The sequence below is a fragment of the Lygodium microphyllum genome, chromosome 29 (genome assembly GCF_053477565.2).
Source record: "Lygodium microphyllum isolate KBCC chromosome 29, Lygodium_microphyllum_v1.1.10, whole genome shotgun sequence".
In the NCBI taxonomy this organism is placed as follows: domain Eukaryota; kingdom Viridiplantae; phylum Streptophyta; class Polypodiopsida; order Schizaeales; family Lygodiaceae; genus Lygodium; species Lygodium microphyllum.
In genome coordinates, this window is record NC_141163.1 from 63,916,039 (window position 1) to 64,060,217 (window position 144,179).

At 41.1% G+C, this 144,179-nt stretch overlaps 1 protein-coding gene across 5 annotated transcripts; it reads left to right on the forward strand.

Annotated features, from left to right (window-relative positions):
• The first annotated feature begins 34,806 nt into the window (after positions 1–34,806).
• Positions 34,807–105,227, forward strand: LOC148010716 (actin cross-linking protein (DUF569)). 5 transcript variants are annotated; one of them, XM_087671461.1, is made up of 6 exons: positions 34,807–35,023; positions 35,807–36,098; positions 36,233–36,290; positions 102,665–103,193; positions 103,910–104,189; positions 104,583–105,227. In XM_087671461.1, the coding sequence occupies exons 4-6, from the start codon at positions 102,666–102,668 to the stop codon at positions 104,663–104,665; spliced, it is 891 nt and encodes a 296-aa protein (XP_087527587.1). In that variant the 5' UTR covers positions 34,807–35,023; positions 35,807–36,098; positions 36,233–36,290; position 102,665; the 3' UTR covers positions 104,666–105,227. The 5 variants fall into 5 exon arrangements, with proteins under 5 accessions (XP_087527587.1, XP_087527589.1, XP_087527590.1 ...); XM_087671463.1 differs by lacking the exon at positions 36,233–36,290; XM_087671464.1 differs by lacking the exon at positions 36,233–36,290 and having other exon boundaries at positions 35,807–36,008.
• Positions 105,228–144,179: the final 38,952 nt, after the last annotated feature.

Genomic DNA, 144,179 nt, shown 5'->3' on the forward strand with positions numbered 1-144,179 from the left:
CACGACCTTGAAATAAGGAAGAATACTAAGTCCAAAAACTAGTCAACAGTTCTTTCTCAAACTTTAATCAAGCAGTATCCACGAACCAATCTCAACCCCATCACTCTCCAAAATAACCTAGATCTATCAAATAGATTAACGAAAGAAAAATACCTTGAAACATAAACCAATCCTTAGCTTTCAAAACATATAGGCACCCTAATCTCCCATATCAATCAAGAATATTTTTTAAAAATTACACACCGTAGCCCAAAATATATCAGCGTGACCATCAAAATAGAAGGAATACCACAAACTACACTCTTGACACAACTGAACCAAGACCACAAACTCAAACCTGTCAACATGGACTGAGTAATAGACTACATCACCTTCATTCCCACAAATCACCTTCATTGATTAGATGAGAGATGTGCAGTGAAGATGGATTTATATTTAATGGTACATGAATTTTACCAATTATTAGCAATGTGGTGAATTTTTTATTAAGTTATCAATCTTAAAAAGAAAATCGCGGCTCATTTTATTCTTTGAGAAAAATTGTTATGTGTTTACGATGCATTAAGCCAAACCCAAACTTCGAATCACGACTCCATAGGTCTCTAAATGCATATTTATTTTTTACCAATTATTGTGTGTGGAGCACTTTTTTCCAACACATGCAAGAGTAACGACTAATTCATTTTATTACAAATAAAAAATGTGTGTGTTTAGCGCATGAAACATGTGCAATGTGAATGACTGGTTGATTTTATTTTATTTAAAATTATGTGTGTTGAGCATGAATGCACGTGAAAAAGTAATCAGCAACAACGTCACAGCATGGCTGAGACCCAACGTGCATCCTAAACAATGACAATACCATGGAACGACTAAGACCTCACACGCATCCTAAACAACAACACAACATCACGACTGAGACCCCATGTGCATCCTCGCACATGAATGGTAGTTGAAACAACACACCCATTTTCTAAGAAAAATGCATTGCATGTGAATAATGATTAATGGAGGTGGAGGGGATACATGCAAGATGCTGCGTGGGACAAAAGATGTGCAACAAAGGTCCTCGCAAGGCTGAAGTCGAGTTTGGTAGTAGCAGGTGGTGGTGGTGGTGGTGGTGGTGGTGGTGCAACAACCGCGGGAAATAGGGGCATGAAAGGGGAGGCGAGTGTGTGCCAGGGGGTGGGGGAGGAAGGAGGGCTTATGCAAATGGGTGGGAAGGGGTGCAATGGGGCTCGGGGAAAGGGAGCTCGGGGGCTTGAGGCGAGCGAGATGAAGGGAGGGGAGAGGGTGGGCAGGGGCTAGGCAAGAGGGAGGAGAGGGGACGGGTGGTAGGGAGGGGAGAGAGGAGAGAGGGGCGAGTGGGAGGGAGGGGAGAGGGTGGAGAAGAGAGGGGAGAGAGGGGGCACGCAGGGGGGAGAGAGGGAGGGAGGGGTAGGGGAGAGAAGGGAGGTGAAAGGAGGGGGAACAGGGTGAGAGAAAGAAGAAAGAGGAGAGAGAGAGAGAGAGAGATGAATAGAGAGAGGAGAGGGGGGAAAGAACCGATTGAGTGGGAGAGGGGAGAGAGAGGTTTGGTTTTTTGTTTTTTGTAAATAAATAAAAGTTGAAAGAAATAAAAAGTTAAACATCATCATTCCCCTGTCCTGCGCACAAGCGCTGGGTGGGGTAAAAAATTTTGTAGTGCTGGGGGTGAATACAAAGGAAGAATTATGGGTAGGTTGGTCTCAAGAGATCGAACCCAATCGTACGCATTTCAAGGTGAAAATTAAATGTTCGCATGGACATACAGAGACGTCCGACATGAAAAATAGGCATTCACATGGAAAAATCATGAAAAAAGTACCCAAAAATTGGATTGAATTTTAATTATGGAAAATTTGATTGCCAAAAGGGAGTGCAAGAAAAAGGAAAATGATCGGTTTGACAAAACAAACAAGGATATCAAAGCAAAATAGAGATTCGATGAGCGTTCACATGAAAAAAATAACAAGAATGCACACAAAAAGCAAAGCAAAAATTAATTCGAGGAGGTCCGTAAGTCAAAACAAAGGGCAACAAAAGGGAAATTTGTTAGAGGAGAGGTGTATGATTGGTTGTCAAGTCAAAACACAACACTAGTGTAAGAAAGGCATGTTCGCACGGGAAAAGATAAAAAATGCATAAGAGAACACAATCAAAAATTAATAACACAAAATCTGTGTGTCAAAACAAAGGGAAGAAAAAATGAAAAAGGTCTGGTTTGACAACTGGTTCAAGGATATTCAAGCACCATTCTGATGAGAAGAGTACATGTTCACGTGGAAAAATAGCAAAAATCATGTGAGAAAATACCTGCAATCATGCAAAAATGAATAACAACCAATCCATGCATCGAATAGATAGGCTACAAAAAAGAAAAATTATACAAGAGAAGGGAAAGATCGAAGCTATCATGTCAGATTATAGTTTTGGGGTGAGAAAGATGTGCTCACATGGAAACACATTCAATTTATATAAAAATTTTCTAAGAGTAACAATGAAGGAACTGTTGCTCTTGAAACAAAGGGCAATAAAAAGAAAAATGTCAAATGCGAAGGGACAAGCAAGGCTATAAGGCATATTTAATTTCGATGAACATAGGATGTGTTCACATGGAAGAACGACAAAACGAGAAAAAGGATTAAAGGGGCAAGGAAAGACCCCATGGATGGGGTAGAACATGATGGTTAGGTGGGGAAGGAACCCAGCAGCTTATAGATAAAACATAATATCATTTAAAGATTAGATAGCAGTGTGTTTATAATATATGCAAACAAGACATGCAGGGACACACCCCCACACTTAAAACCTTAACGAACCGGTTTGTCTAATATTAACAATAGCCTAGCACTTGATCGTGACCCGAACCCTTGCATCCCCATACTTAAGACATCATACACACACACACACACACACACACACACACACACACACACACACGTAAGAGGTAGGGTTAGAAACACTTGACCCATTTATATGGTCGAGATGGACCGTCATGACATGCTAGGGATCAAAGTCATCCGCAGGAGATACCCCAACTTGCCATAGCAGGTGTCTAGGGTGGCAAGGACTATGCACCAGCACCCAGGAGGTAATGTCATTGATGAAGACCCATTGAGTTATTGGTGTAGAGAATACAACACTCAGCTCAACAAGTACTCATCTGAGAATGACAAATCAGTCTCTCCTGCCCCACAGCTCACATTACTCAAGGAGGGAGGAAGGAGAACCCTTATCTTACACTTGGTTGAGAAATGGATAAGAGGAATGGCACAAAGGACATATGCCAATGCGCACAATTGAAGGTGCATCAGTGCATCCTAACCCATTTGGTATAGGTGTGAGAAGGCAAGCCAAGGAGCCTTGCAGTGCAGTGCATAAAATAGAGTGACATGTCTGGTGGTAATAGTAGACGTCCATCCCATATGTGTATAGGAAAATAGAAAAGTACCTAACGCTAGTGTCATAACCTCCCTCAATCCTCACCTCTTAGAGTTGATTGAAGGGAAAATCAGTCACACTCAGTCCTCCCTCTGTCTCACACTCTTTTTATGAATACAGGAGGGCAGCCTATACTCACATCCCCATCCGGTTAGGATGAAATCTCACATCACTCAAGGGGTTGTTGATGAAGAGTGCTTTGGTCTTGTCGATGATGTCAAATAATCTATGCTGATGAAGAGGTATATTCAAGGAGGTAGCCAATAGATCAAGAACTTGAATTACATGTACGAGTGGTCATTGGCAATGGGGGTTAGATGCGCCTATCAAAACACGGGACACATTGCACCAAGGGAGGTGGCATACATCTTGTCTTACATCACTTTGGGTCTCACTATTTTAAGAATACCTGGATATTCTTAGAATTCTAATTATCATCATCAAAGAATTCCCTCCATAAGCCAGATTAAGAAATAGTGGAAGCACAAACCAAGTAGAAATAATATTGGTCCCTTTTTTGTATCATGAAACCATGCTTTCACCCCACAGAACAAGGCCCATTCTAGCAAATCCTTGATAGTTTGTGCCTAGCTAAGGAGTCAATTGTTTTGGTCTACGAGGTGTTGCCATCTCTTCCACAACCAGCTTCCTATCCAAGGGTGTTTGCCACATTTTCTTACAATGAGGCCTGTTATAACTAGAAATTTCTTCATCTTCTTCCATAACAATTTTTATTATGTTTTTTTCCTCTCTTTTTTTTTTTTTGCTTTTCTTTTCCTACTCCTAAGGGTTTTTTCACATTTTCTCAAAGAGTAAGTTAGCATGACAAGGACCAAAGTCATTTTCTCTCGTGACCTTTTTTCTTTTCTTTTCTTTTCTTTTTTTCAAATAAATAAAAGGCCACCATAGACTAGAACCAACCTCGCCACATCAATTGGATTGAATAGGAGGATAATTGAATGGAGGCAAGAGATGGAGGTGAGGAGCTAAAAGAATTATGCCACCCCATTAGGATGAGATTGATAGCATCAATAGTAGCATGAGAAGTAAGAAGGAGCGACACCCAAAATAGAGAGAGACTATCAGTTGTGATTGTCAGGATTCCTAGGGAGAGTAATACTTCTTTATGCGGTAACCATTAATCAGAAAGGGATCCTTAAAAGTATCAATGGCTTGCACTTGGACAGAGCCATTAGGGTTGACAAAACGAGTACCTTGTAGGGGCCCATCCAACGTTGTTGGAGCTTTTCTGGAAACTTGCCAAAGTGCAAATCATAAGCGAGGACTAAGTCACCTATCTTTAATTATTTGTGCTTAATGAAATTGTCATGATAATCCTTTCACCGAGCTTGTGTGGCTTCAATATAGTGTAAAGCCATTTTGCAAGTCTCATCCAAACATTCAAGTGTAGGAAGCGGCACTATAGGGACTTAGCATCTCGCACGTGCTCTGTGATGGCCACTCATAAAGAGGGTAGTTCTAACTTGACAAGAAAGGCAGCTTCTTTGTTGTACACACCAGTTGGAAAGGCATATGTCATATAGTAGTCTTACGGGAGGTTTTGTGCACCCAAAGGACCTCTATATGTCGATTGTCCCAATCATAGAGATGTGCAGCTATCATCCGTGTCAGGATCAAGTAGATGATGTGATTAGTAACTTTGACTTGGCTATTGGCTTTGGGATACTAGGGTGTGGACTTACAATGGTGGATCATATAAAGCTTTGTTAACTCTGCCATGATCTTGTTAAAGAAGTGAGTGCCTCTGATCACTGACTAGTTTTAAGAGACTACCAAAGTGGGTGATGATATTCTCATACAAGAACAGAGCCACACTATTATTGTCACCTTCTTTGAGAGCTTTAGCTTCACATCACTTCGTCACATAGTCCATACATACCAAGATATATTGGCTTTACTTCCTTCTAGGTAAAGGGTCAATAGGGCCCACGAAATTGATGCCCCATTTCTCGAATGGTTTCAGGGGAAGGATGGGCTATAGTGGCATGGCATTAGATTTGGTAACCTTTACCATCCATCGCCATTGTGATAGGCATCACAACATTTGTAGTAGTCATAGGCATCTTTATGTAGTATAAGCCCCCACCAATAATCTGTGCGAGCAAAGTCTTTCTAGCTATCACTTCTCCCGCAAAGTGTCCACCATAGGGCTTGTCATGGCATGCTTTTAGCATTATCTCAATCTCATCTCCCACAACACATCCCTGCAACGCTTCATCTTTGTCTCTTATGTATAAAATGTCGCCTAGTAGGGGGCTGATTCCAGCAGAAGCTTCTTCTTCTCTCCACTAAAGATGCCAAGGGGATACTATTGTGTGACTAAGAGGTTGGCAATGTTTGCATACCATGGGGTTATTGTTTCAACCAGAAACAAGGAAGTGTATGGGAGGTCAAAATCTTCATGCTCCTCTTCTTTAGTCTTTGAGGGATCTTTGATAGATGATTTGCCAAGATATGGGAGCGATCGGGCTTTGTAACCACTTCAAAGTCAAACTCTTGAAATAAAAGTAACCATCTCATTATTCGACCTTTAACATCTGTCTTATTCATCAGGACAAATAATGCCTCATGATCCATATAAAACTTGAAGTGTATTGATAGCACATAGTGTCGAAACTTCTCCAAGACAAATACCATTGCTAGGTACTCTAACTTCATCATTGTGTAATTTCTCTCTCTATCAAGGACCTTGCAACTTGCATAGTAGATAGGCTATCAAGCTTGGAGGAGCCTTTCTGGCACAAGACTGCACCTAACCCTTTTAAAAATGCATCAATATGCACATGGAACTCCTTTATCCAATCAAAATGTTGCAAGATGGATGCTTCAATCAAACATTGCTTCAAGAGTATTGAAAGCGTCTTCACAATCCAATTAAACTCGGCATCTTTCCTTAGGAGCTTATGCAAGGGCCTCCCCTTTGTTGCAAAATGTGCGATGAACCACCTATAATAGCCCGAGTTGTAATCTTCTCAATCTCAGCAGGGTCTATTGTTATCCCTTATGCAGAGACAATGTGGCCCAAAAGAACTCTTGAAGAGACTCCAAAGATGCATTTATCAGGATTGAGGGAGATCCCATACTCCCAATGTCGATCAAAGCAGTACTCCAGGTGCCCCCAATGCTCACGAATTAAGCTATAAACACAGAAGTCATCCAAGTATACCTCAATGAAATCATAAAAGTGATTTTGGAATGTGGTCATTATCACTCTTTGAAAGGTAGCAGGGGCGTTACAACAGAGTCCAAATGGCATCACTCTATAAGCATAGGTTCCCCATTTTGTTGTGAAGATTGTCATGGATTGATCTTCTTCTACTATTTGGACATGGTTATATCCATTGAATCCATCTAGCAGGGAATAGAGCTCATGTCCCGCCACTATATCTAACGATTGGTTTGTGAAAGGGATACAAAAATTATCATTCTTTGTCTTGGAGTTCAACTTGCAAAAGTCCACATATATTTGTAGCTTTCCATTCTTCTTGGGTACTACTACGATGGGTAAAACCCATTCACTATTGGCCACTGGATAGATAAACATAGCTTCTAAGAGCTTCAACAACTTTGCTTTCGCTAGAGCTAACTAATTTGGATCCATGACCCTCTGTCTTTGCCTCACAGGTTTGACATTAGACTCTAGGTCAATGTAATACTGACTTACAATAGAATCAATCCCCTTTAGACCTTTATATGACCATACAAACATGTCTAAGTTATCCTTTATAGGTCATGAGTAGGATTGAAAGCTTTAGTAGGTCATGTGCAGGATTGACAGCTTTAGTAGGTCATGTGCAGGATTGACAGCTTTAGTAGGTCATGCGCAAGATTGATAGCTTCTCTTCTAGAAGATTGGTACCCACCTTCAGGTGTGACATTCGATGCCATCTACATCCACAAAAGTTAAAAATTTTCAACCTTCCACTTCATGGATAAAGGTCCTACGCAAACTACTTCTAGGTATAGATCTGACTCCTTTAAGGGAGTGGCCTCCTCATCTGATGCTCCACTGGAAGCAATTGCTTTCTTTAATGGTGGCTCAACTGGCTCTTTGGGATACTAAAATGGTATCATGGCTGTTTCAAAATTTTTGGGAGAGTTAATTACTTCGTGATTTGAGGACTCATCTTCTAAGAATGTCTCCAAGAATGTCATATAATAGGAACCATCTGAGTTATTTTCAGCTACAGAACTGGTGCTTTTGTTGGCAAGGTGCATCATCATTCTCCTTTCTTAAGAAGGGTAGATTAGGGTGACAAGAGCCACAGTTGAAGGAAGGCTTATTTTGCTTAATCCATTTCTTATAAAGATTTTACATATGATGTGATTCGTTTACCAGTCCAAACAGTACTAGAGTCATTCTATCCCATGGCATGGGATGTTGGAGTCACTTAGACTTTCTCCTCATTTCTATCCTCTTCCGGTTGAATAGACACCTCCATCTCGTTTTCATTATAATCTTGACTTTTATCATCATCTTCTTCAAACTATCTCTACCTCTGTAGGGACTCTATAATAGAATAACATGCTCTTTGTTGCACCTTTTTCTTTTGCTTCTTGTAGAGGTGAGCTCATGCTCTATCACCAAGCTACATGGACTGCTTATTATTTCAAGTGTTTGAAGAAAACACCTATGGCTATCTCTCACCTAGCCAATGCACCTTCAATCCTACCGAGGTGTAGTGAGCTTATCTCCATGCTCGATCAAGTTGCCTTCTCTCCCGAGCACTCTAGTAGCTCCACAATCTAAGTGCAAGCTTCAAGCAAGCTCAATCCTCAAGCTCCACGCTCCAAGCTCCATTGCCCATGAGCAAGAGAAGAGAAGAAGAGAGAAGAGAAAAAGAGAGGAGAAGATGGAGAGCTTCTCCACCATGGTCCCTCACCGTCACACACTCACTCCCTCACACTCCCTCTCTCAAGCACAAGCTCAAGCAAGCAAGAATATGATGATGAAGAAGAAGAAGAAGAGAAGAGCTACTTTTGGCCACACACAAGAATGAGCTTCTTCATTCACTTTTTGCATTTTATATAAAACTCTAACCCTAATTTTATTTGACTGGCCAAATAGCAAGTCTCAAAGAGACCCGACCTATGTGGCTCCAACTTCATTTCGTACTGACTACCATTCGAGGTATGGACTTAGCTAGAACTAGCCAAGAGAACTCTCTGATTGATAAAATTCTCACTGAGGAGGAGCTACACATTGCCAGTAGACTCGGACAAGGCTCCATGCTACTCGATGTTGCAAAATATATGTCGTTACTGAGTAGATTGCCACAATTACTAGATATGTATGCCACATTCCAACACAATCCTAAGTTCTACAATTGGTTTTTATTCTCACGAGGTGACATGGATTCAAAAATGTGTACATATATAAACAATGTGTTTTGTGACTGTGTATAAATAATACCAAAAGAAGCAAAGCCACAATACACACAAGCAATGATGATCAAGCGCATGTGATATGCATAAAAGTCAACACTATGGGATTCGAATAAGTGATGTCTCTTTGAGTTGCACCTATTCATTATGGTTGAAGAATATGACTTGCATGTACTCTCACGAGTTGCCAAGTGAATGTTGGATGATGCAGGTCTTTGTACAAAAGTGTTCAATGTCCAAGTCACCACAAGACCACCAACCCCACAAAGACCATTATCAAGAAAGTGACATAAATACCAAGGAACAAAGAGCCATGATGAATGCCCCGCTAGAAGAGAAAAGCACCTCTGCAAAAAGCACACATTGCATTTGAGCATGGCCCAAAGCATAGTCTTTGGCTACTCTCTCTTTCTTGGCCAAACTTTACATCCGGATAGGAGCCACGCTCTCAACAATGACAAATGTTTCTTTATCAACTAGGATTCAATTTGCCAGATGCTCTATTCCTTGTCCATGCACAACTCACTCAAGTTGCTACCCCAATTGGTCCTCTTTCTCTCTCCCTAGTTCTCTCTCTGACAAGTGGTATCAGAGCTTGAGTCTTTGATGCATTATTTTCTTCCATTTTCAGTCCCATTTTCTTATTTTAAAATCAATTTCAGACAAAAATGGTACAAGACAGTGACTAGTGGAGTGCTGCAGGACATCTACAGTTAGTAAGAGACTACATCTAGAGATATCCAAGGTCAGATATGGCGGATAATGGCTTAAATGACTAGATGTCATCAAATTTCATGCAAAAATGGAGGTAACTAGGGTAAAGGATGGTTAACCAGGCTTAGTTAGAGACTAAACTACAGTTACTTTTCAAAAGAGGTCTTCCTTTCCTCTTTCTTGAAGCTTTGCCCAAGCTTCCATAGAGTTTGCTCGCTGAGATCTCTTCTTTACTCACACTGATCCTTGCTCTCCATCAACAATGGCCTGCATAATGGCACTCTAGACATCAAATGTAATAGATGGAGCACCATTTTATGGTCTATAGGAACTGCCACGTGGGCTGGACAGCAGCCCGAAATTTGCGCTGATTTTTCCAGGCCTGTTCTTCATCTCTCCTCAGTCAATCTTCAGCTATGGTGCTTCTAAATTATCCTTGGCAGTGATTTCTTCAACTTCCTGGTGTGTTTACTCCAAAATAGGGCTATATTCCTCATCCTTTCACTCTCTTGAAACCCTACGTGAACAGTCCATGGGCAGCCATGAAAGCTTCAGCCCAAGCTTTCATTTCTTAACAATTTCTTGAAGATTCTTCATCCTTTTAGCCCGTGGAATCATCTCAGCAAGGATTCTTCAACAAATTGCAAGGATTAAGCACGAAATGATTAAAGTTTGAAGATCAAGAGTTTCTATGGAGCAACAATTTGGGGGAAACGGGTTTAATGCTTCAATTTCAAGTATTTGAGACTCCAAGATTGTTCTTAAGCACCGGATAAACAAGCCTTGTGGATTATTTTACCAACATTGGACAACCGGGGGCTCTATCAAGCATATGAGATTGATCAAGTCATCTTCAGCCATGTCAAAGGTACTCTTCTTCAATTCTTAATCTCTCTCATTAATCCAATTGCTGAGCTTAATCCATTTGATTGAGAGATTAAAGAATTGAACATTATTCATCAAATTCTCAGCCAACCTTTGCTTGAATCCATCTATTCATGAATGCAATGCTTGCTTTATGCATATTAGTTCCAATCAATGAATTAGAGGCTTCAATCTAAAATTTCAACATAATACTTGAATCCTATTGACTAAATCCATTGATTGATGAATTTGTTTACTCTAATCCGATTGATTGGCTAAATTTCTTTTGCCCAAGTTGAAATATTGTAAAAGGGTAAGTACTAGCAATCAGTGAGTCACTGAATTGCATCGGTAAGACCCTTCTCCTATCCCAATTTTTCAAAATCTCATTCAATTGCATCTCATGAAAAGCTGAATGAATATTTCAGAAATGCATATCATGCTGATTTCTTAGAACGTTAGCCTCTACCGTGTTGATATTCCCACCGAGGAAAAAGGTGGATGCCAGGGGAGATAGTGGAACAAAAGAGAGGTGACCCTCCCTTACTATCAAAGATCCCAAAGGGGTGCAACCAATCGACCCAGGGGGAACTTTGCCCACCTCCCGGTGATTCGAAGCCCGTGTAGGGAGCCTGTCATGCCATTTTATCCCTCACACAAGTACAATGAGTGGAGAATTGAAAATTGAAAACTTTTCAAGGACTCAAGTACCTACAGGACCAAAACAGGGTAAAACAGGGAATTTACAGGTCACTTATAGGGTATTTATAGGTGGTTACAGGTACACCATTTATTATTGAAGCACAGGTGCAGGTACTATAGGGTACCCACAGGTCCTATATACCCTTTTGCAGGGTTTGGTAACCTTTTGGGGTTTCTATCTTACATTACAAGGTTAAAATAGGGCACTTATAGGTCTAGACAGGGTGCAGGACTGGACAGTTCAGACTCTGAAATCCAGCTACAGAATTTTCTGTCCTAAACTTGTTATAGTGCTATAGCTCATCTCAAAGAGGGCATTCTTAGCTTCGATTCGCACAAAAAAATTTTGAAATCGGAGCTTCCTAGCCAAAGTTATAGCCGTTTTTCTGACAGGGGGTACTGCAGGACTGCACTAATATGGCAGGACATAAAGGCAAAAATAAGGTCCAAGAAGATTATGCTCAACAGATCAGGGATTCCATGATGGATAGTACACTTCAAGAGAACCCTGAAGAGCTTCAACAACAAGGAGAAGTCAATATACTCAATAATACTTTGTGTGCCCATGAACAAAGACATAGGGAACGACATGAGGCCATCTTGTCAAGAATGGAGCAGATGGTTCTATCTACTAATCAGACCAAGGCTTCTATTGATAAGTTGGTGGAATCCAATGAACAACTCATGGCACAAATCTTTAAATTCATGCAGTTGCAAATGGCATCAAGAGAAGTTAATGAGAAGGCTTGTTCAAACAGCGGCCCTTCAGTCCCACTTCAGCCATCTAACCAAAATGGTCATGGAAATGGGATTATCGGAAGAAGAGGCATTCCAAATAGTCAGTATGAAGTAGGAGAAGCTTCGCAAAGGCATGATGACTATTTGGGCAGTTTGAATGGGGCCAATACTCAAGCTTTTGGACTGCATACTCAAAATTCCAGGGGTACTCTACCAACAGGAAGATTACATAATAATTCTCAGCCACATGTTGGAAGATTCCAGTCTCAATTTGGAGGCTCTGTACTTGGTAATCCTAATCAGCCAATTTTGGGACAGCAACCCTTTCATGAAAGGGAGTTTAAGGACAAAATTGTTTTAGCCAAATTTAATGGCCAGTCATCTTCACCATCAGACTTAGAGGAATGGACCTCTAAGATGGAGTCCTACTTTGATATATACCCTAAAACTGATGATATGAAGATTCACTTTGCTTCATTTCATCTAGAAGGATTTGCCCATACTTGGTGGAGGTATATCAAGAAAGAGAATATACTTGTAGAGAATTGGGAAGCTTTCAAGGCACTTATGGCTGAAGTCTTTGTTTCGCCTCTTGAGAAAGAGAAGTTAGCACGGAGATGGTATGGTTTGGAATAAAGGGGCCTAAGTGTAAGAGAGTATACAAACCAATTCCTCAACTTGACCATGTACGTGGAAAGCATCAGTGATGAGGCTAAGCTTTACAAGTTTATGTATGGTTTGGAGCCATCTTTGTCATCTGATGTTATGGCGCAAAATCCTACTTCACTTTTCAAGGCTATTGAGCTTGCGGAGCACTACGAAAGAAAGTATAGGAAAGAATCTTCATTTCAGCCTAGTTATGGACAGCCAAGGACTATTTTAAAGCTGGGACAAGTTGGTAATACTTATGGCAGCAATCATGTGCCTAATGGGAGCTCACGGGTACCAACTTATCCTCCATTTAATGCTTCTAGGCCTCAAAGTAATTTCAAGACAACAAACAGTCCAAAAGTTGAATTCAAACAGGGGGACAACAAGCCTAAGTCCATTTCAGCTAATACAAATCTCAAATCTATTCCCATGGATCTTTACAAGGAAAGGAAGGACAAGGGCTTATGTTTCAAGGGTGGAGAAAAGTATACACCTGATCATGCTTCAAAGTGTGTATACAAAAATGTCAAGCCTAAGCTTCAGAGTATGTTGGTTTTTTAGGACTTTGAAGATGACATAGATGAAGCTAATGCAGTGGCAATTAATGCTGAAAATGAAGATCTTGAGGAGGAAGTTGGACAGGAGTACTTTTATGATCCAGCTGACTCTTTTCCTTTTGATCTAGGTGGAAATGTTCCGTTTGACCCTGGTGGATCTTGTGATGAGTCGCTTGCTGCCACTAATTGTTCTATCTCTATGGATGCTTGGACGGGATCTAAGAGCCCTAATACACTTCCTATGAAGGAAAGCATATGTGGAAAGCTAGTGTTCATCCTGATAGACAGTGGTAGTACTCATAGTTTTGTCAATAAGTCCATCATGGACAAGTTAAATTGTGTTCCCACAGACTTACAGCAGCCCATTAGAGTACAAGTGGCTAATGGTGAAGAAGAAATCAGTACACAGATTTTCCCACAGGTTTCTTTGCAGTTGGCTGAAAATTTTGAGGCCAAAGTAAACCTGATCACTCTGGAAATGGGACCCATAGATATTGTACTTGGTTGTGATTGGTTGATGACACTAGGCAGGATCACTATGGATTTCTCACAGTTATATATGGAGTTTATCTCCAATGGACATCTTATCCATTTACAGGGAATTCCTAGTAGATCTGATTTTCAGCTTATCACCATTCAACAACTCAAAAGAGAGTACAAGAAGCGCTCACAAATATTTGTTTTGCATTTGAACAAAGAAATATAGGATCAACCCAATAATCCAGCAAACCATCCAACCTTGACAGCTCTTCTTGAGGAGTATAGAGATTTGTTTGAAGTACCTACTTCATTGCCTCCTAAGAGAGCAGTGGATCACCCCATTGATTTGGAGCCCAACTCAAAGACAATCAATAATCCACCTTACTGATTATCAAAGTGTGAATGAGAGGAAGTAGCCAAGCAAATCAAAGAACTTCTTGAAATGGGATTCATTGAACCAAGTTCTTCACCTTACACATCTCCAGTCCTATTAGTCAAAAAGAAAGATGGATCTTTCAGAATGTGCATTGACTATAGGGATCTCAATAAGATAACAGTGAAGAACAGGTATCCTATACCCAGGATTGATGATTTGCTTGATGAGCTTAAGGGGGCTCGATTCTTCACGAAGATTGATTTGAGATCAGGGTATCATCAGATTCGCATGCGAGAGGGTGATGAAGTCAAGACTGCTTTTAGGACTGATCGTGGGCTCTATCATTTCTTGGTGATGCCATTTGGGCTTACAAACGCTCCAACTACCTTTCAAAGCTTGATGAATAAGATCTTGCAACCTTTCCTCTTTCAGTTTGTCTTGGTATTCTTTGATGACATTTTGATCTATAGCAAGACTTTACAAGATCACTTGGCACATATGAGGAGGGTTTTTTATGTATTGAGACATCATAGGCTTTTTGCTAAGGAGAAGAAGTGCTCTTTCATGTAGACTGAAGTGGATTACTTGGGACATATAGTCAGTGAAAAAGAAATACATGCTAATCCCAAGAAGGTGCAATGCATAAGAGATTGGCCAACGCCTACTACTACTACCTCCCTTAGAGGATTCCTTGGTCTATCTTCATTCTATCGCCGATTTATAAAGCATTATGCGGCAATTGCAACTCCTTTGACTGACAGGTTGAAGAAGGAGGCTTTCTTTTGGGATGCTCTTGCAGATAGTAGCTTCAACCAGTTAAAGGAACTCCTTACTTATGCTCCTATCTTAGTATGCCCGGATTTCTCCAAAGAGTTTACTATACAGTGTGATGCCAGTGGTCGTGGCATTGGGGCTGTTTTGCTTCAGGAGCATGGAGTAATTGTATTTGAGAGCCGTAAGCTTACAGATAAGGAGATGGGGCAACCGATTCAGAGTACATAGTGATCACCGGGTACTCAAGTATTTCCTTACTCAGTCAAATCTCACTCCAAAGCAACGTCGCTAGGTAGCTACATTACAAAATTATGATTTTGATATCACTCATACAAGGGGTAAAGATAACATAGTAGCTGATTCTATTTCTCGTATGTGGGCTTGCAAAGTGTCAGCTATGATAGAATTACATAATGACTGGATTGAAGAACTACAGAAGGCCTATCTTTTAGATGAGGAATTCAGCCAAATCTTTCAGAAATTACAGCAAGGTCTTATGGAAGAAAACACGCATTACCAGCTTAAAAATGGTCTTATTTGGTGGAAAGGCAAGATTGTTATTCCCTCTACTTCTTCTTTTAAGCGGGAAATTATGAAGGAGTTACATTCTTCGCCTTTAGCTGGACACTTGGGAGTTTTCAAGACTTATGACAGGATCAGCAAAAGCTTTTATTGGAAAGGACTGTGGAAAGATGTCAAGGACTTCGTTATGAAGTGTATGCCTTGTCAGTAAAATAAGGATAGCACCCATAAGCCAGGAGGTTTGTTACAACCATTGCCTATTCCTATGGGTAATTGGACTCATATTACTATGGATTTCATTACTGGCTTACCTACTACTAAGAAGGGGTGGAATAGTATTTATGTGGTGGTTGACAAACTCACCAAAGCAGCTCATTTTATCCCAACAAAGATTCAGTTTACTGCCTCTCAAGTGGCCAACCAGTTTATGGAGCATATTTTTAGACTACATGGATTACCGTAGGTGATTGTCTATGATAGGGACTCAAAGTTTATGAGTAACTTTTGGCAGGCGGTATTTACATCTATGGGCACTAAATTGGCTCCATCTACGGTTTATCATCCTCAAACTGATGGACAGACAGAGAGAGTTAATAAATGGTTGGAGCCTTATCTTCGCCATTTTTGCTATGATGTCCAAACCTCATGGGATTCTTGGTTACACTTGGCTGAGTTTGCTTATAACAATTCCACTCGTGCGAGCATAGGAGTTTCACCCTTTGAGGCTTTATATGGTTACAAGGTGCCCTTACCCACAGTCATCTTTAATGAAAAGATCAATCCTCATGGGAAGGAGGAATTGGAAAGAATGCAGACCCTTCTTCAGCAATGTAAGGTGAATTTAAGGAAGGCTCAAGATCAAATGAAGATGTATGCTGATGAGAAGAGGAGGCCTTTAGAGTTCCAAGAAGGAGAGCTGGTTTTGTTGAAGGTGCCCAAATCCAAGTACTCTACGTTAAAAGATGGATCCAGTAATAAGCTTGCCCACAGGTTTTATGGCCCTTACAGGATCCTTAAGCGAATTGGAGAATTGGCATACAAACTAGAGCTTCCCTCTTCTACAAAGATTCATAACATCTTCCATGTTGGTCAGTTCAAGCCCTATTATGGTGATCCAGTGGATATAGTTGATGAGCTGCCACCCATTGATGAAGATGGTCTTGTTCAGTACATCCTAGAGACTGTTATAGGTCAGCGTGAAAAGAAGCTTCGATCACGTTCTATTGTGGAATATTTGATCAAATGGAGAGGTTTACCATCTGAAGAGGCTTCTTGGAGACCTGATTCTATATTGAATGAGTATCCATACTTGAGGGAGACATTGGTGGCCGAAGCCTATTACTTATGGAGCTAGTAATGATGCAGACTGGTTCAGGACAGCACGCTGTTTTAGAACAGTTTTTATCGTACCTAATTTTCAAAATTAAGCTATATATATGGGCTTAAAGTACTCTTCAAGAGCTTCGTTCTGATATATGGCACATCTCATTTGGACACTTCTATCAAAAGTTATGGCAGATTTGGTCCAGCAGGGACTATTTACTCAACAAGCTGTCTACTTTGTTCTGGGATTATTTATTGAAGACTTTATGGCTCCATTTTCTTCTGGTATTTCAAATCATGTAAATAGCTAGGGTTTACTTTCGTTCTTCAAATTCAGCTCATGTAGTGGTCATTTTTCATTCATTTCCCATTTGTAAAGCTGTAAACCAGAGTAGTACTCTGTTCTATCCATCTTCTTTCTAGTTGTTTCTAGGTTTGTTTTTTAGGACAAAAAACTTTTGGGAAGGGATGGATTGTAAGAAGCTGGGAATAACAAATTAGTGTTAATAATATTGATATTATGCCATGTCACATTGGCATTGGTATAAAAGGAGAGAAGATGTAATTTTTCACATCTTTTTGACATATTAATACAATTACAATCTTTCTCTCCCTTCTTGCTCACAGCTTCTATGGCTTCCCCTTCTTTCATGTCTTTCTCTCTCCTCGTCACTCTTCTTTTCTCTCTTCCTGCACTGGGAATAACAAATTAGTGTTAATAATATTGATATTATGCCATGTCACACTGACATTGGTATAATATCAATATTATTAACACTAATTTGTTATTCCCAACTTCTTATAGATAGCCTCAACATATTGCATTGATTGTATTCATTCTATCAAAAAAAAAAAAAAGAGAGAGAGAAAAAATAGAGAAAAAAAAAGAAAAAAGAGAAACTAGACTAATAGTCTTCTAACTACGTAATATCTAAGTATGCACATGCACCCACATAATATCTGCACCACAATCTATACACAGTTTGGGTCCTCAAGAGTGGAGGACAATACTCTCAGCTTGCTTAGAGTTCAATCTATCTCCCAAACTAATCAAACTATGTCTTGTGCTGCACGATAAGAAGACCAATCAACAAAGTGACACCAACGACCTTCATCCCCACCACCTGCTCTTCTCAAGATAGCAAATATGACAAATATTCCTCAAGTTGCTCCCTAGGGAATGTGACCATGTCCACAAGGACTTAGGCATGTGTGAATAATTTGAGGTTAGCATCCAACTCGGTCAAGCACTCTGTGACACTTCTATGTTCTATGAGGGCTTGCTCAGTTGCTATCTCATGCAAGGTTCTGGGAGTTTCCCTAGGCTTTAGCATAGCTAGGACTCATGTCTAGATGAGCAAGATTGGTCAATGCTATGGTTGCTTATGTCCTCGAGGTTTTCATGTTTCTCCTTAGACTTTGCTGCTATTGTGCCATGTTTCTCCTTGGATGTGACTGGTATAGTTTCGTCAACCTATTGTGAGTGTGTTGTATCCACTTTTAATTAGTCAATGTAAGTTCTACATCGGTGGATTGAGCGTTGCAAGCAACCATTGATGGTAATGGTTGCTTTGATTTATCAGAATACACGAATGTGTATGAGGTTTCATTGCCATTAGGAGAGATGGCAATGGGTTCATTAGTGGGTGGACTCGATGCTTTATTCCTCAACTCTTCAGCACTCTTTCTTGGCATCTACAACCACTTGCAACTGCCATAGTTTTTGTTGTTTTCTCCTCTTTTTCTTGGGCAATCGAGGTGTATCCTTTAAAGACACAGGACCATGAACTAGGTCAGTCATTGATGTGCTTGGTTGGGCCTCAACATTCTCTTTTTCTTGTGTGTCCTCATGGGACATAGCCGCAGCCTGCTGAACAACCTTGCTAGGTTGTGAGGATACAACGGTCTCTCTTTTTGGAGAGTCTAGCTCTTTAGTTAATTCTCCTCAGTTTAGCACCTCATCCAATTGCATTGGCAGTTGCTCCTGGTAGGGTGTTTTCTCTAGACTCTTGTCCTTACCCATTGGAACATGCCTCCATTGCTTCTTATTAGAGCGGGCATTGTGTTTAGAGTTGTTTTTCTCTTGCTCTAGAGGTTCGAGTGACTCATGTAGAAGCAAGAGAAGGTTTAGGGTTCCTATCATGTAGGCTTGGACAAAACCAGCTAAAGAAGTCATGGTTATATTGATGGGAAGCATAGAGATCTAGGATTGCAGGGTCTTGAGTGAGGCAAAAGACATATGCACTAACATCAAGTACCATGCTCCCTAGTCCTAGCCTACTAGCCACATGTAGATCTTGTTCTAGAAGCAATTTATCGTACAAGGGATGTTTTTGGACAGTGGTGGTAGAAAGCTCGACCTCAGGGACCATTGCTAATACTCTTAATGAGGTTGAGGCAACATACGTGGGATCATGTATTGACATCCAAAGGGCTTTCCTTTGCTTAACAAGTGTCATTAGTTGATGTCCAAATTTGGCTGCCAAATGGAGTACCATTTCTGCACAAACTTACCTTGTCCTTTCCCTTTTTGTTTGATTGGTTCTAGCTCTTTCTTGTTTGTCTCACATTGTGCAGTATAGAGTGAGGGTATCAAGTGCAATTCTGTAGATGTGGCTTTTTGTCCACATGGCATACGCACATGTAATGGTTGTCAGCTTGTGATTAAGCTTCATTAGGCACTTCATCTCTAGTTCATTGGTGTTAGATGCGCTATCTCTTTGGCCGAATCTTTGAGAGATTACTCCTCAAGCCTAGTCTTTAGGTGCTTCGAAAGTGTTGGAGATGTCAACGATGTTGGTTGTGACATCTCTTCTGTAGGTGGATTGCTAAGGACACGTTTCGCAAGGGGCATCGTCATGGCCAAAGGTTGTGACTACTATGATTTCTAATTGGAAGTAGTAGTGGCTAGTTCATTGGACTGGCTACTATTGTTGGTAGGCTGTGGTGTCAAGTCCTTAGGCAGATCAAAAGTGGTCGTGTCTTTTTTTTCCCTTTGCGCATTCACTTGTGCAAATTGAGCATCAGTTGAGCTAGTCATGGTGGATTGCACAGGGATATCCTTAGGTTGAGAATTAGGGGTGGTGTCATATCCCACATCTTGGACATTTTGGAAGCTCAGATTGAGATAGAGATTGGGATTGATCAGCCGCACTTGATGACTACTTGTTGTGCTTCTTATGACCATTTAGGGAAAGAGGGTGTAGGAGATTTGGGACTCCTAGGTGGACTTGCCACATGTTGGAAAATTTGCTCATGGCTATTAGACGGTTCTACCATTTGCTTTGTGGAGCAATCAACCTTATCATGAGCAATGTTGCACCTGTGGTGCTCATTATCCTCTAGGGAATTCAAAGGCTCCTTGGACACTGGTGATCTTTTTGCACACTCGACAGTTACATCTAATATCCACTTATTAGGCATGCTAGGCTGAGGATCTACCTTTTGAATAGTCATGTTTGGTTTCTTGATTTCAATCGCGGGAGGGGCTTTGTCACTCCAATGTTTGTGACTCAAGACTTGGATTTTCCTTTAGATTTCCTCCTGCGCTTCTTCGCTTTTGATACGATCTAGCCTTCAGCTTAACATAGGTGGTTTAGCCAAGGGTTTTGGTATCCAAATCCATTGGTTACTTGCGTAATACCCTTGAGCACGTAGCAACATTTTTAATATCCATCGCAGTGTTATGCTGGCTCTCCATCGATACCTTCATCTATAAGGTTTGAGATTCTTTTGTGGTCTTCTACGATATTTGTAAGTCCAAAACCCATCCTTGATATTGTCTCCTAACCTTCTTGTTTCAAGCATGGCCTCGCTCACTAGTTCTCTCTATTCAACATGCACTTGTATCAACTCTTTCAACAAGTCCTTGCTCTCGTTACTAGGCTTGAATGGTACATTAGAATATTCATTGTCTTTTCCTTGAGGTTTGATGAGGTCACCCTTGGTTGTGATTATCCTCACACCCGTTAGTGTCAAGTATATCCTCTGTGCTACATAATCGGCCTCACACTTCATCACCCTTTTGAAGAGTCTTCCTAGGAGGGTTTCCTTTCCACAATTTGCACTTATTTGGAGGAACATGGAATAGGATAGGCAAACTTACCGTTTCAATAGTTACAAGGATTCTGCACTTCCCTATAAGTCCTTGTGGGTGTCCCTTGTAAGGATTAAGAGTTGCATTAGTCGGTGTGAGCTCTGGTTGGCCTAGTAGAGTCCATGCTTCATAGGTCAAGATATTAAAATATGCTCCTTCATCGATGAGAGCATCGACACTGTGCTCTCTTTTTGTGGTGAGTTTGACCCTAAGATAAGCAACGGTACTATGTCTTTGTCTTCTCAGTCTTGGATTATAAGTTTAAGCCTTTTTGATACATGCCTTTGAGTCCCCAACTATACAATCAGATGTGGATTCTCTACTAATGTCTTGGGTCATCTGTGTAGTGCCATTCAAGGTGCATCTATCGTCAGGACTATCATGTCTAGTCATTCTCACAATTGTAGCTTGATGTTGTTGCATTCCTTTTTTACTAGATGCAATCCAAATGCAACATATACAAGTTTTTGTGGTGTGGCTTTTTTGCTCTTGTTGGCTAGATTGGCCCATTGAGGTGGATCTCTATTTGTCTTTGTTTGGGTATGGGCTTTTGGTTGATATTTTACAAGTGAGAATATATGCTTGTGTAGAGCCATTACTACATCAGGATCTAATTTGAAGGACCTGTCACAGTACACATTTTCTCTCCAACCTACTTGGGGGAGGTATGGAGGGGATAGAGTCCCCTTTGCAGGGGTCCGAGGGGGCAATCCCCCCTGGCCCACAGGGCCATTACGCTAAATACCATGCGCAATTTGAAGAAATGTTCGTAACCAAGTTTTAAACTACTTGCTCTAGATTTCAGCCTAGTGATAGATCTATGATATGCTTTCAGCTCTATACGGTCTATGGATCGCTTTCAGATGTTGGAAGTGTCAAATTTGTATTATGTTTACCTATCCAAATTTAACAATTTTCTATCTGATTCTCAGGATTAGACGTCCAATTTTGGGGTTGGTCCGACTGGTTGATCGGATGGCCCAAGTCCAAGTGGTCCAATTTTGGTTTGATCTGATTCAAGTGGTCCAATTTTTGTGTGTCCAATTTTCGTGCGTCCGATTCTAGAAGTCAAACATTTGATTTGACAAGTGTCCAATTTGGGGTGTTCATGGTCCAATTTTCGTGTCCAATTATGGGATGTCTGATTTCCAAAATCGGACACGGTATGTCCAATCGGATAGGATGGGTTGGTTTGAGTGTCCGATTCTGGGAATCGGACTCTCGCGGACCGTGTCCGATTCCACTAGCACGCAAGCAACGACAACAAACATCTCTTCATGTCAACGATTTTTTGCCATGGATGCTAGTAAGATTCACCACAATCCAAGGTTAGATGCACAAAAAGGTTTCTACACACATGATCCAAGCAAAAAACTCTTGTGGCCTTTGATCGATTAGCTGGAAGCACCGAGTCTTGCTCAGACTCTCTCTCTCTCTCTCTCTCTACTTTAGAACCTGAAAATGAGGTCTCCCCTTGACTCCCAAGGTCTTAAACCCTTGCTGGAATCAACCATAGTCTTCTCGATCACTCCACATGTAATTCTAACACCTCTAAGCACTCCTTTTTTTCCATTTTTCTCCATGTTTGTGCCCTGTTTGGGCATGGTTGACAATAGAAACCCTAAAGCCTTTTCCTTTAATTTCTTGGTGTCCTAACCTACTCTAAATGCAACAAAATTAAAAAGATAAATATTGAAGTGATTCCTCTGACTTGCCTAATCATCAAAAACCCAAAATACTTACTTATTGCCAAGATTGAAAACCCAAAACCTCCTACCTATCTCAAGCTCTAGTTCGGGGATGAAACCCTTACTTCATCGCTCTATTTGAGGCTCTCAAGTGCTCAAGCTTGAATCCGTTGGTCCTAGAAACAGAACCAAAATATAGAGGTGAGTCAACCACCAAGATTCACGAACCGCTTATTATTTCAAGTGTTTCAAGAAAACACCTATGGCTATCTCTCACCTAGCCAACACACCTTCAATCCTACCGGGGTGTAGTGAGCTTATCTCCATGCTCAATCAAGTTGCCTCCTCTCCCGAGCACTCTGGTAGCTCCACGATCCAAGTGCAAGCTTCAATCAAACTTGATCCTCAAGCTCCACACTCCTAGATCCATTGTCACAAGCAAGACAAGAGAAGAGAAGAGAAGCGAAGAATAAAGGAGAAGATTGAGAGCTTCTCCACCACAGTCCCTCACCCTCACACACTCACTTCCTTACACTCTCACACTCCCTCTCTTAAGCACAAGCTCAAGCAAGCAAGAACAAGAAGAATAAGAAGAAGAGGAGAGCTACTTTTGGCCACACACAAGAATAAGCTTCTTCATTCACTTTTTGCCTTTTATACAAAACCCTAACCCTAATTTCCTTTGGGCGGTCATCTCCTTTTTTGTTCCAGGCTTGGCCCATTCCTCCAACCCTTCTCCTCCTCTTTCCCTATTGGCATGGCCTCAACCCGTGCCTCTAACCATTTACAATTTGCACGGGTGAGAGCCCCCAATGTTCTTTTACAAAATAAAACATGGTGTGCCTTGTGCTCTTTTACAAAAGTATTGACTTGCACTTTTTCTTGTGCACCTCTCTCCTTGATTTAGGACTTTTTTGTAGTTATTGTGTTTCTAGATTTTTATTGGTGCACCTTCGTCTTCCATTTCACTTTTTCTTGGCCTTATCTTCTACTTTAGATTTTTTGGATTTTCCACCTTGTTATTCTGAGGGTTAATACTTCTATATTTGCTTTTGCTTCTGTCATTGGTTTTGTTGTGGCCATGTAACAAGGAGAACAATATATGCATACCTCTATTGCTTTTCCACCTTGTTATTCTGAGGGTTAATACTTCTATATCTGATTTTTTGGATTTTCCACCTTGTTATTCTGAGGGTTAATACTTCTATATCTGCTTTTGCTTCTGTCATTGGTTTTGTTGTGGCCATGTAACAAGGAGAACAATATATGCATACCTCTATCTCACTATCAAATGTAATTTTAGAAGTCATTCCTGGTTTGGGCAGCAGGTATTTACCCATAGATAAGGACTTTACTTCTTTTGGGAGTTGGCTTATAGTGCCCACTATCAAGGATCATGCTTCTATTTTCTTAGGAAAGATTTGTTTGACAACTTCTTCATCTACTGGATGTACCATTTGTAACTTTGTTCAAGAAGTCTGATAAGACTTCAATAGAGGTGGATCCATTACCTTTTTGTGAGCCATACAACTTCACTACCACCTTTTTGGGTCCTCTGCCTAGGGTCAGGGTCCCCTTGAACCAATTTGTTTATGCTCTTACTTCAAAAAGCCATGGTCTTCCCAACAACAGCAGCAGAGGATATGAGGTCCCATAAGAGTTTGGTTTCACCACTAGGTAGGTCAACCAATAGTCTCATCCTGTGAGAGTTGTATTCACATATGGGAGAATGTCCAAAGGCTTAATTCAGCTCTGGTCTGCTAGTCTAATAAGCCATTGTGTAGGCTGCATGCCCTTGCGGGCCTAAATTCTTCATTGTCACATTTGTCATTATGTTCATTACTGAGCTGTCATCAATCAATGCATCTGCAATAAAACATCCTTCAATCCAAATGCCAATCTCTGGGGTACTATGATCCAAGAAGGCATTAGCCATATCCACTTCTTTCTTAGGCTCTAAGGCTTTATTGGACGTAGTGGCAGTAGTAGGGGCAATCGGCCTTAGGTGCCACATCTTTTCGTTAGTATGCTTTTAAATTTGTTTCAACAATTGGGGGACAACATGAACAACTATCGAAATGTTAGGTTTGGTTTAAAGATATCTAGGTCTTTAACCAAGTCATACTCTTTGATAGGATCCATAGGCTTCTCCACTTGGCTAGAGAATGGGGCAACACCCACTTTTATCTTTCCTCTTTTCTAGTAGCAGCAATATTTAAACTTCTTCAATTACTAGGGATACTTTTGCATCCTCTATCTCTTGGACATCTGGCCCTATCTCTATAATTGTCTTTGTATCCTTCTGTGACACTAGGTCATTCTGTACAACATTGTTTTGTTTTGTACTATTTTGTTTCTCTTTTGGAAGATTGAACTTCATAGTTTTGGTAGAGGGAACATTCTCTTTTGGAACTTTGGGTTCTCTTTTCTTGGCATGTGTTATGGTGGCAACTTCTAATTCCACTGAATTGGAGGCAAGTTCTTGGGTCTTCTATTGATTATTAGTGGTGTTGGCTTTCACAAGAGCTAAATTGGGATAGTCTTTTGCAGTGTGGCCTTCTCCCTTACTACATCAACTACATAAGGTGTTGTGGTCAACGGGACTTCTAGGGTCAATTTGGTGAGATATGTCCCTTTTCTTGCATCTATAACACTCCACTTCTAATCTCTGGCCACTTCCAGACTCTCATTCTCCCTCTATAACTTTGAGAGGGGAACCTCTTTGGGCCGAACTCTCTAAGCTTTGGTCTGATATCCTAGGTTGTCATCTTGGATTCCAACAAGTTGAATCTTGCTTCCTCATCTTTTTTCCTTCGCTCATGGATCTCCTTTAGAGAGCATATATGCTCTGTGTGGTTCTTTCTTAAGCATTACAAATACAAGGCTCCAGGGACAGTTGGTTTTCGGATACATTCAATAACTAATTGTCTCACATGATGGCACTTTCCACATCATGTATTACATTGCATTATCTCTTCCACCTCCTACAGTACTGGATTTGTTAGCAATATTTACCTTTAGTGCTTGTAGTTGTTCTATAATCACATCCATCAGCTCTTTCCTTGATGCTTGCAACTAAATTAAACAAATAGTCCAAATTTTCTCCTCTTAGAGTACTCGCAGTAGGGTTTTTGAAAGTCTTTATAATCACTACATAGATTGGTTGTGTTGGTCCAAAGGGCTCTTTGTTCTAATTCTGATTCAAGCTCCTATTGTGACTAGTAGTTGTTGGTTCCTAATTGTTGATAGGATTCCACTGTTGTTTGCCGAGTTACCATTAGGGGAACTATTTGAGGCCATTGTTGTTGTGGTTGGATCATCATTTGAGGGATTGTTGTTTGCCCCCATCTTGGTGACATGGGAGGAGGTAAGACTCCTCTTCTTGAGGTCATTGACAACTTTCCTTTAACTTCATCATATAGTCTTGCACCTTCCACTGCAGCTTGCAAGTTAACTAGTCTTCTTAACTCCACAAACTTACAAACTTATGGTTATAGGCCTATAAGAAAAACTCCCTTTTGGATGTCTTCATCCAAGTGATGGTTGGTCCATCTCTTCAATACGGATTCTAATTCTAGAGATATATGCTTCCACCCATTCACCAGAGGATTGACTTAAGTTTATGAACTCCTCGTGCATTTACCCTTCAAAACCTTTACACCTAAATTTGGTAAGGAAAGCCACCTTCAAGTCATCCCATGTGCCAAAAGTTCATGTTGCTTGCCTCTCATACCATTGAAGTGTTGCACCTTTGAAAGTGGTAGGAAATATTGCCAACATATGCTTTGGGGTACTGGCATTGTTGGCTACATATGCTACCATGAACTCAACTACATGAAGATAGGGGTCTTCATTGTAATCTCTCTTAACGATTGGCAACATGACAACATTCATTGACTTGTCTCATTAATATTTCTAGGATGGATCTGGCTAGGAAGGGGACCTTGATTCGCCATTGGGACTATAAAGAGTGTTGCAAGGGCATCAAAGGAGGCTTCTACTACTAGCTTGTTCTTGGCTTTGATTTTTACATTCTCTCTTCTCACATACCTCTGGATTCGTTTTAGTGCTTGCCTCTTGATTGCATCATTCATCAAGGAGTTACCTCCACCCGGTTTGTTTGTACTCAACAGAAGGGAATTAGAAGGGCTTTAGTCTCTAGAGGAATCTCTTGCCAACATTTCTTCTACTTCCTTCTTTTCAACGTCTCTGAATTTGGCTTTTATTCCATTGCAAAGAGGAATTTTGAGGATCACCATAGTACCATTGTCTTAAGAATACCAACTTCGAAGGGTTTCAATGGCACAGGTTGTGAAGAACACTCTGTCTACTAGCTTCCAATGAGTTGCCAATTGGACAAACAAAAGGTTATGAATACACCAAGCATCCCACGTATCTTATTGTTGAGCATCCATGAACATATTCCAACTCTTTTCCTTCTTATTCTTGTGAACCTCAACTGACCATGACTCTTAAAGCTTTTTCACAATCTCCCACTTGATGATGTTTGGAAATTCCTTTAATAAAGGCCAAATCTCCCATGGATGGGCATTCTCTTTGTTTCTACTTTGCTCTTTAGTTTTATGGGAAATAATTGGCTATTGTGATACAACTTTTTGTAGCTTTAGAAGATAGTGGGATCAATTTGTCACATAGAGACTGCATCAAGATAGTGACATGTTTTCACCATCAAGGAATATACTTCTTATAGAAAGTGGCTTTGGCAAGGAAGATCTCCAATTCTTCAACAATAGCATGAATTTTACAATCTTTCATTGCTTGTCTTCCTCTCCAACAATGCCATTTCTTCCATTTTCAGCCTCGTTGATGCTTGTTGATGGCAGTGTTCCTCGACTATGCAAAAAAAGTATGGAGCCCCAAGAGGAACACCAAGCAAATGGGAAATCTACTGGAAAAAAATCTATCTTGTCACACCAACAAGCATGTTCTTCATACTTTAATCAACCATAAGAAGAAAAAGAATACTAATATTCACAAATATTTACATAGCATCACATAGTGAATCTCCCACGGATTTATCACAACATAGCTTCAACATATTCTTTATAAAAACCATCAACAATGTTACCAACCATGTGTATCCCTATAGTGTGCCATAACTCTCACTACAAATGCTATGTCAATTAGAGTGACTATCATGGCATAAATCAAACTAACCACTATGAATGTATAAGTAATCTTGTCTATCTTGGCCTTTTGCTCATTTGATTAGAAGAGCTCAAAGCAACTTTTGTATGTACTCCTTTTGTGATAAGTAAAGGAGCCCCTTAAAGTGATCATGTGTGATACAAATCCCAAGCATATGTGAGGCTTGCCCGATGTCCTTCATCTCAGAGCTCTTCTCGTGAGTTGAGTTTTCAAAGCATCCAGGTCATCATGATCTCTCCCAACAATTAACATATCATCCACATAAAATACCAAGATAATAAGGTTGTCATCACCAACCTTTTTCATGTAGAGACATGAATCCATATCGCTTTGGAAGTAAGGCTACAACACATAAATGCATGAAACTTATGATACCATTATCTAGGTGCTTACTTAAGACCATAAAGGCTCTTTCTCAACTTACACACTAGGTATTCCCTTATGCTACTGCATATAAATCTCATCATGCAAATCCCCATGTAACAAAGCCTTCTTAGAATGCATCTGATAGAGATCTAGGTCTAGCCAAGTAACCAAGGCCAACACCAAGTTTATGGTAGTCATCTTGACTACAGGAGAAAATACCTCATCAAAGTCAACACCATGTTCTTGCTTAAAACACTTAGCAACAAAGTTAGCATTATATGCTAGCTTGGGGCATCCAAGGGTGCTCTTTAACTTGTACACCCACTTGCACAACTATATATGTTTCCCATTGGGCAAAGGAATCAAATTCCATGTATGATTTTTCTATAATGAATCAAACTCAAACTGCATGGCCCTCTCTCAAGAGTGACTATGATCTTTGTGCATGGTCTCCTCATAAGTAAGGACTCACTAAAATCTATCACCATAACATAGTCCAAGGAGGGCTCAAACCAATTAGATTGATGCTTATCTCTAGTAGATAGTCTCCTCATAAGTAAGAGGCTCACTAAAATCTATCACCATAACATAATCCATGGAGGGCTCAAACCAATTAGATTGATGTTTACCTTTAATAGACCATCTTAAAATAGGCTATGGGGCTTGTACATCCTATCCAACATCATGATCATGGGCCACTGGAACATTAGCTATATAGGTTGTCTAGCTAGCTATATGGTAGTAGGAGGCCCCTCTTGAAAGATCACCCTACTTACCTTAACTATTTACTCAAGTTGCTTATGCATCTCCTCCTCCATAGAAAATAACATCATGGCTATGGATAACCTTCTGATCTTGTAGATCCCATTGGCAATATCCCATCTCACTTACATCCCCATAACTAAGAAAAATGCACTTCATTGATTTAGGATCTAGCTTATTTCATTTGTCATTGGAAAAATGGCAAAAAGCCTTACATCTAAAGACACGCAAACGAGTATATGACGAAGGTTTTTTAGACTATACCTCCTTTGAAAGCTAATAACCAATAGTAGTGCATGGGGATCTATTTATCAAGTGTACGACAATGATAACTACCTTACTCCAAAAATGCTATAGCAACCCTACCTAGCTAGTAATACCATTCTAGTGTGGGATGTAAGGGGTGGTTAACTGACGCTTAATACCTCGTTGATCGAAAAATGGCTCAAATGCGTTAGAGATACATTCACCTCCATTATCTAACCTTAGGTATTTGAGTCTATATCTAAACTTGTTCTCAATGAGAGCAAGCCAGCATTGAAACATGGATAAGACATCTGATTTATACTTAATAGGATATGCCTAGACCTTATGCAAATAATCACCAATGAATGTAACAATGTACTTCACACCACCCAGTGAACTGATAGGGCATGGGGCCACATACATCAAAATGCACAAGAGCTAGAGGCTCACCCATGAGTGTAATGTCAAACTTCTTATGAGACCTGTGTGTATGATTGCCATAAAGACAATGGTCAAAAGAATCAATACATTTGTAATCAAGAGGTGGAAGATACTGCAAATGAGTAAGTATTTTCATTCCCTTTAAGGACATTTTCCCTAGGCAACAATGCCATAAAGATACATGTGGTATGTCAACTACAACCAAAATATGGTCAAGGAATCTAGATAGAAATAAAGGATAAATGATACTAGCCTTGGCACCTCAAGCAAAAACAAGATTTCCATGGGCAATATTCCATGCAAAATTACCAAAATGTATATAATAGCCTACATCATCCAACTATCCAACAGATAGAAGACTTTTGGTCAAAGCCAGTACATGACATACATTATGTAGAGTAAAAAAGCTGCCTAAAGGAAACTACAACCATACATTCCCAATGCCAATAATATCCAATGCCAAGTCATTGAAACCAATTGCTATGTAGGATAACATGAAAAGAAGCTCCTAAATCAAGCAACCAACACTAAGAAAAAGTGAACGAGGTATCAACTAATTGACTAATATCAAGAGAAGAAGCTACTATGATGTGATCATCATGTGACTCAAGCTACATTACATTTATCTCTTCAATCTTTACACTAGACTTAGTAGGGACAATGTTGCGATTCTTAAACTTTTTTGCACTTTGCCCTTGCCTTTCTCTTTGAGCTTATAATCATTCATCTTGTGGTAATGCGACTAAATATGATCCTGCTTTCCATAGTAATGATATATAAGAGAGGCCTTACGACCACGGGACTTATGTCTGCAAGATTGAGACCTTTGTGAGGCCCTACCATGGTGATCATTACCACTCTCACCATCATGCCTGCCCCTAACAATCAATGCATGAGTTGCATCCATATTCTTTTTGTTTATCTCCTATGTGAGTAAGGCATCCTCAGCATCTGGAGTTTCAAACTACCCTTAGGTATATAAGCACACATGGTAGTACGAAAAGTATCCCATGACTTAGAAAGTGTCACAAGTAAGAACAAGCTTAAAATTAATGCCTTGCAAAGTCAACTAGCTAAAAATCAAATGAAACTCATTTAAATGCACGAACACACTGGTCCCTTCCTTTGTGTGAAGGTCCATGAGTTGTTTTAGCCAATACATCTATGAAGCAAGACTTTCTTGTCATAAAGATTACATATCTATCCTCAGGGTGTGACAACATTGAAATAAACATGTTTTAACAATGACAATATAAGAGTTGATTTACATAGGTCATCCAACTCATCCCAAGTATCTTGATCAATGCCTTCAAGCTTTACAATCTTGGTTTTCAAAGGCCTAACCTACTTCTTTTGAACTAGCACCTGCCATATATGCATCATCTAATAGGGTAAATTTGTGCCATCAAGCTTTTGAATATTAAAAAGAATGATGGTATACTAATGTAAAATCCAAGAAAATGGGATGTTGTAAATGATTGCAAATTAGTCCCCCAAAGCTTAGCTGAAACAATGGTAAAATAGGAGAGAATACCAAATTATAGAGCTATCCACCAATTCTAAGCAATAAACTGCCAAAGTACAATGTCTACTCTCCAAGACAATGTTGAAAACTATAATTATAATAATACTGAAATAAAGATAATTGTATATGTCAATCCAGATGTGGGAAGATACCCAAGAAAGTAAGCCTCCACTACTAGGGATATTCAAATAGCAATCGGGATACAAAGAATGCAACTGCTAGTGACTAAGCATAGACCACCAGTACCAAAAACTATCTTGAACTCAGAGTACTAGTAAACCATACACTGACAAACAAGTGACAAAGATAAGTACAAGTGTCCAAAACATACAAACTCAAATCAGCCCACAAGCGGACGTAACTGCATGCAATAGTATACAAGAGAATATATACATACACCAAGAGTTCCACTATCTTAAAGAACCAAGCTCAATTGTATAAGGAATCCAAAGCTCTATTGTCAATAGCAAGTAGCTCCCAGTGAAGCAAATCTAAATGCCAAATGAGTAATACAAGCTCAAGACATCAAGTACATAGCCATTCGGAACCCAAGATACATCTAGGAGCATGAAACCCAAGTAAGCAACTAAAGAATAAAACCAAAGCTTGAAAGCATCCAATGTAGCCTAAATTTGAGTGGCAAAGCTACCATAATCATATATGTGCCTAAGTATCAATGCTAGAAATCATCACAAACATGTAGCATACATGAAATACCATATAGGCACAATAGACATTCAAAGCATGAAGCTCATCATTGTATGCTTATTGTACAAATTGTTATGATCACAAGAAACCTTTGCAATTTTGATTTAATCAAGCTCTAAACAATGAAAGTAGCATTCTAAAGTATAATCATACTATCCAGGTACCAAAATAGCATCCCCATAGCATTAAATATGTATTATGGAATTGATTGTTTATTGCCCAAACCACAATAGCTCTATTCTGTGTAAAATAGAGAATTGGAAACTACATAGAATCAACTCAATCAATGATTAGATATATAGCTCTTGTCACACTCTTTGTTTCTAGCTATGGAACACTTGAATCTACTATCTCATGCAAAAGTTCTAGCTAAAATATGAAAGTACTATCAAGTTGTCATAGCTATCCATGACTTCTGTAGCATGCTGTGTATCCATTGAAAAATGGACAGAATGGTTGCTCCTTTGCTCAATACGCACTCAACAAGGCTCATCTAAGCCCTTGGAAGCTCCTTGATAAGCTGGAAGCAAGCTGGAACAAGTTAAGAGAAGGAAAGACTCAAAGCATACCTTGGGAGGAAGAAACAATTGTTGCCATGAAACCTTGAGCTAAAGCTTTGAATTCGAGTTGAAACAAAGAATGAAGAAGCTCCTCAAATGCTCACTCTAATACTAGTTGAAAGGTAGAGTCCGAGTGGAAACACACAAGTGAAAGGAAGAGCTATGGTGGATGGAGCAAGAGAGTAAGAGAGAGGGACACCGTATGTAGGAACTCCAACAATAGTCACAATGTGTGACCCCCTTCCCTTATTCAATAATCAACTAAAAGAATAAAGAATTAAGTGACAATGGTGAGCACTCGCCACCTATAATGTATAGGTGTGCGGTCGCAGTGTGTGAAGTAAATACAGGGCAGTGTTAGCACAAGTGCCTTTATTCTTGAGAGATAGCATATTATAAAAGATTTTGTCCATAATTTTGATCCATAGTACTCCTATATTAAATACTTATTGCTCTTTCTTTAGATAACACTATTCATTGCTATATTTGATTTATTATTTTTTATAAATATAGATCGTACCTTGAAGTTATTCACATTTCTTATCTTCTTAATTACAAAATTTTTATTTCGTTATCTAAACAAACATAAATTTCTTAAAATTTCAATGTTAAAACTTTAAACATTTTAAACTTACTTGAACTTATTCACATTTTTTATATTTTTAATTAAAAATATTTCTTTTTTATCTTTAAAATTATAAATTTATTAAATTTAAAACTTTAAATATTTTAAACTTAAGATTAAATTCAAAGTACACTAGTAATATTAAATTTTATTGTTTAACTTAAATATTTTTTAAATATAATGAGTTAAACTTTTAATTAAATTATTAATAATTTATTAATTAAATTATAAATAATTATGCTAAAATTAAGTATATTACAAATTCTTTTTGGATATATTTAATGGTAAATGAAACTTAAAATTCATTGACTTGCTTGCTTTTATTTCTTTAGCCCTTATATTTGCAATCCCTGAACTTAGAGACCATTAGACATGTTAGATAACTCTACATTTTTATATTTACGTAAAGAATATTATTTCATACCAATGCATCTTTTTATCATATGAAATAATTCTTTCATACACTAAAATTATTCTACTAAAATCAATTGCTTAATCCAATATAATAATACATATATTTGATGGCATATTTTGTAGAATAATCTCTATTTTTAGGGGTCATCATATGATAGTCCCACATTTTTGTATAAAATAAATCATGTATTGATATTAATGTAGCCTAGCTAAAGATAGCCTAGTTTTCCCTTTATTACGCTAGATTCATTCACACTAGTTTAGATAACGGAAAAGTTTGAGGATGTATGGCAAATGTGATAAGCACTGATGCATATAATTTATTCCCATATAAGCAAAAGTTTTGCCAACTTTACCTTGGCTCGAGCCACAAAGAACATGACACTATGTAGAGTGAGGTTTGAACTAAGGTCTAAACCAATGATCTAACATTTAGTAGGTAGTTGAATTTCCAACTTATCAACCAAAATATAACACATGTAAAGGAGCATAGAACTTGTCTTGCCATGTGTGAGAGCACCATGCCCATTTTCTCCCAAGGAGCGGCTCATGCTTTTATTGTCTAGAGACACTTGAATCTAGCCCTAGTCAACAAGCTGCTTATTTTTGTTTCTATAGCCATGACATGTTCTTTTCCAAGAGAATGAGTTCACTTCATCCTAAAGACTTGCCCAAGTTTCACAAAAGCCTTCTCAAAATTGTGTAACAAGGAAAATAACCTTCTCAAAAAGAAGAAAGGATTTACATATGGTTCAAAAAAAAGTATTTTTTAAACCTTGATTGAGAGCATTATAGTAACTCTTTTAGGACACAAAGGACATGGAACATGTATTAATACCCTCTTTGACACAGGGCCAATTACTAGAAGCCATTGTACCCTTCTCTCCTCTCTCTCTCTCTCTCTCTCTCTCTCTCTCTCCTCCTCCCCCCTCTCTCTCTCATGTGTAATCCTAGCTTGTTGAAGAAGTAACCTCACTTAGAAAAATAGAAATTTCTTTGTTTGTTTGTTTCTCTTGTAGGTTAGTGTTACAAGCATGCAACTCTTAAAAGAAGGATTCTTGTGTAGAAAGATAAAATAACCACAAAAGCAATCGCTTGAATGAATCAACAACTCAACATCATTTGAAGATCAAGGGTGCACTTGCTTTAAGCATCACTAGTGAGGTGAAGCCATGAGTGCAAAATTAGGGTTCTGACATGTGTAGCTAAAATTAGACTTTGTGAGCGTCTTATAACTAAAGTGAACATGGTGCGGCATGTTTTTCTGTCTTGCTACTTTTACTTTAAAAGTCTAATCTAGACTCAGGTCAAGTGGATTCTTTGTATGCCATTATGACCACTTACAATGTTTAAGGAAGGAAGAACAATATGAATTTTAATCTTTACTATTAGTTAAAGGGAGGTGAGGGCGGGTGCCACGTGGCAGTCCCCAACCTCCCCACAAAAAAATGAGGGCGTGGGTGCCACGCGTCCAACACCCGCCCTCGCCGCGAAAATCGCACCCCGCTGGGGCGAGTCTAAGTGCGGAGCGCCTAGTTTTATCTTATATTTGCGTTTTTGGGTATGAAAAAAGTGCCACTCCTATGACCTAGCCAAAGATATGCTTTCGATTGAGGTGGCCGCCGCCTCGTGTGAACACCAATTTCGGTATCGGGAATGATGCTTAAGGAGTCTGATACGCATCTATCCTCTCTCTCTCTCTCTCTCTCTCTCTACGTGCATTTTGACGGTCCTCGCCCGCCCGCAAGCTCTCTCTCTCTCTCTCTCACACACACACACACACACACACACACACACACACACAGGGCAGCTCCTACCTCGACATCCAAGTTGCGCGCCTGCTGTCGACCTTCGGTACGTCCCTCCCACGGATGATCATTTTTGCTCACAGAACTTGATCCAGATGTAACAATGCAAGCATCAGATAATGGATGCAGTAGTACTGAAATGGCCTCATCCTTTAATTGAGTGGGGATCATGATTTCCAATTGTAGTTTAGGAGTAAAATGTCTTGAATAGTGTCTCCATCGGAGTCTTCATTCACTGGAAATTCAGTTGGCAAGGATGGTTTCTATTCACAATTCAGTAGCTCGCCTGCAACCAGACAGGTTTTGGCAGATTTCTCTCTTTTAATACAGAGAATTGCCGGCCTGGAAGATGTCTTTCTGTGTTTGATTCATTGTTCGAGATCTTTATATCGTATTATACATTATCATGTTTCTCACCATCTTTTACCAGAATTCTCCGTAAAAGAGAGAGTTTTGATTATGAAGTGTAGGTGAACTAGCTACGGACTCAATAAATTCCTTTTAGAGATTTGATTATTGTATACTCTTTTAAAAGAATTGGCAAGAGGTTCTTGTAAGAATTGTATATATGCACTGAAATCACTATTGATCTTCAAGCCACAAAACTTAAGACCTAATTAGCTAGAGCTGCTGCATAAATGAACATGTCAGAGGACTTTAATGGGTTTAATGCTCGGCTAGAGTCTTAGTTCATAGATCAGGTGGTTGATGGAGCTGAGTATGGCTTTATCACCAGATAGATAGAGAACAATATGCTGATAGTGGGGAGAAATTGGGGAGAAAATGGACAGCAAACTACTGATGTGCATTTGCTCATTGTGTTGTATAGGTGATCTTGGCTATTGCAGAGCAGCCTTTGGTTCAGCTAGTGATGTTTATGATACGTGGACTAAATTCCAATGGAGATGCACTCTCAGACTGATGGACATGATATGGCATTTTGTTAGGAGGAATCTTGTCCTAGCAGTACAACAGTTGCAACTACTATGGTGACTGTCGATCAGAAATGACACGAGCAACCCTCTCAAACGGTTCCTTCCTACAGCAAAAAGAGCTTCATGGATTTTTCTTGATTGTCAGATGGTTGGACAGTCTATTGTGAAACAAAACCATTGTTGATGGTGTGTACATGTGACATTTTTTTGACAATAGATAATCGTGGAAGAGAGCAGAACAACTGCTGCTGCTCTATCCTGTGGCCTTCTATACACTAGGAATTGTTACTTTACATTTGATGACTTCTTGGTGCTTATAGGCAAGTGGTTATTGGCGCTTGAGAATTTCTCAACAAGAAAGCTTTTACTTTATGAGAGGTATTCATCAATGACATGTAGGACATGCATATATTGAACATTGTATTTTATGTTTTCGTGATCCATTGTACAAGAAGAGGTCAGGCTAGTGCTGCCATAGCCTCAATCAATTCATAATGAGCTTGAAAGTAGACTTTCAAATGTGGGATTCATAGTTAACTTGGGCTGAGCAGGGCCGATTAACTTGTCTGAAATGCATTGCTTCTTTATAGTGGGAAAGTAAGGTGGAAGCATGCATGGCAAGACCAAGCTCATCTCGAAAGTGTAATCAAGTTTTTGAAAGCTTCTTAGGTGGTTTTCTCTCTTGCTGCAAGTTGTTTCAAACAATATAACAAGATTTGCCGTGACTTGAGCAATGGTTACAAGCAGCCATCATCAACAAGCCCTATTGGCTCATCTTGTGGAATTAGATGTTAGGTTCATAGTCCTTCAAGAGAAGCCAAGATTGGCATGAAAAATGGGATGCTTCTTTCATGATTTGAAGGGTTCAAAGTATTAACTATGAACTGATTTTTCTAGTGCTCACTTGGAGACTACTTTCGAAGTGAGACTTTTCTTTTGGTGCCTATGACATTTCAAGTTCTCAACTTGAAGTTTTTCGCCTACATTTTTCTGTTTCGATGATATGTTTTTGTTGGACCTTACGTATCTCTTCATTTTCTTGTTGATGATGAGATCATGCCTTGGATCACCTAATCAATCATGATATGTGTAAGCATTATGAGTCTCTCTAGATCGAGTGAAGCTTTTGAAACAAGTAAATGCAATTGTTAATGTCGATATTGAGAATGCAAAGTGGAATGAGAAAGAGTCCCAATGGTGCATTGGGTCCCAAGAACACCCCACATACACCACCCCAAAAGTTACGGTAAAAAGGCAATAGTTCAACACTATCTTGGGTCCCACAAACACCAAAGTGCCCCTCTTTGCTTTTCTGCTCCCAGTCCAATATTGTTGGAGTTTTTGTACAATGAAATGCCCTCCAAGGATCCACGAGACACAACACAAGTCTTGTGTAGAATGAGACAAGGGATGGAGTCGAGATTCCAAACCCCGACCTTCCAACCATAAAGCCGAATGAGCTTACCCCTGAGCTTGGGACCAATAGTATATTGGGCCATGCTCATGTCGTAAGGGCTGGTGCCTCATACCGCCAATCCACACAATCATGGTGTATGAATGGATAGCAAATGGGCCTATAGTCCAAGTGTAGTGGTTGCATAAGGTTGGGCACAAATGAGCTCTTGAAAGTTGAGTCCTATCAATAAGTCTCCTTAACTACCCTAGCCCTAGGGTAGGCTCACAACTAGCCACTTAGCGATGTGGGCACCCATTTTGGATGTCCATGGATATAGCACTTTCCTTAGCAACAATGAGTAGATCAAGTCCCATGTTGTGTTGGACACTTGCTTGGATTCTTGACATTGAAATGTATCTAGAAAAACTTCAGCTCCGTGATCCGTGATCGTTTCATTTTTTGGTGTTCCATGATCGTTGTGTTTTTTTGCCAAAAATGCATCTTTTATGGATTCAAGACTACTTCTGTGCTTTAAATTCAGCTTTCATTGGTGACCACCATGGGATAGGGTGACTCAGCCCATCGAATTCATGAACTAATTTGCATAGATATAAACCATAAAGAGCATCAAGTTGCTACAAATAAAAATACACCATAGAGCATAAACACAACTCTTACCCTATCCCCTTGAAAAAATCAAGGCATGAAGTCTATGAAGGATAGGCAAAGCAGAGTAGTTTGATAGAGATTTGGAGCCAGTCGCTGACCAACTGTTGCAACACAGACTGACTAAAAAGAACTATCAAAGGAGTCATCCTAAGTGGTGGTCTAACCTGCCTACCTAACCTAGGATAGCTAGATTAGTAACTCCTTCTAGGTGAGAACTCCTATAGCCTAAGCTATTGAAAATCATATACTTTTCATTTTATCACATTGTTCCTTTTAGCATTTTATACTCGGGCATGTAAAAATGATAGAGTTGAGCATATTGTGACCCAAGGAAAATAGGGTATCGACGACCCTAGGCCCAGTCTTGGTATCCAAGAACCTACCAAGCTCTCGCAAGGTGACACTAAAGTGGTGCTTCCACTTCACAAAATAGTTGGAATGAATAGTTCATTAGAATTGTTTTGTCTTATAGTCAAGAATGAACTCAGGTTTCATCGGAACACATTAAGTGGTATCTTCTAAGTGTAGAACCTCCTTGATCAGGACAATTTGTTCTTGTCCCAAACGTTCTATCAAACAATGTACATTGAACATTGGATGAACTAGAATGTCCAAAGGTCGATCCAACTAGTAGGATTTACTACTTGTTTTCTTGGTATTTGGAATGGTCCGTGATATGTTGAAGATGATTTTATAACTTTTTTTGGTGCTCATCATATCGGAGTCTTTTGTCACATTTAGGTACACCCACATACATTCTTTGAGCTCTCAACGACTATGGTGGTGGTTAGCATAAAATGTGGCACAATCTAGGCTTTTTGTTCAATGAAATATTTCTTGCATATCATGTAAGAACTCAACTATGGATTGCATTGTGGCTGTGACTCCTTTTGTGTCTAGAGGCAATGAGTCGTTTTTGCTTATAACTGTACAACAGGATTCAGCATAAATGAGCCGTAACATGTAGCCAAATGCTTAGTGTTATTATAAGAAAATTCAACCTATGGAATGCAACATCCTCTCTTGGGTTGAGTCAGTTGACATAAAGAGACATTCATCAAACATATTTTCTAGAGTTTGGCTAGTTTTTCCTATTTGTTCATCAGTTTCAGGGCATTCCAAGGATGACATGGTTAAGTGGGTCTCTAGTTTGGAATACCATTTGCCATTTCCTAGTGAAGTTGTGAACTTACAACCATGGTCATTGATTATTTCACCACCATGTGAGGTTGTACAGTCAGTGGTCACCACCTCAGTCTATGTCATGGGAGGTTTCTAACCATGACCTCCTGATCTGCAGCCAGCACCATGATTGTGTTTAGCGAATTGGACTGCTTTGCACCCATGCAGATATGCCATGCTGCCTTTTTGGATAGCATGGAAAAATGGTCAGCCATGGCAAAAGCTCATGCTGTGAGCTCTATTCTTGTTTTCTGCTTGTATGTCCTAACCAAATAAGTTTCAAAAACACCTGAAAATTTGAGAGTTTAGCAGCGTGTTTGAGCTCTGTGGACATGTTCAGCTGCTGTGACGGTAAAGTGGCAGCTGTTTTGGGCCCCTTTCATTGACACAACTTGTCAATAAAATGCAGCAAGGGCTGAGCATTCTGAGCACAAGTACTGGGTAAGAATTTCTCTCACCATACTTACCATCTGCTTGCACCTGTCCCCTACATCCAGCTCTCTTACTAGTAGCATTCCACATGGCTCTGTTTGAGACATGGACCATCATGGTCTTCTGAGCCTCTAGTGGTTTTGTGCATGTCATTGTTCACTTGCAAGAGATCAGGTTGTTGCACTAATAGCGTAGGAAGATAAAAAACACTTAAAACTGAAAGGAAAGAAAGATAGATGCCAAGAGAAGGAGGATGCCCAAGATCCAATCTTGGGAGAGAGGATATTATTTCCATCTCCATGTTGATGGAGGCGATACTCACCAAGGTAAAAACTGAAAAACAAATCTCCAGTCCATGTAGGACCCGTAATATAGATGCAATGTTAGTCCTAACTGAAATACAAAATCCAGCATGAAAGCATAAAAAAGAAGACCTACATACTGAATGTTTCATATCAAGATGCATTGGATGTTGTGCTAAATGAAAAAGAAAGCTTAAATGAGTGTAGAATGCAGCGGAAGACTTGAAAAAATATGTAGTCTAACTAGCCTGAGGGGTCTAAGTTTAACCTAGAACTCCTTAGAGACTAGCCTAGGGGAAGGTAAGTTAGAAATGCTACGAGGCATTGATTGAGGGGGAGATCCAAGATCCATGGCACTCGTGGGCAGCCATGATGAACATTGATACTATGGGGTGGAGAAATTGTGCTACCTTCATGGGAAAGATCCCTTCTTAACCTCCTTGGAGTGGTACTATCACTGTCAAAATGGGTCGAGGTTGGTTTAGGAATGGGGATTGGATTTAGCTTTGGTGTGGGTAGAAGACCCTTAGTTGTGGATGAGGTGATTTCGGATGTCGGTCTAGGACCCTTGGCCTTTGAGTGACAATTGTCTCCTACATGGCCGGGTTTTTGGCAAAATATACAAGACCCCTTTTTAGGCAAGAAGTATTAGGAGGGAAGAAGTGCCAAGGGGGTCTTTGTGAGGGTGTGATTGTATCTCTCCCTTTTTCTTTCCAAGAAGGAGATTGACCATTGGCATTGGAATGTGGTCTGTGTTTAGGGTCAATTAGGAAAGGTGTGTAGGAAATGCATTACATGTTGATTAGCCTCTTAAATAGCCCAAAACATGCTTATTTAATGAAAAAGTAAAAACGGTGCGTGGTTTGAGATAGTTTTTGTGAAACCCTAATTTGGGAGGGTCCATCCACATCTATAAATAGATAGGTTGCCCCCATTAGTCTTCATCTTTTTGTATAGGTTTCTCACTCTACCATGCAGATTTCAGCCATCAACTACCTACCATTTGTTGTCCAACCATCATTGACTGCAACCCATCACTAACTAGGCCTAGGCAGCTTGTTTTGAGCCACCGCTTGCTATTTGGAGGCCTCCATCTGCTGTGTCATCATAGCACTTGATTAGCTTGCATTTTCAGCATTTGGTGCTAGGCGATAGGCTGCTGCCATCTCTCCTACCAGGTGATTGTGCAATACTTGTGTTTTTGTTATCCAACAGATCGCCTACATCAGCAAACACCTCTCTTGTTATCGCATGACAGCTCTCTGCCTCAAGACGATCAATTTTCAGCATTATCTGGTAGTACACCTGCCATCTCTCCTACCAGGTGATTGGTGCAATACTTGCGTTTTCGCTGTTCAATAGGTCGCCTACCTCAGTAAACACCTCTCTTGTTCTCTTACTCAGATGATCAATTTTCAGCCTTCTTTGGTAGTACACTACTGCGCTTACCAGATTTCAGCTTCCAATTGTTGTGTTTTGTTGACTAGCTTGTTGCCCTTCATTATTCAGCACTCTCTCATCTCCAATTGGTGGTTATAGTACTTGGGATCCGTCCTCTGTGGACATCACTCTTTGACACTACTGCTCTCCCCTTGGGAACTCTATACACTCTTCATTCATTTACAGTTTTCATTCACTTTAGAGATGTGTTCTTTCTCTCTCCTTTTGTTTGTGTTTGTTTTTGTGTTTGAGTTTTGAGTTTTACTTTTAGGGTTTGAGTTTTGTATGTTTGTGTATGTATTGTTGTGTTTTTGTTGTGGTCGTACACTCCGTGTTTCCTCAATGCAAGCTACTTCACAATTTTCTTCACATGGTATTAGAGTCGGTGCTCTTGTAAAGAGTATGTTGCGGATATTGTGCAGTGCTAGGTTTTGTGTGATGCACATGAATAACTCATAACTGAATCACAATCTCTCAGTCACCTTCTCTAGATTCTATGATGTCTTATTAGGCTTCTCCATCACTGGAGGCCCTAAGGAGGCATTATAGACCAAGTGAGGAAGACGAGACCCCCACCTTCACTTTCACATTCTTTGTTTTCTCCTATTTCAAATTTCAATCTCATGTTAGAGGAGCTTCAAGAGTACTTGCACATCACGTATGGTTAAACTTGCACCCCTCCTACAAACTTTGCTACTCAATCCAGACCGGTTGGTGAGGCTGGCTACCTCTCCAATCATGGAGGACATATGACATTTGGGACGATTGGTGGTGCATCTTTATCATCTTAGCTAGGCCCAGTGTTAGGTTCGTACAACCCCTTTGACTCTCGAAGTAGACATCCTTTATTAGGTATATCGACATCTTCTGTGTCATTTGAGCATGTAAGCCACTCTTCTCAAATTTCTCCCATCCCACCCTCTTCTAGCCCACACCTCGATTTCTTCTCTTCTTCACTCCAAAACCTTGGATTACATTCCACATTTGCATCCTCCGCGTTGGGAGCTGGAACCTTTGTTTTCGCTCCTAGTACATTGTCATTCTTCGTTCCATACTCCCACTTTTCTACCACTTCACATCACCGTGTATCGTTATACGGAATGCCACCCTTTAACAATATATTATCCACTTACCCTCAAGCCACTTTGCACCATGGGGCTTTGTTACAAGGCATGCCACCCTTTAACACAGTTCCCTCTACCTTTTTGCAAGTAAGCACATCATTTTCCAGTCAGATGGCTGCGATGGGCACCCCCTCACTATCCCAGTCACACACATGCTTTGACCTCTTAGACACAAGGGTTTCCATTCTCTGCTTATGATGTGCCATCGCTCTTTCCATGGGTCACTCCTCAGCAAGGATTTCCATCCTCTGCTCTGCGTGTCCCTATTCCTCCACCATGGGCTTCTCATATAGTTACCATGCCCATGCCTAGCTAGCCCATGCTCACCTTTGGATCCATTGTGTACACTTCTCACATGCATGGTGGGCACTATAGGACCTAGTCCCAAGTGTACTTCCCTCCCCTACCCTATCCACCCTACCCTCATTACATACCTTATCCTTCTAGCACTACCACTCCTATTGAAATGGCCAAGATTGCTGTCACAGATAAGACTTGTTTTAACAGGTCAAATTTCATTGCTTGGTCAAACTTCACGCAACAAGTGCTTGAATCTCAAGGACTTTGGGACTTTGTTGTTGGTTTAGAGCCAATGTTGGATCCTCGATTAGCTCAGCTTGATCACATTTGTCAATGGAGAGCCCGCAACGCCACAACCAATGTTGAGTTAATGCAGGGGTTGGTTCTTGAGTTCCACTCTCAGTTGCAATAATTTTCCCTTGTATCTGAGCATTGGAGCCATCTCATTAAGCGCTACGTAGTTCGAGATCGCTCTTGACATGTTAATCTTGATTTTGAGCTTCAAGAGTTTTTCATTAAGAAAGGGGATGATCTAAAAGTCAAGTTGGCCGAATATTGGCAATTACTCGTGGAGTTTGCCAATATTGGCTCCCTGAAGTTATATAGATTACGTTCTTCTTGAACAAGTTTCCCGACAAATACTTCCATTTTATCCAACACATTATCTCACTATCTAGATTGTTGACCTTCTACAAGTTTGAGTGCCAATTCTTGCGTTATGTAAGGTTGCATGACCAAGTCCACAAGAAAGCCTCCACACAGTCTTACTTCGAGTAGAGGGGGTTGGTTGTCTCTTCTTTGGGAGGGAAAACCAATAGTGGCAAAAACTTTTAAGATGCGAAGGCAAGCCAAACCAAGGGTGACTCCCCTTGTTCAGACAAAACCAAAGAAACAAAACCCATCTTGCAACAACTCCCTTAAAAAACAAGGTTTTGCACACATTGGCAGAGATCAAGCCATGTGAATGAGGAGTGTTGTACCAAGGCCTAGGGTCTTTCACCTAGAAAACCACAATAGACCGTTGCGATTGTCTCCACTTCGGCTATTCAGTCTAGTGGGGTTATGCTGCCCACTATTGCCCCATTTGCTTCTTTGGCCCCTGTAGTTGTTGGACATGGCGTGGACAACCTCGACAGATAGTCTCTTTCACTACCCTTGAGGGACTGGCTAATTGGTCAAAGAGTTTTGATCCCATTGCACTTTATGTATCCACTTCACATTTATCTCCACCTAGGATTACCTCTGTTGAGAATCAAGCTCGTGATCAGTATCACCGACATGACCAACCTTATCTAGACAGTTGTCGTCCTAGCTGTCACTCTCCATGTGTGTTGTAATAACTGAGTTGGTCAAACTCAACCATAGTTAGTGGTATGGTCAATTAGTGACCTACTGTATTTTTAGTTATGTGTGGTTAGAATTTAGTAAGCGTTATGGAATAATGAGAAGAAGAGAACAATGGGAGTTCACTACTCTTTGTTATAGCTCTACGTCTTTTGTGTGTGTCTCTCTCTCCCTTTGAATCTTAAACATGGTATCAGAGCCTAAAGCTTGAAGGCTTGGCAGTGGGATTGGCATCGGCATTACTAGAGTTGGAGCCTGAAGTCAGGAGCTACACTGTGACCTGCAAAAGTTCACGTGTTGGCAGTCATTGGATCAGCTGGAAGGTATGTTTCTTGTGGTTTATCAGTTCACAACCTATTGAGGCTTCCTGGAGGGGTTCTCTGCCGCTTGAATGAGCTCTGCTGCATGAGCATTGAGGGAAAAAACAGCAGCAAGGTAAAAAACGTGACCTACGCAGATTGCGTCAATTTGTTGGTCATCTTCTCTTGCTCCAACTCAGACATTGACAGCCATAAACGCACTCTACTATTGATAAACGACTTGTCAGGGATTGAAGAAAGCTTCATAGCATTGGTATCTTGGTTCTCAACTTATTTGTGGGATGTTCGAATCAAACATTGGCTGGAAAACAGAGCAGGTCTGCTGTTAATTATACAAGGACAGCATACATCTACTTGGTTGTAGCTCATTGGGAGCTATTTTGACCTCTATTGATGTCTACTAATGCTTGGTAACGTATATGCCTTTACTCTCATGCATTTTGGCATAATTTTGAAGAGTTCAACACTAAGATTTAAATGGTAATAGCAGGCTGAAATCTGTCCTGGAATTTGTCCAGAATGCAGACTGAAATCTGTCTTGGAATTTCCAGCACTAAAACAGGGCATTGCTTGATCAAGAAAGGCTTGAGAATGATGCAAACAATCATTTTGGATGCTTGGCAAGTGTTATAGCAACACTTATATAAACATGGGCATGATATTGGAGTGTTAAATGCTCAGGTTTGAAGCTTATTTGCAGGTTGAAAACAGTGAACTGGTTGTTGTCCTGAATTTGGAAACAGTATACCTACAGGGTTGAAGTATCTGTGACGCTTATTCTCTATTGACAAATGCTTGGATCATACCACTTGAGTGGTAGATGCTTTTTGGGATACTGTGACTCCTGAAAGCCCAAAGTTTGGATTGATTTGTTGCTGGTTATACCAAGGTATTCATTGGTTATTGTTTGCAAGAAGGATACCTATCAACTTCACTTGACATACATGCAATCTGTTCTCTTATCGGTTGGACATGTATCAACTCTTGCGTAGAGTGGCAACTATATGAGATGTTTTGGGGTTGTTTTGAGGTCTGAGTACTCTTGTTTTAGCAGAGAAAACAGTGCTGGTTATACACAGACTGCTGTTACAGACTGTTGTGTGTCATTGATTATCATGAACACCTACATGTCTACTATGCAGACACATATTGTCTATTTGAAATGCCATTGCATCTAGATGTTTTGCCACTACCATAGAATGTTTTGAATTGACTTGGTTTATGCTCAATTGATTGTGTTTTTTCATTGCTGGAATACAATTTACAGCAAGTAGGTTATCAGGAAACTGTACCTGAAGAATTACAGGAAACTAGTCATGAAATGCATGAAAGTATTCTTGAATTGCAGGAAGACTATTCCTCAACTGCAGAAAGTCTATTCTTGAACTGCAGGGAGTGAAGCACTTACAGATTGCATATAGCATTGAATATCTTAGTTGCAAATATGGCAAATGCTCAAGACACTTATAATATCACTCAAATTGTGGAAGAGAAGCTTGATAACAAAAACTTTACTCTATGGAAGTTTAGGATGCAAAATTTCTTGATTGATAGAGGCTATTGGGATTTATGTACGGGGGCTGAAGCTGAACTCGAATTGCTTGAACGGAATCTGACACAGAAACAACGGAGAGCTCATCGACAATGGTCGAAAAGAGCTAGTAAAGTACTGTATTGGTTTTCTCTGTGCATTTCTGATGCGATGGCTATGTACATTACTAGTTGCTATTCCCTGAAGGATGCTTGGGATGCACTCATGAAGAATTATGGTAGTGTCACGTATGCAAGGAAGATACAGCTGAAGCAGTAGTTCAACATGTCTAGGAATGGCAGGAGCATTTAAGCATATATGACGGAAATAAAGACCATAGTTGACCAGTTGGTTACTATTGAATCTCGTGTTTTAGAGGATGATATGATTGCAATGCCATTAAATGGGTTAGGCAAGGAGTATAAGGCATTTGATACGTCCATTTTTGTGAGAGTAAAACCCCCTGATTGGGATGAGTTATTTGCAGTGCTGCTACATGAAGAAGTAAAGCTTGGCTTGAATACAGGTTCAAGCACATCTCAGGGCAGAGACACTGTCTTTTACTCTAGTCAGCGAGGTAGAGGTGGTAGAGCTCGTGGAGCTTTTCAGGGTCGAGGAGACACTCGAAACACACATGAACAACAATAGCAAAATGCTTGGCACAGCTCCAATATGCAAGGACAGCGAGGATCTGGAGTCTTTAGAGGGAGAGGGAGATCACCTAGAGAAAGAGATGGCTCTTGGTAGTCACATAAGCAGTTAGATATGGGCATATTGCGAAGGATTGCCATAAAAAGCATGCTGATATGAAGGCAAAAGGTAGGCATCATGGACATTATGCATCTTCTAGTGGTACTCAGGATGACCAGGGAGATAGATTGTTTGCTATGCAGCATGTATCAAAGAATACACCCAAGCAAGGCAAAGATGAGAAATGGTATATAGACTCAGAAGCATCCAATCATGTGACTTCTCGTGGCGAATGGTTTGATGAGTTAGTAGCAGGGTCTCATGAATTTGTATGTACTGGTGATGATACACCATGATATTCAACATATAGGTGTGGTTTCATTGCTCATGCCTGATGGTAGAAAGAAGAGCCTACATGATGTACTACATGTACTTTCTACTACCAAGAATTTAGTGTCGGTTGGACAACAAATGGCAAAACAAAATCTGCAAGTTAGATTCAATAGGGATGGTTGTTTTATTAAAGAATATGGCAACGGCTGTAAATTGATTGCCAAAGGCAAGAGAGATGGCAGAACGTTTACCTTGGATGTATCTATCCCAGAATTGAAGGCAGCAATATTTGCCTATGATAATGGAGCAGTTCGGGATGTAGAAATCTGACACAAACGCATCGGTCATGTTAATGTACAGAAGTTGAAAAATATGTAGTAAAAAGAGGTTGTACTTGGCTTGCCGAAGTTCAGATACATTGATCTTGGACATGTATACTCTACTTGTCAGTTTGGGAAACAAGTGAGATTCCCGTTAATGATACATGTCATAAATAGTTCTTGGCCTTTTCAGTTGATACATTCGGATGTATGGGGTCCTGCCCATAATGTATCTTTTGGTGGTGCTAGGTATTATATATTCTTCATTGATGATTTCAGCTGATACACAAGGCTGTACATTCTGAAGCACAAGGATGAGGTGCTCAATGTCTTTAAGGACTTTGAGAAGCATGTTGAAAACGAACTTGGTTGTTATATTTTATGTCTGAGATTTGATGGAGGTGGAGAATATGTATCTAGAGAGTTTGACAGGTACCTTGCTAAATATGGCATAAAAATCTAGCTCACATGTAGTTACACACCTCTCAGTAGAATGGTGTGGCAAAGAAAAAATTGAGTGCTTGTGGAAATTGCTAGGGCAATGCTTAATGAAAAGAATTTGCCAAATGCTTAGTGGGCTAAAGCAGTGGTTATTGTAGTTTGTGTGCTGAACCGAACACTACAGTTGGGGTTCATGATTTGACTCCATATGAGAAATTGTATGGGCACAATCCTGACATTAGTCACCTAAAAGTATTTGGCTACATTGTCTACGTACATGTGCCTAATGAAAAGAGGAAGAAGTTAGACACAAAAGTTGTCAAAAGTGTTTTTCTTGGCTATGCACAAGAGAGAAAGGCTTACAAATGCTATGATCTGTCCATTCAAGAAACCTTGATCAATAGGGATGTAGTTTTTGATGAGTTGGCCTCACGGTATGGTAATCTGAATGTAGTGGTCTTTGATGGACCAACCAGCCCTACTTATGCTGAAAATGATCATTTAGCTAGTACGTCTATGAGTGGACTGACAGGTGATGGTTCATCTACTATTAGTCCTTGGACAGGATGACTCCGTAGTCATGCTGAAAATGATAATTTAGCTAGTACGTCTATGAGTGGACCGACAGGTGATGGTTCATCTACTATTAGTCCTTGGACAGGATGACCAACCAGCCCTACTTATGCTGAAAATGATCATTTAGCTAGTACGTCTATGAGTGGACTGACAGGTGATGGTTCATCTACTATTAGTCCTTGGACAGGATGACTCCGTAGTCATGCTATTGCATCCACTGACACGGATATGTTAATGAGGGGAGATTGGATAAAGGCAAAGAAAAGATGTTTGACGATGTGACTGGCCCGCTTACAACTGGATATGAGTCACTTGGCAGTGACCGTCTTGACAGTGAATTGGGCATACCATTAGTTATGACGCTTGGTGCAAGGCAAAGCAGGTATGTGCCGCCTCATGAGAGGCAAGCCTAGAATGCATTGCGGTTGAGGAGGTCTCAAAGGATCAGAAAACTAGTTGAGAGGCTGATATACAGTGGGTATTTAGCTAGACATTATGCATATATGACTAAAGTGTCAGGCTATAGAGAGTTTACGAAGTTTGGTGAGGTAGTTACAGATGAGAATTGGTGTATTGCTATGGATGAGGAATACACAGCATTGGTTGAAAATGAGACATGGGAATTGGTCCATTTGTCTGAAGGCAAAGTACCCAATGGTTGGAAGTGGGTTTATAAAGTGAAATGCAAGTAAGATGGTTCGTTGGAAAGGTATAAAGCCTGGCTGGTTGTAAAGGGATATGCACAGCAGCATGGTCTATATTATGAGGAGACTTTCAGCCCGGTTGCCAAGATGGCAAGGTGAGAACAGTCATAGCATTAGTGGCTTCTAAGGGCTGGAAATTATGGTAGATGAATGTAAAAAATGCATTCTTGAATGGTGACTTACTTGAAGAGGTGTATATGGAGCAGTCTGAGGGTTATGTATACCTTGACTATCCAACATATGTATGTAAGCTGAAAAAGGCCTTATATAGGCTGAAACAAGCACCGAGAGCATGGAATGCTCGCATAAGCACTTATTTGCAGTAGCTTGGTTTTCAAATAGGTCATGCATATCACTGCCTGTTTACAAAGAAGACAGAGCATGGTTATGTTTTTTTGGTGGTTTATGTCAATGATTTAATCATCACTGGAGATGATGATTACGGGATTGCTGAAATTAAAGCAATGTTACAGGCTGAATTCAAAGTCAAGGATCTTGGTGAGTTGAAGTACTTTCTCGGGATTGAGGTTGTGTTTACACCTCAAGGTTTATAGCTGTTGCAAAAATAGTATGCTCATGATATGTTGTTGAAATATGGCATGATGGAGCGTAAAGCCATGGAAACACCATTGGATTAGAATGTCAAACTTGCAGTCGATATTGGGACTGAGATCGAGAATGTCACTATGTACACAGACAGATGATGGGCAGCCTGATTTACCTTACTATTACCCGTCCTAAACTTGAGTTATGCATTGGGGCTGATTAGCCAGTTTATGCAGAAACCTCGTAAGTAAGGCACACTTAGATGCAGTCAGGAGGATTATGTAGTACGTGAAGGGTAGTGTCGATTATGGGCTGTTTTATGAGCATGAGAAATCATTCGACTTGACAGGTTATACGGATGTTGATTGGGCTAGTTGTGTCTATGACAAGAGGTCAACTAGTGGCTATGCTTTCAGTTTGGGCAGTAGTATGATCAGCTAGAGTAGTAAGAAGGAGCCCACCATTGCTTTATCTAGATAGAGGCAGAATCCAAGGATGCAGTCTTAACGGCATGCAAAGCAGTTTGGCTTGTGAAACTGCTACATGACTTGGGTATACAGTTAGACAGAAAGGTCACCTTGCATTGTGACAATCTCAGTATTATGATGTTGGCTAGCAACCCCGTCTATCATGCTAGATCCAAACACATAGAAGTTTATTACCATTTTATCAGGGAGATGATACTTGCTGGAAAGATTGATCTACTCCATGTGAAGACAGAAGACCAGGTAGCAGATATCTTTACCAAATCACTTGGTAAAGAGAAGTTTGTGCATTTCAGGGAGCTACTTAGAGTACAACAGTTAGCTTGAGCTTGAGGGGGAGTGTTGAGAATCAAGCTCGTGATCAGTATCACCGACATGATCGACCTTATCTAGACAGTTGCCGTCCTAGCTGTCACTCTCCATGTGTGTTGTAATTATTGAGTCGGTCAGACTCAACCACAGTTAGTGGTACAGTCAATTAGTGACCTAGTGTGTTTTCAGTTATGTGTGATTAGACTTCAGTAAGCATTATGGAATAATGAGAAGAAGAGAACAATGGGAGTTCACTACTCTCTATTACAGCTCCATGTCTTTGTCTCTTCCTCTCCCTTTGAAGCTTAAATAACCTCACCTCCTCGTCAGGTGTTTCATTGGTAGAGCCTTGCTAGTGGGCATATGCGATGGTGATCACATCCTTATCTCCATTTTCACACTCTTAGATCTTTAGGCTATTGAGTTGGGCCCATAGGATTTGTACTTGGATTTTCATATTTAAGTCTTCCACTGTGTTTAGTTACCCACACATATACATTTGCATCGCTGCATTGTTCATTCGATTAGCTTTTCATTTCAATTTTGTTTTGTTTTTTGAAGTATCTCACTAATGATCTTTGTACTTGTTGCTGATTTTTATTTCTTTTGGAGGGTTTTGTTTTTTGTGTAAGGCTAACATGCAACTTACAAGTTTGCACCAGTTCTACCTGGGCTAGAGACTTGGGATGCACGCCGTTTCATTCATGGTTTCATCATCCTAGGAGTTTTGCTCTTCTACTAACATGGAGGCCTCCCCTCCCAAGGCGGCTCGTGTAGCATCTCTCTTGATGTTGTCATTGCAGTGACTTCTATCTTGTTCTTCCAATTGGGATGCTTCCTCACATCATGGTTCTCGGCACCACCCGAAGAACGACATTCTGTTGCTCTTCCTTCCCTTGGCCTTGACATCCATGTTTGAGAGGGGCTTGCTACTCTTTGGTATTCTACATGCTTTGACACTCCTCGTCGATATCAGCCTTTCCTTCCTATTGTACCTTCTTCTTTTGCATTGCATGATTTTATCATCTTTGTAAAGAGCGCTTGGGTAAGTAAATAATTTTTCCACGAGGGACATTGTCTAAGTTGTACCTGTTGCATGAGCATTTCACAGCATGTAGCATCCTTATTGTTCAAAGCCCCACTCGATGGATCCTAAGCTGTTTCCACTGGTGGTTTGTACACTACACCAGTGTTACTTCATCGCCCTTTCCTCGTCATCCTTGAGTGGATGGGTAGCTTGTATGTTTTGTGATGGGTTGGATCTAACCGTCCCTTCTCATCCTCCCATATGGTATAGTTATTTAATTGACTACAAACCATCTCTCAAATCATCTTTCCAAAAAAAAAATAAAAAAAAAATAAAAAAATTGTGGTTTCATGTGTCTTTGCAAGTCTTGGTTGGTCACAAGGCAGTTAATGAGTATCCTTTGTTTAATGCCTTGTCTTCTTTGGGGTGACTACTTGGACTTTCTTGGTAAGATAACGATTGCCTTTGTGGTCTTGGTAGGTCACTAGGTAGCCATTGTGTACCTTTTGTTCGATACCTTGGTTGCTTTGGGGTGGGATGCCACCTGGGTGGCCTTCCTTTCTAGCTGTTATGGGAGCACTAGATTGTGCTTAAGAGACTAGACTAGATGTAAGATTTGTTACAAGAATTCTGATTACAAGATAATCCCATGTAGAGGCACAAGGTATAATGATGACTTAACAAGATACAAAAAATCCCACAACCTGAGACTGTAAGTATAGACAACAAGACTCCATAGGATATGAAGGATCCCACAACTCAAGACCGTAGGTATGGATACAAGATATTAGAATTACAAGATCTCCCTCGATGGGGATGGACAAGATACAAGACAGTAGTAGACAAGATCTCGTACTATGAGATTGCAAAATGACAAGACAACAGGAGTATAATGGAAGACAAGACAAGACTAGATACCATGACTAGACAAGAACTAGAACTGGACTCGAAGTTACTTACTTGGAGGTCTGGACTCCTTGAGCTCCTAAGATGGGCATTGGCAAGACTGAGATGCTCTATGGCGAGCCCTTCCTTTTATTGGTGTTGAAGGGCGGCTAAAGATCTTCTAGAATGTTTCATGATGACATCATCGATGATACAGGTGATGACATGGTATATCTTCTAGAAGATTCTATGATGATATCATCAATGATGTAGGCGATGACATGGCATATCGTCTAAAAGGTTCTATGATGACATGGGAAGGTGGGTTCGCATGGTTGGCTCAAGGATGTCCTATTAAGGGTGTGCTCGCATGGGGTGTGGATTGATATGGTATGAGCAAAAATTAATCCGTACGCTTGATCATGTCATGTCTATGACATCACCCCCTCTTCTAGCGATGAGTTCCATGAGGAGTGGCTTGGTGGTTTGGTCCAAGTTTCGTTGGATTCTTCTTGTGAAATTCTTTAACTTTGAGAGGTGCTCTTTGGAGATATTTTGCAAGTTCCCAAGTGCGATCATTGATGTCATATCCTTTCTAGTGAACAAGGTATTCCAATCGACCTCGGGAGATCCTCGAGTCTAAGACATGCTTGACCTCAAATTCTTCATGATCTTCAATTTGGATAGGTGGTGGGGGATTCGATCTCTCCCCCCTTAGTGGTGAGCTATGGAAGATTGGGTGGATCTGGCTTGAGCAAGGAAACATGGAAGATTGGGTGGATCTGGCTTGAGCAAGGAAACATGCAAGATTGGGTGGATCTTCATGGTCTTGGAGAGTTGGAGTTGATAAACAACTGGGTTGATCTGGGCTATGATAGTGAAGGGCCCAAATCTCTGGTGGTCTAGCTTGGTGGAGGGCCTTGTTGTCTAGATGTTGTGCCTGAGTAACCATAGTTTATCACCGACTTTGTATGTTGGATGTTGGAGATGATGCTGGTCTGCGTAGTTGTAACATCCTTGCCCTGCGTCGGAATCCCTCCCCAAAAAACGAATAAAGATAATTGAATTTTTTAAAATTCCTCCCTTCCCCCTGCCGTTGCTAAACAAGAGGCCGGGGGGGGGGGGGGGGAGGGGGAGAAAGAGGGCGACATAGCAAAGGCGATGATGACGAGAAGGAAGCTGACAACGAGAAAGAAGTTATTGAAGTGAAGGAAGAAGTTGAAGAAGAAGTGGAGGACAAAGTGGAGGAAGAAGACGGACTAGGGAGAAGGGGTAGACTGCATGGCGGCAGCCCCACTCTAATTGCCTAGATGGACGATTGGGGCCCCATCATGCTCACCCCCAATAACACCACCCTCCTCCCTATATAACCCCCTATCTTAAGAAAGGAAGAAGGGGAGAAAGGCCTGGACACTGAACAATTCTGTAGGGGGGAGAGAGAGAGAGAGAGAGAGAGAGAGGGGGGGGGGGGAGGAGAGGGTGAGAAAAATAGGGAAAAAGAGAGAGGGTGAGAGAGAGAGAGGGAAGAATATTCCAAGGCTCCTCCTTCCTTTCCCCTCCTAAGATGGTGGCCATACGCACCTATCTATTTCCCGTATCTCTTGCGAACTTGTCCTCCACCCCGCAAGCTCAACTTTTTCCCAATTGGCCCTTGCTAATCGAGTAGAAGGTGTTGAATTCTTGTGCGAGCTGCGCCTAGAAGCAAGGAAGGTTGAGAATGGCTCCCAAGTGGAGAATGTCATGCGCGAACGACAATCGCGCAACAAAAGTCTCGGTTGCAAATCCAATTGCGGTTCCGGTCGTAAGTAATGTATTTTCAAATTAATAGATGTTTGCTTTAATTCCCACACGAGATACGTTAGGCCCCGCACTATGCCGCACGAGAATAGGTCATCGAAAGGGATAGGTTTCATCTCATATATTCGAAAGATAGAGTTTGCAAAGCGGAGATATTAAGAGAAGTAAATTGCATCTAGATGCTATGCGGCAAATTCATACATAGCATAAATAGCATATAAGATTCCAAGGTATTGTCGACTCCCTTTTTCTTGAAAATAATAGATATGTATTTCACCACAGTGAAAGTATATTGTAACTTGCACGCTTGACGGATTGTACGGTAAGCAATCTAGCCTAGAGGAAACTCAATCTCGAAACTCTAAGATCTTTGCCTAAGCTTTTGCTAATATCTCGAACTGTTAGTTCATTGGGATCTTGATGATGTGCGTAGTTAACGCAAACAACGATCATAATGATTAAAACTAAGATGCTTAGAGAGCCATCCGATAGCTACTATGTTCATCAATTCTATTCGGGGTTGGGCTAGATGCAAACAACAACTCCAAGGCAAATGAAGAGCTCAAGGATTAGGAAACCCTAAGTCAAAGGAAAGACCGATGTTTTTGTACTTGTTGGGAAGAAGGTTGGGTTCAATGTAAGTAACCTATAGAACTTACGTTGTGTACAATGTTTGAACCCTTAACACACATGCCTTAGTCAAAGGAAGGGAGTGTTAAGTAAATTTTACATAGAATCACTCTTTGATCCCAAGGGGGAGAGCAAATATGCGATGGAAATGTTATCGGGTCTATTCTTATATTGTTTGGAAATACAATTGGTTTTGTTGGTTGATCGAGCTACACCCTAAATGCTTTTACATTCAACTGACTGTTGCATTGTGGTTTGGATGATTATTCCAAGTGCTTGTGATTGATGGTAAATTCATGGCAGGGATTTGTGATGACAAGTTGCTATGGGAATAGAGGAATGTTTTCGGAAAGATGATATTGGGGCCGAATGCCTTATTTGTGTTTGATTCTTAAAGGATTTAATTAAGGAAAGGATATTTTGCTCGTGTGGATTATCTCCAAGATTACACCTTGGATTAATCTGAGAAGGGCACAGCTCGATTCACGGGCAGAAGGTCGAGTGGTGAAAATATCAACCACGGAAATGATGTTTCACTCCTAGGTCGCTTGTGGGTCAGGTGGAGCTCTGGATAACCCTTGCCAGTCCGGAACGGAGTTGAAGACTGCCATGGTCCCAATGTCTGTGGTGTTGGAAGATCCTATTCTAGATAAATGATGGAAATTATGGTGCCATGTGATTTGGACCAATTACTTTTGCTGGGCAGAAGGGATATATAATTTCTTCTGTATGGGCAGGAGACAAAGATTAACTTGAAAATAAGTTAAGGAACTTGTTTGTCAAAGGATTGCTTGCTCTATATTTGTGTTTGTGCCGTAAATTACACGAACGAACCTTGTTCCTTAAAAGGCTTAATTAAGAAAGCTGGTTTTAAATATCACACATAAATGTGATAGGACCTAATTAGATAACTAAAGGACGCCTACTAAGAGAAGCGCGTGGGCGGAATCCTCGACGGGTCTATTCTACGGCAGGATGGTCTTAGAGAAGTGGGAGGCTTCTCACAAGGTTTTACCAACGTTCGACCCTTAGAAAATTGTTAGGTTAGAATCCCAATTAATGCCGTTGTAGGGGATCGGAATGGAACTATGTTCTACGGATAGAGAGATTGAGCGGTGTATCCCCTCTCGTCTCCCATTTTCTTTGAACCAAGTGCAGCATGGATCTGCTTCGGCTTGGGTATCTCTGTGTGAAGTAGGATGTCCAGGACTCAACGCTAGAATGCTATCAGGACTCAGGAGACCTTGACTACTAGGAACTTAGATTTCAGATCGATCCTGGTGGGTTCGGCGGCAAACGCTCCGTTGCGAGGCGAACTTGAGAAACCCTAGGTGACAAACCTTGTAACATTCCATGGGAGTGCTTGGCGGCATCACTTAGATTCATCTCTCGATGGACCACTAAAAACGTGCCCGGATAGCTGATAGGTGGGCACATTATAGTAGTGCTTCGATTGATTCTCAGCCTTTCGGATTTGTTACTTGAGTTCTTGATGTATATTTGCTAGGTATTGAGCTTTATCTTGGGCGGCAAGGTTCTTTACTTGATTGGAGAGATGTATATCCATCCTTGGATGTTGGCCATAGTTTGCAAAGAAAGGAGTTTGCTTGTAGATGCATGGATACTATTATTATAAGCAAACTCTGCAAAGGGCAAGAGCTCAAACCGATCATTTTGATGATAGTTAATGTTGCAGCAGAGATATTGTTCCAACATTTGATTTACTTGCTCTATTTGACCATCATTTTGTGGATGATTGGTTGTGGATAACTTAACTTGGACTCCAAGGAGATTGCAAAGGCTCTTCCAAAAACTAGAAATGTATTGGGGATCCCGATTGTTGATGATGCCGTTTAAGAGTCCATATAATTTGAAAATGTATCTATGGAAGAGTCTAGCGGTAGCTATACCTGTGATGGTCTTGGTGGTAGGGATGAAATGTGCCATTTTTGTGAACCTATCTACTGCAACAAGAATAGAGTCATATTTGTCTGATTTGGAAAAATCTGTTATGAAATCCATGGACAGAGAAGACCAGGGTCGTGTTGGAATGGGCAAGGATTGCAGGGGGCTATGTGGTTTGTGATGAGGTACCTTGGCCCTGTTGTAAGTATCACATGATTTTATATATTCCTTAACTTCTTTCCACATTTGGGGCTACCAAAAATCTCTTGAAATAAGCTCTAAGGTCTTATTAACTCCAAAGTGTCTTGCTGTTGGGATATCATAGCGTTGCCAATTGGATGGTTGAGGTCAATGCTGCAAGCACTTATCAACCCTAACAGCATGCCTCCCCCTAATTAAGAAAAATTGGTGACCATAATTTGCATGAAGTGCGGGGGGACTCAGGTCTTATTAACTCCAAAGTGTCTTGCTATTGGGATATCATAGCGTTGTTGGAGTACTTGGAGTCTCGGCTTTCCTGGAGGGATGTAAAGTAGATTATTATAGTATAACAATCCATTAGGTTCCTGAAACTCACAAACTTTATTTCCTTTTCTCTCTTGATTTTTTCTCTTGACATTGTTGGCCAAATCATCATGCGGCAGGGCTTCATGGATTAACTGGATTAAGGTAGGGTCGTTTTGGTGACAATTGGAGATGGCTGAGAGTTGGAGGTGCTCTGACTGGAGTAGTATTGCTGGTTGTTGATCAAAAGCTTCTTCTCCCTTCTTAGGTGCTAGTTAGACTCTTATTAATAAAGCATCTGATTGGCATTTTTGGCGTCTTGGGCGATAGGTGATGACAAAGTCAAACCAAGATAAGAAGTTACTTCAATAGGATTGTCTTCGATTGAGGATGCGGGTTGTCATAAAGTATTCTAGATTTTTGTGATTTGTATAGACGATAACTTTATGGGCTGCACCCTCTAGATGATGACACCAAGTATCAAAGGCATCTACAATGACAAGGAGCTCTTTGTCATCGATCTCATTATTTATCTTTGGAGGGGAGAACTTCCTTGAGTGGAATGCCACTGGATGCATATGACCATCATCTCCATGCTCAGATAAGATGGCTTCTAAGGTATAGTCTGATGCATTGGTCTCCAAGAAAATTGGCTTGGTAGGATTTGGGTGGGACTAGAATTGGGGCAACGGTGAAAGTGGTCTTCAGGGTCTGGAAGGCCTTCTCGACTTTTGGGGTCCATGAGAACTTTGAGTTTCTTGTGAGTTTGGTGAGTGGTGTGACTATCTTTGAGTAATCCTTGATAAATATCTTGAAGAAGTTGGCAAAGCCAAGGAAACATTGGACATCGTGGACACATGTGGGTGTCTACCAGTCAAGAATAGTCTCGATCTTCTTGGGGTCCATGAAGATTCCTCATTGGGAGACATTGTACCCCAAGAATTCCACTTTTGTTTCATGGAAAAAACACTTCTCAAGTTTTGCATATAGTCCTTTTTCTCTAAGCTTTTCCAAAACTAATTTTACATGGTGCTCATGCTCCTTTGGATCTTTCAAGAACATCAAGATATCATCCAAGTATATAACTACAAAATCATCTAGATGCTCTCGGAAGATATCATTCATCATATGTTGAAACACTACAGGAGCATTGGTGAGACGGAACAACATAAAAACATACTCGAAGTGACCATACCTTGTGCGGAAGGCTGTCTTTCATTCGTCTCTTTCTCTGATCTGTACAAGATTGTAAGCTGCTCGTGGATCAATCTTTGTGAAGATCTTGGCTTTTTCAAGGCGTTCCAAGAGCTTTGGTATCAATGGCAAAGGGTATCGATTCTTGACTGTTATCTTGTTGAGTCCTCCATAATCCACACACATTCAAAGTGATCCGCCGTCTTTCTTCTTCACGAATAGAATTGGGGCTCCAATAGTAGACTTTGAGTGCCTAATGAACCCCTTGGTTAAGTTCTCATCAATGTTTATGCGTAGTTTAGCTAGTTCATGAGGGGATAGCTTGTAGATGGGTCCAAAAGATGGTTGAGCTCCCTCATGGAGTTCTATAGCACAATCATATGGTCTATGCTCGGGTAAGAGATCTATATTCTTTTTTCAAAGACATTTTGGAATTCTTGATACTGGCTTGGTAGCTTGACTGACTCATCCTTACTAGATTCTTGAGTTGATATGTGTTATATCATGTAGGTCGGTTCTTGCCTTGCTGTGTGCATAAAGGCTTTGGCTCTTAGATATACCGACTTTCCTTGATTTTCACGATGTGTAATCTTTTGCTAAACCCAATCAATTTCGAGGTTGTGTTTCTTTAGCCAAGGCATCCCAAGGATGATTAGATTTGTGGGATTGGATATGACATTAAAGCATACACGGGAAATGTGATCATCAAGAGTCACCATGAGTGGTTGGGTTTCCTTGGTAATATCTCCAAAATGCGAGAGGTCTTCCATCCACGACTTTAGCTAGTGTAGGATTGGTCTTTTGGAGTATTGGAATCTGGTATCTATTCACAAAGCCATCATCAATGAAACATGCGGAGGCCTTGGAGTCGACTAGGGCTTTGAGGAAAAGGGTCTTTCTCGGCAGGATCATCTGGATTGTGACAAGGAAAGTTTCCATGGGTGTGGCTGGAATCAAGAGACTCTTTCTTATATCAAGGTCCGGTTGTACAGTCTCATTCACAACCAGACATCCTCGTTTTCTTGCTTGAGGGTGGTTGCAGCAACTCTTGGTGTTCTTGCCCTCTTATTTGGGTAATTTAGGGCGATGTGTCCAAGGTTTCCATAATATAGGCATAGTTGATTCTCTCTTCGTCTTTGCTTTTCTTGTGGGATCAAGGGCTGAATTTGGTATTATCTATTTGCATTGGTTCGAGCTTGGTTTCTTCTCTGATTGGGGCTGGGTTCCATTGGCAAGGCCTTAATTCTTCTCACTTTTTCTTGCTTCCTCTCGAATAATCTATTATCACACTGGATGGCTTGTATGATATAATCGTTGAGTACTTTTGCCTCAGGTATAGTGAGCATGAGGTCCTTGATGTCATCTCGAAGACCCCATCTGAATTGGTTGATAAAATACTCCTCATGCCAAGTGAGGTCACATATTAATTGTTGAAATTCAGACGCATAAGTAGAGGCAAGGTGGTTACCTTATCGTAGCTTCCAAAGTTTTGTTTTTGCTACTCCACTAGTGTTTGCATCTCCAAATGTGGAAGTGAGCTCGCAAAGAAATGTCTCATAGTTATGAAGTATTGGCATATTCTTTTCCAAGATTGGGGCAACCCATGATATTCTTGACCATAAAGCAAAGTCCCAATGAATCCCACCTTAGAAGCTTTGTCTGGATACCTATCCGGTTGCATGTGAATATAGGGCTTTACTTGTTGCAGGAATCCCTTGAACTTCGAACAATCACCATTAAATTTCCCTGGCATGCTGATCATGGGTTCTCTTGTTGGAGGTTGATAAACATGCGGAATCATTTGATCACTTCCTCTATTGTTTTGCAAGTCTCGGATTTGGTCTTGCATCTCTTGAAGTATAGGTCCTAGATGCATAGGGTGTTCTATTTCAAGTTGCACTTGTCATTCATTCAAGTCTTGAATTTGTTGTTGGATGCTTACGATTCTTTCAAGGGTCGCCTCCATAGTGCTCAATAGGGCTAGAGAGTAGTCTTGCTAAACTATTATGGGAGCACTAGATTGTGCTCAAGAGACTAGACTAAATCCAAGATTTGTTACAAGAATTTTGATTACAAGATAATTCGACATAGGGGCACAAGGTACAATGATAACGTAACAAGATATGGAAAATCCCACAACCCGAGACCGTAGGTATAGACAATAGGACTCGATAGGATATGAAGGATCCCACAACCCAGGACCATAGGTATGTATACAAGATATCAGAATAATAAGATCTCCCTTGACGGGGTGAACAAGATACAAGACAAGATCTCGTACTACGAGATTACAAGATGACAAGACAACAGGAGTATAATGGAAGACAAGACAAGACTAGATACCATGACTAGACAAGAACTAGAACTGGAACTCGAAGTTACTTACTTGGAGGTCTCGACCCCTTGAGCTCCCAAGATTGGCATTGGTAAGACTGAGGAGCTCTATGGTGAGACCCTCCTTTCATAGGTATTGGAGGGTGTTTAAACATCTTCTAGAATGTTCCATGATGACATCATCGATGATGCAAGCGATGGCATATTTTAGCAAATCCTATGATGACATCATCGATGATGTAAGCAATGACATGGCATATCTTCTAGAGGGTTCTATGATGACATGGCAAGGTGGATATGCATGGTTGGCTGAATGATCTCTTGTTAAGGGTGCGTTCACATGGGGTGTGGATTCATATGGCATGAGCAAGAATGGAAGTGCAGATGAGGACCATGAGTGTCAACAAATCATCTTCTATGTGAGAGCATATCAACAAGTTGAGGCAGCTTCAGATGTAGGTGCAGTTAGTAGGGAAGGTGATCACTTCTAAAGACATGGCAATAACTCTTCTTTCATAGTTACCGCCTCATTTTAGTGGTTTTTATTCTGCCTTGATTGCCTCAAGGCGGTCAGAGATTCTTTGTTGGGAGGAGTTGGTTCCTCTAGGCTCCAAGCTTCAGTTCTTATGATGGTAAGATTTTCTCCTTCAACTTCCCATTCAAGAAGGCAGACTTCCCATTCAAGGAGGAGAAGATCTATGTTGAACAACCTCCAGGTTTCGATTCTTCTGATGGTAAGGTGTACAAGTTGAGAAAGGTCCTCTATCGCCTTAAGCATGCTCCTCGTGCTTGGAATGAGAAGATTGACTCGTTCCTTCAAGAGGGATTGGGGTATCGGCGTTCCACGGCCGATCCACAGCTTTATGTGCACACCTCCGGTGGAGGTTGTGTGTTCTTTGTCCTTTATGTGGACAACTTGATTGTGACAGGTGACCGTGCCCTTATCATTTATGGTCGTGCAGACAAAGGCAACACTTCATGAATGAGAAGTTTGAGATGATGGATATGGGACTGCTTCACTTCTTTCTAGGTCATGAGATCTATCGGACTTGGAGGGGGATCTTTAACTCCCAACAACGGTATGTGCAGGAGCTCTTGACTACGTGTGAGATGGAGGGATGCAAGTCTATTGCGAACCCTATGGATCGGAATCGGAAGGCCATAGCTCATTCTGATTCTCCTTTGGCAGATGCTACCCATTACAGGCAATTGGGTGGCTCCTTGATCTGGCTTCTCAATACTCGTGTTGACTTATGTATGCTGTAGGTGTGTTGGTTGAGTTCATGAGTGAACCTCGGATGGTGCATTCGCAGGCTGTTCAATACTTGTGTTGACTTATGCTATGCTATAGGTGTGTTGGCCGGGTTCATGAGTGAACCCCAAATGGTGTATTGGCAAGCTGCTCGAGAATTTTGCGGTTCCTTCGAGGGACCCTTGATCTCGAGATCTATTATCCAGCAGGTACAGGTGATGCAAGCTTGGTACTTACACGATGGAGTGATTCAGATTGGGTTGGTGATGTGGATCATCGGAGGTTCACAACAGGTTATTGCTTTACCTTGGGTGCTGGTGTTGTTTCATGGAGTAGCAAGAAGCAGCCCATGGTTGCTCTATCTTCGATTGAGATGGAGTATTGGGCGATGCCTTCTACCACATGTGAGATAGTGTGGCTTCGCAGGTTATTGGAGGAGCTTGGGTGCCTGTAGATAGATGCTATTGTTCTTTAGTGCGATAATGAGAGTTGCCTTGCCTTGGCCCGGAACCCTATGTCTCATGCTCGGACGAAGCACATCAAGATCCAATACCATTTCATTCGATAGAAGCTTTTGGTTGAGACTATTGCTATGGCCTATTGCAAGACAGAGGACAATCTTGCAGATTTGTTTACGAAGGCGGTTCCTCAGGCTTTACTTTGACAGCACTTCAGATCCCTTAGCCTGCTATCTTGTTGAGGATCTGTGAGGGGGTGTTAGAGATTGTCATCCCCTGGACAGGCAGTTGTATGCATTTGTGAGCAATTTTGTGTAGTCACAGTAGGCATGACACGTGGCAGTCTGGCCATACAAGAGGTGGCATCAGCAGAGGACAGTCAACATAGGTGCTACGTGGCACAACAAGTGCAATCGGCTAGTTTTTGGGCAGTCGGCTACATTTAATGCAACCGACTTATATTTTTTTGGCATTTCTTTTGGGCTATTTATTCTACCTAGCATCCTCTCCAAGATCTGTGAGGGGGTGTTAGAGATTGTCATCCCCTAGACAGGTAGTCATATGCATTCGCGAGCTGTTTTGTGTAGTCACAGCAGGCAGGACACGTGGCAGTTTGGCCATACAACAGGTGACGTCAGTAGGCGGCAGTCAGCGCAGGTGCCACGTAGCATAGCATGTGCAATTTGCCAGTTTTTGGGCAGTTGGTTGTGTATTATTTTTGGCATTTCTTTTGGGCTATTTATTCTGCCCAGCCTCCACACACTTTCAGCCATTCTAATCACAGGTTTCCAGATTGCTGATCGTGGAAACTACTTCAAGGTTCATAGATTGTGAGACCTTGGAGGTGGAGACAGATGCAAACATGCACTCTGCGCCCGTGTATATTTGCTTCCTTATACAACATTCTTCATTGCAGATTTTGTGTTTCACTGTCTCTCTCTCTCTCTCTCTCTCTCTCTCTCTCTCTCTCTCTCTGTCCACTCTGTCTTGGTCATACGCTTCTGCACCGCTTCACTCTGATAGGTGGACCAGCATTAAATGCTGGCCGACGTGACAAAATTTATGGAATTATTTTGCCTATTTATTCAAGCTGCTCCTCCACAGTCATTATCATCATACATCATTTGTTATTCATCATTTGATAGTTTTGGTGGAGGGAGAGGAGGTGCTAGTGCCTTCACAGCTGGTGACTCATAGTGGTTCTGTACTGTCTCATATCTTGATATATGGATTCCATTTTTTGAGTATCTCTTTGCTTGTGAGTTTTTTGTGCAGTGTTTCTCTTTGTCTTTGTCTTTCACTTTCCTTTGTCTCTTGTGTTCAGCAGTCTATCACAACAATTTTCCGCGCTTCCATCATTGCATCCACTTCTGACATAGTATCAGATTGCAGGATCATTGTTCTTGCTGCTGTTTTACACTGTTTTAGGCCTGAATTTTGACTTTTCATTTGCTATTTGGATTTGTTCTGACTGCTGCACTTGATTTGCGGCATGGCCGACCATCTTCTGCTAACTTTCAGCCTGTTTTGTTGCTATTTTCTCAACATTTTGCAGTTTGCCATTTGTGTTTACAATTTTTTGGGGCTGTTTCAGGGCTGGGGACGTGTTATTGGCCCTTCCACATCTGCGTTTTGGGGACAACTAGCTAAGGCGACCTGTTTTCCTGCAAGTCGACTACATTTAATGCAGCTACTGTCTACGTTTTCCTCATCAGTATCTGTGTTTTTCTTTTTTTGCTTTTGTGCAGGGCTAGGCGATAGGTTACAAGCTACTAATTGGCTGTGTTTGGTATGTATTTTTCTTTTGTGATACAGTGCTCAGTTTTAGAGAGGGTTCATGTGCATTCGGTTGTCGTGTTCTCATCACTACACTTTGGTTACTATTGATCTTTTCTCTATGTGCTTTCTTTACTGCTTTGAACTTGCGCAATCCTTGTGAGTCTGTATTTTTGGCATACTTTTCTCCTTGAAGGTCCCTTGACTTTTTTCATCTTCTCTGTATCTTCTTCCTCATGGCTTCTTCGGTATGTCCTTCCAATGGTTAGTATGCCAACATTATTTCCTCATCTACAAGTATTATATCGGAGACTTGCTGTGTTCAACTTCAGGTTTCTATGAGAATGCTATCTCTTGGTGCTTCAGATGTTCTAGTTTCAGAGACGGGTGCCATACTGTGAAAGAAGCAGAAGTCTCAATGCTATTATTGTGGCAAGAAGGGACACCTCCGGAAGGACTGCAAGGCATTAGCAGCTTTACGGCAGGAGCCAATGCAAATGGTGATGATGGGTGATGACTCTCTTGGCGCGTCTTCCTCATCTCTAGGTCGAGGTTTAGGCTCTTGCTATGTGGCCCCGGCATAGTTGCAAGGGGCTCCCTTTGAGGTTGCTAGTATAGATGATGCGGTCATCCCTTACAACTCTCTAGTGCTAGAGAAGGATTGTGAGAGGGTGGTGAGATGGGGTTGATACACCTATTTAATAATCATTTTGTGCTAGAAAAATAATCTAACCAACCAACAATTAAATTTTCTAGGCTAGTTTATCATCCAAGTGATCTTGAGCACTCATTAGCTTAGAATTGGCATTAATTAATTAATTAGTGCAAATTCCCTAGTGTCGTCATTGACAGTAATGGCTAATTAAGTGTAGTAGGCCAAGTTCTAACACTCAATACCACCTAGTACATGTCATGCATAACTTATTACAACTTTTGCCTTTGGCACCAATTGATATCTTGGGGTCTTGGGTCCTGTGAGAGTGCGCAACGGAAGAACACGAACACAGAGGAGGAGAGAGAGAAAGCAGGGAATGAAGGAGAAAATCTGCACTGACTAAAATGAATGCTGAATACACTGAAATGGACTGATCAGTCTCTGCACGCAGCCCGAAGCATCAGTGAGGGCACCTGATCAGGCTGATGATGACGGCAGTATCAAAGACGGAGGAAGATGATGGAGTCGGAGTGTGCACCTGCCAAAGAAGGAGGGAAGATGATAATACAACTGACTGCCAAGTGGGAAATGGCTATAAATAGCCAAAAAACCCAAAAACTGGCCGACCTGAAATTTGAGGCCATAAATATGTCCGACCAGCATTTAATGCTGGTAAAAATGCCAGGAATGCTCAGAAAAATCCCGGAAAGGGTGGACAATGTCCGGCAGGTGAGGTAGGCTGAAGAATGCAGAAACTGCCCAGGGAAATGCACATAAAATCCTGAATGGTGGAGAAAATGCACTGAAATGCAATAAACTGAGTGCTCTAGAATGAGGTACCTCCTCCGTCAAAACAAGTGATAGACAAGTCAGAGCTTCTAAAGTCCTCGTCTGACTCAGATTGAGGCTCACAAGCAGGAGATGACAAGGCATGACAAACATGACTGCTAACACCCCCTCTCAGATCCTGGATGTGGCTGAAGGCCAAGGGAGAAACAGATCCTGGGGTGGCAGGAGGAATGCTAAGGTCGATGAAGTCCGTCGATGTAGACTGTTGCTGAAGGAGCTCCTCACGATTCTAGGAATTCCCCTCTAAAACACTAGGGGCTAGGGAATCCACAGCTGCATCACCGAGATCGTCCCCCTTTGAAAGGGATGGGGGGTACGAGGGAACCACGGGAGGAGAGGGTGGGGGATGGGAAGGAACCTGTGGAATAGAAGGTGCACAAGCGGGAACGGGTGTAGCAATAGATTGCCTCGGAGGACCCTGCATCAAAGAAGGGGAATGGAGCTTGTAAAGCCCGCTCTCTTGCCAACCTGTAGATAAGACAGCTCCTGTAAGAGAATCCTCAATAGCAACGGCATGCTCGGTGAAGATCACTTGTGTGCCAAGCCTCGTAAGGCCATAAACTGAGAGGAGGGAAAGGCCCAAATCCGGAACATGTAGGGCCTGTGAAAAGGAGCGTGAAGGTTGGTCGGTAAACAAAGGCAATGTGTCAACACCACTAATAGGCATCGATAAAATGTCACCAATAGTGACTGAACCCTCTGATGGACGGAGATCCTGTAACAAATCACCTTGGGGAGTCATATGACTCAAAGCACCACTGTCCACTAACCAAGGTTGCGCAGAAGACACTGCAGCCACGGATGAAGGATCCTCCTCCAAAGCATGGATATGAAGGAACACTGACTCATGGGTAACAGCTGGTGTAGAGGTAGAAGAAGGCTCCGATGTAGATCCATCCTTCGCTCCTGGACGAAGGTGAGGGTACTTCTTTCAACATTTCTCCTCTGGATGTGTCCCTTTCCCACAGTGTGGGCACTTCGGTCTCTCTGAATCTGAGTCAGAGCCTGAAGAACTGTCCTTCTTCTTAGCCTTTGACTTCTTCTTCTTCTTCTTCTGTCCTCCCGAACCGGCAACAAAGGCTCTAGTGGAGTTGGATCCACTAGCACTGACCTCTCTGAGTCGCTCGTCATGCGCCAAGACAAGCGGGGATAGCTCCTCCCATAGAAGCTTCTCACGGGTCCTCAATGTAAGAAGGCTGGTGTAGAAGACATCAAACCGAGGCGATGGCAGCTGAGTCAAAAGAATCATAGCCATATCTTCAGAAGATATGGTTCGACCGAGGGATGCAAGCTTATCCCTCATATCCTGTAATCTGTTGATGTGGTCCTTCATGGAAGGACTATCATCAATAGCGAGTATCCGCAACTTCTTTTCGAGAGATATCCGGTGGGCAAACGTCTTCTGTTGATAGAGAGACGCGAGCTTTCTCCACACGTCTGCTGCAGTCTTCAACCTGTGAACATGAACAAGGACAGAATCTTGCAAACTCAGAAAGAGGAAAGATCTGGCTCTAGAATTAAGCCGATCCCATAAGGCTGCACGATCCATAGATGTCCCATCTGCGGGATCCACCTTAGGCCGGGGAATAGGAATAGAAACAAGCTTCCAAAGATCGAAGGAGTCCAAGATACACTCCACCTTGCAGGACCATAGAGAAAAGTTGGAGCCATCCAACCGGTCCTCTTTGGGCAGCTGAGGAAGTACGGGTACCTGTACAGGGGGTACCAAAGGCTGCATCTTCGGCCCACTGGAAGGGGCTCGCCGAGATACATGAATAGAAGGGGGACGGGAAAGAGGAATAGACTCCGGACGACGGTCCTCGTGATAAAAATTACGCCTCCGTTCAGATGAGTGTTGAGACAAAAGCTCGTCATTTGAGTCATCAAAGCCCGTAAACTGATGAGAAGACATCTTCCAATCTGCAAAACACCAAACACCAAAGAAAATTGTGCCGAAGCCGAAGTATGACCAGTAGTATGGTCATCAACTACCAAGATGCAGACTGTTATAGCCTACAAACACCTGGATCTGCAAAACGTAAAGGTAGCTGATGAAGATCACCAGAATAGAAGCCGCCAGCACCAAAACGCAGCCTGACAGTGGGTCGCCAACAAGAGATGAGCCGCCAGGAGTGGAAACGACCATTAGATCTGCAAAACGCAGCTTGATGATGTGTCGCCCAGCTGAAGGAGGGGCCACCTGATGGAAAACGCAAATAGGAGGGGTTGGAAAACGCAAATAGGAGGGGTCAATGGATGACGTGACAACCTCTGGCGGAGTCGTCTGCAGCAATCGCAAGAAGAATGGCCACCTGGAGGGGCCGCCTGGGCAGTTGGAGATGAGGTGACAGCAGTAGAAGAGGGATGAGGTATCTCTCCACAAGGTTAGATCCTCCGTGCTCTCAGTCAGGCGATGATACCATGTGAGAGTGCGCAACGGAAGAAGAACACGAACACAGAGGAGGAGAGAGAGAAAGCAGGGAATGAAGGAAGAAAATCTGCACTGACTGAAATGAATGTTGAATACACTGAAATGGACTGATCAGTCCTTGCACGCAGCCCGAAGCGTCAGTGAGGGCACCAGATCAGGCTGATGATGACGGCAGTACTGAAGACGGAGGAAGATGACGGAGTCGGAGTGTGCACCTGCCAAAGAAGGAGGGAAGATGATAATACAATTGACTGCCAAGTGGGAAATGGCTATAAATAGCCAAAAAACCCAAAAACTGGGCGACCTGAAATTTGAGGCCATAAATATGTCCTACCAGCATTTAATGCTGATCCGACCAGCATTTAATGCTGGTAAAAATGCCAGGAATGCTCAGAAAAATCCCGGAAAGGGTGGACAATGTCCGGCAGGTGAGGTAGGCTGAAGAATGCAGAAACTGCCTAGGGAAATGCACATAAAATCCCGACTGGAGGAGAAAATGCACTGAAATGCAATAAACTGAGTGCTCTAGAATGAGCTACCTCCTCCGTCAAAACAAGTGATAGGCAAGTCAGAGCTCCTAAAGTCCTCGTCTGACTCAGATTGAGGCTCACATGCAGGAGATGACAAGGCATGACAAACATGACTGCTAACAGGTTCCACATTGTGAAACAATTGACGTGCACCTCACATGTGCAAGTCACATTTGCACATTCAATTAGCTTTTAATCAAATGCTATGCAAAGCGATAAAATTTCATGTCCTTGTGACAACAAGAGTTTGACATGACGAATCTTGGGATCCTACACTTTTTCCTTGGTCTTGAGATTTATTAGCTAACATAGGGCATTTTTATTTCCAAGTACAAGTATATCTCCGATAACCCCATTTCATGCCCCATGGACCTTGAGTCCAAGATCATGACTATTGGAGATCCCCTTCTAGATGCTACTCGGTATTGGTGCCTTGTTGGATCTTTGATGTGGCTTACCCATACTAGATTGGACATCTCATTTGTGGTAGCATTACTATCTTCTTTTTGATGACTCCTATTCAAGCTCAATGGAGAGCCGCCTTGCATGTGCAACACTATTTATAGGGGACTCCATCTTATGGGATCATGTATGGAGAGGGTGCCACTGATTGGATAGAGTGACTTAGATTGGGCTAGTGATGTGGACTCTAGGTGCTCCACTACATGTTTTGCTTTCTCCCTTGGATTGGGAGCTATCTCATGGAGTAGTAAGACCTAGCCTATCATGGCCTAATCTTCTATGGCAGCTGAGTTTCAAGCACTTTATTCTATTGCTCAGGAGGTAGTTTGGCCCCATCGGTTGTTGGCAAAGATTGGCTTTGCATAAATAGGATCCACATAGCTGTGCATGGATAACTAGAGTGCCTTTTGGTGAAGAACCTTGTGTTTCATGGTCGCACAAAGCACACAGAAGTTCTGTACCATTTTGTAGGAGAGTGGATCGTGGATTTTGAGTTAGCAGTGGCTTACTATCCCACACCATAGGCTTCTATGCTTCATTGCATGAGATCATTAGGTCTTCAGACACTCCCAGAATCTGAGAGGGGGTGTTAGTGCCATTTTGTCATCTCCTGGTTGTGAGGTCTATTTGAGTTTGACGAAGACATCGGAGCTTTGACTGGTTTTGCCCATTCATTTTGTCTGCATTTCTTTTTTAGTGAGTGTTAAGTGTGTTCACATGGTGCAGTGGACAGTTTTCCAGCTTTCGTAGTGGCCAGGCAGCTTGGATGTTTGCGATTAGGTCAGGTATGCCTGTCTTCATGCTTGCATCAGCATTTTTGTCCAATAGGCAGTTTGGTCGGTCAGTATTTTACTGGCTGATTACATCAATTCTTTCTCCAGATTCAAGTTGGCCAGATTTGGTGATTTGCTGCTATTTATAGCAGTCAGTTTGGGGCAGATCATTCATCTCACTTTTCTGCAGGTTGCACACACTCCGACATCAGCCACCTTCGTCTTCGGTGCTTCCATTGTCATCAGCCTGATTTGATGCCCTCACTGATGCTTTGGGCTACGTGCAAGGACTGATCAATATGCCATTGTATTAAACATTCATTCCGTATTTAAAGCAGACTATCACTTCATTCTTTTCTCTTTTTGCTCTCTCTCTCTCTCTCTCTTCTCTTTCCTCTTTGTGTTTGTATTTCTCTCTTGTTGCACACTCACATCAGGATGGGCATGGTGGTGCTCACACTTTGGAGGTTCCTTATGTTCGAGGCTTGGGTTATCATCTTCTTTCGGTGAGCAAGATATGTGGACTTGCCTTATGGTTGAGTTTGATAGGGATTCTTTTTGGGTTCTTGATGGAAAGATTGGACAAGTGCTTTGCTAGGGGCATGAGGAGAATGGTGTCTATAAGATGCAGAGTTCTTCAAACCTTATTTCTCTTTTTTTCACTTCCTAGTCTTAAATTGAGCTATGGCATTTCGATGATCTAGATTTGTGGACTTGGCCTCATGGTTGAGTTTGATAGGGATTCTTTTTGGGTTCTTGAAACTAGCCTTTCTCCTCAGATAGGGTAGTAAATAACTTGATTAAACACTAATTACAGTAAGCATAAAATTCATTTAAATTAAAAATGCACATCTTACCACTTTAATTTTGGACATTGGACATCCTGTTGGCCCTAAAATTGGTGCCTCTTGCGGTATTTCTTTACCTTATATTGCAAATGGAAGGAGTACAATTGAGATTTTTTGATCTACTCCACTAATCCAAGTGTCTATTGCTGTCAAAACTGACTAGCAAGCCTCCAAATCAATTTGCCCCTTGGTTTGCTTGGGGATTGGCCTTCACCCTGCTCTTTGAAAGACAAATTTAGCCCCAAATATGACATTGATTGGATGGCTTCTTGAATCTCCTTGAAATTCCTCTCTTGTTTTAATGGCTTAGGCTGTTGGAAAATGCTAAGATAACTTAAGAGATGGCTGGGGAATGAGAGAGAATGTTGTAGAGAGAGAAAATTTAGAGTTTCATTACGAGAGATGCTGAAAAAGTGATGCTGTCCTACTCAAACAGCCATGGAAGTTGTCATCTACAGCTTAGGACCACCAGAAAGACTGTTGCCCATCCTATATGCTGTCATCTGCACTAGAAGGACCTTGGGTTGTTGTCACTTGCTCCTAGAGGGCTCCAAACTGGTGTCATATGTTGTAAGACCAATCCTTAGTGGTTGCAAATCACATCACTAGTCTCTTCTTGCTCTTTAATAGCCACTTTCTCTCTCACAATGGCTGGAATAGACTCCACCAACCCCTAAAAACGTTTCTTCCACTTGCATCGGCAAGTTTTGCCAAGTGGCAGCCTTCTAATCCAAATTTTCAGCATTATTCAACTTATTAAATTAACTTTCAGAATATGAATTTTAAAAATTAATTTAATAATTATTCTAGTGCTCAAAAAAGTAATTTCACCAATCAATAATTAAATTGGCCAGGTGAATTTTTCTTCTAAGTATACTTGAGTAGTTATTGACCCTTAGACCAGCTTTAATTAATTGATTTATCCCTAGTCTCTAATGTCACCACTAACATTAGTGGCTAATAAATTGGTCTAGGCCAAAGTCTAACACTGGGTACCATCTAGTACTTGTCAGACATAACTTATTACAACTTTTGCCTTTGGTATCCACTGCATATTGGGGGTCCTTGGCTTGTTACCATGAAATAACTTTCATGTGCATCACATGTGCTAAACAACCTTGCACATTTGATTAATAATTTAATCAAATGTTATCAGTAAGATTAAAGTATCTCAAAATTTCATGTCCTTGTGACAATTCTTGATGGAAAAATTGGACAGGTGTTTTGCTAGGGGCGTGAGGAGAATGGTGTCTATAAATGCGGAGTTTTTCAACTCTTACTTCTCTTCTTTTTACTTCCCAAACTTAGACTAAGCTATGGCATACTCGGTTTGACCACTTCAACTATGAGTACCTTAGAAAGGCAACTTGTGGGTGGATTGCTAGATGTTGGGGTGAGTCAGGTGCTGCATCTGAGGTAAACAACATAGCGATGTGATTATCAACAAGGCTTCAAGATGTGCCAAGGAGCCTTTGGAGCTTATTTCTATAGAATTGTGTGGATAGGGTCCCTCAAGGGGACTCTTTACTTTACCTTGATTGTGGATGATCATAACAAGATGACTTGGGTATATTTTTTGGTTTGAAATTTGTCTTTAATGAAGTAGCTTGCTTCATTAGGAGTACAAAACACCAATATTTCTTAGAAGAATGACATATTGGAGCAAAAGAATAGGAGAATGATCAAGATGGGTCAATAAACCATCGGTAGATATCTCAACATCTATGGAGACTGAAATAGTGGCCATTGTAGTCCATACCCTAAATTGTTCACCCACATTTGCCGTCACTAGTATGACTCATTTTGAGATGTATTTTAGACTAAAACATGATATTTTCTACTTCAAAATATTTGGGTGTGATGTACATATTCAGTAGTCCTAGAGAATTGGGAGGCTTCTCACAAGGTTTTACCATCGTTTGACCTTTAGGCATTGATAGGTTAGAACTCGATTCATACCGTTTTAGGGGATTAGAATGGGACTATGCTCTATTGGTAGAGAGGTTGAGCGGTGCATCCCTCTTGTTTCCCATTCTCTTTGAACCAAGTGCGGCATGGATCTGCTTCGGCTTGGGTATCTTTGCGTAAAGTAGGATGTCTAGAATCCAATGCTAGATGCTATCAGGAGACCTTGACCACTAGGGACCCAAGTTTTGGGTCGATCCTAGTGGGTTCGGTCGCAAACATTCCGTTGCGAGGCGGACTCGAGAAACCCTAGGTGACAAACCCTGTAACATTTCATGGGAGTATTAGGTGGTGTCACTTAGATTCATCTCTCGATGGATTGCTAAAAATGTGCTTGGACAGCCCATAGGCGGGCATGTTACAATAGCCTATAATGTAAGAGGAAGGATTGAAAAGAAGTCAAATGTTGCAAATAAACACAAAAATTGCAGCAAAAGCAAGGAAAAATAACAAGATGTTACTTGCTACCAGCGTGGATGCAAAGGGCGTAAAAAGCCCAATTGCAGGTATTTTAAAAAGAAACAAGAATGCAAAAAGAAAATAAATGCAAAAAGCAAAAAGAATGAGAAAGATAGCAACTCTACCCCTAAAGAAACGGAGAAGGCAAATGTGGTATCTAGGGTTGTCATTGAAGAGATAGAAGAAAATGAAATACTAAAGATTTGCTAGTTGCATCTTCAAATCCACATGTTGTGACAATAGAAGATATGTATATCACTAAAAAGGATGTGATAGATGCCTTGTTATCTAATCATGATGGTTTGTCACAATCGTGGATTGTTGACATTGATACTGCGTTTCATGTTACTCCATCTTTAGAGTGTTTTTATTCTTATGCAGTAGGTCACCTTGGGAAATTTTACCTAGGGAATAACTATGCGTGTGACATAGAGGGAGTTGGCACCATACATCTGGCTCTTGACAACAACCAGGAATTGATTCTTCATGATGTCAGGTATGTACTTAGTCTCAAGAAGATTTTTCTTTTAGGTGAGTAGCTAGATAGAAGGGGTTACTTCACTACTTTTGGTGGTAGAATGTGAAGGTACAAAAAGGATCTATGCTTGTCACTAGAGGCAGTAAAAAAAAAACTTTGTATTATCTGCATTGCAAGGCACTTCTTGGAAAGTTTATTGCAGTTTCGGAAGTGCAGTCACACATGGACCTATGGGTGGTGTCTTGGGCACATGAGCCAAAAGGGTTTGCAAGCACTCTCTTCACTTCAAAGAGTTGATGTGAAAGATTCAAAGCTTGACTTTTATGATGACTATATTTTTGAAAAACATGTAAAGAGTTCATACTCTCATGGAGCCTCTAGAAAGGCATATATTTTGGATTTAGTTCATTGTGATGTATGTACCATGCTAATAAAAACTAGTGGTTTCCATTATTTTGTGTCTTTTATCGATGACCACTCTAGAAAGCTATGGATTTACTTGCTTAAGTAAAAAAGTGAGGCGTTGGATGTTTTAAAGATTTTATGCATTCATTAGCACTCAAAATGGTTTAAAACTAAATTGCATAAGAACAGATAATGAGAGTACATATCAAAATAATTCAATTAATTTTGTGATATAAATGGGATTAAATGGAAGCTCATTGCCCCTTATAATTTGTTATCTAATGGTGTGGTTGAGTGGATGAATCGCACTTTATGTGAGAAGATTCGATGCATGCTGTCCGTAGTAGCTAATCTCTCGTAGTTGTTTTGGGCGGAGGCACGAAAAATTGCAGTGTATATTTGCAACCAATCTCCACATTGTGTACTTGATAGTGGCATCCCTAAAGAGGTTTGGTCTGGCAAACCTGCTTCATATGACTACTTATGGGTCTTTGGCTGTAAATGTTATGTATCTGTTGATAACAGAACCAAACTTGACATAAAATCCATCAGAGGCATCTTCATGGGTTATGGAGATGAAGGTGAAATGGGTTATAAAGTTTGGATTCCAAGCATGAAAAAGGTAATACACAATCAAGATGTGGTATTTAATGAATTAAAGTTGTTGAAAAATGCCACATCAAGTGACTTAGACAAGAAGAAAGTGAAATTTTAGCATGATCAGTCACTTGAACAGCCATCATCCACTGAAAAATTCAGCTCCATTTCATGCTGGTTTTGATGATCGGCGTGTCATTATTGAGCCAGATGAAAATGGGCACCAAAGGGATGCTGAAAATCAGCTTGGGCAGCATAATCAGCATGCTAGAAGTGAATTACAGCAGCTTGAAAATGTAGTTCAGTAGTCAAATAATGAGGTTATTGACATTCATTTGGATGTAGACCCATTGCCCGAGAATGCAAATCATTGGATGAGAAGGTCTACACGTGTTAGAAGACCTATACAGAGGTTTGATCCCTCTTTGGACTATATTTTACTCATAGATGAGGGTGAGTCTCTCACATACAAAGAGACACAATCTTGTGAGTTAAAGAAAAAGTGGGAGCTAGCTATGCAAGAAGAAATGAAATCTTTGTATTAGAATGATAGTTAGGATTTGGTCCCATTGCCCAAAGATAGGAAAGCCATTCCTAACAATTGGGTCTATAAAATCAAGTGTGTAGATAGCAAACCCAAATACAAAGTTAGGCTTGTGGCGAAGGGTTATATACAAAAAGAGGGGATCGACTTTCAAGAAATGTTTCCACTTCTTGTCAAGATGATCACTCTCCGTGTATTGTTTGCCATTGAAGCATCTATGGATCTGGAGCTTGATTAGATGGATGTTAGAATTGCATTTTTGCATGGTGATTTAGAAGAAGAGTTGTATATGCAGCAGCCAGAAGGCTTTGTTATGCTAGGAAAGAAGCATTTGGTGTGCAGGCTTAAGAGAAGCTTGTATGGTCTAAAGTGGGCTTTTAGACAATGGTATAAGAAATTTGATGCCTTCATACTCTCACATGGATTCAAGAGGAGCAATGCAGATCAGTGCTTATATACAAAGAAGGCTGATGATGGAAGCCTTATTATTCTTGTGCTTTATGTGGATGATATGCTTATTGTTGGTAAGCATACGAGCCAGGTTAATGCATTGAAAAGACAACTAAATTCAGCCTTCTTCTTGAAGGATTTGGGTGCAGTTGAACACATTTTGGGCATGTGTGTAATGAGAGATAGAGAGCAGTAGCTCTTATTTCTTGTTAGAGATCATAGCCTGTTTGGTGGGCAGGCAGCTGCACAGTCGGACCAGCAGGCTGCTGCACAGTCGGACTGTGCAGTCGGACTGCCACGTGGCAGTCCGACTGCTTGCAGCCGACTTATTCCAGGCTGCGCCCTATTTCTGGCGCTCCAGTTCAGGCAGTTTTTCGACTATTTATAGTCGACGTCTCCAGCAGTCTGGCCATTCTTCTCTGTCGCAGATTACAGACCGGTGCCGTGCAGATTTCTGTCTCTGTTCACAGATTTCAGACAGCAGACAGTGCAGACTGCAGCAGACTTCGAGGTGGACAGCAGGTCGCATCGTCGAGGTGGAGACACGCAGTCCAGCGCACTGCGCCCGTGTATATCTTTGTATTCAGCATTCTTTATATAGCAGATCTTCATTGTCCACTGTCTCTTTCTCTCCCTTCTCTCTCTGCGTTCTCTCTCTCTCAGTCCTACGCTTCCGCACCGCTGCACTCTGACATGGTATCAGAGCAGTGTTTGAGGGCTGACTGAGTGCAGAATCAACCTGAAGTGGAGTTTCCATCGCGACACAAATTTGTGTTTTTTTGCGTTTAAGGGCAGACAGGAGGGCTGCGCCTTGGAACAAGGCTGAAACGAGTGTGGACGCACAGGAAAGGAGTACAGGTGGTAGATTTGCTGCTGTTTACTGCTGTTTGTCGCGGAGGAAGTTTGAGTTTTCAACCTAAAAGTGCAGGTTTTGCTTTTTCATCGCCTCCGGCGGGTGAAGAAGCTTCAGGATGCGGAAGAGCCTTAGCAGGCTGAGTTTACCCAGTCAGAGGGGGCTGCTTTTGCGTTTGAGAAGGCATTGCAGGTGAAGATGTCTACAGAGATGGACTTGGAATTCCAGGCGATTATGGACCGGAAGGTGCCTGTCTTACCGGCTCTTCCTACAGATCAGAAGCTCGACGGCGACAACTACCGCATATGGCGCATTATGATGTTGGCCATCCTTGAGTCCTATGATTTGGCGGAGTTGGTACAGGAGGAGATTGACCGGCCTTCGGTAAGAGATGAGTCCAAACTCTCTTCTGATGCTCGTACGGAGTTGGCCAGGGCCCAGTCTCATTGGGACAAACTGAATGCCCGGATTCGATCCTTTCTCTTTCTATCATGCACTACAGCCGTGATCGCTCACATCGAGCACTTGACGGTGGCTCGTGAGATATGGCTGGAGCTTGATCAAATGTACAATCGGATGACCCTGATGAAGAGGGTTTCTTTGGAGGTACAGATGCGGACCTTGTCCGTCAATAAGTCTTCTTCGCTAAGGGAACACATTAACAAGCTAAGGCAGCTACAGATGCAGGTTCAGAATGCGGAGAAGCCGATTTCCTCCGAAGACATGGCGATCACACTATTGTCCCAGTTGCCGCCACAATTCGGTACATTTTACTCTGCCCTTATTGCTTCGGGGCGAGAGTCTACTCTTCGCTGGGAAGAGTTGGTTCCTATGGTCTTGGACCAAGAGGAACAGTTAAAGGGACAGAATGCTTCCAAGTCGGAGGCGTTGACAGGTCAAGCCTCTCAGAAGAAGGGGAAGGACCAAAAGAAGAAGAAGGGGGATAACAAGTCCAAGAAGGACAAGGAGAAGGACAAGGACAACGACTCCACATGCCATATTTGTGGAAAGACTGGCCATTGGAAGAAGGATTGCCCTGACAAAGACTTGAAGGACACCAAGAAGAAGGAAACCAAGGATTCTGGAGCGGTGGCTGCACCCTCATCAGCTGCATTTCTACATTTAGTTGTCATTGAGGACGCTTCACCGAATGCTTCTGATGCTGCGATGACGGCTCCCCAAGCTCGAGAGTGGATTGTTGATAGTGGTGCCTCACGGCACATGACTCCTTCATCAGATGGTGTTGCCCAGCTGCGACCTTCGCGTGGGCAGGTTCTCATTGGAGACAGCTCTTCAGTTTCTATTGCAGGTCGGGGTAAGATGCAGCTTATTCCGGATGGACGAGGTGGCACCCATACCTCAGAGATTTTGCATGTACCAGGATTAGGGTACCATCTCCTTTCAGTTCATAAGATTTGCTCCCTTGGTCTTTTGGTGGAGTTTGACAGTTCTACTGTGCGAGTCCTTGATCGTGAATCGAGGAAGGTTCTATCATCTGGATATGAGGAGAACGGCATTTACAAACTGAAGTCTTCCACTGCCCTCTCTTCTCTTTTTCTTACCTCACAGTCACAGTCTGAATTATGGCATGCTCGGTTTGGTCACCTGAACTATGACTACCTTTGGAGGGCGTCACGTGGACAGCTTGTTCGAGGGTTGCCGGATATAGTGGTGAGCCAGCAGCCATGTGTCTCCTGCATACGGGGGAAGCAGCATAGAGATGCCATTCCCCACACCGCTTCGCGGTGGTCTACTTCACCGATGGAGTTAGTATCTACGGATCTATGTGGCCCTATGCGGAATGAGTCCCTGCGTGGGAGCTCGTACTTCATGCTGATCGTGGATGACTACAGCAGGATGACATGGGTCTACTTTTTGGCACTAAAGTCAGAAGCTTTCTCGCACTTCAAGGATTGGCTTCTCTTTGAGGAGAACCGATCAGGCCGGAAGTTGAAGACCTTGCGATCCGACAAGGGAGGTGAATTTGTGTCTAATGAATTTACTCGGTTTTGTGCAGATAAAGGAATTCACCAGGAGTTTGCCAATACCAATACTCCTCAAGAAAATGGTATTCTAGAACGGAAGAACCGCAGTGTGATCGAGATGGCGCGCACCATGATGGAGCACCGACAGACCCCTCAGGTTCTGTGGGCCGAGGCTGTGGCTACTGCAGTCCACATCCTTAATCGATCCCCTACTTCGGCTGTGGAAGGGATGACTCCATTTGAGGCTTATTTTGGGACGAAGCCAGATGTTTCTTACTTTCGAGTCTTTGGGTGTGATGCCTATGTTCACATTCCCAAGACTCACCGTGACAAATTTGAAGCGGCTTTCCGAAAACAGGTATTTGTTGGCTACAGCTCCCAGTCCCAAGGCTACCGACTGTATGATCCCGTCAAGCGGGATGTATATACTAGCCGTGATGTGCGGTTTGTGGAGGTTCCGGCTTCTTCAACGGGTAAGGAGCACCCCGTTCTTGGAGATCCAGGGGAGAGTTGGGCTCCTTCTACAGTTCCACTGGAGCCCGTGCCTTTTGATTATGATTCTGTTTCTGACACAGAGTCTACTGTTCCACCGGACCCTTCTGAGGAGTTACCACCGGTGGACATTCCAGAGTCTTCTACTGATGAAGAACGACGAGGGGAGGTTCGGCCTCCTCCTCGCTGGGCCCGTGACACACTCCGTGATTCAGGGATCAAGGGGGTTCCTGAGGAGTGGGGACCGCAGGATGGTCCGCGGCGGTCACGGAGGCACCAGGCGCATTCTTTGGAGCTTGTTTGCTCCAATTATTGTTTGATGTCCCGTGTTATGCAGGATCGAGAGCCCACCTCCGTGAAGGAGGCTTTACAGTCCGCCCCATGGAAGAAAGCTATGGAAGCTGAGTTGGAGGCTATTGAGAGGAATGGCACTTGGTCACTTGTACCACGCTCCCCGAAGAAGAAGGTGATTGGAGTCAAGTGGGTCTTCAAGACCAAATATCTCAGTGATGGTACTTTGGATAAGCACAAGGCTCGCCTTGTTGCTAAGGGTTTTGCCCAGCGCCCAGGGATTGACTGTCATGACACCTTTGCCCCCACAGCTCGTATGGCAACCATTAGAGCTGTTCTTGCTTTGGCTGGCCATAGGAGATGGCCTGTTTATCAGTTGGATGTGAAGTCAGCCTTCCTGAATGGTGATTTGAAGGAGGAGATCCACGTTGAGCAGCCTCCTGGCTTTGGTTCTTCAGATGGGAAAGTCTACATGTTGAAGAAGGCCCTGTATGGTCTCAAGCAGGCCCCGCGAGCTTGGAACGAGAAGATTGATTCGTTCCTCTAGACTCAGTTGGGATATAGGCGGTCCAAGGCCGATCCGCAGCTGTATGTTCACACTTCCGAGGATGGTTGTGTGCTGTTTGTATTATATGTTGATGATTTGATTGTCACAGGTGATGATGCACAGCAGGTCCAGGAGACAAAGTCAGCTTTACATCGGACGTTCGAGATGACGGATTTGGGGCTACTCCATTTCTTTTTAGGCCATGAGATTTATCAGTCTCAGAGGGGGATCTTTCTCTTCCAACAGAGATATGTACAGGAGCTCTTGGTGTCTTTTGAGATGGAAGATTGTCGGGCCCTCTCTACTCCTATGGATCCGAACTGGAAGGCCACTTCCCATTTAGCTTCTCCTTTGGCGGATGTGTCCCGCTATCGACAGTTGATAGGGTCCTTGATTTGGCTTCTCAACACGAGGGTTGATCTATGTTTTGCTGTTGGGCTCTTGGCAGGGTTCATGAGTGAACCTAAGATGGTGCATTGGCAGGCTGCTCAGAGGATACTTCGGTATCTGAGGGGGACGTCTGATTTGGGGATTCATTACCCCGCAGGGACAGATGGGTCAGATCTTGTACTTGCAGGTTGGAGCGACTCAGATTGGGCCGGTGACGTGGACCACAGGCGGTCTATAACAGGTTACTGCTTTACTTTGGGTGCAGGTGTTATTTCATGGAGTAGCAAGAAGCAGCCCACGGTAGCCCTTTCGTCTACTGAGGCGGAGTATCGGGCCGCGTCTTCCACCACATGCGAGGTTGTGTGGCTTCGGAGATTGTTGGAGGAGCTTGGGTGCCCCCAGACTCGTCCTACATTGCTGCGATGTGACAATGAAAGTTGCATTGCCTTGGCGAGGAACCCTGTTTTTCATGCCCGACGAAGCACATTGAGATTCAGTACCACTTCATCCGAGAAAAGCTTCTGGATGAGACCATCACTGTGGAGTATTGCAAGACGGAGGACAATCTTGTGGATCTGTTTACGAAGGCGCTTCCTCAGGCTCTCCTTCGGCAACATTCCAGATCCCTCAGGCTTCTGCCCTGTCCAGGCTCTGAGAGGGGGTGTTAGAGATCATAGCCTGTTTGGTGGGCAGGCAGCTGCACAGTCGGACCAGCAGGCTGCTGCACAGTCGGACTGTGCAGTCGGACTGCCACGTGGCAGTCCGACTGCCTGCAGCCGACTTATTCCATGCTGCGCCCTATTTCTGGCGCTCCAGTTCAGGCAGTTTTTCGACTTTTTATAGTTGACGTCTCCAGCAGTCTGGCCATTCTTCTCTGTCGCAGATTACAGACCGGTGTCGTGCAGATTTCTGTCTCTGTTCACAGATTTCAGACAGCAGACAGTGCAGACTGCAGCAGACTTCGAGGTGGACAGCAGGTCGCATCGTCGAGGTGGAGACACGCAGTCCAGCGCACTGCGCCCGTGTATATCTTTGTATTCAGCATTCTTTATACAGCAGATCTTCATTGTCCACTGTCTCTTTCTCTCCCTTCTCTCTCTGCGTTCTCTCTCTCTCAGTCCTACGCTTCCGCACCGCTGCACTCAGACATTTCTCTCATAAGAAAAGTACATCAACAAAGTACTTGACAGGTTTTCTATGGTTGATGCTAAGCCTCTTGGTGTATCATTGCCACGGTCTTAGTAAAGCAGATTGCCCAAAAGACCATAAGACAGCTAGTACTATGGAAGGTGTTCCCTATGCTTCAGCTTGTGGATCGCTCATGTATGCTATGGATGCCACTAGACATGATATTGCTCATGTAGTAGGAGTCGTGAGCAGGTTTATGTTAAACCTTGGCAAAGTGCATTGGGAGGCGATGAAATGCATCTTCCGGTAGCTTAAGGGTACACAAAGAAGATGTATATGCTATGGAATGGGCACATTAGATCTGTAGGGATATTGTGATGCAGACATGATAGGTGGCTTGGATACTTGCAAGTCTACTAGCGGGTACATTTTCACCTTGGCTGGTGGGGTAGTTTCATGGTGCTCTAGGTTGCAAAAGATAGTAGCACTCTCTACCACTGAGGCTAAATATATCTCAGCCCCCCTGATGCTTCGAAAGAAGCTATTGGCTTGGGTGTTTGGTCAAGGATTTTGGACTGCCCACCAAAACACATGTACTTGGATGTGATAGCCAGATTGCTATATACTTGGCTAAGAATTGTTGAGTATTTCACTTACGCCTCACGCCTACGCTCACATAGAAGTGTCGGTGATCAGTAGGGCACTGGGGCACTTTTTACCCTCGGTAGGAGAGGTTTTTTTCCCTAGACTTATGATATTATTTTGTATGTGCTTATGGCACACACTTACGGGCACTTACCATATTCGGGTGTGAACACTCCCTACAACCCTAAGGTTTAAGGGTTGTACCTTGTACTTTCAGATAACACTGTTTCAGCCTATTGCATTGGGTGTCGTGCTTCACTCTATTGTCTACTGGTTTTCTATGCTGAGCTTCGATCCTGTCCTCTCTCACATTTGGTATCAAAGTATTGGCTTTGCTCTGCTTAGCTCAACTGTACTCAGGTACAACTCTGCTTGCCAGGAAGCACAACTGCGCCAGCCAGGAAGCTTCTCGCCCAGTGCCACTGCCCCATCTACCCTCTGGCCATCGTATCTATCACTCGTAGTGCCCCACTACTAGTCTTGCTGTGACACTTCCTTCGCCATGTTAGTGGCTTCACTCGTCAATTGTGCCCCTACCTTGCCCCTGCACTGCGCCGTCAGTCCCTTCGCTCGTCCACAGCTTTGATGCGCACTAGCTCTAGCCTTCGACGTCCATCTTGCCCAACGGTCCCCACTTCACCTGCCTGACACGGCCATTTGAAGTGCAAGTCACCTGCCTGACATCTGCCACCCGACAACACGTGATTTCTGTGGTATACGTTTTTTTAAAAAAAATTTTAAATTCCAGTTGGAATTTTTGGAAGCAGGGGCTTTTACGCCACAAACATAGTATTCAGAAATGTTTCTGGGACACATTGAATGCAATTTTTGGGCATATTCATCAAAATTTTTTGGGGCTTTTATGTTTTCTAGGAACATTGGCATATGCACTACAGTTACAGTCACTGAAAGATTGTTTTGACAAATCCAAGGCAAGAATTTTTGGGGGTTTTGCTGGTATAGTGTTGTTGAACACTGATTGCACGTTGCACTACGTGTATAATAGACAATTTTGACAGAGCGCACCTCTGTACACTAATTGCAGAAAGTTATTTCCTGCATTTTCTGAAAATTTATAGATTTCCAGTGCGGTCTTGCTTCGACATTGCTCTTTTGCATCTTTATTTGGTAATTGAAAATCATGGCAAATCAGGGAGGAGATGTTTTCACCTATGTATCCAAGGAGGATAGATTGGATGGAAATAACTATTCACTTTGTTCCTTCATGATGAAGAATATACTTGTAGCAAAAAATCTTTGGGATTATGTGAATGGAGAAAAAGCTAGACCTGGAGTTGTGGCTCTAGCTGCTCCTCCTCCAGGAGGACGTGCACAACGGGTACCTCAGCTTGCTCCACTTTAGTCACTTCTCCAAAGAACAGCAACTCAAAAAGCATGGGATACACGGGATGCACAGGCTTTGTCGTTGATTGCATTGGTAGTTCAGCAATTAATCATCCTCCACATTCATTCAACAACTTCTTCACGAGAAGCTTGGCTAACTTTGGAGCAGATGTTTGCAGGCAAGAATGAGACTCGCATCTCTTTCTTAAAGAAAGAGCTAGAGACATTGAAAATGGATGAAGGTGATTCTATTCAAGATCACTTGAACAAAATTCAGGACTTACGAGAGCGACTTATGAATGTTGACGAGTACTATTCGGATGCACAGATGATATCCACCACTTTGAACTCATTACCTCCTTCTTACTTGGCTTTTCATACGGCCTTAAACCTCGCCATGAGGATTGCCGCGCAACCAATCACTTTTTCTTCAGTCAGTTAGTTTGCTTCCAGAGGAGGAGCAAACATGGAGGAATAGTGGTGTGGATGCTATAGTCTTTGAGCAGGTTTTTATGGCTAGACAGAAGGGCAAAGGCAGCCAAGTGAAAAATGCTCCGTAAAGTTGTGGGACTTCTGGCACATCATAGGCAAACAAAAAACAAAGGGGCACACAAGCCAAAAAGGGCAAATGCCATTACTACAAGAAGCTCCAACCCCATTCTGCTGTGGAGTATAAGTAGTAGTGTACTGATGGACAATGCCCTTCTGCTTCAAAAAGGAATTCAGCATAGAGGACATGTATTTCCCCCCCTCGGTCCGAACAGAGAGTCTTAATTTTACAACCAGACTGGTTTTCAACAAGTGCAATAAAAGCCAAGAATGCATCATACACTCCTAACTTTTTGACCAAAGAGTAGACTCGGCAAAATCGAGTAAATTCATTAATAAAAGTCACAAAATAGTAACATCCTCCCAATGATGTTGTCTGCATAGGCCCACATACATCTGAATGCACTAGCTGCAATCTGGCTATTGCTCTAAAAGCAACATCATAGGGAAATGAAAACCGATGCATTTTTCCCAAAATACATCCTTTGCACAAGTGCTCAGGAGGTCTCTCCAGTAGAAGTAATCCATCTAGCATCTGCATACGCTGTAAGAGTATCAAGCTGCCAAAGTTCACATGTCCTATCCTAGCATGCCATAACTCTGCCTGTATCATAGCAAGAGTAAGCGTGGATGTCAAATGCGCTGACTGATCAACTGAAAGAGCATCCAACTCGTATAACCCATGACACAAAGTGCCTGTCAAGACCAAAGTCATGTGTTCTTTGTCTCTCACCATGCATCTGTTATCATCAAATGTGACTTGCAATCCACAACGTGCCAAAGAAGAGACAAAGAGCAAATTCTTCTTTATGCTTGGCACAAATAAAGCATTCTGTAGGTGGAGAATAGAGCCATCAATGGCTGTGAGCACAATCTCCCCAATACCTCGAACAGGGTATGATGCATTGTTGGCACACTGTACATACTTGCCAATTGGAGCTGCACTAACAAAAGCAAGTAAATCTCTGCGAGATGTAATATGCCTAGAAGCACTACTGTAAAAAAACCCAGTGCATGAATCCTCAGTAGAGCTAAATGCTCAATCTGCCCAAGAGGTGTCATAACTGCATGTGTAAAAACAATAGTCCCTGCCTGCAACAAAGGACGCGAACTCATGTGGAGATCGGTTGCAAATATGCAACACAATTTTAAATGCCTCTCCCCAAAACGATTGCGAGAGATTAGTTGTGGACAACATGCATCGAAACTTCTCACATAATGTGCGATTTATTCGCTTAGCCACACCATTAGATAATGGATTGTAAGGAGTTGTAAGCTCTCGTTTAATCCCATTGACATCACAAAACTTATTGAATTATTTAGATACATACTCTCCCTCATTATCTGTTTTTATGTATTTTAATTTTAAGCCCTTTTGAATGCTGACCAATGCATAAAACTTTTTAAAAGCATCCAATGCTTCATTTTTTTCCTTAAACCCATAGCTTTCTAGAATAGCCATAAATAAAAGACACAAATTAACGAAAACCACTATGAGTTTTTATTGGCATGGTGCATACAACAGAATGGATTAAATCCAAGATACATGCTTTCCTAGAGGCTCCATGAGAGTATGGACTCTTTACATGTTTACCAAGAATACAATTATCATAGAATTCAAGCTTTGAGTTTTTCACATCAACTCTTCCAAGTGAAGAAAGTGCCTGCAAACCCTTTTGGCTCATGTGTCCAGGACACTTGTGCTATAACTCCATGTGTGACTGTACTTCAGCAACTGCAACAAACTTTTCAGGAAGTGCCTTGTAGTGGAGATAATACAGAGTCCCCTTTTTACCACCTCTAGTAACTAGCAAAGATTCTTTCTATATTTTATACATACCACCACCAAAAGTAGTGAAGTAACCTTTGCTGTCTAGCTACCCAGCAGAAAGCAAGCTCTTCTTGATGCAAGGTACATACCTAACATCATGAAGAATTAATTCATGACCATTTTCTAGAGCCAGGTGTATGGTGCCCATTCCTTCAATATCATGTATGATTGTTGCCAAGGTAGACTTTTTCAAGATTACCTTCTGTATAAGTGAAAAACACTCTAGAGATGGAGTTACATGAAATGAAGCACCGCTGTCAACAATCCATGATTGTGACAAACCATCATGAGCTGACAACAAAGCATCTATCACATTTGTTTTAGTGATATACATGTCCTCCTCTGTCATAGCAAGCGGATTTGAAAATGCAACTAGCAAATCAACATCTTTATCCTCTTCTATTTTCTCAATAACAACACTAGATAACCACATGTGCGTTTTTTATTTCTTTAGGGGTAGAGCTGCCATCCTTGTCATTCTTTTTGCCTTTTGCATTAGCCTGCTTTTTGCATTCTTGTTTCTTTTTAAAGTATTTGCAATTAGGTTTTTTATGCCCTTTGCGACCACATTGATAACAAGTAACATCTTGCTGTTTTTCCTTCTTTTGTTGCGATTTTTATTTTTATTTGCAAGATTAGATCTTTTTTCAGTTCTTCCTCTTATATTGTAGGTTGATCCAGTGTTTTTCCCACTTGCCTTGCGTCTAATCTCTGCATTAAGAATAGAACCACACACACCATCAAATGTCAAGTTGGGGTTATTGTTCAATGACACAACCAATGCTTCCCATGAATCGGGCAAGGTCATGAGCAAGAAGATAGCCTCAATTCAGGATTAAAAGCTTGCAAACTTACATCTTGTAATTGACTCAAAATACTAGTGAAAGCATTCAAATGCTTTGAGGCAGGCTTGGACTCATCAAGCTTCAAGTTAACCAACTTCTGCATGAGATGTACTTGATTGACAGGGATTGTATTCTCATAAGTACCCCTGAGTTTCTCCCCAACTACATAGGCAGTATCAAGCCTCTTTATATCAACCAAGATATCATTTGTGATGGCCATTTGATTCATTTTAGCCCAATCCTCATCTGACAAAGCAACAGGCTTATGTTCCGCTAAAGCATCATCACAATCCTTTAGAAAGAGTATACCCTGTATACGATCTTTCCAAAGATCAAAACCATTGCTATCAAATTTACAAATCTCAAAGAGATTTCTTGTGTCAGATGTAGATGCACTGGCAACCATCTTCAGCAATACACAACTGCAATAAAGGGCTGAATGCTTTTAGCCAGTAGCAAGGTTGCTGAATTGTAACAAGAAGTACACACTCTTGTACTTCCAAGATGTCCAAGAAGCAGATGTTTAGTTGCAATTTCAATCTCAAGTATTGAGTACAACATATAAATGAATCAAATCTGATACATTTGCATTAAAGACATATCCCACTTTAGTAATACATCACCATAATACCCAAATGTTGTATTTACCACTGTTTCATTGCATAGTGAGTATTCAACAATACATATACCAAGAGAACCTGCCCTTTTTTAACATTTGAAGCATCCAGAGCTAAAAAAAAAAAACTCCCACCTAGCACTGAATTTTCTGCAAATAGCACTGTCCAGTCGCAAATCGACTCAAAATACATCACCAATGTGAAAAGCCCCAAAAGTTTTGCAGTGAATATACTCCAATTGCATCAATACATCTTCTCGAGCATCAAGTACGAGCTAATGTTGCAGAAATTGCATGAATTCTGCAAAAGCCCCAAATTTCGGGGTCTGAGAGTGCACAATTTTCAAGAAATTGGATCAAATAAGAAAAATTTCACTTGCATCTGAAAATCCACCAAAATTTCTGAGACCTGTGCACTCAATGTCTGCAATTTATGGATCAGGAATCCCTGAAACATGTGTCCGGCACCAAATCAATGAAAAGCCCTAAATTTTGAGGAGCAAATTTGCACAGATTTGTGTTCTGTGCTTGCATGCACGAAGGTTTGGTAGAGGAGAGGAGAAACTAAAATTTTCAAAAAAAAAAAAAAACCAAAGGCATTGACTTTGACCGGCCCGTCTCGTCTGCCGCTTGTTGGTGACGCCGCATGCGTCTGACACACACATGTTGGTTCCGTCACGCGCCGGTCCTGGGCACTGGTCCTCGTCATGTACAAGTCCCACCTAATACCCGGTCGATTTGTCGCCCAACTTATGCCTACTTATGCCTGTCGCTTGCTGCCCGCAACCCGCTTGATCCGTCGTGCAGTCGAGCGTGAACTGTTGTGTAGTCTTCGTCTGGCCCCGCGTCGATTGCCGGTGAGTTATACCTGTAGCAACCGTTAATACAGCTGGTGCGTATTAGTCCCAATGATAATGACTACATTGTTAGCAGTGACTATCGGTCACGATTGCTTGCTTGCATAAGCTCTGATAAAACAACAACATGTCTTATGATACCATTGATGTTTCAGCCATGGTTTATGCTTGGTTTTCGCTATACTATGGTTTGGTTTTGCCAAATGCGTTGAGCTTATGAGAAATAGACATGTCACATTTTAATCTGGCAACGTTTTTGAGATTCTTTGTGAGTCTTATGTTATATTATGTTGGTTGGTAATTTTCAACAGATGTTGGGCATATGGAATGGTTGAATAGCAATGTGCAATGTTGTGTTGACTATGATGCCCTATGGAAATTTCATTGTAGTACTTCACTTTTAATGCATTTGGCAGTGCAATCGAGCACAATTGCAAGGTTTCAAGGGGAGGGTTGTTATGAGGACATGTATTTTTGAAACCTCACTTAACATATGGATTAATTTTTAATCACATAGTTAAGTAAATGTTGCACATGTGAGGTGTAACTGGGATTAGAGTAAATTTACAAGCTTGGGACTCCAGGAAATTACAGGTTGTCAAAGGCAAAAGTTACTATAAGCTATGTCGCATAGGTACTTGGTGGTATCTGGTGACAGTTGTTGGCCTAGGTCATTCATTTGGCCATAAGTGTCAGTTGGTGACACTAGAGAAGTGGCGTTTAATGGTACTTAATACCAATCTGATGATCAAAGATGACGTAGAGACACTTGGGAGCAGAAGATGCTTAGGCAATTTAATTATTGCCCAGTCAGATTATTTTTTAGGGCACCGAAATAATTATTAGATTAATTTTCAGTATTTAAAGACTGAAACTTAATATTTAATTATGAATAATACTGGAAAAACCATTTAGGAAGACTGCCATCTGTCAAAAATGCCCATGCAACACTAAAAAACGTCTTTAGAGGTTGGAGAGAGGCATTTTTAATGTGCAAGAGAGAGGAAGAAGATGCCGTTGGTCTGATTTGCAACCATTGGTGTAGTGACGGGTCGGCACGAAGATCAAGACAGTCGTTTCTTATGCGCGGAGAGACAAAAAGAGTGAGAGAGAGTAGAGTAGAGTGTGCACGATTTTTGGGTATAATGACGAGTGTACCACTTTAGGTTTTTAGATAGATATATATGTGTAAGTACAAGTGCTAAGGTTGTGTTCACACCCGAGCACATTTAAAGGCATGAGGGCCTTTATTCCCAACAACCTCCCATCTAAAGGCAATGTGTCTTAAGAGGAGAAAAGAATCAGCTAAGTCTAGGTATGTACAAAGCTGAAATACATATATCTATCCAACTCCCATCATTTGTCGGCAATGAGCAAACCGCTCTGTTGGAAGACCCTTCGTGAGAAGGTCTATAGGATTATCATCTGTATGCACTTTGACAAGCTCAATGCTCTTGCTGTCAAGTACATTTCTAATGAAGTGATACTTCACCTGTATGTGCTTTGCCTTTGCATAAAAGACAAGATTCCGTGCTAGCATGATAGCACTCTGACTATCACAATGGAGAACAAGAAACTCTGTGATGCTAAGCTCTCCCACCAAATGTGAAAGCCATAAAGCCTCCTTGCATGCCTCAGTTGGCAGCCACATACTCTGCCTCTGTAATAGACAATGCAACACACTTTTGTAGCTTGGAGATCCAAGAGACTACTTCTTCTGTGAAAGTAAACACATACCCAGAAGTGGACTTTGTGCAATCCGCATGACTAGCATAGTTTGCATCCGTAAAGCCAACAACAAATTCCTTCTGCTTTCCAAAGTAGATGCACAACTCCTTTGTGCCTTTGAGATATCTCATAATACCTTTCACTGCATTCCAATGCTTTTTGTCAGGGTTTGCCATGTATTTGCTAACCACTTCCACTACAAAGGCAATGTCAAGACATGTAGCAACCATAGCATACATCAAACTGCCAACAGCTGAAGCATATGGTATCTTGGTCATTTCAGCCTTCTCATCATCAGATGTAGGGTTGTCCTCTGCACTGAGTTTCACATATGGAGGCAATGGAACCCCAATTGTTTTCCCCCCCCTCCATATTGAACGCTGCAAAACCTTGGAGACATACTCTTGCTGAGATAGATAGAGTAAGCCTTTTGATCTATCTCTAAGTATTCGCATGCCAAGAATGTGATTTGCATCACCAAGATCCTTCATATCAAAGCTGCCATGAAGACTTTGCTTCGGTGAATCCAAGGCACGAGTATCCTTGCCAGCAATCAGCATGTCATCAACATACAAAACCAAGATAATCAGGCTGCCGTCTGCTACCTTCTTAGTGTACAAGCAATGATCCACTTGACTTCTATGGAAACCTTGAGATTGCATAAATGTATCAAATTTATGATACCATTATCTTGGTGCTTGTTTCAATCCATACAAACTTCTTTTGAGTTTACATACCATATTCTCTTTCCCTTTTTGCACAAACCCTTAAGGCTGCTGCATATATATGTCTTCATGTAGATCACCATGTAAGAATGCAGTCTTTACATCCATCTGTATGAGCTCCATATCTTCAGCTGTAACCAAGCCCAAAATGGTTCTCAATGTATTCATCTTGACTATAGGAGAGAAAATCTCATCAAAGTTAATTCCATGCTCCTGCTTGTATCCCTTTGCAACCAATCTTACTTTGTACTTTGGTGAGGAACCAGAAGTGACCTTCATTTTGTAAACCCATTTGCATGGAAGTGTTTTCTGCCCTTTAGGCAATTGTACCAAGTCCCAAGGGCCATTTTTTTCAAGAGATTCAATTTTTGACAACATGGCTTTATACCATTTCTTGCTGTCCTGTCTATCCATTGCTTCCTTGAAGCAAGAGGGTTCACCACAATCTGTCAACATGACATAGTCAGCCACATAATTTGCACCAGGAATGAATCTATCAGGTTGCTAATAGCCCTAGACGATCTCCTAACCCAATGATCATTGTTTGCTAGTTGTTGAGCATTTTCAGCTTGCTGTCTTGGCATTTCAGCCTCCAAATCAGCATTAACAACTTGCTGTTCTGGTTGTTCTTGCACATGTAGTGGCTCATTATCATAGGCAATAGCTGGTTGATCATTTCCAGCATTATTTTCTGCATTTACAGGTTCATTTACAGCAAGTATTTGCTGTTGTACAGCGGGCACATTTCGTTGTCCAAAAGGTATTTCTTTCCAGAATACAACCCTACGGACCTCCTCAGTCTTTTCGGGCTGTTTATGCATGTGATCTTCCAGGAAGATAACATCATTGCTGTGTACTACTTTCCTTTTCTCGGGATCCCATAGTCTATACTCCATTTCACCCTCGTCACCATATCTTAGAAAAATGCATTTACAGGACTTTGGCTCAAGTTTGCTGCGTTTTTCTTTACGAATGTGCACAAAAGCCTTGCAGCCAAACACTTTAAGGTGAGCATATGAAGGTGGCTTGCCCAACCATGCTTCTTGGGGAACTACGCCCCCCCCCCCCCCCCCCCCCCCCCCCAAATACTTGTTTGGTGACTGATTAATTAAGTGTATGGCTGTCATAACAGCCTCTGTCTAAAAATTGTGGGGTAATGCAGCATGAGACAATATTGTACGGACCTTATTGTGTATGGTCCGATTCATACGCTTTGCAACTCCATTTTGGGATGGATTATGAGGGGCAATGAGCTCCCTCTTTATCCCTTGGTTGTCACAAAATGCTTGAAAGGCCTTGGACACATATTCCCTATCACTATCAGAGCTAAGACACTTGAGTGTCTTATCAGTTTGATTTTCAACCAATGCTAAGAATTTTTTGAACTTGTCAAGCACTTCATCCTTGCTACGAATAGGATAAACCCATACCTTTCGTGTAGTATCATCGAGAAAGGTGACAAACTATTTCTTTGCTCCTAAAGATAATCCTGGTATCTGACATACATCTAAATGTACTAATTCTAGAGGAGAAGATTTCAAAGAAAGAAACTTTTTGTGAGATGTCTGTGCATGTTTACTATAAATACAATGATCACAATGCTCAAAATCAGCATAACGAAGACAAGGCAACCCACCCAAATGAGAAAGCACTTTCATTCCTGTTTGATTCATGTGTCCCAACCGGCTATGCCACAAAGAAACGCTTGGCTGCTTGGTCACAGCAACAACATGATCACTTACACTAGATACATGGAGAGGATACAAAGTATCACTTTTACAACCTCTGGCAATCACTCTAGATCCCTTACAGATCTTCCATTTTCCATCACCAAAGGTGGTATGAAAACCATCATCATCTAGCTGCCCTGTGCTAATCAAGCTCTTGTTGAGCTGAGGTACATGTTGTGCATGCTGAAGTGTAAAGACAGGGCCATGTTGAAACTGTAACTGCACACTGCCAATACCTGCAATGTCATATGCATAGTTGTCCCCAAGATGGACAACACCATGTCGACCCCTTGTATAGGGAGAGAACCACTCTCGACGAGGGGTGATATGAAAGGAAGCACTCGAATCGAGAATCCAGGTATGCATGTCTTTATCTGTATCTGGAAGTTAAGCATGTGCACCAAAGTGTGAGGAGACCAAAAGTACGTCATTTTCACTACTGTCCTCATTGTCATGAGTGACTACATTCACCTCTTCAATTTTGAAACTGCTCTTCTTGGGTTGATCCTCTTTCTTCTCTTCCTTGCTATCATCTGTCTTCTTACCCTTTCCTTTCTCTTTCTTCCATTTGTAGCAATCATGTTTAAAAGTGACCCTTCTTACCACAATGGTGGCATTCAACATCTTTGCCACGTGATTTACTGCATCCCTTGCTATTAGATTTGCCTTTGTGCTGTGATCTACCCCTAGTATGCAAAGCACTAGAAGACTTACTGGATGCATTGTTTTGCCGATTCATTTCTTCCATGAGTAGAGCACTCTCTACATGAGCATACAAAAGAATCACATTGGAATTGCTCATAGTAGTCCTGAATGTATCCCAACTCTCTGGAAGAGTGCAAAGCAAGAACGTAGCCTTAAATTCTTCATCAATCAAGAACTTCAAGGCAACCAGCTGGCTGAAAATAGAGTTAAACTCACTCAAGTGAGTAGACATTGCTCTACCCTCTTTCATACGCAAATCCATGAGCTTTTTCAGCCAATATACTTTGCTTGCAGCACTCTTCTGTGCATACAGTTCTTCCAGTCGAGTCCATATAGCATATGGAGAATCCAAACCTTCAATGGTAAGCAATAAGGCATCAGAAATCGATAGCTCAATGGTTAAGCGTGCAAGCTCATTTAACTCATCCCAATCTTCATGTTCCATGTCCGTGGACTTTGCCCCTTTGGTTTTAATCGGCTTTGCCTGCTTCTTTTGCAATGGGATATTGTAGCACTGTTTTTGCCAAACTGCAAAGTTATGTGCTCCTTCAAGCTTCTTTATGTGCATGAGATTACTGCTGTCACTGTTGCCAGCCATGTTTTTCAGCCCAAATGTGACAAAAAAATCAACAAATGCAAGCCCAAATTGTTACCCAAGTGACCAAGGTACGAACAAGTACCAACCAGCAATAAATGACCATGTAGAAGCATAGATTTCAGATCTGTAAATAAATTTTCAGAAGCACCAAACCATGTGTTACATCATTTCACAACTGATTACAGCTGTTCCAAGGGCATATACATCACATTACATGAGAAATCCCAAATTTTAGCTGCAATTTTTGTTGTACATGTACCCACAGGCATAAAATTTGACACGCACGGTTAAAAGCCCCAAATTTTTTGTGCTCAAAGCATCAACCACACATCTGAATTTTCTCTATCATGCATAGAACATGTCAATTTTGCCAAGATAGAGCAATTTCAGCAAAACCCCAAAATTTTCCAAGTGTTGGATGTCCAAATTATATGGAATTGAACCTGCATGTACATAAAAGGACCAAATGGTGTACAAATTTTGCCCAAACTGCAAAAGCCCCAAATTGCACGGGGTCCAATGCACATTAATGTTGAGAAATTGGGTAAATTTCAGCCCGATTTGTGCATGTACATGAAAAACCCCAAATGTCGGAGGCAAAATGTTTCAAATTCCTGTAATTTCTGAACAGATATCACTGTTGCATCTTGTTCGCATCAAATCTGGACAAATCCCCAAATTTTTCAAGTCTTGTATGCACTAACTTAAGTGAAATTGAAAGAATTTCACTAAAATGTGAAAAAGCCCCAAAATTCTAAGTCAAATTGTCCAGTTCTTTTTTAAGATCCCCAAATTCGGAAAAAGCCCTAAATTTTTGGGCTTGGATTGCACGAAAATTTGAAGGTGTGCCTCCATGCGTGAACCCTCGGTAGGGGAATTTCAAGAAAAAAGAATTTTGAAGGGGAAAAAAAAAAGTTGAACGATGGTTCAACGGACCCGCCATGCAGGTCACTGCCTCATACTTGCTGTCCCATCGCTTGTGGAGGCCCGTCACGTGTGCATCTGGTCAGCGTATGTGCAGCTTGTCAACCGTTGAGCTCGACATCCTATTCCTGTTGCTCGCCCAGTGCCCCGTTGGTCCCGTTGCACACTCTCCTCGATGGAGCTTGGCCCTGTCGCACACTCTCCTCGTTGGAGGCCAGACGCACTCTCTCCTCGTTGGAGGCCAGGCGCACACTCTCCACGTTGGAGCCTTCTAAAGCTCACAATGTGTTGCTTGTGATAAAATGCCGCCTGATTCAGGCTACAGCTTCCGTAAGTCGCCTGTCTGACTGGCAACATGTCAGCTGCTTGACGATTGACTACTGCACGATTGCTTGTCAGGTTAGAAAACAATCTCATGACCTGCTCGAACTCCGAGAGGTATGAACGCCTCAACCGCAGCTCTGATACTGGTTTGTAGTGACGGGGTGGCACGAAGATTGAGACAATCATTGTTGCTTATGTGCGGAGAGACAGGAGTGAGAGAGATCAGAGTAGAGAGAGTGCACAATTTTTGGGTATAATGACGAGTGTACCACTTTAGGTTTTTAGATAGATATATATGTGTAAGTACAAGTGTTAAGGATGTGTTCACATCCGAGTACATTTAAAGGCACAAGGGTCTTTATTCCCAACAATTGAAGGATCTTCTGAGGCAGCCAGGGGCAGGAGAAGACCAATCAGTAGCAAGTGACAACATCTACAGGCTGTTGAGATAGGGAAGTAGTAATAAATGATTGATTTTCTTGAGTTCTTTGCATCTACAAGCTGTTGTGGCAGGGCAACAGCTGCATTTGATTGATTTTTAGTCATTCTTCACGACAAAACTTTGAATTTCCTCTCTCTACAGCTTTCTCTCTCATCTTCCAACCATTTCACAGCCTTGCTGTGAAGATCAGAGCATTTGGACCCTTGGGGGATTGAGAAATTGCAAATTTCTCTGTTGTAAACCCTAATTTTCAGCAGAAATTAGGGTTTAGCAGCAGCCTCGAGAAGCGTGCGAAAAATTGGAAGCTCCAAGACTTGGATTTTTTAGGGCTGAAGGTGAATTTTGGTAAATTCAGGGGGACTAGCCAGCTATTGAATTTGGGGCATTTCCATCGTCTATGAAGTGGGTGAAGGCCAGTTAAGTGCCTGAATTAGGGGGCAAAATAGATTGAAGACTTGCTGGTCACTTTGGGCAGCAAGGGGAGATTGGATTGTGAAGGGGATCGGGGAATCCCATTGTAAATCAACTTTTTCTTCAATAAAGCTAAAGAAATACCGAAAGGGGCCCCAATTTTGGGGCCAATTGGGTGTGCATTGTCCAAGATCAGTAGGTAAATTTGTATTTTCAAAATTGCATTAATTGTTTGCTGCTGTAATTAAGTTGTAATCAAGGATTTACCACCCATCCACGGAAGGAAGGCTGGTTATATTAGGTATGTACCTGGCATCAAGAAGAGCTTGCTTTCTGTTGGGCAGCTAGATAGCAAAGGTTACTTCACTATTTTTGGTGGTGGAATGTGGAAATACAAAAAGGGTCTATGCTAGTTACTAGAGGTGGTAAAAAGGGGATTCTATATTATCTCTACTGCAAGGTAGTTCCTAGAAAGCTTGTTGCAGTTGCTGAAGTACAGTCACATATGGAGTTATGGCACAAGTGTCTTGGATACATGAGTCAAAAGGGTTTGCAAACACTTTCTTCACTTGGAAGAGTTGATGTGAAAAACTCAAAGCTTGACTTTTGTGATGATTGTGTTTTTGGTAAACATATAAAGAGTCCATACTCTCATGGAGCCTCTAGGAGGGCATGTATCTTGGGTTTAGTCCATTCTGATGTATGCACCATGTCAATAAAAACTCATAGCAGTTTTTGCTATTTTGTATCTTTTATTGATGACCATTCTAGGAACCTATGGGTTTACTTGCTTAAGCAGAAAAGTAAGGCATTGGATGCTTTTAAAAAGTTTTATGCATTGGTCAGTACTCAAATGGGCTTAAAATTAAAATGCTTAAGAACAGACAATAGGGGAAAGTATGTATCTAAAGAATTCATTTGTGATGTCAATGGGATTAAACGGGAGCTTACAACTCCTTACAATCCATCATCTAATGGTTTGGTTGAGCGAATGAATCGCACATTATGTGAGAAGATTTGGTGCATGCTGTCCACAACTAATCTCTCGCAATCGTTTTGGGGAGAGGCACTTAAAATCGTGGTGCATATTTGCAACCGATCTCCACATCGTGTACCTGAAAGTGGCATCCCTGAAGAGGTTTGGTTTGGCAAACCTGCTTCATATGACCACCGAAGGGTCTTTGGCTGCAAATGCTATGTACATGTACCTGTTGATAGCAGAACTAAACTTGACATGAAATCTCATAGAGGTATCTTTATGGGTTATGGAGATGAAGGTGAAATAGGCTATAGAGTTTGAGTTCCAAGCATGAAAATGGTGCTACGCAGTCGGGATGTGGTATTTAATGAGTCAAAGCTGTTGAAAAATGTCACATCTAATGACTTAGACAAAAAGAAAGTTAAATTTCGGCATGATCAGTTACTTGAGCAGCCATCAGCCATTGAAAATTCAGATCCTTTTGATGCTGATTATGACAATCAGCGTATCATTATTGAGCCAGATGAAAATGGGCAGCAAGGGGATGCTGAACATCAGCTTGAGCACCAAAATCAGCATGCTGAAAATGAATTACAGCAGCCTGAAATTGTATTATAGCAACTTGAACATGCAGTTCAGCAGCCAAACAATGAGGTCATTGACGTTCCCTTGGATGTGGATCCATTACCTGATAACACAGATCATTGTGTAAGAAGGTTTACACATGTTAGACGACCTATACAAAGATTTGATCCTTCTTTGGATTATATTTTGCTCAGAGATGAAGGTGAGCCCCTTACATATAAAGAGGCCTTATCATGTGAATCAAGGAAAAAGTGGAAGCTAGCTATGTAGGAAGAAATGAAATCATTGTATCAAAATGATACTTGGGATTTGGTTACATTGCCCAAGGATAGAAAAGCCATTCCTAACAAATGGGTCTATAAAATGGCAAACCCAAATACAAAGCCAGACTTGTGGCTAAGGGCTATACACAAAAGAAAGGCATTGACTTTCAGGAAGTGTTTTCTCCTGTTGTCAAAATGACCACTCTTCGAGTGTTATTTGCCATTATAGCATCTATGGATCTTGAACTTGATCAGATGGATATTAGAACTGCATTTCTGCATGGTGATCTGGAAGAAGACCCATACATGGAACAACCTGAAGGCAAATTATACAAGGAAAGGAGCATTTGGTATGTAAGCTTAAGAGAAGCTTGTATGGTTTGAAACAAACTCCTAGGCAATGGTATAAGAAGTTTAACGCTTTCATACTCTCACATGGTTTTGAAAGGAGTAATGGAGATCATTGCTTATATATTAAGAAGGCTGATGATGGAAGCCTTATTATACTTGTACTTTATGTGGATGATACGCTTATTACTGGTAAGCATAAAAGCCAGATTAATGCATTGAAAAGACAGCTGAATTCAGCCTTTTCCATGAAGGATTTGGGTGCAGTTGAAAATATTTTGGGCATGCGTGTGATATAAGATAGAGAGTAGAAACTCTTATTTCTCTCACAAGAAAAGTACATCAACAAAGTACTCGATCGTTTTTCTATGGCTGATGCTAAGCCTCTTGGTGTACCTTTTCTACCTTATCTTAAGCTTAGCAAGGTAGATTGCCCAAAAGATGATAAGGCAGCTAGCTCTATAAAGGGTGTTCTTTATGCTTCAGCTTGTGGTTCACTCATGTATGCTATGGTTGTCACTAGACTTGACATTGCTTATGCAATGGTGGGAGTTGTAAGTAGGTTCATGTCAAATCTTGGCAAAGCACATTGGGAAGCAGTGAAATGTATCTTACGGTACCTTAAGGGCACACAAAGAAAATGTATTTAGTATGGCAAGGGTACATTAGATCTGTAGGGGTATTGTGATGCAGCCATGGCAGGTGACTTGGATACTTGCAAGTCTACTAGTGGGTCCATCTTTACCTTGACTGGTGGGGCAGTTTCGTGGTGCTCTAGATTGCAAAAGATAGTAGTACTCTCTACCATTGAGGCTGAATATATTTCAGCCAAGAAGCTTCAAAAGTAGTTTAGCTTGGTCGTTTGGTCAAGGATTTTGGGTTGCCTACCAAAACACCTATTCTTGGATGTGATAGTAGAGTACTGTATGCCTAGCTAAGAACGCCATGTTCCATGCACGTGCCAAACATATTGATGTTGAGTATCATTTTATCAGACAGGTTCTGGATGATGGCCTAGTCACCCTGACTAAGATCAAATCATAGGATAACCTTGCAGATGTTCTCACTTAAAGTCTTGCAAAGGCTCAACATGAGCATTACATTAGACTTGTGGCAATTGGTTAAAGGTTTGCTTCGGACCTTTAAGTGGGAGGTTGTTGGGTGTAAAGTCCCTTTACGCTCTCCCATGTATCTCCCGTGTATATATTACTTCACACACGTAAACTCACCCTAGCGGGTGTAAGTGTACCGTACCCTAAGTATAAATTCATTCTTTTATTCTTTGTGTGTACCACACTAGTACACACCTATCCGTCGACTCGCTCTCACTCTCTCTCACTATTCAGTACTGTAGAGCACCTCGACTAATATGCGTGCCCTCTCTCAGCTTCTGCTTCTACTCGACAATTTCCACTCCCATGGATCTGAATTGGAAGGCTATGGTTCATACACATTCATTGTTGGTTGATGCTTGCCGCTATAGACATTTGATTGGATTGTCCATTTGGCTTGTGAATACTTGGATTGATTTGTGCTTTTGATTTGGTTTTCTTGTAGGCTTTATGAGTGAACTTAGGAAGTTCATTGGTAGGTTGCCTTATGCATATTGTGGTTCCTTAGATGGACCCTTGATCTAGGCCTGATCTATCTAGTAGATGTAGGTGGTTTGGCCTTGGTATTATGAGGCTGTACAGATTTAGATTGGGTTGGTGATGCTGATCATAAATGATCGATGACAAACTATTGCTTTCTTCTAGGCACAGGTGTGATTTCTTGGTGCAGCAAGTAGTAGTCTACAATTGCCCTTTCATCTACAAAGGCTGAGTATTGAGTGGCTTGTATGTGGTACTGTTTGGCTTTGGAGGTGGCTGTTGGAGCTTGGCTGTACATAGAGTGGAGCTACTACACTTCTATGCACAATAAGGGTTGCATAGCCTTGGCATAGAATCCCATATTCCATGCTCATACGAAGCACATAGCGTTCTTGTATCACTACATTCATGAGAAGATCTTGGACGGGACCATTGATGTGGGGTATTGCAAAATAGAGGACAATGTGCTGGATTTGTTTGCCAAGGCACTTCCTCAAGCTGTTCTTTGTTAGCGTTCCAGATCCTTTGGCCTCATGCCATGTCTAGGATCTAAGAGGGGGTGTTAGAGATTTGGTCATCTCTAGGATGGGCACAAGGATGTACATGGCAGATTAGAGCAGTTTTAAGCAGATTTTACCATGTGTAGAAGCGGACCAAATAGCATTTCTGCAGTTGCAAGCAGTTTGGGCACATTTCCAGGTAGGTCGGGCAGTTTGGACTGGGTGGACAGTTTATGCCAGATGACAGGTGTTTTTTCACAACGATTTTCATTATTTTATTTTTTATGCTGCTGTCGTCCAGTTTAGCATCAGTTGGCCAGTTTTTTACTGGCCAATCTGATCAGTTTTATGTATTTCTTAGTGCTTTTATGGCAGGCCTACTTGGTGTCACAATCACTTCAGGTGCATGCAGGTTGCGAGAGTTCTCTGGCTGAACATACTCACACAGATATATCTGCCTTCAGCAGCATTCAGCATTCATTTTCTGCAGTCTTCAGCATTCTATAATCTCTCTCTCTCTCTCTCTCTCTCTTTCTCCCCCCCCCAAGTTAACAGCTCTAATTGTTCTATAGGAAGTTGCCTGTCTTCATTTCGCTTTCATCTAAGTCTCCTTTGCCATTTGGAATCTGTTTGACTAATATAGAAATGTTATAATTATCAGCTAAACCTCAGCTGATTTGCCCCCCTGTGTTCATTTCTTTGTTCCAGTCCAACCATATGTTTCTGCATTCGCTGCACTCTGACAGCTTTCCCATCAGAGAGTTTTTCAGTACCAGCAGCACCTTTTGCATTACCTTAGCATAATATTGTGCATCGTTTTATATAGGGGCTTTACAAGGAGTTTTGACATCTGGTCCAGTGATTCAACATGTCTCTGTTCAATCAGGCCATGCTGTTGGCTTAGGCTCCAGCAGCCTCGTATGCAATTCAGGATCCTTCTCAGGAGATATCAGAGTTAGAAGTTCCATTGCAGTGGAGTCGTCAAGTCCTATTTGTTCACTCCAGATGAGCTTCAGGATCCTAAGAAGGCAGGACAGTGTTTGTCTCCAAATAACCATTCTGCTAAAGCACTGTTCCTACCTCTGTGAAGGTCTCCAAAAAAACTAGGGTTGTTTCCATACGTAGTACGGACTGATCCGTACGGTACGGTACGTATCCGTACGCTTTAGTACGAAAAAATAAACACTTTTTGGCCACTCTCCTTCAAGCCTGCAACTTTCTTTTTTTCTTTCTCCTATTTTTTTTTCCTTCTTTCTTTCTTATTTCTCTCTCCTCCAAGCCTCTCTCTCTCTCTCTCTCTCTCTCTCTCTCTCTCTGAAGCTTCTCACACCCCCTTTTTCTCTCAAGTCTCTCTCTCACACACACACACAACCTTCTCTCTCTCTGTCTCTAGTCTCTCCCTCTCTCTCAAGTTCTATAGTTGCACTAGTACCACATATGAAAGATTTCATACTATACCATACTTTAGGTACCGTACCTTACGTATTAGTACCATAAGGTACCAACTTAATGGAAACATATTTTCCTGCTTGAATTGCATTTTGGGATGAGCTAAATGCTCCTTATACTAATATGTTTCTCCCATGAGATTAGGCTATTTGAGATTCAAACAATTTCTCTGGAGTCTCAACCTTCTCTCTCTCAAGCCCACACTTCTCTTATTTGTATGATCATTCATGTATGATGTATCCACTCCCATGTATGTAGTCATAAGTTGTAGATAGCAGTAGAGCATGTTGCACATGTAGCATCAGATTTTTGCATGTTACCCTCAAGTATTCATGTTATATACTCTAATAGCATTGCTATTTAGGCTTGAAACATCTATTCTATTATCTTTAGTCCAAAATAATCAAGTTATTTTTTTTTTCCGGACTAATATCATACCGCACCTTATAAAATCTTAAGGTACCATTTAGTACGGTATTTTATCGTACCGTACCCGATTGTACCTTTCATACTTGACAACTATGATAAAAACCCCTAAAAGCTTGAGAAGGTTTAGAAGGTGCAGCAGGTTCTCTTGAGCTCTTGGAACACAGGCTGCAGCGGTCTTAAATTGAACGGGGTTTGCTGTCAGGTGTTATCTATGAGGTGACTTGAACAATCTGGGCATAGTGCTCCACAAGACCTGGTAGAATACCGTGATTGCCAATGTACATTTGAATTGACTGCTTCCCATGGCAGAAGGCACTGCGTTCCATCAATAAACATAATCGGTGATCATTTCCCAATTCTCATTCATGGATGTGATCTACAGCAGCTCACAAGAAATACCAGTTCAGTCAAAAATTATATAAATCTGCTCTAATCTGAGGAGTCTGTGTTTAAGAGCAAATATTACATGTTTGGATTAAGTGTGTCAATTTTTGCACAGTTATAGTATGTTTTTTCCCTTTGGGATTTCAAGTTTCTTAAAGATGTTATATTGACCTGATAAAATAACACAGATGTTGGCTATGTTTTCCCCTTTGCATCTGTGCCCATGCATGTGTGGTGTGATTTTGGTTGCATTCCCCTTATGACCTTTCCACTGGAAGGTTGTCAATTAGTGGTCAGGTTCTGGTGGTGGACATTAGGTGTTACTGTGAACCTTTTGTCTGGAAAAACAGAGATTGAACAAGCAGGATGCTAGGTTGTTCCATTTTGACAAATTCTCAAGAACTGTTGCAAGGCCTAACAGAAATGCATTTTGCTAAAAGTTTCATTGCAAATGGTGATCCTTAGAGAAATTTAGTTTTGTTCATAGTCAGATCACAGAGGTTTGAACACAAGGCCTATCTGAGTTTAATGTTTGCTGCTATGCTTGTGGCTTCCCCCAAAATGCTCTGTTTTTAACCCACTGATTTCTCAGCTCTTCTGCATTGCAGGATGGAGTTTTTAAAAAAAGCGAGGACTGTGAAACTGAGATCTCACCATGGAAAATACCTTTGGGCTGATGACGACGAGTGCATGATTACACAAAGCAAGGATGGTTCTAAAAGAAATGCATTATGGATTGTGGAATTAGATGATGAAAATACATCTTTGGTGAAATTTATGAGCTGCTATGGTTGCTACTTGACTGCGACAAATGTACCTTTCTTACTGGGTTGGACTGGCAGAAAGGTGCTACAAATGAAGTTGGTAGATTCAGAATCCTCCATTCTCTGGGAGCCTGTAAGGGATGGATATTCTGTTAAACTAAAGACCCCTTCTGGGGCTTACCTTCGTGCAAATGGTGCCGTTTATCCCTGGAGGAATTCTGTAACTCATGATGTGCCGCACAGAACAGCAACACAGGATTGGGTGCTGTGGGAGGTGGTGGCAGTACAAGGCATTTCCAATGATTCACCGGTTGACCACCTTCCATTCTCCAGGGATCCTTCGATTTCAAGCAAGGACTCATTCAAAGAGGAGGTCTGTATGAGCAGAAACCAGTAACCTAATTTGCCATTTAAAACCCCCAAAAAATTTCCTGTTCCTGATGTTAAGTGTGATTAGATATTGTGTTTCTGTCCACCAAAATCGAAAAAACTAGTTTTCAACTTGTAGAATCTACTGATACAAAAGAGAGAGAAATGGAATGACAGTGAGCTGATGTAGTGTCATGCATGTTTGTCCATGTAATTGATAATGATGTTTCATGTTTCAAGTTTTACAATCACTACTGTTGCAGAGAAACATATTAGCATCCTACCTAGAAGCCTCATGGTCTTTACTGCTACTGCATATGAGTGTAAATGTTTGTTGGGTGTTCTTTTAATTAGTTTAAATTTTTTACCATAAGAAGCTGTTTGTGGCCCATGTAACTTTCTAGCTCAAAACCCACAACTGCCCCTGTATGACTTTCTGGCACAAAACTCGGAGTCTCTTTCCCTTAAAGGCATTTCCATTGGAAATGCCCTCAATTTGACTTTCAATTTGCATATTGCCATGTTACAAGTCATTTTGAGATCACGTCAAATTCTCACATTATGGGGCTATAACTCTACTTAGGCATGGCAATGCTATTTTTTAACTCATGCAATGAATGGACCGTGATTATGTGCTGTCATATAGCAGTTAATTGTTTTTTACTTTCAAGGATTTAGGGTTTAGAGAGCATTATACTAATGAAGGTCTTGTAACAACAGGAATTACCTACTCCAAAGCCTAAGCTTGATGGACGAATAATATATTATGAAGTTGTAGATGATTATGATGAGACACCAGAGGATGCCAATGCACAATTTTTGTTCAAAGGGCACGATCTGGGCGTTCTAACAGAAAAGCTGAAGGAAGAGATTGGTATCACAGAGGACATCATTGTATGTTCTCGAAATCACATAAACAAGCAGCTTTACCCATTGCGGTTACAGCTTCCACCAAATAATACCCCTATGCATGTTGTGGTTGTGAGAGCAGAATCAAAAAGTAAGAATCCTGTATGCAGTGCTCTCTTTGCTTTGTTCTTTCATTGAAGTTTCTGGTTTTGTGCTGCTTCTAAGAGTTACATGGCTTTGCTATGATGCTTTGTTTTGCTCTGATTGAAGATTTTGCTGGTGTGCTAAGGCTTCGAGTGCTTACATAAGCTTGCTATTAGAATGTCAATTGCTGCTGGCATGGCTATGTGTGAGAAAGAAAGTTACTTTAGTATAATCTGTGTTTGATATACATGCTGTCAGGTGCTAAAACATATGGTGGTGTTAGTGTCTATGTCTTCTATTTTGTGTTATTCTTATTTTCTGTGTTATTGATATGAAACGGCATGCAATGAATCCCTTTGAGATCTGGGTTGTGGTCTGATTGAGCTCCATTGTGGTCCAGCTGCAAAAACTTTACAGGGAGAGACTGTGGGTATAGGAGTTGAGAAGTCATACAGCCGTCTCTCTTCTTTGGATGATGAATGACAGTGGGACTTGAATATTGGATCTATGATCAGCATAAAGCCGAATCGTGACATCAAAGCTTCATGCCAAATCTGAAAGTAGCAGCTGCACCAACTCCAGAGATGAGGCTCATATGCTGTGTTGTATGCTCATAATCATGCCCATGTATTAATGAAGCTGGTCACCAGTTTTCTTGCTAGACTTTCAGAGATTTGTTGTTTGACATACAACAGCTGACTTGTAAACAACTGTAGATTGTACTCAAACAGCTCACTGCTCTATAGAAGACACTGATTTTTGGCCTACTATAGATTTTACCTAAATACCACTTTGCTCCAAAGAAAACACAAATTTTAAGCTCATGATTGTAGGTTCTTATGACAGGATGGATTCGTTTTTGCATCTATCAGTGTTGCATGATGGTTTCATTTTTTCCATATGGCCACGAATCTTTATACAACTGTATGGAGGGTGAAACCAAAACACACAGCATTTGTAGCTATTTTGTTCCTGTAACACATATCAGAATCGCTATCACACCATCTGAAGAAGAACTTGTTGGCACTTCTTTTATGTAGCCTCTAACAAGACTAGTAGAGAATAAAACCATGCCGTCAAAAAGTGTGGATAATTTCAAGAGAATCTGTGTATTTTTATCACAGGAGGGTTGCAAATCCAAGTCCAATCTGGTTGTGAATCCAAGTCCAATCCAGTCTGGAACCTGTGTTTTGCTATTGCCCATGAATGTGATCAGTATCCTTGTCAAGCAGACTCCACAAACAAGACCTTCAAAATGACACCATTCAAAGCCAAGATCTACATGTAATGCTCAGATCCAATAACTAGAAAACTCAAAATGTTAATTGTAAAGCGTCTGTCTTCATGCAGCCTTAAGTTTAACTACGGTTTTCTGCAGTCATTACAGAAGCTTCATCACTCTTCACCCGAGAATCAAAATGCAGGTACTCCACCACAAACTTACTTGTATCTTCAGTTCTTCGATTCCTCCACGTATACTTCATCTCCACCGAATCTCCACACATGATAGTCTCCATCTCCTACAACAGAGACTAGCCATACGTGCCTTGCCTGTTGTCCAAAATTCCAGTGATAGCATACAAACCCTAGATCTCTTAAACAGAAAAACGCAAGGCTTCCAAGGCCCCCAATCTCTCTGAGATCCTCCCCGATTGTAGCGCACCGCATCTGCGAACGCGTCTCCCACACAAAATGACAACATTATAGCACTGTATATCGTTAGCTTTCGAGTACATTGGCAAGTATCCCACTAGAGCTGGTTTGTTTAATCGTTAGAGAGGGCTCGTGGTTATTGACATCATTTGGTGGGTATAGACATACTTCAATGAAATTCAAGCTAATCAGCTTTCCCTATTTTAAACGCTGAAGAATCTTGTGTTATAATAACTATTATTATTATTTGTCTTTACGAAAGTCGGAGATTAGCCAATAGAATTTAAAGCCCCAGTCATCTCCCATCAGTCCAATTTACCCAATAAATAAGGCGTACTAAGAAACCATCTTGAGAGAATTGTCTCCTAGCACATCTCTATTCTATTGCCTTCCAAAACTCTTTTAGCCCCAACATCCCATATGACTTGTAGGGCAAAGAGTTGAACTAGTTGAAAATCATACAAAGTTGGGCTCGAAGCTACTTTCCCTCTTTTGCAAGACCAATACCTTATTTTGTGATTATCTTGTAGACAGGACCCATATTCCAAGATTTGTGAGTTTGATGAGGCCAACAATTGATTTTGTTAGCTCATGTACTATTATTATCCAAAATGCTTTCAAGTAGACCCTCGAATATCCAAGGCTTCATCTATGCTCAATTGGTCTTCAAACCTCATATTGGCCAATATTGATCTCCTTGACAATAAAGTGAGGCTTGCATTCCTTTGTTTTGCATCATCAAGCCCCAAGCATTGAATATGTTTTCTCTTCATGAATCTAGAGACTCAACTTGCACGACTATGGTCTTCTTTTGCCATTTCTTTTCCCATTCTGCTTGAAATTGCACACTTTATCCTTGTTATTTTACTCGAAAGCAATGTTTTTTTTTTTTCACATTTAATTGTTGAACCTTTATTGGAGTTATAAACATGTGATGAATTAGGATATATGAATAAAAACTGGCAAAAAAGCTTCAAAATCATGAAACCACTGTAATGCAAAATCATGGATCGGTTACTTAGAGGAATATGACAAAGGTTAAGATGAATCTTGTTATGCATGTATGCTTAAATAATTTTCCTACTCATGTTTTGCGATGAGATTATGGAAAGTCCTCTACACATGCTTTCAAAGTTTAAATCCCCCATCCAATCTACCCTAGTTGTGGTTTACTCTGTGTGTGTGTGTGTGTGTGTGTGTGTGTGTGTGTGAGAGAGAGAGAGAGAGAGAGAGAGAGAGAGAGAGAGAGAGAGAGAGAGAGAGAGAGAGAGAGAGAGAGAGAGAGAGAGAGAGAGAGAGAGAGAGAGAGAGAGTGTGTGTGTGTGTGTGTGTATTAACGTCTCTGAAATGCCGATGTGGCCTATGAGATCAGACCGACACATACAATGAAATAACCATTGCTCTATCCAAGGAGGTACCCCTAAAGATAAAGCTCATCTACCTTTTATCCCCACTGCTTGTCTATCAGCTATGGTGGTTGATCTTGTACTCGACTATGTGGTAGTGAAAAAGTCACTAAGTAGTCCTTTGTCTAGGTGGTCATAGTTGTGGGGGATTCCAATCATATGGAAAATCTACTTTGTGTCCTTAAAGCTCTAAAAGGAACAATTTAAAACATGTTCAAACCTCAAATTACATTACCTTTGTAAAGGATCGAAACCCTCTTAAAATAGACAATGGTATCTACCTTGAATATCATAACATATTGTACACCAATGGATGTGATGATCCTCTATCTTTGGCTCTCTATCGCAAGGCATGTATGGTCTCTTGTGTCCATTACCCTCCCATCTCCATGTCTCGATCCTTAGATGTTGTGTTGAGATATGAATTTTCTCAATATTTGTACATAGTCCATATGGTAGTTAAGTATCCATATAGCTTAATCGAGTGATGAAACCATCCTTAGAGAGCTAAAGGAAATGACTCCACTAGTGTGCCATCCTCATCCTCATGCCATGTGGGAAAAGAGTTCTATCCAAGTCCTCTTTGTATCTAGTCTTAATATGCCTACTCTGATCACATGGTTTAGCTCAGATTGGTTAAGCTTGAGTGTAGGGCAATCTAGGTTGTCATCATAGGGGGAAATCTATCGATATACAAACCATAGCTCATTGATGTACCCATCTGAGCATATCGACAATGTTTGTCACCCTCTACTACTAACTTTCTACATGAAGCCAATTCTAGTATTGGGTATCTATCTTGAGGGAGCTCCCATAATCTATGTATGAAAGTCACTACTTGGAGTAGGGCCCCAACCACCATAGTTGCTACCCCCATCTTCACTATGATGATGGTTGTTGCTCCATATACTCCCATCCATTATAAAACTCCCTCTCTAGTCCATCACAATCTATCTATGATGGTCTCCTTGTATGATAGGGGCTTTGGTCCCAAAATGATAACTACATATAGGAGTGTGGGTGTAACCAATGCATCAAAAGAGCCACATTTTGGTGCATGGTTCATGGAAATGTATGTGTGCACATTGTCTCTCCAATGTGTGTAATGTTGCATATGCTCGTACTAGATGAGCCTTTGAAGTTTGTCTCCAAGAAAATTGTCCTTTTGAAATTGACTCATGAGTACACATATTGTCTAATGGTCTCCATTGGCTCTCCATAAAAACTAAATTCATACTTTGATCTCGCCACCCAAAAGGTTGAGGTATTAAATGCCATAACCTTGGTTTTCTCAAGGTTCGGCCTAAGGTTTCTATCTTTGCAAAAAGTTGATAGTGCATCCAAATGTCTTTGCAATCCCTTTGATGATTCAGATATAAGCATAAGGTCATTTGCATAAAGCAATATTAGTACCAAAACCTGAGCTAAATGACTCCCTCCCTCTCTATAGAATCTAAAACCTCATCTATATAGAGCCCAAACAAAGTAGAGGCATCCATGTTTCACTTTGGTGGCACTACTGATTGAATCTGAGATATCTCCAAGGGCTTGTACTCTACATATAACTATCTCATATAGAGCATATAAACTCCACTATACCTCCTCAAGGACAATAATTCCCTATAGCCTCCTCATGAGTGTGGCACATGGCACTACATCAAATGCCTTATGGAAGTTCATAGAGTAGCATTATATCCTTTTTCTCACATGCTTGACCTTCCTCAATAATCACCCATATGTGTGTGTGTGAGAGAGAAAGAAAGAAAGAAAGAAAGTTATATTAACGTCTTCTAAAGACCAAAACTGGCCTATGAGACAAACTATGATACAACTGATGAGGTCTAGCTATCCAAAATAAAAGTGCTGAATGAAAATCTAAAAACTGGAAACTGAAAATACGGTGCTGTGAGTGTGATAAGTGTCGTGTATGTGTATGTGCGTATGTAGCTCTGGTACTCCAGATAATGGCTACAAAAGGGGTCAAATGTCGGCTGTGATAGGGGAACAACTGTCGGCTGTGATAAAGTGGTGCGATGTGTATATGTAACAGATGCAAGGAGATATACTATCTTGGGATGTAGTAGCAGTCGTCAAAGTCGCTAATAGCAGGTGATCCCTCCTAGATGCAGGATGTGGTACATCGGCGGTGGAGAAAGAGCAAACTGGAGATTTGAGATCCAATGTGTCGAGTGTCGTCGGATCTCAGTTTGCTGTCGATGTAGATCAAGAATCCTCCGGATCTCCTGTCGGTGTGGCTGTGGGGTCCGAAACCCACGGATCCTCGTGCGGCATCCGGTACGTTGGTCCTCAGCCTGCTGTAGTGTGAGCCCGGAGGTCTGGCTGGAGGCTGGTACAGTAGCTCTCACTCTGTCTGTCTGAAAGAACTGTGTAATAGTCGTCTAGGTGGGCCCCTCTTTGACTGGGACGCGCTGTGTGCTCTGCTCTCTGATGTGCCATGCCTCTCCCAGAAAACGGCCAAATGATCTTTGATCCATATCAGTCATACAGCCCTGAAGTGAGCTGCTCAATGTGTATCTAGATCTCAACTCTGAGTATGCCGGGCATCTGAGAACAAAATGCTCCTCACTCTCCACCTCTGATCTGCAAAGGGGGCATATCCTCTCCTCCCGTGGGATGCCACTCGCTCTGCCACTCTCAATCATAAGCTGATGTGATGATACCCTGAGCTGTCCAATAAGAACTCTCAATCGATGTGGCATATAGATTTGCATATATCTCGGAATCTCTATGAATCCCTGCTCTGATATGCTCAAGAACTGTGTATAATAATGTGCCATCTTCGATGGCAGTGGCTGTGCAGGGCTGACCCATGTCCTCTGTATATAAATATGCCATATCTCCTGTCTGATGACTCTGTTCCTCTCAGAGAGAGAGAGGGTGTAAGTGGGAGCTTGAGTATCATATAGAAGAGGTGGGAGTCTATCAATGTCCAGCCCATGTGTCTGTCAAACCAAGCTCTAGTCTGTGCATACCATGATGTGGTATCCCCCGCTCGAGCCATCTCCTGAGATGCCATATATGCTCTGTATGCAATGCGATCTCTGTCCATATCCTGAAATCTGTGTAGGAAGCAGATTGTCTGAAATAATGCCTCGACTAGCATGGGCGGTGTGGTAAGCTCTGCTCGCACAATGTCATGTGGGACTGAGGCCTTGCTGCGAATCAATCTAGATATCATGATCACCTGAGGTCTCTCCATCAATGTCCATACATAATCGGCAAGGCCTGGCCCCCATATAGCTACTCCATACATCAGTGCTGGAGTGACTAGAGTATCAAAGAGCCACCCCTTGGTGCGGGGCTCCTGGAAATGTGCCTGATGACACTGTCACTCCATAAGAGCCAATGCTGAGTATCCTCTAGTGAGGTGGTCACGAGCTGCTTGTGTCATCGAGAAAATCCATGAAGCTGCTGTAAAGGTGACTCCCAAATATACATATGATCAAGTGACCTCAATATTCCCTCCTGCTGCCATGAAAATACTCTGTCTACGTATCTGAGCTGATGTATGGAATATAAGAACCTTCAAATAAGGTAATATGTACATGGCACAAGTGTGGCCCCTTATATCTTCAAATCATGTTATCTTTAAAATCCACATGTGGATGTCCATTGGTCTCGAATATACCTCCTTATGTCATCTTGTTGGCATTTACAATTCAATGATAGACAGTGATTGTACAAACCACATGATAATATGGTGTAAGAGTGTGCAGTAGAGGGGAAACACAAACATGCAGAGAAAAGAGAAGAGAGACAATAAGGAAGAAGAGAGTGAAGTAAGACCTTTGCATTGAATTTGAATGGAAAGCTAAATACAATGGTATGAATGCAACTCAAGGCATTACTGAGGGCATTGGATCAAGCTAATGACAACAACAATGAGGGCTAAAGATGGTGTGTGTTGCCAATTTGCAAGATAAGAATAGCCAAGTGTGTGTGTGTGTGTGTGTTTTGGGAGGCGGGGGGGGGGGGGGGGGGGGGGTGCGGACTATAAGTAGTTGCCTGTAATCAAATATGGTCGGCCAACCAGAGTGGGCCATAATGAATATCCTACCCTAATAAAAGTAGGTTTCCCAACCCACTGGCCATTGGAAAAGAAATGCACAGGTTGAAGGCTGCCCTCTACTAGTGTGAACACACCTTAAACTTACTCAACAAGAAATGCACATAGACATAATATGTTGAAAGAATGAGAGCTCCTATATCTCTGGCAGACTATAATGGAGCTCATAATTAGGACACGATGGATTGACAACATACAAGATAACATCCCCTCTTAGACCATGGGAGTGTCTAAACCAAAGACCACATGTGAGGAAGCATAGAAGCTTGAGACAAAGGCTGTATGAGAAGAGGTTCATTGCATTGTCCTTCATGTGGGATAGCATGCCACCACTAAGTTGGAATCAATGCTTTGCTCCTGTACGAAATGGTACTGAATCTCAATGTGTTCCATGCAAGCATGAAATACATGGTTCTTTGCTAGAGATAGGGCCCTTAGGTTATCCATGCACAATAGAGTGTGTCCTATCTATGGAAAACCAATCTCCATCAACAACCAGCTCCCTTGTGTGGTAGAATAAAGAGCACACTACTCTATCTCTATAGAAGGTAAGTCCATAGTAGGTTGCTTCATATACTACTCCATGAGAGATATCCTAATCCAAGAGGGAAAGTAAGACATGTAGTGGAGCGCCTTGACTCCATGTCTTGTGTCCAATTTGAGTCACTCCATCTAGTGAGAGTGGCCCCTCTCCATACACGATCCTGTACGATTGAGTCTCGTGTAAATAGTGCAAGACACAAATCAACTCTCAAGTGAGCGTGATTAGGTGTCTTTATGAAAGAAGACAACAATGCCACCACAAAAGAAATGTTCGACTTAAAGGAGCTAACAAGGCACCTATACTAAGTAACATCGAGTAAGGGATCTTTGGTAGTCAATAACTTCGACTTTGGGTGCATGGAGCAAGAGATAAGCTGACACTTAGTAATGCCAAACTTTGAAAGAAGTTTGAAGCTATACTTGTGCTAGGAGATAAAGATGCCCTATGTCAAATGACAAATCTCAAGACCAAGGAAGAAGTGAAGGATACCAAGGTCCATCATGTTGAACTCTTGTTGAAAATTCTATTAAGTCCAATCCAATTGTTGTGAGTCACTTCGTGTGATAATCAAGTCATCCACATAATACAAGATGACCATGAGGGGAGTGAGCCCTGAAGTGGAAGCGCGGAGCAGAAGCAAGAGCTATGGTGGAAGGAGCAAGAGCAAGAGAGAGAGAGAGACATAAGATATGGGAACTCCAATCGTCACAATGTGTGACTTGCCTTCCCTTTATTCAAATGTCATCGAAAGAATAAAGAATGAAGTGACAATGATGGCTCCCGCCACCTGTAGTATACATGTGTGCAGGTACTATCAATGTAACTAATATACGGGTGGCTATGCATAGGCGCCTTTACCCCCAAAAACTCCCACTTAAAGGCGAATGTGCCCCTAGTGAGGAGAGAACAAGAAAAATTGACAAAGTACAAATGTAAATAAGTACAATAGGATGAGGAAAGAGGCCATCTCATCTAACGCCCATCAACTTTCTAAGGAAGGAAAAATGCTCTGTAAGAGGCTTTTAGTGAGCAAATATGCACGATTTTGCTCAGTTGAGATCTTGACAAGCTCAATGGACTTGTCCTCAATGACCTCTCAAATAAATTGGTAACACACAATGTGCTTCATCTTCGAAGATTGGATTCTTGGCCAATTGATTAGCACTCATAGAATTTGAATGCAATGTAGAGACCACATCAGTAATGCCAAGGTCTACCACCATCCGACGGCCTAACTAGAGAGCTCCTTACAAGCCTCAGTGGTGGCTACAACATAATCTGCCTTTGTAGTAGATAAGGCCATGCATTTCTACACCCTGGGCATCCAAAAAACAACACCTCTCGTAGAGATAAAGACGTAGCCAGAAGTGGACTTCCTATTATCTACATGTCCTCGATAATCAGGGTCAGTGTATGTCATGACTCTAGTATCCTCGCCACCATAAGAGATGCACATAGCTATTATGCCCTTCATGTATCTCATGATACCCTTGACAACATTCCAATGTTGTTGACCATGTGCAACCATATAGCGTACCACAACTTGCACTATAAATGCTATGTCAGGACGAGTGGCTATTCTTATGGGAGCACTAGACTATACTCGAGAGACTATACTAGATGCAAGATTTGTTACAAGAATTCTGATTTCAAGATAATCCCACCTAGGGGCACAATGTACAATGATAACTTAACACGTTACAAAAAATCCCACAACGCAAACGCGAGACTATAGGTATAGACAACAGGGCTTGATAGGATATGAATGATCCCACAACCCGAGACTATAGATATGGATACAAGTAATCAGAATTACAAGATCTCCCTCGACGAGGATGAACAAGATACAAGACAGTACTAGACAATATCTCATACTACGAGATTACAAGGTGACAAGACAATAGGAGTATAATGAAATACAAGACGAGACTAGATACCATGACTGGACAAGAACTGGAAATGGAACTTGAAGTTACTTACTTGGAGGTCTCGGCTCCTTGAGCTCCCAAGATTGGCATTGCACTTCAACACGACGCATCAATCCCTGACATTGGACGACGTGGTGGGCAGTATTGCTACAAATGCAGAAAACGGTGCAGTTCTGACAACATGGCAGTTCGTACAGTAGGGTGACCTGCGCAGTAGACGTAATAAGGGTGGCCACCATGGGGCTTTTATAGCTCCCCAAGTGAGCTATCTCCACCCAAGAGGGTTCTCATAAATTCTTCCTTTGCTGCTCCCACAAAGTCAAACCCTAACTATGGGTCTCTGGCAGCCATAGCCAGGAAGTTTCAAGCTTCTTCAACCTTCAATTTTTTCAATGTTTGGTCACTAACATTGATTTTAATCACTGAATCATCTCTTCCAGAGTCAGTTACTAATCTGGGAACTTCATTTCTGAGGTTCTTTTACTTGGAAGGTTGTCATCAAGCTCATCAAGACCGACATCTACCATCTCTAGCAACATAAACTAGAGATGAGTGCTTGTAAGCACTAAGGCACATTGCTTAATTATTATTGCTGTTGGTGCCTACACAATCTGGGTTTTTTCATAAAAAAATTTAAACAATTGAGTGCTTTACTTCATGTTGTAAGGCTATATGTACAATTATAAACACATAGACCATCCTATCCTAAACTTGTATTGTATATCATGTGTGGTTTTTCCAAGTACCCTGGTAAATGAAATCAAAGGGATGAGTGTCATTGTACTCTTCTCGGAGTCATCAACAACAAGCATTGAAATCATAGACTGTCCTTGTCCAACACAAGGTTCATCTACTAAGCCATATCACAAGGAAGAGCCTGAAGTCTAGTCTAGGTTCACATCATTAAAGCTTAAAAAGACCATTAAACCTTGGAAGAAGATTGCACATAAGAAAGGACCACCAAAGTCATATTTTGAAATATTACATATGTATGATTTTCAGCCTTTCTCCTCATTACAACTTTGATATCAATTGTTTGATTTGCTTCTGCATTCAGTGGCAAGGTTGTAAGGGACTAGACACTGCCCTTGTCCTAACAAGTGGTAAGACCTTCCCAATGGCCACAACATATGTTGATGTTCTTCCTCAAATTCAAAAATTTAATGGGAAATATATCCATCCTTGGTAAGTCTTGGTCAAATACAAAATGATGGAAAGAGGATACTAGCCTTTCATAAAAGGGACCAAAGTTATTGACCCATCCAATCCCCTTGATATAGAAGATGATGAACGGGCTCAGGCCATCATCATGCTTCATTTAGATGAATCTTTAATTCATCACATTGACCAACTCACAATTGCAAAAGAAAAGTGGGATGAGCTTGAAAGGCTCTACGGTGCTACAAGGAAGAACTCCAAGATATTTCTCAAGATTGAGTTTTTTAGCTTGGAATACAAATAGGGAAAAGATCTAAGCAAGTTTATTTCACATATGAAGGGGCTTATGGCACAACTTGCCTCCGTTCAAGCACCCATCCATGATGAAGATGCCATTGCCATCCTACTAAAGTCTGTGAGAAGAAGGCTTTTCCAACCCTTGTGACTACCCTAACTAATATCCCGAAACCCAACTTTAGCAAGTACCGTCCCCAGTCATGCCTGGATGAAGAGAAGAGAAACAATACTGAAGGGTCTTCAGCATTTACTTCCCGTGAGCAAGTTTTAATTCATAAAACTTCTACTAAGTGCTCCTTCTGTCACAAAAAGGGGCATATTATGAGCAACTGATGGAAGAAATATCATGACAAAATGAAGTGTAATAAATGCAAAAAGATCGGGCATATCGCCAGTAAGTGTCCCAGTGTTCCAAATGTACCTAACTGTCCCAATCCACAGGTGATCGACTCTTTTGAGTCTTATAACACTCTCTACATTTAACCTTTTCTTATAGCTTGATTTATAAAGGCATCTCATTGAGAATTAAGGGCAGGCATCCTATTATGTTTTATCCAATGCCACCTGGCATTGAGGAGGGGTGTTGAAAGATAAGCATAGGAACTCTCCTTACACTGGAGAGGATAAGGATAGCTAGGTGTAAATGGACCGGAGGACAAGGGAAACCCTAACCCTAACTCCTCCAGTGGCTATATAAATAGCATAGAGTATACACTCAATGAATAGGAGAGTGTACTAGTTGTACCTTGAACAACTGACTAAACAAGATCTTGCTCTTGTACTTGAGCTCTCTCTCTCCCTCTTGTGCACACTCTCTCATGCTTCCAACTCTAATTTGCAACAAAGATTTAGAATGTTCCATGATGACATCATCAATGATGTAGGTGATGACATGGTATATATTCTAAAAGGTTCTATGATGGCATGGCAAGGGTGGGTTCATATGGTTGGCTTTAGGATATCCTGTTAAGGGTGCATTCGCATGGGGTGTGGATTCATATGGCATGAGCAAGAATTAATCCGTACACTTGATCATAGTATGTCCATGACATCACCTCCTCTTCTAGTGATGAGTTCCATGAGGAGTGGCTTGGTGGTTTGGTCCAAGTTTTGTTGGATTCCTCTTGTAAAATTCTTTAACTTTAAGAGGTTCTCTTTAGAGATATTCTACAAGTTCCCAAGTGCGATCATTGATGTCGTATCCTTTTCAGTGAACAAGGTATTCCAATCGACCTCAAGAGATCCTTGAGTCTAAGACATGCTTGATCTCAAATTCTTCATGATCTTCAATCTGGACAAGTGGGGGGGGGGGGGGGGGGGGGGGGGGATTAGATCTCTCCCCCCTCAGTGGTGAGCTATAATATGGCTCGAGCAAGGAAACATAGAAGACTGTGTGGATCTTCATGGTGCTAGTGGGGAGTTAGAGTCGGTAAGCAACTGGATCGATCTAGGCTACGATAGTGAAGGGTCCAAATATCTTGTGGTCTAGCTTGGTGGAGGGCCTTGTTTCTGGATGTTATGTTTGAGTAACCATACTTTATCACTCACTGACTTTGTATGCTAGATGTTGGAGATGATGCTGGTCCGCATAGTGTTTGTACTGATTCTGAGCCTTTTGGATTTGTTTCTTGAGTTCTTGGTGTATATTTGCACTGAGCTTTATCTCAGGTGATAGGGTTCTTTACTTGAGAGGAGAGATGTACATCCATCCTCAAATGTTGGCAATAGTTTGCAGAGAGAAAGGAGTTTGCTTGGTAGATGCATGGGTACTATTATTTTAAGCAGACTCTATAAAGGGCAAGAGCTCAAACCAATCATTCTGATGGTAGTTGATAGTGCAACGGAGATATTGTTCCAAGACTAATTTACATGTTATGTTTCACCATCGCTCTATGGATGATTGGAAGTGGATAACTTAATTTGGACTCCAAAGAGATTGCAAAGGATCTTCCAAAATGTGGTCTAGGAGTCCATGTAGTGTGAAAATTATCTAAGGAAGAATCTAGATGTAGTTGTGCATGTGATGGTCTTGATCGTAGGAATGAAATGTGCCATTTTTGTGAACCTATCCACCACAACAAGAATAGAGTCATATTCTTCTGATTTGGGAAGATCTGTGATAAAATCCAAGGGCAGAGAAGCCCATATTTGTGTTGGAATGGGCAAGGGTTGCAGGAGGCCATGTGGTTTTTGACGACATACCTTCGCTTTGTTGCAGGTATCACAGGATTTTATATATTCCTTAACTTCTTTACACATTTGGGGCCACGAAAAATCTCTTGAAATAATCTCTAAGGTCTCATTAACTCCAAAGTGTCATGCTACTCTAGGGGGTGTCATGGCGTTGTTGGAGTACCTTGAGTTTTTGCTGTCGTGGAGGGATGTAAACTAGATCCCTATATAGCAATCCACTAGTTTCCTGAAACTCACAAACTTCACTTCCTTTTCCCTCTTGATTTTTTCTCTTGACATTATTGGCCAAATCATCATGTGATAGGGCTTTATAGATTAACTAGATCAAGGCAGGGTCATTTTGGTGACAACTGGAGATGGTTGCAAGCTGGAGGTGCTCTGACTTGAGTAGTATTGCTCATTGTTGATCAAAAGCTTCTTCTCTCCCTCTTAGGTGATAGGTAGAATCTTCTTGATAAAGCATCTAATTGGCATTGTTGGTGTCTTGGGTGATAGGTGATGGAAAAGTCAAACCTAGATAAAAAGTTACTCCAGTAGGATTTTCTTCGATTGAGGATGCGAGTTGTCATAAAGTATTCTAGATTTCTATGATACGTATAGACGATAAATTTATGGGCTACACCCTCTAGATGATGGCACCAAGTATCAAAGGCATCTACAATGGCACTAAGTTCTTTGTCATGGATCTCATAGTTTATCTTTGGAGGGGAGATGCATATGATCATCATCTCCATGCTGGGACAAGATGGCTCCTAAGGCATAGTTTGATGCATTGGTCTCCAAGAAAATTTGCTTGGTAGGATTTGGGTGGGGGGCAGTGGTAAAAGTGGTCTTCAAGGTCTAGAAGGCCTTCTTGGCTTCTAGGGTCCATGAGCACTTTGAGTTTCTTGTGAGTTCGATGAAGGGTGTGACTATCTTTAAGTAATCCTTGATAAATATCCTATAGAAGTTGGCAAAGCCAAGGAAGCATCGGCGGACATTGCGGACACATGTGGGTGTCTACTAGTCAAGAATAGCCTCAATCTTCTTGGGGTCCATGAAGATTCCTCTCTAGGAGACATTGTATCCCAAGAATTCCACTTGTGTCAGATGGAAGAAACACTTCTCAAGTTTTGCATATAGTCCTTTTTCTCTGAGTTTTTCCAAAACAAATTTTACATGGTACTTATGCTCCTTTGGATCTTTTGAGAATATCAAGATATCCTCCAAGTATATTACTAAAAAATCATCTTAATGCTCTCGGAAGATATAATTCATCATATGTTGAAACAGTACAGGAGCATTGGTGAAACCGAATGGCATAACAACATACTCAAAGTGATCATACCTTATGTAGAAGACTGTCTTCCATTCGTCACCTTCTTTGATTTGTATAAGATTGTAAGCCCCTCGTAGATCAATCTTTGTGAAGATCTTAGCTTTTCCAAGGCATTGCAAGAGCTTTGGTAGCAACGACAAAGGGTATCGATTCTTAACTGTTATCTTGTTGAGTCCTCAATAATCCGCACACATTCAAAGTGACCCGTCTTTCTTCTTCACGAACAGAATTGGAGCTCCAGAGCACAAGATTTCATGTGCCCAATGAACCTCTTGCTAAGTTCTCATCAATGTTCGTGCATGGTTCAGCTAGTTCATTAGAGGATAGCCTATAGATGGGTCCAAAAGGTGGTTGAGCCCCCTCATGGAGTTGTATAGTGTAATCATATAGTCGGTTTTTGAGTAAGAGATTTGGATTCTTTTTTTTAAGACATCTTGGAATTCTTGATACTAGCTTGGTAGCTTGATTGACTCATCCTCACTAGATTCTTGAGCTGGTATATATGATATATCATGTAGGTTGGTGGTTCTTGCCTTGCTGTGTACATAAAGGCTTTGGCTCTTAGATATACTGACTTTCCTTGATTTTCATGACATGTAATCTTTTGCTTAGCCCAATCAATTTTTGGGTTGTGTTTCTTTAGCCAAGGCATCCCAAGGATGATTGGATTTGTGGGATTGGATATGAAATTAAAGAATACATGAGATTTGTGATCGCCAAGAGTTAGCATGAGTGGTCGGGTTTCCTTGGTAATATCTGCAGATGCTAGAGGTCTTTCATCCACGACTTCAGCTAGTGCATGATTGGTCTTTTGGAGTACTGGAATTTGGTATCTATTCACAAAGCCATCATCAATGAAGCATGCGGAGGCCTCACAGTCAACCATGGCTTTGAGGGAAAGGGTCTTTCTTGGCATGATCATTTGGATTGTGACAACGAAATTTTCCATGGGTGATACTAGAATCAAGAGGCCCTTTCTCATATCAAGGTTTGGTTGTACAGCCTCATTCACAACCACACATCCTTGTTTTCCTACTAGAGGGTGGTTGCAACAACTCTTGGGTTCTTGTCTGTTGAGAGTCAAGCTCATAGTCTATGGTCAATGTTTCACCTTAGTTGAATAAGGTTAAGTCATACTGACTTAACCATGGTTTGATCTAGGTTACTTGTTTTTGTATGAGTGTGTTGTACACGGTTGACTTACTGTGTGTGAAGGAATAATGGATTGAATAGGGAGCATGACTGCTACCCTTGTGGGTTGGTCTTTGTCCATCTCTCTCCCTGTTTTTGTACATGGTATCAAAGCATGGACCAAGGACTAAACTTTGAGAAGCTCAGGTATCGAATGTCAAACGAACAGCCTTGCTATTCCTCGACCAGAGCTAGCTTATGCACAGAAAGGGGCAAGAGCTAACTATGCTTGAGGAGGCATGGATCTACAGAAGCTAAGTCGCCCAAGCTGGACTTCAATGACAAGGCTTGATGTGCCATCATTGCACCTTGCTCTCTCTCTCCTTGCTGATCTCTCACCTTGTCGCTTTGATTTGGCCGTAACATTCTGCACCTTGCTTACATACACTGTCACATTGCCTTCTTTCACACTATCTGCAACATTTGATTTCTTTAGTATGCTTGACTGATCACTTGATGAAGCCACACCATCATCAAAAAGGTTTGACTGATTGCTTGATGTAACCATACAATCATTTACAGAAGACCTTGTTTCAGGATCTTCGAAAAGATTTGTCTCCATCTCTCCAAGCCTCAACCTTTCTATCCTGACAATATCAATTTCTGAAGGAAAATTAGTACTCGTGCTGTCCCAGATACCAGTGTTTGTCACAATTGCAGCCTCTCTAGCTTCTTGTGCAACTTCCCTTACTAAAATCAATGCTTCTACAGCTGTTGCTATAGCTACTGCTCCCTCATGAGTAATTCAGAGGCTTAGGAGACTCATGTGTACATAAAGAAGCGGGTTCTTTTGATTAGAGAGGTTTATCACCAGCAGCCATGACACAGACGGCACACAACATGACACCTATCCTCCCTTAAAGGTGCATTCCTCTTGCATTTTCTATGTCATGTTTTCAAAAACTTATATTTGCAGCAATATCCAATGTGGCAAATTCTTTGCTTGGGAATATGAATTGAGCTCCCTTGAACACTAGACTTTGATTGGGCACCCCTTGTTCAGCTAGAATGTGCCTTGGCACGTATTGGATTCATTGAGGATAACCTCTGTTGTATACATATTCTTCTCTGAGTATCCCCATCTGATTGGGAAGCTTCCTATATATGCCTCTGTTTATGTGTTTCCACGTGGTAGCATAACCCAGATTGTAAAGGTTGTTCAGCTTAAGAAGCTTGATGCATTGTAACTGCAGTTGAATGGGAACAGAAGCACATGTACTGGCTGAGAATGCAATAGTCGTCATTGCTGAAAATATTCAGTAAAAACTGGTTGCATTATAGGTAGGGTATTGAAGTACGTTGCCTTTGCTAGCATTTTGGAAAATTGACCGGTTTTGTAAAGCTGAAACTTTGGAATGGCAAACACAGGAGAGAAGGACACTGTCACTCAGATAGTTGACTACAACAATTTTGTTCTGTGGAAATTTAGGATGTCTAATTTCTTAATTGGAAGAGGCTATTGGGACCTGGTCACAAGTCTTGAAGATGAGCCCAAGCTACCGGAGGATAGACCTCCAACACAGGATCAATTAAAGGCACATAGGACATGGTTGGAAAAGGCTAGCAAGGTCTTGCATTGGCTGTCCTTATGTGTGTTGGACACAATAGTTATGCAGATTGCAAACTGTACTTCACCAAAATTTGCTTGGGACTTATTGATGAAGAATTATGGGCATGTCACTCATGCGAGAAAGACACAACTAAAGAAAAAATTCAACCACATATCTAGGAATGGAAGGTCCATTGAAGACTATGTCAGTGAGATTAGAACCATTGCAGAGAACAACTAGGCTCAATGGGAGCTGAAGTTGAGGATGTTGATTTGGTGGCCACTACCCTCCATGGTTTTGGAGATGAGTATAAGCAATTTGACAGTTCCATATCAATACATCAGGAGCAACCTGACTTTGATGAACTTGTGGCTTTCTTTTGCATGAAGAAGTGAAACTTGAACTCAATACAAGTTCTAATGGGTCTAAAAACAATAGGGACAATGTCTTCTACTCAAATCAAAGGGGTAGAGGTGGAAGAGAAAGATCAAATTTTAGAGGAAGAGGTGTTGGAAATGCATATGCAACCCGTGGACAACAAGCTACTGGATGGAAAAATAAGCAGCCTCAAGCAAATAGAGGTGCCTCAAATGCTCATGGAAGAGGGGGTTATTCAGCTAGAGGAAGAGGCACTTGGCAGCAACCTCAAATGAGTCATGGACAGCAATTAAATGCAAATAAGGATTGCCATTATTGTGGCAAATGCTATAAGAAGTAGAATGATCAGAGAGTAAGAGGGAGGCAATATGGTAATTATGCTTCTTTTAGTGGTATGCAGGAGGATGAAAAGTTGTTTGCTATGTAACATGTAAAGAAAGGGTTGCCTACACAAGGCAAAGCAGATGATGTATGGTATATAGACTCAAGGGCATCTAACCACATGACTCCTCATGGACAGTTGTTTGACACATTGGTACAAGGTGCTCATGGATATGTTTTCACAGGGGATGATACACAACATGACATTATGCATACAGGTTTGTTCCCTTGATTATACATGGTGACAAGAAAAAGAGTCTCTATGATGTGCTACATGTACCCTCCATAACCAAAAACTTGCTTTCTATGGGACAAATGGTTGAACAGAATCTACAAGTTAGATTCAATAGAGATGGATGGTACATTGAAGAGTATGGTCAAGGATGCAAATTGATTGCAAAAGGAAAAAGAAATGGCAGGATGTTTACATTGGATACGAAAAATCCAGCATTAAATGCTACTATGTACTCACATGACAATGTTGCAATAAGGGACATTGAGATATGGCATATAAGGATTGGTCATGTAAATGTTCAAATGCTGAAGAATATGCAGCATAAGCAAGTTGTAATTGGACTCCCTAAGTTCAAGCATGTGGAATTGGGACATGTATGTCAGTCATGTCAATTTGGGAAGCAATCAAGGCTTCCATTTATAAGGCATGTAAGCACTACTACTAGACCATTATAGCTTGTACATTATGATGTATGGGGGACCCTCACAGAATGCATCTCTTGGGGGATCACATTACTAAGTGTCATTCATAGATGACTATAGTAGGTACACATGGTTGTATGTGTTGAAGCACAAGAGTGATGTCATGGATGCCTTTCAAGACTTCAAGAGACATGTGGAGAAAGAATTGGCTTGCTACATCTCATGCTTGAGATCTGATAGTGGTGGAGAATATGTCTCTAAAGACTTTGATCACTTCTTGGCAGCCCATGGGATAAAAAGGAAATTGACATATAGGTACACACCACAACAAAATGGTGTGGTAGAAAGGAAAAATAGGGTGGTCATGGAATTGGCTAGAGCCATGTTGAATGAGAAGAGCGTACCAAATGCATATAGGGCAGAGGCTGTAATGACTGTTGTGTATGTCACGAATCGTACACCAACAGCAGGGATACATGAGGTGACTCCTCATGAGAGGCTTTATGGGATCAAGCCAGACATTAGCCATCTTAAGGTTTTTGGATGCTTGGCATGTGTACATGTTCCATATAAAAAGAGGAAGAAGCTTGATCCAAAGGCAAAAAATACCATCTTTATTGGGTATGCACAAGATAGGAAAGCGTACAAATGCTACAATCCTTCTACTCATGAGACATTGGTCTCAAGAGATGTAGTATTTGATGAGCTAAAATCATGGCATGAGAAGAAGATCACCTTGATGAATGATGATGATGTTTGTCAGGAAACTTATGTACATGTAGGTACAAATGAGAGTGCAGAAATTTCTGGGCCTTCTAAAGATGCTACTACATCAGTCAGTCCTTGGACAAGTAGATTGAGGACTTCGAGATCTTTGTCCACTGACATAGGTATGTCAATGAGGGGGGGAAATGTGGATAAAGGAAAATGCAAACTTGATGATGTTGCAAGGCTACTCACTTGTGGTTATGATTCACCTGGCATTGATAGCTTGGATAGTGAGTTTGGTATTCCATTAGTTGTGACTCCTGGTGTGAGACATAGATATGTACCACCTCATGAGAGAGGAGAGTCTCATACTGCACCTCAGTTGAGGGGATCAAAAAGAGTCAGAAAGCCTATGGATAGGCTTACATACAATGGCTACATAGTGAGGCACTATGCATATATCGAAAAAGTCACTAGCTTCAAGGAACTCACAAAGTTTTCTGAAGCTATTTTGGATTATCATTGGTGCAAGGCAATGGATGAGGAATATTCAGTGTTGGCTGAAAATGACACTTGGGATTTGGTTGATTTTCTTGAAGGAAAAATGGCTATTGGTTGCAAATGGTTATACAAAGTGAAGTGCAAATCAGATGGCACATTGGAAAGATACAAGGCAAGACTTGTGGCAAAAGGGTATGCACAACAATATGGTCTTGATTATGAGGAGACATTCAGACTTGTTGCTAAAATGGAAACCGTGAGAATAATGATTGCATTGGCAGCATCTAGAGGATGGAGTATGTATCAGATGGATGTGAAGAATGTTTTTCTCAATGGTGATTTGGTTGAGGAAGTATACATGGATCAGCCCAAGGGCTATGTACATCCAAATTTTCCTACATGTGTGTGTAGATTGAAGAAAGCATTTTTTTGGGTTGAAGCAAGCACCCATAGCTTGGAATGCTAAGATAAGTGCATGCTTATAGAAACTTGGCTTCACTATGGGCAAGGCTAATCATAGCCTATTCACAAAGAAGACAAGGGCTAGTTATGTGATATTAGTCATCTATGTGGATGACTTGATCATTATAGGTGATGATGTCATGGGAATTGGAGAGATCAAGGAAATGTTACATGCTGAATTTTAGGTCAAAGATTTGGGTGAACTGAAGTATTTCCTTGGGATTGAGGTTGTCTCTACACCTCATAGTACTTGGTCGTTGCAAAAGTAGTATGCACAAGACATGTTAACCAAGTATGGTATGTTGGATTGCAAGTCTTTAAGCACTCCATTGGAGCAAAATGTTAAGCTACTTGCAGATGTTGGACATGAGATTGAGAATGCCACTATGTATAGACAAATGGTGGGTAGCCTGATTTACCTTACCATTACTAGACCAGATCTTAACTATTTAGTTGGACTAATTAGCCAATTCATGCAGAAGCCTATGAAGTCTCACTTGGATGCAGTGAGGAGGAACTTGAGATATGTGAAGGCTACATCAAATTATGGTCTATTCTATGAGCATGATAAGTGTTTGGAGCTTACACGATATACAGATGATGACTAGGGACGAAGTGCCTATGATAGGAGATCTACTAGTGGGTATGCATTTTCCCTTGGTAGTAGTATGGTCAGCTGGAGTAGTAAGAAGCAACCTACAGTTGCACTCTCTAGTATTGAGGTAGAGTAAAGAGGTGCTACACTAGCTGCATGTGAGGCAGTATGGCTCATGAAGCTTCTTGATGATTTGGGTATGCAGGAAGTCAGGCCTATCACATTCTATTGTGACAACATGAGCAGTGCGCTCCTAGCCAGTAATCATGTCTATCATGCTAGGACTAAGCACATTCTATTGTGACAACATGAGCAATGCTCTCCTAGCTAGTAATCATGTCTATCATGCTAGGACTAAGCACATTGAAGTACACTATCACTTTATCAAATAAAAAGTGATTGCAAGTGACATTGATTTGGTCCATGTGAGGACAAAAGACCAAGTTGTAGATATCTTTACCAAGTCATTGGGTAAAGATAAGTTTGTGCATTTCAGAGAGCTACTTGGAGTGAAGTACCCCACTTGAGCTTGAGGGGGAGTGTTGAGAGTCAAGCTCATAGTCTATGGTCAGTGTTCTACCTTAGTTGAATAAGGTTAAGTCATATTGACTTAACCATGGTTAGATCTAGGTTACTTGTTTTGTATGAGTGTGTTGTACACAGTTGACTTACTGTGTGAAGGAATAATGGATTGAACAGGGAGCATGAATGCTACCCTTGCGGACTGCCATCTCTCTCCCTGCTTTCGTACATCGCCCTCTTATTTGGGAAATTGAGGGTGATGTGTCTAGGGTTTCCACAATATAGGCATAGATGATTCTCTCCATCTTGTCTTTTCTTGTGGGATCAAGGGTTGGAATTTGCTATTGTCTATTTGTATCGGTTTGAGCTTGGTTTCTTCTCTAATTGAGTCTTTGATTGGGGCTAGGTTGCATTGGCGAGGCCTTAATTGTGCTCACTTTTCTTGCTTCCTCTTGAATAGTCTATTATCACACTAGCTGGCTTGCATGATATAAGCATTGAGTATTTTTTCCTTAGGCATAGTGAGCACGAGGTCCTTGTTGTTGTCATCTCCAAGACTCTATCTTAATTGGCTGATAAAATAATCCTCATGCCAAGTGAGGTCACAAATTAATTGCCTAAATTTAGATGCATAAGTAGAGGCACAACAGTTACCTCGCCGTGGCTTCTGAAGTTTTGTTTCTGCTACTCAACTAGTGTCTACATCTCCAAACGTGGAAGTGAGCTTGCAAAGAAACGCCTCATAGTTATGAAGTACTAGCTTATCCTTTTCCAAGTTTGGGGTGAACCATGATAAAGCTTGACCACAAAGAAAAGTCCCAATGATTCCCACCTTGGAAGCATCATCTGGATACCTATCCAGTTGCAGATGGATATAGAGCTTTACTTGTTGCAGGAATCCCCTAAACTTCGAATGGTCACCATTGAACTTATTTGCATGCTAATCTTGGGTTCTCTTGTTGGGGGTTAATAAACACGCAGAATAATTTGATCACTTCTTTTGTTGTTCTGTAAGTCTCAAATTTGGTCTTGCATCTCTTGAAGTGTATGTCCTAGATGCATAGGGTGTTCTATTTGAAGGTGTGGTTGTCGTTCATTCAAGTCTTAAATTTGTTGTTGGAGGTTTTGAAGGGAGGCCACGATTCTTTCAAGGGTCACCCCCATGGTGCTCAATAGGGCTAGAAATTAATCTTGCCAAACTATTATGGGAGCACTAGATGTGCTCAAGAGACTAGATTAGATGCAAGATTTGTCACAAGATTTTTAATTTTCAGATAATTCCACGTAGGGACACAAGGTATAATGATAACTTAACAAGATACAAAAAATCCCACAACTTGGGACTCTAGGTATAGAAAACAAGACTCGATAGGATATGTAGGATCCCACAACCCTAGACTGTAGGTATGGATACAAGATATCAGAATTACAAGATCTCCCTTGACAAGGATGAACAAGATAGAAGACAGTACTAGACAAGATCTCATACTATGAGATTACAAGGTGACAAGATAACAGGAGTGTAATGGAAGATAGGATAAGACTAGATACAATGATTAGATAAGAACTAGAACTGGAACTCAAAGTTACTTACTTGGAGGTCTCGACTCCTTGAGCTCCCAAGATTGGCATTGGCAAGACTAAGAAGCTCTATGGAAAACCTCTCCTTTTATAGGTGTTGGAGGGCAACTAAAGATCTTCTAGAATGTTCCATGATGACATCATCAATGATGCAAGTGATGACATGGCATATCTTCTAGAAGATTCTATGATGACACGGCAAGGTTAGATTTGCATGGTTGGCTTGAGTATGTCCTATTAAGGGTGTATTTACATGGGGTGTGGATTCATATGGCATGAGAAAGAATTAATCTGTACACTTGATCATAGCATGTCCATGTGGCAGCTATCATGGCATATATCCAACTACCCACCAATGCATATGTATAAGGGATCTTGGTCATCTTGGCCTTTTGCTCATCAAACTGTAGATAGTCGGCCTGAGTAACCTTCACATGAGAAGATAAAGGATAGCCCCAATAAGCTTAACATCCTGTAGATGAAACTGCTCAAGGACCTTCTAGATGTACTCCTTCTGTGTGACAAGTAGAGGAGTCCCTTAGAGCGATCATGCGTAATGCGCATCCCAAGAATATGTGAGGCATGTCTTATATTCTTCATCTCAAATCTATTCTTAAGGTAACTTTCAAGGCATCCAACTCATCATGAGCACTCCCAGCAATCAACATATCGTCCACATAGAGGATCAAAATCATAAGGTTGCCATCACGAGCCTTCTTTGTGTATAAACACGAATCCATATCACTACGAGAATATCAATGGCTCTAATATTAGTTGAAGGGAGTGAGCCCTGAAGTGGAAGCAAGGATCAGAAGCAAGAGCTATGGTGGAAGGCGAGAGAGAGAGAGAGAGAGAAAGAGAGAGAGAGAGAGAAGATGTGGGAACTCCAACAGTCATAATGTGTGATTGGCCTTCCCTTTATTCAAATATCACTAAAAGAATAAGGGATGAAGTGATAGTGATGGGTGCCCTCCAAGTGTAGTGTACACGTGTGTGGGTATGCGGGCGGGAGCTATCAGTGTAACTAATACACGAGCAGCTAGGCATAGACACCTTTACCCCCAACTGATCAATGCACACATGTCTCTTTCATCCTTATAATATAAAGATTGGGATCATGATCTAATCGATGGAACCCAATTTATAGAAAGAGCCAATCAATCTATTGATACCAAGGCCTAAGTGCTTACTTTGGGCCATAGAGGTGCTTATGCAAATTTGTAGATATGATCCTCCTTCCCCTACACATGAAAACTAGCAGGATGATCAACATAAATCTCCTCCTCTAAGACGATACCACTCAAGAAACCAAACTTTACATCCATCTATTAAATTGGCCATTGGTAATGAGTTTTAAGAGCCAAAACAATGTGCATAATAGACATATGGGATGTAGGTGCAAACTTCTCTGAGTAGTCTGAGTCTACCTTGTGTGCAAATCCCTTGCAACAAGCCTACCTTTGTGCTTGTACATGGTTCCATCAACTAGCTATTTAGTCTTATAGACTCACTTTACACCAATCACCTTTTTCTTCCTTGGATGAAGAACCAACTTCCAAGTTTTATTATCCTCGAGAGAATTGAGCTCCTTTTGCATAGCATGATGCCAAACATATTATGCAAGGGTCTTATCAAACAATAGGCCAATGATCCTATAGAATCCTTGACACAAGTGCACACTTCTCACATAGTGAATTACCCTACCTCTCGTAGCTTGGTTGATTTATGTGGGCCTATCAATGGAATAGGAATAGGCTCATCCTATTGTGATAGATTGGTGACTATCATGCACTTGTTTGAAATAGGTACTCTCCCTCATTGGGTAAAGATACACTCCCCTTAGTAGAAGAAGAGGGTTCCCTTAAGCATATGGCTCAATACCCTCAAAAGACACTTGAGAGGATGGGGAAGGAGTGGAAATACTTGACGACGATGATGATGAAGAAAAAACCATCAATTGTGGAACGGGAGCAAAAGATGGAGGAGGGGGAGGAGTCGTAGATGAAGAAGGGGTGCTAGTTAGCTTGGAAGAAAGGGCACGAGGGGGGGGATGGTTGAGAGGGAGGATCATTGATGATGAAGAACCAATTTTAGTATGAGCACCATCAATCGGATATCCAAGGTTGTAGCCTCATCAAATAGTGCATCCCTATTCACCTATACCTTTATTTTCTTTAGGTCATAGAACCTGTAGCCATTTGTGGTCATACTATAACCCACTAAGATGATTTTAACACGTACATGTGGCCATATTTTTTGGAGCACAAGAGCAATTTCTATGAGTGGAAGACATTTGTTACTAAGAAAACTTCTATGTGACTAGAAGACATTCAAACTTTTGTGAGTGGAAGACATTTGTTGCAAAGAAATCTTCCTTCAAGTTCAAGGGGTATAAGCTAGTCATGGTGAATAGTTTTGCTCTAAGGTTTTTGCTTATAGGTTTTTTTAGTGAGTGGGCATTTTGATGGAGTACTTCAACGTCCCATCTGAACACGGCCTTGAAGAATGGTGTGGTGGAGCATGCCAAAAAGACCATGCTTGAGATGACATGTTTGATGTTGGAGCATTGTGGTCTTCCTCACTCCCTTTGGGTGAGGTGGTTGCTACAACGGTGCATATCCATGACATGTCTTCGACTTTGACATTACAAGGCATGAATCCATATAAGGATTTCTTTGGGAAGAAGCCTTCCATGTGTCACTTTTGTATCTTTGTGTGTGAACTAAGAGGCAGCATATTATGAGACTACCTCTGCTTCTTGCCTCATAAATGTGTGGATGGGCCAAAAATCTAGAGGCTCCTCCTATAGCTTCTAAGAAGCCTTTTTTATCAAGTCAAACTTCAGGGGCCCATTACAGACATGCCAAATTATCCCAAGCTCATGAGAAGCCTATGCAGCAAGGGTGGTGAAGTTTTAGATCCCACCCTCCTATGTACCTATCCAAAGAGTAGAACCTGTAGAAGAATACTCAATAGTCACATCATCTTGGGTGAAACTACCCATGGACCTAGTTGTGTCAAAACATTGATAGAAAGAATGTTAAAACCTAAATTTGGTACTTAAGGAAATTAGATCAAAGAATCCTATCTATCTAACAAAGGAGGAATAGTTTCCCCTCCACAAATGGGTACAAAAGCATTGTTACCAATGGTGATAGAGCCCTAAGTCATGCAAAGTGAGGAAAAGCAAGGAACATAAAAATGATACTTTCAATGTATTTTGGGCACAAAAGCTTATTTTAATAATATAAATGCATTCATGGGGGAGGTGCTAACCCATGCACGAAGGGAGATTGTACCCTACCTTATCTTGTGCAAGTTCTTGGTGTTTTATTCTCTCATGCTATTTGTTTACTCTTATTTTACTTTCAAATATTGTTCCATCTTATGGTGAAGGCAAGAAACATTGGTATTAGAGCAACATGATTGGCTTGTGCATCAACATCAAAGATAAGGCATCCATCCATCTTGAAGGTTCCACATTGACTTCAAGGAGCAAAGCTATCTTAGCCTATTCTAAAAAAGAGGAAGATCAACTAAGACATTTTAGAGTCGTCCTTAATACCTTGAGGGCAAACAAGCTCTACGCCAAGCGGAGCAAATACATATTTTTCAAAAAGAACATCGAGTACCTAGGATTCATTGGTTTAACCAAGGGAATCTTAGTTGACCCTGTAAAAGTGAGTGATGTCTAGGAGTGGCCACCTCCCTAGACTATTCAAAAAATCTAAGGATTTATAGGGCTCACAAGATGGTACCATATTTTATCAAGGACTATGCCCTTATTGCCACTCCCTTGATTGAACTTCTCAAGAAGCAAACTAAGGTAATATGAACTCCTGCAGAGTAGAAGAGCTTTGATAAGTTAAAGAGATGCCTTAGCTCATCAAACTTTATCAAACTATTAACCAATGATCAAATGCTTCACACAATGTTTTATCTCCTAAAGTTGAAGGTTTCCAGGGGTGGTGCTAACATCAAGAAGTAAAGGTTAAAAACAATTCCAAAATTTGGTAAAATATTGTGGTAAATATAATTCCATAATAGGTCATATGTGAAGAGGCTCCAATATTCACGAGGCATGGCTTCTCCTTAGTTGGAAGAAGTAAGTACTATCTCCTTAACCTCAAACAAATGAACATAGGTTGACTTTGTAGCTATCAAGGTATCCTTTGAATCCTTGGAAGCTTCCTTTGGGTTCAAATGGGGGTACTTCTACTGACACTTCTCCTCTAGATGAGTGCTATTCCCACAATTTGGACACTTGGGCTTGGACTTCTTCTCACCCTTCATTTCATCATACTACTTATTATTAGCCTTCTTGTTCCCCTTCTTGTTCGCCCTCCTACACTTGCAACAAAAGATTTTGTAGAGCCGAATCCATTTTTTCCTATCTCTTTGAGTTGCTTGTCATGCTCTAAGACAAGTAGAGCTAGCTCTTTCTAAAGAAGAGCCCCATGTAACTTGGAGGTAAGAAAATTGGTGTAGAAAATATCATACTTTGGAGATGGCAATTGGTTAAGATAAACAATCGCCATGTCCTTCGAAGATACGATCGAACCTAGGGATGTAAGCTTGTCCCAAATGTCCTCCACCTTATTGACATGGTTCTTCATGGAAGTAGAGTTATCAACTAAGAGCATCTTGAATTTCTTCCCTAGGGTGATATAGTGGGCAAAGGTCTTGTGATGGCAGAGGGAAAAAATCTTCCCATGAAGTTGAGTTATCAACTAAGAGCATCTCAAGTTTCTTCTCTAAGGTGAGACAGTGGACAAAGGTCTTTTGATGGTGGAGGGAAAAAAATCTTCATCCACATCTCCACCATAGTCCACAACCTATGTACATGAACAAGGACAACATCCTATATACTCATGAAAACAAAGGACCTAGCTTGAGAGTTGAGGTGATCCTATAGAGCTACTTGGTCCATCATAGAAGCAATGGTGGGATCCTCCATGGGTTGAGGAATAGAGGTAGTAACAATATCCCAAATATCAAAGTTTTTGAGGATGCACTCCACTTTGCATGACCAAAGGGAGTAGTTCAACCCATCAAGGTGACCTTGTGTGGAGAATGAAGGAAGAATCGGAACCTTTATAGAGGGTACCATCATGGCAATGCAAGGGCCAGAAGGATATGCCCTTTGTGAGACATGCAAAAAAGTGGGGGGAGGAGAAGATCACTCTGATCTTCAAGACCTAATAAAGTGATGTTCCCTTTTTGAATATGGCACTGAATCTTCTTTCTTCATGTCACCTTAGTTGAATTCTCGACGTTCTCACTTAGTGATGATGCCATGTGAGAGAATGCAATGGAAAGGAACCATGAACACATAGAGGAAGGACAAGAGAGAGAAAACAAGGAATACGAGAATGCAGTGATAACTTTGCATTGAAAGCTTTAAAAAATGATGGATAGATCAATCCTTGTATGTAGCCCAAGGCATTAGGGAGGGCATTGGATTAGGGTGATGACAATGACAACACTAGAGATGGAGAAGGGTTGAAGACCAAGTGTGATGTCGACCTGCAAGACAAGTGAGTGGCTATCCAAGTGTGGGGGGATATAAACAATTGCCTACAATGAAATATGGCTTACCAGCTATAGTTGGCTAGTAAAATGATGGTTGACTTGCATGAAATTAATAAAATAATGTTGGACATAAATACTGAGTAGACCACTCTAATAGATGCAAGATAGCCACCCCATTGGCAACTCGAAAAGAAATGTGGAGAATGAAGATTGCCCTTTGCCAATGTGAACACACCCTAAACTCACTAAAAAGAAATGCACACTAACATAATGAGCTAAAATAAGTAAGATAATCCCTCTTCATCCAAGTTTGAGAGTCATGAGCAGAATGCCTTTGCAATGCTACTTGATTTTCTAGACAATGGGGTACTTGAGACATTGGCATTAAAAGTCCAATTGAGGTAGGATGAACCTTGAAATATATTTCCATTTTGCCATATATGAATATAGTGACTTGAAACATTGTAGACACAATTATTGAATGACATGGGTTTAGAATCTTTTTATGCTAGGGGCATTGCAATGTTTTTCTTTGGTGTCCTCATGGTTGTTCATGAAAAAAATAGCCAACTCTCATTAAAAAAAATGTGTTTTGCCATTTTTTCATTGATTGAAATTGTGACTACATCTTAGCAACCTCTTCATGTGATGCCTCTCAATTGACCGAGGCTCTATCTATGCATGGACAGTGTTGGCTCTTGGATTCGAGTGCGTCTTTTCATGCGATCCCCTACCATGAGTGGTTTCATATCTATTGCAATGCATCTGGTTTTGTGTACTTAGGTGATGATCGGTCTCTTGCCATTGTTGGCGCTGGTGATGTCACTCTACAATTTTCCTCTAGTAGCACTTTTGTTTTGCATAATGTACATCACATGTACCTGCACTGACTAAAAGCCTTATGTCTATTGGGCAGCTTGATGATGTAGGTTATCGTATATGCTTTGGTGATTCTGCATGTAAGATTGGTGGTAGGCTTGTTCTTGCAAGAGGTGCCAAGTCTGGCAGCCTCTACTCCTTGGTTGTATCTTGTACTATTGACCATGTTTTGTCAATGGGTTCTATCCCACATGTATCTCTCTGGCATGCTTGTCTTGTGGGCATATGTCCCTTAAGAGAATGAAAATGCTTAATGCTTTGCAGTATCTTCCACCTTTTGACTACTCACATTTTGAGTCATGTGATCACAGATTATATGGCAGAGTGACTAGGAATTCACATAAAAAGTCTGATATTCCACACATGGGTGAATCTTTAGCTCTCGTGCATTCAAATGTATGTGGACCCATGCCCTATCAGTTATTAGGGGGTGTGAAGTACTTTGTCACATTTATTGACGATTATTCATGTAAGGTTTGGGCTTATTCCATAAAGCAGAAATCTCATGTCTTGGCCGTCTTCCAATGTTGGCTTGCTCTCATAGAGAATGAGTCTGGGCATTGTTAAAAAGCCTAAGGACCAATAATGGGGGTGAGTATGTCTCACATGCCTTTGAGCATTTTTGTGGCGTGCGGGGTATTAAGCATCAGTTGACTGCCCCTTACACCCCTCCCCAGAATGGTATGGCGGGCTGAGTGCATGAATAGGACTATCCAAGAGAGGGTCCATAGTATGCTTAGCCAAGCTAGATTACCATAGCATTTTTGGGCTGAGGCAGTTAGTACTGCCATACATATCATTAATTGGTCGCCTTGCAGGTGGTATCAACTTTCAGGTTGCAAAGGAGGTATGGATAGGAAAGCCTCCCTCTTATGCTCATTTTCATGTCTTCGTATGTGAGGCATTCTTTCATGTGCCCAAGGACAAATGCAATAAGATGGATCGTAAAAGTATGAAATGCATTTTCCTTGGCTATGGAGATATAACTGAGATGGGTTATCATCTTTGGGATCCACAGGCGCAGAAAGTGATCCGCAACCACCATGATGTTGAGTTCCATGAGGAAAAAATACATAGGCAGCCTGAGAAAGTTGTTGAAATATGCAGGATTATTTTTTCGAAGGAGCCATGTACTCCCTATAGCCACCTGAACAGCCTATTGCAAGAGTTTATGTTCATGTGTAGGATATTAGACAAGATGTTAGAGACATGCAACACAGCCTACATTGAGGCGTTCTACTAGAGATAGATGACCTCCTGGCCGTTACAAGCCCTCCATAAATTATGTCTTGATTACATATGCCGGGGAGCCTCTCACCTATGATTTGGCTTTACATAAGATTGACAGTCACTCTTGGGAGAGGGCTATGTAGTCTGAGATTAACTCATTACATAAGAATCATACGTGGGATTTGGTTTCCTTGCCAAGTGGCAAGAGGGCTTTGCCTTGCAAGTGGGTGTACAAGTTAAAAAGTACCTATGGATACCCCACACCAACATACAAGGTCAGATTGGTAGCAAAGGGTTTTAAGCAGGAGCATGGTGTTGACTTTGGTGAGGTCTTCTCTCTTGTGATTAAGATGACCACCTAGTCTTGGCTTTGCCTACACAGCTTGACTTGGACTTGTATCAGTTGGATGTCAAGACAGTGATTTGCATGATGAGATATACATGGAGTAGCCTAAGGGCTTTTCAAAGCGTGGCAAGGAACACCTAGTGTGTAGATTGAGGAAGAGTCTTTATGGCTTGAAGTAGGAACCTAGGGAATGGTACCATAAATTCAATGCATTCATGCAATCACATGGCTATAGCCATAGTGCTATGGATCCATGCTTGTACACAAAGAAAGCCCATGATGATTCATTGCTAATTTTGAGATTCTAGGTGGATGACATGCTTTTAGCAAGGAAAGCTCATGATGAGCTAGATGCTCTTCAGAATCAACTCAAGAAGAGCTTTGAGATGAAATATCTGGGATAGGCCTCTCATATACTTGGTATACACATTACGAGTGATAGGTCTCAAGGACTACTCTCTTGTTCACAGAAGGACTATATCCATAAAGTCCTTAAGCGCTTCCATATGCAGGATGTGAAGCCTATAAAAATGTACTATAACAAAAAGGATGAGGCCAAACTGAGGCTTAACCTCATGCTTTAACCTCTTCGAACATTCACGCACATAAATCTTATTTTTCCATATTTTTTGAGCGCGAAAATCCTATTTTTTTATTTTTAACTATTTTTCCCTATTTAATATTCATAGAAAATAGGTATTTTCTGATTTATTTGTGTTGTCTTATTATTTTGACTGAAACTTAACATTTTCTCTGAGTTTATTCCATTTCCACTCCTTTTTCCCAACTCAAAATCGAAAAAATCACTAATTTCCATTGAAAAATGGCATTTTACGGGTTTTAAAGAATTAATAACGGTTCTAAATCATCACGGGTTCTGCATTTCTATAGTTATAACCCTCAAACATGACGCAAACAAGATTCAAACAAAAATTCCTTCTCATGTGAAGGTATCACAAGCCGATTGTCCGTAGATAGATGAGCAGATGGCCAAGATTCCCTATACATCCACAGTGGGCAATCTTATGTATGCCATGATAGCCACCCATCCAAATATTGCATTTGCAATTGGTGTTGTGGAATGTTATATGGCTACACCTAGCAGGAGGCATTGGGATGCCGCGAAGGGTATCATCAGGTACCTAAAGGGCACTATTGATCTGTGCATATGTTATGGCAGCCAGGATACAGGAATCGTGGGATACAATGACTCTGACTGTGCAAGACATGCAGATAGTAGGAAGTCCACTTATCTCTATGTATTCACTTTTTCTAGAGGTACTATTTCATGGATGTCCAAGGTGCAGAAATGCATGGCCCTTTCTACTACTACTACAGAGGCCGAGTATGTTGTCGCCACTAAGGCTTGCAAGGAGGCCATTTGGTTGGATTGTTTGGTTGCTAATCTTGATATTGCAGATGCTATCCCTACACTACATTTGGATTCTATGAGTGCTATCCAATTATCCAAGAATCTGGTCTTCCATGTGAAGATGAAACACATTGAGGTGAGGTATCACTTCATTTGTGAGGTCATTGAGGACATGTCTATTGACCTTGTCAAGATCTCAACTGACCAGAATCCTGTATACTTGCTTATGAAAAACCTCTCTACAGAGTGTTGTGCCTTTCTTTTCACTTCTCATAGAGGCAGATTTGCCTTTAAGTGGGAGGGGGTAAAGCCCCTTTGCCTAGCTACCCGTGTATTACTACACTAACAATACCCGCGCCTGCACACTATAGGCGACGGCAAGTGCCATCACTATCACTTTATTATTTATTCTTTCAGTGACATTTGAATAAAGGGAAGGCCGGTCACACATTGTGATTGTTGGAGTTCCCACATTTGGAGTCTCTCTCTCTCTCTTGCTCATGCTTCTTCCACCATAGCTCTTGCTCCCACTCATGCTTCCACTTCAGGGCTCACCTCCCTTCAGGTCATAAGAGAACACCTATCTCTATCCATATCTATGCAAAAGGAATAGTCATCCAACTTGCCACCCAATCAACATACCTTCCTCCTTGTCATTGAATCATGTTACTACTTATAGCATGCCTTTCTTCCCTTCATAATTTTGATCACATATCAACTTTAAGATGTCCAAAAATCCAAGGTTTTAATCACAATTATTGATAATAAACTATAGCCTCAATCTAAAACATACAATCGTAGAGGTGATTGGGCATCTATTTTAGTAACATGGCTATATGCATTAATAGGATGAAAAATATCTCAACATTTCTCAAAAACCATATTCCTAGTCCAAGAATCTCAAAATGCAAGAGTGATATTGTCTTTGTGAAAGTAAGAAATTTGAACTCTTTATTCCATGATCGAATTATGTGAAAGCAAGAATTTTGAACTCTATATTCCATGATCAATTTTTTTAAACATATGTGAACTCAATACAAATGTCCTAATCCCAATTTATCATAGGTTTTGGGTTTTTTAGTAGACTCTTAAAGTGTGAAACTTTTGAGCCTCAAGCATGAAAACTAATGAGGTTTGGTCACATCTTCAAAACCTATATTGTAAGTTGGAATACATTAATAGACACCTCCTTTGCACAAAACATCACGTTCCTTAACTACATTGTTGGTGCTTTCATAACAAGCAAGAATGCTTATGGAATAGAGTCTGTTGACTTTGCACAAAGCCTTGACATAGAAAATGTGGTGATACTATTGAAAGAATAGTACAAAGACCCACACAATGAGCCACCCTTTTTTGCCATACATATGAGATTCTGACAACTACATCCACTTCCATGGATTCCATGACTGCTTTGCCTCATGTGGTTGAGCATCTCCTTTAAGAATATTTTCTACATATGAACAAATCTAATAATATGTGTACATGTTTGGGTTGACTACCTTGGATATATTGTATCAACCTTTAAAAGTACTTCTTGATCTAAAATATTATATAAGGCACTTGTAGATCACTTGTCACTTCACAATTACTTGTATAATACCTTTTCAAATATTAGTTTGCTCTTATAGACACCTACCAAGGTACTCAAAACAATAACATTAGTCCCTAAGTACTACTTGGCTAACTACCTTGGATATCTTATAGTAGCTTCCACAAGTAGTTCTTGATTTAATATACTACAAAAACCACATGCAAGTGTACTTTTCAATTCACAAACTACTTGTATAGTATCTTCTCAAACATTACATTAGTTTGAGTGATTAAAGTTACATGCTACAATACTCAAAATAGTAATATTAATTACACTAGCTATTAACCATACTCCTCAATTTAAAGTCGTATACACTAATTGTTTTAGCATGAACTCTTTACTTGAATAGGGCACTTTCACATAATTCATAGTTTTTTGGATAATCAATATGATTACTTCATCAATGTAAACTTTTGGAGGTTACAAACTTTAAAAAGTAGGATATTGAAGGAGCTATTGAAAAGTCTCCCTTCTAGCACCAATGCAATGTCCATTCCTTGGGTTGCTTTTTTGCCAACATTTTAGCATTGTTCTACATACATTTAGCATATTCCAATATTTCTTGATTTCTTGAGTAAATCACTGGCAAACATTTGTGATCTCTATGACCATGTCTCTACATGGTTCACTAGCCAATTTCACATTACAATTTCAACTTTATGCTAAAACCTTTATTCCTAGCCGATAATGCACTCCCTCTAGAATCTAACCCAAGGCAAAAATGAACACTAACTTGATACTACTATCATGGGTTGTCTAAATCCAATCGATTATTATCCATGTTAAAAGTAACATATTCATCTCTTGGAACTTTCCTCTAAATAAAACACATATTCAACCACAAAATCAAGGTATGTATATTAAATTTACTTACATCTCTTGATGGCAACTCAATGCTTCCATGAAATACCACAAAAATACAAGATAAAATGTTACAGAGGTACCATCATCTATATCAAAAAGATTTATTTTCTTACCTTATTCCAAGTGGGTCCATGTCCCTTTTCTCCTAGCTTGTCATTAGATTGCGCTATTGCTAGTTGAGTAACAAATCTTGAAATTTGTTGAATTTTCATTCAAGAACCAAAAATTTTAATTTAAATAGTGCATCCAATGATTTTCACAAAATACTACCAAAGTTCACTACATCTTGTACCACCTTTGTATGCTTTCACCCCTAATCCAAAAGGAAGCTCTCATATCCTACTCTTACTCTAATTTTGCTTCCTTCATCACATCCATCTTTATTTGGCAACATGCATCCTCTCAACCACCCAATTACATTTGGATGCCTCTCCTTCTTTTGTAATGTGCTTCCAATGAAGCTTCTCTCTCTCTCTCTCTCTCTCTCTCTCTCTCTCTCTCTCTCTCTCTCTCTCTCTCTCTCTCTCTCTCTCTCTCTCTCTCTCTCTCTCTCTCTCTCTCTCTCTCTCTCTCTCTCTCTCTCTCTCTCTCTCTCTCTCTCTCTCTCTCTCTCTCTCTCTCTCTCTCTCTCTCTCGTGTTAGAAATTTTAATGTTGGTAGCAGGTCCCATGACTTTCTCCAAGAAAACTAATCGCACTAATAAATGATTCAATAAAGTTGTGTGCAAAATGATGCTAACTATGCACCTTCTATCATAGGCCTAGTCCTCTAGATAACATTTGTTTATATGGCTTAGAGGCACACTACATGTGATCAAGTGTCCAAACTTAAGTATAGCTCTCAGGCTCAACACAAAGTTCATTGGAACATGTTACAAATCCCCCTTGAAAGAGATAACTCCATCAAGATTCAAAAGAAATACAAAGGAAGTACAAGTCATTTTGGATTAATATCTTAGTAGAACTATCCTAGCCTTTATTGCCTATCTATCCTAAAGAATTGAAGAGAGCCTCAAATCTAGCAATTTCTTCCATGTACCAAGGGACTTGCCCCCCCAATCTTTCGATTCATTATTACTATTGAGTATACATCACCTACTTGTGCAAAACATGTGAGAGGCACCCCTATATATGGATCATACCTCATCTCTTCCTCCCTTTGAATACACCTCCCTTACACTCGTGTGGTGCCATATATACCCATGGTGGATCTACATGCCCTAATGTGGAAAATAAAATCCTCCTCTCCTTCTCTAAGCTTAAGTATAGTGGTGTTGAATGCAATTCAAGTTTAATTATGTGAAATGGCATTGAGTGTCATTCAAGTTTGATTATCTAAAATGGCTAGAATCAATTATTAATGCATAGCACTATGAATCACTAGCCAATGATTAATGGATCTCTGTTTATGATTGGCTACCAAAAGCTAGCACTAGGTAGCATTAGCTAGCACTATCCCTAAAAATCTTGACTAGATATTCTTGTATTTATGATGTACTCAAGGTTTCCTAAGGTAACTATTTAAGGAAGTCAACTTTATGTTTCATCAATATTTCTTCCTAATTATACCTTCAAAGTGCCATTCAAGTTTATATATGTGTAAGTGGTGTTTGATAATGTGTAATGGAGTGAAGTGCCATTTTCAAGCTTGATTTTGTATAGTACCTAACATTAATTAACAATGCATAACACTAAGAAACACTAGTTAACAATTGCAGATGTCATGTGTTGTATGCACTAGCTAGCAATAAGAAGCACCAATTAACATTTCCAATCAAAGAAGACCACATATGTGTGCACAAGATAGCACCAATTAGCAATGCATAGCACTAGAAAACACTAAGTAATAGTCCCTAGCATAATAGATCTCATGTGTGTGGTGTCTAGCAGTTGTTAATTCTAGGTAGGACTATCTAGCACTAGGAAGCATTAATTATCATTACCTAGCATAAAAGACATTTGTGTGTCGTGGCTAGTACTAATTTGTAATGCATGGCACTAGGGAGCACTAGTTACTAGTCCATAGCATAGTAGACCTTCTATGCATGCAATAGCTAACATGTTAACACTAGTTAGCACTACCTACAATAGAAGACCACATCACATTTGTGTGCAATGGCTAGCACTAATTGGCAATACATATCACTAGAAAACATTGTTTATCACTATTTAGGAGAAAGGACATCATCTGTTGTAAAGGAACAGACCACATGCCCATCATCTCTCTTTGAGATCCATATGAATAAGGTATTGATTTAAAGAATCGATCAAATGAATGCAATTCTACGTAGTAGAGGAGCTTGCATGCAATTATCATTGCCTCAATTAAATGTTTTTCATGTAATTTCTTTTACATAGAAGGAGCTCTACATAGAGCCCAATGCCAAATGATGGTAAGGGGCTTTTGAGAAAAGATGAAATGGAAAATCAACCACATTCAAACCCCCCCCCCCCCCCACCCCTGAGCGTGAAAACACACACACACTTTCCCTAGTTTGAAACTTAAAAAATAGAATGTTGCATATAGGTGGCAAAAGAAAGTTGGAATTCACATACAATCCTTTTTATGTAAGTCTTCCGACATAGCACTATTATATGCTATGGGTTATTTAGGTCCTTCCTTCAGAAGTATATGGAATGCAATGACCCATGAAACATAACAAAGGATCTCTTATTTTCAAACTTGGCCTTCATTCGTCACCTAAGAAGATAGTATTTGCTTTCTTAGTTACCATAGCAAAGTTGCCTATGACTTAGGTATTTTCAAATTGTTTGGCCTTCATTTGTCACCTAAGAAGATAATATTTACTTTTTTAGTTGCCATATAGCAAAGATACCTATAACTTAGGTCTTTTTGTCAAGTGTTGGCAAACAACTAAAAATCATAGTGTTTTTGTTGGATGCCAACTTTTAGGATTGGCCAAGTGCAAAGCTTCTACATAATGTTATGGAGCATTGTCTATTGCAATTGCATTTCATTATGCTCATAATATACTTCAATTACCTCTTAAACAAAATGTGCAATCTAATAATGTTCTAAGGAGCCCTATATAGAATATCAGTATTGGTAGAATGCATAAGTAGTTCCCTCTTGATTGACCAAGACCCTTATTATGTTTTCTACTCCATTGATGTGATTTAATAGAGGAGACTGCTCTATTTAGAGAATACATTTCTTTTCTAGTTAATTTAGGTGTGTTTATACTATGCATGCAGCCAATTCTCAGCCTTCGCAATGGCCAACAATCAATGTGTACGATTGTAGCAGGGTAGCCTATCTTCCACAAGGCAACATCATTTTGTGCTTCAAAGGGGACTGATCATCTAATTTTTATCCAACCGACTACATTTTAGGGCCCCTAGGTTGCTACTTGCTAGCTTTTGCTCTTTTTGGCTATATATAGCCAGTAGTCATTTTGGGGCAAATCGTTCTCTTCTTCCACTTGCATGGGCATACTCCGACTTGGCCATTCTTCTTCATCGATTGCAAGGATTGCTAGTTGCACACTGTCTCCATTCACTATCTCTGTCACCGTTCACTTTCTTCGATGCCCTCACTGATGCTTTGGTCTGCATGTAGGGACTGATTAGTCCACCATTGTATTCTTCGTTTTAGATTCAATCCAAATTTCTCATTTCTTCATGTTGTCTTCTCTCTTCTCCTTTTCTCTATATGTTCATGTTTCTCTTCTATTGCACACTCTCACATGATATCATTGCCTAAGTGAGGAGAAGAAGGTTTTCTTCATAGAAGACCACCCTACTACTAAAAATGCAAATGTCGAACCTACTACAAAAAGCGTAAATTTTGTGTTTTACAAGGCCTTTCGACAAAGGCAAGACACCTACAATTGTGTTCTTGCAAGTGTAGCTGATTCTTTTCTCCATTAAAGCCCTTCTATAGCCAAACGCAACAGATAATGTGTGTTTGCAAGTTTATAAGTATGGAATATCACTAATTCCAAGGCTTCGATGTTTTATATGAGTCTATTCATACTCCCTCTGAGAGGCATATTATCATTGCAAAGATAATCGAAGGTCCCAAGCTTGCTTTGAACGAGAACCCTCTCTTGCTAGGTCACACAAATCGCAACAACCATCTCCTTCCCCTCTCTTCATGTCTCCCATAGGGCCCGTCCTTCTAGCCCTAGGATGCCTAAGATAGCACCCTCATTGCAAGTGCCCACTCTCTCCTTTGCCCAAAGAAGACCAACTAGATGGATCTAATTATTCGCTTTGGTCTTATAAGGTGGAATGCATTCTTGATATCTTAATCATTGGGAGTTTGTTACCCATCTTGTGGAGAATCCCAAAGTGTGATTGACAATGGATCATGCAACCCTTAGGGATGGGCTCAACTCTAGAGCCCAATCCTTTCTCTTCATGAGCCTGTAGGACTGTCCTCATACATGTACACTAATTGCAAATAGCGACAAAAGTTTGGACAAAACTTGCTTTTTTGTATTATCAAAAGACACTTGACACCAGATTACCTTAGAGAAGGAACTTTGAATGCTCAAACTTGATGACTCTCGTTCCATGAAGGATCACATCAAGTTGGAGGATACGAGGAATAAGCTTGCATCCCTTGGTAGGATGATATCTCTAGAGGATATGGTGATGATTCTATTGATGCAATTACCATCTCTGAAGAATGATGTCTTCTACACCAACCTTCTTATATCAAGGACGTGAGAGACTCTTCTATGGGAGAAGCTAGCCCCACTTGTCTTGGAGCATGACGAGCATCTCAATGAGGTAGAAATTCCATGAAGGCTTTCATAGCAAGTATGGGAGGAAGGAGGAAGAAGGAGAAATCCAAGCCAAGCCTAAGGAGAAACAAGAGAGTTCTTCAAGCTCCGACACAAGTTCAAAGAAAGCCAACATGCCCACATTATGGAAAAGGAACACATCGCAAGGAAAAACATTGAAAAAGGTACTTCACCTTCGTCTAGGAGCTAAGGGTGGAGCCAAATCATTTGAGCTTTCTTGTACCTCTACACCTATAAACCATGAGTCTGTGTTCATATCCACCTGGTAAGAGGAGCCTTCTTCAATAGAGAGACCTTGG

What these genes read in the sequence shown, in the direction of transcription:
- LOC148010716 (XM_087671461.1), top strand. Translation starts at nt 102,666, where the DNA reads ATGGAGTTTTTAAAAAAAGCGAGGACTGTGAAACTGAGATCTCACCAT. An exon ending in AGGACTCATTCAAAGAGGAG is followed by an intron (nt 103,194 to 103,909) that starts GTCTGTATGAGC and finishes TTGTAACAACAG; the next exon opens with GAATTACCTACTCCAAAGCC. An exon ending in TGTGAGAGCAGAATCAAAAA is followed by an intron (nt 104,190 to 104,582) that starts GTAAGAATCCTG and finishes ATTGTGGTCCAG; the next exon opens with CTGCAAAAACTTTACAGGGA.